The sequence below is a fragment of the Akebia trifoliata genome, chromosome 8, assembly GCF_017979445.1.
Source record: "Akebia trifoliata isolate Shusen 1 chromosome 8, ASM1797944v1, whole genome shotgun sequence".
NCBI lineage: Eukaryota > Viridiplantae > Streptophyta > Magnoliopsida > Ranunculales > Lardizabalaceae > Akebia > Akebia trifoliata.
Genome location: NC_141382.1, coordinates 51,501,275 through 51,631,798, shown reverse-complemented (window position 1 = coordinate 51,631,798; position 130,524 = coordinate 51,501,275). Strand labels below are relative to the sequence as shown.

The 130,524-nt window shown below is 34.6% G+C and overlaps 12 protein-coding genes, 2 long non-coding RNA genes and 1 pseudogene across 14 annotated transcripts; 13 read left to right on the top strand and 2 right to left on the bottom strand.

Annotated features, from left to right (window-relative positions):
• The first annotated feature begins 1,745 nt into the window (after positions 1-1,745).
• LOC147397682 (growth-regulating factor 1-like) lies at positions 1,746-3,510 on the top strand. Its single transcript, XM_086449553.1, has 3 exons — positions 1,746-2,214; positions 2,325-2,730; positions 2,835-3,510. Exons 1-3 carry the CDS (start codon positions 2,043-2,045, stop codon positions 3,316-3,318), a joined length of 1,062 nt encoding a protein of 353 aa, XP_086305679.1. The 5' UTR covers positions 1,746-2,042; the 3' UTR covers positions 3,319-3,510.
• A 4,195-nt stretch (positions 3,511-7,705) lies between these two features.
• LOC147397681 (RNA polymerase III RPC4) lies at positions 7,706-12,017 on the top strand. The gene is made up of 10 exons (XM_086449548.1): positions 7,706-7,868; positions 7,947-8,005; positions 8,094-8,151; positions 8,375-8,414; positions 10,028-10,120; positions 10,231-10,283; positions 10,375-10,435; positions 10,520-10,611; positions 10,697-10,933; positions 11,804-12,017. The coding sequence occupies exons 1-10, from the start codon at positions 7,842-7,844 to the stop codon at positions 11,954-11,956; spliced, it is 873 nt and encodes a 290-aa protein (XP_086305674.1). The 5' UTR covers positions 7,706-7,841; the 3' UTR covers positions 11,957-12,017.
• A 466-nt stretch (positions 12,018-12,483) lies between these two features.
• LOC147397680 (stress-response A/B barrel domain-containing protein UP3-like) lies at positions 12,484-13,414 on the bottom strand. The gene has a single exon (XM_086449549.1). The coding sequence runs from the start codon at positions 13,376-13,378 to the stop codon at positions 12,596-12,598; it is 783 nt and encodes a 260-aa protein (XP_086305675.1). The 5' UTR covers positions 13,379-13,414; the 3' UTR covers positions 12,484-12,595.
• Positions 13,415-17,109: 3,695 nt separating this feature from the next.
• On the top strand, positions 17,110-23,492 carry LOC147397679 (E3 ubiquitin protein ligase DRIP2-like). Its single transcript, XM_086449547.1, has 8 exons — positions 17,110-17,252; positions 18,301-18,505; positions 19,827-19,926; positions 21,275-21,560; positions 21,648-22,090; positions 22,187-22,234; positions 22,545-22,617; positions 23,100-23,492. Exons 2-8 carry the CDS (start codon positions 18,376-18,378, stop codon positions 23,247-23,249), a joined length of 1,230 nt encoding a protein of 409 aa, XP_086305673.1. The 5' UTR covers positions 17,110-17,252; positions 18,301-18,375; the 3' UTR covers positions 23,250-23,492.
• Positions 23,493-30,445: 6,953 nt separating this feature from the next.
• On the top strand, positions 30,446-32,111 carry ELF4-L3 (ELF4-like 3). The gene is made up of 2 exons (XM_086449546.1): positions 30,446-30,714; positions 31,582-32,111. The coding sequence occupies exon 2, from the start codon at positions 31,612-31,614 to the stop codon at positions 31,936-31,938; it is 327 nt and encodes a 108-aa protein (XP_086305672.1). The 5' UTR covers positions 30,446-30,714; positions 31,582-31,611; the 3' UTR covers positions 31,939-32,111.
• A 3,891-nt stretch (positions 32,112-36,002) lies between these two features.
• On the bottom strand, positions 36,003-43,276 carry GLYR1 (glyoxylate reductase 1). The gene is made up of 8 exons (XM_086449545.1): positions 43,003-43,276; positions 41,412-41,522; positions 41,227-41,328; positions 40,783-40,884; positions 38,577-38,692; positions 37,915-37,993; positions 37,665-37,835; positions 36,003-36,326 (listed from the first exon to the last, which is right to left on the bottom strand). The coding sequence occupies exons 1-8, from the start codon at positions 43,105-43,107 to the stop codon at positions 36,237-36,239; spliced, it is 876 nt and encodes a 291-aa protein (XP_086305671.1). The 5' UTR covers positions 43,108-43,276; the 3' UTR covers positions 36,003-36,236.
• A 6,478-nt stretch (positions 43,277-49,754) lies between these two features.
• LOC147397676 (myosin-17-like) lies at positions 49,755-67,883 on the top strand. Its single transcript, XM_086449534.1, has 39 exons — positions 49,755-50,163; positions 54,002-54,130; positions 54,715-54,858; positions 54,961-55,106; positions 55,186-55,342; positions 55,495-55,553; positions 55,784-55,943; positions 56,087-56,236; positions 56,344-56,480; positions 56,557-56,703; positions 56,839-56,940; positions 57,029-57,086; positions 57,184-57,285; positions 57,451-57,488; positions 57,656-57,782; positions 57,878-58,048; positions 58,439-58,570; positions 58,694-58,803; positions 58,965-59,025; positions 59,285-59,462; positions 60,509-60,714; positions 61,100-61,219; positions 61,337-61,435; positions 61,552-61,773; positions 62,527-62,666; positions 64,298-64,415; positions 64,506-64,556; positions 64,662-64,742; positions 64,889-65,059; positions 65,275-65,430; positions 65,524-65,730; positions 66,396-66,536; positions 66,625-66,695; positions 66,819-66,918; positions 67,002-67,058; positions 67,151-67,207; positions 67,310-67,390; positions 67,585-67,667; positions 67,743-67,883. The coding sequence occupies exons 1-39, from the start codon at positions 50,161-50,163 to the stop codon at positions 67,864-67,866; spliced, it is 4,596 nt and encodes a 1,531-aa protein (XP_086305660.1). The 5' UTR covers positions 49,755-50,160; the 3' UTR covers positions 67,867-67,883.
• Positions 67,884-68,599: 716 nt separating this feature from the next.
• On the top strand, positions 68,600-81,140 carry LOC147397675 (myosin-17-like). The gene is made up of 17 exons (XM_086449543.1): positions 68,600-70,809; positions 70,966-71,078; positions 71,227-71,287; positions 71,720-71,785; positions 71,910-72,008; positions 72,127-72,348; positions 78,081-78,242; positions 78,456-78,568; positions 78,691-78,904; positions 79,468-79,566; positions 79,655-79,725; positions 79,822-79,921; positions 80,006-80,062; positions 80,160-80,216; positions 80,322-80,402; positions 80,585-80,670; positions 80,770-81,140. Exons 1-17 carry the CDS (start codon positions 70,729-70,731, stop codon positions 80,891-80,893), a joined length of 1,806 nt encoding a protein of 601 aa, XP_086305669.1. The 5' UTR covers positions 68,600-70,728; the 3' UTR covers positions 80,894-81,140.
• A 3,421-nt stretch (positions 81,141-84,561) lies between these two features.
• LOC147397674 (myosin-17-like) lies at positions 84,562-91,814 on the top strand. The gene is made up of 18 exons (XM_086449542.1): positions 84,562-84,650; positions 84,779-84,882; positions 85,041-85,095; positions 85,789-85,854; positions 85,981-86,079; positions 86,199-86,423; positions 87,437-87,514; positions 87,675-87,836; positions 88,051-88,163; positions 88,288-88,501; positions 89,941-90,081; positions 90,169-90,239; positions 90,343-90,442; positions 90,525-90,581; positions 90,683-90,739; positions 90,845-90,925; positions 91,104-91,183; positions 91,282-91,814. The coding sequence occupies exons 1-18, from the start codon at positions 84,570-84,572 to the stop codon at positions 91,400-91,402; spliced, it is 1,905 nt and encodes a 634-aa protein (XP_086305668.1). The 5' UTR covers positions 84,562-84,569; the 3' UTR covers positions 91,403-91,814.
• A 9,161-nt stretch (positions 91,815-100,975) lies between these two features.
• LOC147397673 (myosin-5-like) lies at positions 100,976-101,701 on the top strand (annotated as a pseudogene).
• Positions 101,702-108,213: 6,512 nt separating this feature from the next.
• LOC147397672 (myosin-17-like) lies at positions 108,214-109,186 on the top strand. The gene is made up of 4 exons (XM_086450219.1): positions 108,214-108,345; positions 108,561-108,673; positions 108,794-109,007; positions 109,073-109,186. Exons 1-4 carry the CDS (start codon positions 108,214-108,216, stop codon positions 109,184-109,186), a joined length of 573 nt encoding a protein of 190 aa, XP_086306345.1.
• Positions 109,187-110,151: 965 nt separating this feature from the next.
• Positions 110,152-110,845, top strand: LOC147397671 (uncharacterized). Its single transcript, XR_015180325.1, has 4 exons — positions 110,152-110,240; positions 110,328-110,398; positions 110,497-110,596; positions 110,682-110,845. It is a non-coding gene; the product is annotated as an uncharacterized LOC147397671 (long non-coding RNA).
• A 49-nt stretch (positions 110,846-110,894) lies between these two features.
• On the top strand, positions 110,895-111,681 carry LOC147397670 (uncharacterized). Its single transcript, XR_015180326.1, has 3 exons — positions 110,895-111,085; positions 111,261-111,343; positions 111,443-111,681. It is a non-coding gene; the product is annotated as an uncharacterized LOC147397670 (long non-coding RNA).
• A 5,104-nt stretch (positions 111,682-116,785) lies between these two features.
• LOC147397669 (myosin-5-like) lies at positions 116,786-126,122 on the top strand. Its single transcript, XM_086449544.1, has 10 exons — positions 116,786-116,941; positions 117,134-117,243; positions 117,391-117,451; positions 118,729-118,794; positions 118,922-119,020; positions 119,143-119,364; positions 123,340-123,417; positions 123,552-124,065; positions 124,158-124,371; positions 125,877-126,122. Exons 1-8 carry the CDS (start codon positions 116,855-116,857, stop codon positions 123,729-123,731), a joined length of 903 nt encoding a protein of 300 aa, XP_086305670.1. The 5' UTR covers positions 116,786-116,854; the 3' UTR covers positions 123,732-124,065; positions 124,158-124,371; positions 125,877-126,122.
• On the top strand, positions 123,955-126,792 carry LOC147397668 (myosin-17-like). The gene is made up of 6 exons (XM_086450218.1): positions 123,955-124,016; positions 124,158-124,371; positions 126,095-126,165; positions 126,284-126,437; positions 126,538-126,594; positions 126,700-126,792. Exons 1-6 carry the CDS (start codon positions 123,955-123,957, stop codon positions 126,790-126,792), a joined length of 651 nt encoding a protein of 216 aa, XP_086306344.1.
• The last annotated feature ends 3,732 nt before the right edge of the window (positions 126,793-130,524 follow it).

Sequence of the window (130,524 nt, the reverse complement as noted above, 5' to 3'; positions counted from 1 at the left end):
AGACACTTTGGATTTTATTGCAACCAAAAAAAAACCTCCTTGCACCCCACCCCCACCTAAACTCACATCTTTTCCAATATCAATATTTTATATTACAAAAACACCAAGGACCCTATGTTTTTTAAGGCCTTATTGGGAATATTTTTTTAAATGGCTTCTTTAGACATACTATAGTTATGTTAAAACATTTTAATCTTTTTGATTATTTATTTAATATTTTAGACATATTATGAAGATATTTTAGTTATTCTCTAAATATAAATGGGTATTATTGTTAAAAAAATAATGGGGTCCTATGTTCAGTCAGATTCCCCTGAAAATGTGTGCGAGTCGCATCTTGCTTAAGGGCATTTTTTTTTTTTTTTTGGCTTCCTAGAGAAGCTCACCAAATAATAATTTGAATTTGAAAAATGCTTTTAAATGCCAACGTGTGTCAAGTTATAAGAAATTATTCAAGGTACCACACTTGATCCCCAAAAAATATATGTTCATAGTATAATTAATTTGATACATAAACACTATTACTTGTACCAACCCCATCCTTTCATTTTGATGTTAGACAAACGGGAAACTTGAAGCTTGAGGTGTCCATCACAAATACTTGTCCACTCTTGATGTTCACAATTCTACATGAATTTTATAAAAGTGTTTCATTTGCTTCTATTTCATGGTAGTTGTATTTAATTAATTATTTAGTTTTCTTAATTCTTCTTTTGATGATGGATTCAACTTCTTAGTTCACTAAGTCATCTCTCCCAAACTAAAATAAAAAATATATATATTATTAGTAAGTTACACGTGAAATAGTGAAAGGGTCTTTTATTCTATATTCTATAGCTAAGATTCACACTAAAAATCAATTTGATTGTCCATTTCTAACCATTAAATTTCAGCATTTTCAGGAAGGGCTTTATTCCCTAATGCTTTTCACTGTAGTTCTAATTCATATTACATAATAATCAGATCCAATGGCTGATAGCATCAATAATGGCCAAAAGCTTAATGGTGGGTCGACCTAAAAAACATCGTGCGGTAATATATTGATAAAGTCGGGAAAACATCGGATAGATTAAAAGATAATTATTATTTTTTAAGTAATTAAAAAAAATAGATCTGTATTTCATATATTAAATGCTAAAATAAAAATTAAACACTAAGAATAAAAATAATCTATGATTTTTTGTTGTTGTTGAAAAAATCATGATTTAATTGACTTAATCACAATTTTTTTTTTAAATCGCATATTTGTGTCACTATGCCTGGTATAGTTTTTTTTTTTTTTTTTTTCTTTTATCAAACAAAAGCAATTAAAGTAAAATAATTTTTTTAATAAAAAAAGGGTAGCTCATTATATATAACTCTTAAATCCCTAAATTTTCCACAGAAAACTGATTTTTCTAGGTAAATTTTCTTTCTTCTACTCATTTTTTCTTGTTTCTTTTCTTTGGAAAAAGGTAAAAACTTTCTTAAAGAATAAATCTCTTTCTGACAAGATATCAAGGTGTGAGTGTGAGTGGGCTTTGAGGCGAAAACAAGAAAACAGTAAAAAAGCAAAAGCAAGAAAATAATAGCCCCATCTTATGGTTTAGGACTTATTTTACCTTCTTTTAAGACCTCTAAAGGTTAAGTTGAAGAGGCAAAATAAGCTCGGAAAATAACACAGTTTTTTTTTTTTTTCTTTCACCACTCTCTCTCTCCTCTCTTTTGTTTATGGGTTTCCGTATATGTGTCAGAGACATTGGCAGCTGCAGCAGCAGCAACAAAGGTGGCAGAACAACAGAGGTGCAGTTATAATAAAATCAGACTCTCAGGAGAGGTGGCTGCAGACTCTGCAGTGTCATCAGAGCCATTAGTTTTATCCATGCAAAGAAGATTCTGCAAACCAAGAGACTGACCAAAACCACCTCCACTCTCTCTCTCTCTCTCTCTCTCTCTTCATTCCTCCTATCCTAGGTCCTAAATATCAACCACCCTAGACACCATCCCTTCAAAGTTCATTCTTTCTCAGTTGTAGAACTTATTTGTTTTTTCTTGTTGTAGTGATGATGAATGCAAGAAACAGGTCTCCTTTCACTGCATCTCAGTGGCAAGAACTTGAACAACAAGCCCTCATCTTTAAATACATGGTATCTGGAGTACCCATTCCACCTGATCTCATCTACTCTATTAAACTAAGCTTCAACTCTTCAAGGCTCTTCCCTCCTCATCAACCAAGTAAGAAAATAAACAGATATATATAATCTATGATTTGATTCCTCTTTCATATATTTTTTTAAGGTGAACATGAAAATGAGATGTGGGTATGTATGTTTGGTTGGTTGCAGTGGGAGTGGGAGTGGGGTGGGGTTGTTTTGAAATGGGTTTTGGCAGGAAAACAGACCCAGAACCGGGGAGATGCAGAAGAACAGATGGGAAGAAATGGAGGTGTTCTAAGGAAGTATTCCCTGATTCTAAGTACTGTGAAAGACACATGCACAGAGGCAGAAATCGTTCAAGAAAGCATGTGGAAATTACTACAACATCCTTACCATCGAACAACCCCTCCTCCTCCACACATCTTTCATCAATGGTATCTGAAACCAATCACCACCACCACGACCATCATCCTTATTCCAACACCTCTCTTCATTCCTTCATCCAACCAAACTCCCCTTCTTCTAGACCTGAAAATAACAATACCCATTTGGTTTTAAACTCTGGGTCTTACTCTGAAGCTGATAAAGATCAAAGGTTTGTAAGAAAGGTCTAGCTTTTTCTGCTTTAGTTTTCTTGTTTTTCAATGATGGGTTGGTGAGTTTTCTCTTTTTCTTACTTATATGTGAACAACAAAGCAGGTATTTTAATGGATTGAAGGAGGAGATTGATGAGCATGCTTTCTTCTCAGAGGCTTCTGGGAATCTAAGGAGTTTACCTGATTCATCTCTCTATAATTCGTGGAAACCAAGGACTTGTTCCTCCTCCTCCTCCTCTTCCTCTCTTTCTCAACTGAGACAGAGTAACTGCTCTGTTACACAAGACCTTACCGATCTCTCTAAAGAGCAACAACAACAACAACAGCAGCATAAAGAACAACATTGCTTTGTTTTGGGTACTGATTTCAAATCCAAAATGCCTACGAAGATGGAGAAAGAAGAAAAACCCCAATTGCCTCTTCGCCATTTCTTCGATGAGTTGCCTCTCAAGAACAGAAGATCCTGGCTTGATTCAGAGGAGGACCCATCAAACCAAGCATCTTCAACAACAACCCAACTCTCAATTTCAATCCCCATTTCTTCTCCAGACTTCCCAATCTCCAATTCAAGATCCCCAGATTGGTAAATTCAACTCCTCTTTTTCATTCTATCTTCTATCATCATTTAACTTCAATTTGGTGTTTAGATTGTTTGATTGTCAATATGGGTTTATGTGTCAAAAAGGCCAAAAAAGTACTTCTATGTGAACCCCACTGCCTTAATCCTTAATGTTGTTGGTTTCTCTCTTCTGTTTATTATGTCTGAAAACTTGAGTCTCTCTTTTTTTTTTTCAATTCTCTTTTATAACATGTTTGAATGACAGTTGAGCAATCTTAGATATTTGGGTATTCTAAGTATCTTGAAATCTTTTGGTTTCTTCCATGGTTACTAATAAGTTTGAATCTAAATTTCCTAATTATTGTAATTGAAGTTGAGGGACCCAAACAACAACAATAAAACCTTATCCCAAAGATTTGGGGTCGGCTAAAAGAATCCTATTCTTCCATTTCGCCCTCTCCAAAGCAATTATTGAGAGAAGTCAGGGACCCAAAACAATTACCTGAATTCTCTAATCTGTCACTATTAATAATAACCAACTTAGACTAGAAAATGGTCACGACTTGCTGACTCGCCAAATTCGATTATAACCAAACTATTTGAAGACGAATTCCAAATCAAATGCATATGTAATCGAATACAATTTTGAAATAAAATCTATAATTCTAATTGTATTAACAATTCAAGAGATTACTTTGGCCTAGCTAGTGGAGGTTGAAGGATCTGGTCCCTCAAGAGTACGTCGGGTTAATTGTCTTCGGTCGTGACGAAACTACACTATAAATAAGTAGGCCCAACATGCTCTGATCCTCCAATTGGGGGATTCGAAGAGAACTTTAGAGGTTTAGTGTAGTCATGTAATCTTCACAAAGGACCGAAGCATGTCAGATTGTTGTGCTGGGGGCTTGTGTTTTCTAGTATACAGGAGAATTTTGGTTTATAGTGTTTCCAATAATTACAGGCATCATACCAATGGATGGATTAAACACCTAAATTTATCGATAAACATAAATTATGATTATATTACAGCAAATATTTTCATGTCAATTGTATTTAGCACATATAATAGGAGCTTTTGATGGATTAGTCCCAATAGGGACCGATCCAATCTTATTGAGAATGTTCGAAAATTTATGAATTTAATTTAGATTTTGTATATCAAATGGGGCTTGATCCAATACGATTGTTACTGGGTCAGGTTTGGACCCTACTATTGGTTCCAGGTCTGATCCGTTCCTTATCTTATTGATCCCGGATCAACTCCAATCCGATTTGAAGCCACCCCTAGAGAATACTCATGTAAGATGTCTTTTAGTAGGGGTAATTAACATGACAAAGTACATGTATATGATGGATTAAATTTCCCAGAAACCTAGAAGGTCATCCAAGAAAAACAAGACATAACCATTGAATCTAAGTCCATTAATTTAACAGCTCATCGACATCGTCATCAAAGCCTTATTCTCAAGATTTGAAGTTACAATTCCAATGACTTTTATGTGCTTTTTTAAGACTAAAATATTGCCCTTCGAACAAGTGAATTTTATCTGGACAAGTTACTTGGTCATCATAATATGAGTTATCGGTCCAGTCCCCATGGGCAGCCAAATCTAAATGGGCCTAATAGTACTACCCAAATCTGGTCCATGACAGGCTAGCCCAGCCTATTCATTTTAAAGGAAAATGCTGAAGTAACATTGAAATGGACGTCGTTTCACACATTGCTGATGTAAATGTGTGTACAGAACCATAGATGCTTTTCATCGATATACACGAATGAGATGCGTGTATGAAATGATGCCAATTTCAATATTTACTCCAACAAGACTCTATTTTTCACCATTGAATATTTAATTTTAAATTTGGGAGTTATTTGTAAGTTGGGTAACTTGTATCCGTCCCTTTTTTAAAGAATAATGCTGGAGTGACCTAAATATAAATGATTTTCATTGAGATACGAGTAAAAGGTATTTATTGTTCATTGTGCAATTCCATGTCAGCAAAGTGTGAATCGAGGTTAAACCAAGCACGACTCTTTAAAAAACCTTGGATCAAGCCAAAAAAAAAAAAAAATCTATTTTTTTTAAAAATCTGAGTTTCAACTAGGACTTCATGATAGAATTTGCAAAATAGGTTCGAAATTACTATGAAAACCTCAATTCCTAATCCCTAGATTAGGAAATCTTGACACTAAAAATGAAAAAAATCAAATGAATTTTGATTCGATAGTTCAATACTAAAATCGTTAAAAGAGATCGAATAGGATCCTATCGAATCAACTTGAAAGGAATTGATAGATTCTTATAAATGTTCCAATCGGTACGTTTCTATCAAGTCCTTACAGATACATATCATTACGATCCTACCGAATCACAATGAAAATTTTTGAAAATTTTCAGTAAATTTCTATCTTACAAAGAGTTGGCCTTTTCTAAGGTGGGTATGAAAAGAAAAATTTGTTGGGGTTCATTTGGTTATTTCACCATCTTTTAAGTCGGCAGATAGAGCACAAATGGTTGGTGCAAGTAGAACGCCGTCAAGAAAACGTGGATCACCTGGGCCCCACTAATAACATCATTGTAATAATGGACCCTCTGGCATACTGTTTAGGCTGTAGCCCACACAACAACAGTAAGACTAGAGGCCCACCATGGTAAGATCTTGTGGATCAGAATATAAGATCTTCTTTAAGCCCATCATGAGAGTGGGCCGGGCATGTTTATTGAGACCCCATTTTCAAGTTATTTTAATACACAGGCAAGAAGACAAAAATTCTTAGGCACCAACCATGTAAGGGAATATATAAGGACAGTCTACCATCCTCTAATGGCCCAAGACAAGTGTGTCCCTTGGCCAAGAACCCCTCTAATCTCTTGCATATTTTAAAAAACTCGATTAAGTCAACTGGTTTCGATCAATTATTAATCTAAAATGTTTGTGATCGACTTAAAATGAAATTTTTGTGATTGTAACTTGTAACATCTATTAATCCAATTTATAATAAAAAGCCAATTAGTATTGGAATTTACTACTAACCAAGGTGGCTCCCTCATAAAGGGAACTTAGCAGAGATTGCAACGACGAAGTGCCTCCCAAAGCATTGGGATGTTAGATAAATAGCGTCAGTTGGTTTCAAAACAATGTTTCAATTCAATGGGAAAAAAAAAATCGATATTGGTCGATTATACAGTCCTGAAACGTTCAATGTATTGACCTACCCTGATAACCTTTCAAAATGTATCGGCCAACACATTCCAATATTCTAACCCATATGGGTAGGATGGAGTTGTGATTTTCTGACTCCTCTCCCCCCACCGAAAAAATAAAAATAAAAATAAAAAAACTCTCTTGATGTGACATGTTTATGAACCATAGATTTTTTCTTCAGGATACACAATTGTACATCCCCATAAATATGTGCAGTTGTACATTCCGAGAAAAATATATGAACCATTAGTAGATGTCACGTGGGTTCTCGCAAATCAATCAATCAACCACAACATGTTTGTGGTGCAGTTGAAATTCATGGAACCTCAATCCTAAGCCAGACAACAATAGGACACACCACCATATTTGCCGAAGTTAGCATGAACAACCTTGATCGCAATATCAATACAACAGGGTGCGATAATTAATAAGGGAAGCATCTTATAAATTTGTTACTTCGACTGATCTAACATAACTTTTTGAACAAGAACTTGACTTAAATAATGAAGCCCACCAGTACGACTAACCATAAATAGGTGATAATTATTATGTTCAAGGCACATTTTCGTTGAATAAAAATAATTTATTTTATTTAAATTTACTATCAGTTTGAGTTATGAAATAGAAGTTTTTTTTTTTGTTTTTTTAATGCAAGAGATGGTAAGAACAAAAGGAATGTATTTTGATTAATGTTCTTAAAATGCTTTTTTTTTTTAAATATAAAACAAGGATATTTTATTCTCATTACATACCATGTAAAAGAATTTGACTAGTCTTACTATGTTAGTAAGGATTTCTCCCTCACTAAGGGTCATCCAAAAGCGTTAGGACAAAATTCTACGAACTTCAAAATGAAAAAAAATTCTAAAAAAAATTATTTTTCACCGTTGAATTTTAATTTTTAAGTTTAAAAGTTACGTAGAAGTTCAGTAGATGTCATTTTCAAAACTTTGGATCAAACTTAAAAAAAATTATTTTTTGATATATATATATATATATATATATTTTGAAGAAACTTAGAGGAATATAGTGTTGGATTGCTGAAGTGGTAAGACTTAAAATCTTATTATGTAGTAAGGAAAATGTTTCCCTAGACGTAAGGTGAGATGATCCTGAAAATTTATTTATAAAAATATTATTGCAAAATTACAATAACACCCTTCTTCGTTTTTTTCTCTCGCCCCGCGTCCCCGCCACCTTTACGGCTGTACGAGCTCAACCCAAATAAAAGACTTCGACTCGGCTCTCCCTCTCCTTCTCTCTATATATCTCTAATCGCAAAACCCTTGGAAACCCTAATTTACTAAAATCTCTTCACAGTGAGAGTGAAGAAATAGCGATCTAATGGAGCCCTCCGCCCCAACTAGAAAGGTTTGATTCTTACTCTCTTCTATAATCCACTGATCCTCTGATCGAGCTTAGTTGTGATTCGATATTTATCTGTTACAGGTGAGATTTGCGCCCAAAATCCCTTCTCGCAAAGCAACCAAACCCGCTGAACCTAAAAAGTACTTCTTAATCATTTTGTTAACCAAGATTTAGCTTGATTGATGTTCTTTTATAGGTTCTTCTGATCACCATTAGTATTATTTGCAGTGAATTGGTGGAGGATGCAGAGGCAACCCAGACGAAGAATTTGCTACGACGTATCAATGTACTTTTGTTCTCTCTTTCTCTCATTGTGGTATTTTATCAAACGGTTGATATGCAGCCATAAAACAATAAATTTCATAGGATGAGGGCATGCCATGTGATCGGCATTAATACTCTAAAAAAAAATTTTGAATTTGAAGTTTCCAAGTTATGTAGGATTGTAGGCTACAATGCATGTTGGGATTTTATTTTTTGTTGATTTGAATTCTGGTTTGTATTTCTAGGAAGGCTCTGGTAGGGGAAAGGTTAAAGCTGATAAGAAATGTAAGTTTTCTTTGATACTGTCATGTTTTCATAATGCTTGAATATATGTTGGTTTTTTATGTTTTTGTTGGATTGGAGCTATCAAATTTATATGAAAGTTAAGAGAGAATTATCAAAGTGGATGAATTTGAATTTAGATGCTAATTTACTAAAATACTCATGAAATTGTCGTCATTAATTAATTAGTTATGTTGCCAATATCAGTTTGTTCTTAGCTTAATTTTATTAAAGTAAATGATTTTGAATTGCAATGACATGGATTGAAGAAAAAATCTTTAAAGTGGGTAACTATGTTATAGCATAAAATCTTTTTATTTGTATTTTTTTCCTTGGCTTTCTCTGGATAGAGAGAACCATATATATTTAAATTACTTCTTTGAAATTTCATTTTCTATCGGATGTTTAAAAAATAAAAAATAGAATGCATATTTTTTTTTCCAACAAAATCCCTATGGTATCCATGTTATAACCAAAATAAAAGATAAAATTGATGCACTGAATTATAGCATTGTATCCAATATAATTTTTTTCTGAAATACAAATTTTCTACGACACAAACAGAACATTAATTTCCTAATCCAATCTACTCTGTTAAGTATCACTTCTAATAGTCATTTTATATACAGAAATCTCTGACTTTCTCTCCTAACATGATTAATGGCATCTGTTAAATCTTTATGTATCACATTAACATTTTCATATCCAATATATAAAAGATTTTAGTCGTTGCAACATGTCGTTACTAAGAGGATTCCCTTACCCAATTATCACACACGGGGGATATTATGCAACACATCATCTCTAGAGAAGGCCATAGTGTAAGTCAAGATAAACAAGCTCAGATCCATGTCACTTTTCTCACTAGGGACTGTAATGAGTCACTTTCTCATTTAATGTTACAGATCCTGTGTCCTATTTTTATAAATACAGTTAATTGTTGAAAATTAATTAATTAATTAGATTACACCAACAAAAGAGTCTTGTGGAAAAAATATTCATTTTTTCTGTTTTTTGGATGATGAGAATAGCTAATTCTGACACTTTAACATCAATTCTGGTGTGTGATCTTATTTTTTTTATGCCTAAGACATGGAATATCTTCTTAGTATCAAACCAAGGGATCAACTAACTGACACTCTCTTGTATTGTATGCAGTAGTTTGTTACTTGAATAAAAATAAAAATGTAGTAGTTCATTCAGCTGTTGTAGCAAAATCCCATGCCTATGCTGTATGAGTGTGCAGTGCATGTACCATCATAATTTTATTGGTTTTTATGAGTTCTACAAATGGAATACTAAAAACAAAGAGGCTCCTGATCACATGAGGGAGTTCCCATGCCAAAAACCTTGTGTGACTTGAGTATCTCAGCAATCAAACTGTCCAGGTTGTTGAGTTGGTGGACAACGTGTACTGTTCAAGAGTAGACTCTGTTGAGGCTGACGAACTTGACTTCCTTCATGTCTTATAAAAGGGGAATTTTTTTTTTTTTTTAATCGATAAAGATAATTTTATTAAGGGAAAGGGGAAATAAAATCTTTATTTACACAGTATGAATCTTCAGTCCTGATTCATTAATTTGTGCATAGCTCACTCATTGATTTCTAATGTGCAGCGGCGCCGGTTCAAGTTGCATTTGGTCATGGAAATGCATCAAGTTTTATAAGGTCATATGGAACTCCCAAAAGCAGTGCATCCAGATCTCAAGGTGTTGTTTCTAACAGTATGCAAGTCTCTTTTCTCCATTTGTGAATTTGGCTGTTCAAATTAGATTAGATGGTTCCAATGCATATAACTTCTCCAACGGTCTCTCTATAGATAATGGCAAAGCATCAGGTCAGAATGGGGAGAAGTATTACAAAGAACCATGGGTAAGTAAAAAACGAGCCCGACTCCATTTTCACAATCGCATATGATCTCATGCACACACTGAGTTTCTGTTCTCTCCTTATGCCTCTGCAGAATTACTATACTTATTATCCTGTGACCCTTCCTTTTAGAAGGCCGTATTCAGGAAATCCAGGTATGTATCAAGATACCTCATAAAAGGAATCCACACCCATATTTCTTCATTATAAAATGATTCAACGCCACATTTTACTTTCAGTTCTTCTTGATGAGGATGAATTTGGGGAAGGCTCGGCAAACACTACTTATGATGAAAATTCTGTAAATCCAGCTGAAGAGCTTGGTCTGATGGTAGTTCGATAAGTTCAATATCATATAATATCAAAAACAAGATGCAAGAGCCTCTTATAACACTTTGTGGGTGCTTGTTTGGCAGGATGAGAATGAAGAAGCAAGGATGCTTTTCCTTCAGTTACCAGCATCTCTGCCTTTAGTGAAGCGATCAGCTACTGCTGAGACCAGTGAGACAGCTGAGACCTCAAAACCATCCAGGGCCATGAGCCGTCAAGAGAAGGGCTGTAGTTTGGAAGAATTGCCACCTGGCTTCATGGGTAAATTGCTAGTGTACAAGAGCGGCGTGATTAAGCTGAAGCTTGGAGACACCCTTTATGATGTGAGTAATGCATAACCACAGATATCTTGATCCTTTAGTGTAAAAGGAGATTTCAAATTGGGGTCATCTATCAGAATCCTGTGTTAGAACTTAGAACACCATTTTCAAATCCTTCATCAGTATCTGGCTTCAAAGCTCTTGACCTTTCTCAAAAAGATTGTTTGATCTTTACCAGCAAGTTACTTTCTCACTTATTGTGTTTACTATAAGATTCCAGTCGATGCCTCATTTCTGATGATCTTTTCTAGTCTTGCCACGCATGCACTTATCATTCCTTAATTGCACATACCTCCATAAAGCATAGCCTTAGCCTTTTATTGCTGTTTTATAAAATTTTCCATTTAGTGACCTTCCATCGTAATTGGCCACGTTACACATACCTTTGCAGTATTCCTATAAGAATGATGGTCCTTGGTTTTTTAATATGAACTTTGAATTATTGAAAAAAATGAAGTAAACCTTCCCCATTTTTTCCATGTGGCAGATCAATTGGGCCTAAAACTGCCTCATGGGTTGGGAGAGGTGGTCCCAACACTAGGACCAATTTGATCATGCTGCTCTTGTCTGAATACCATCTTAAATAATCTAGTTACTTAGTGGTTTGTAATTAATAGTTGAGGGTGGGATTGGAACTCAGGTCATGGTATCTGACTTTAACCAACTTCTTTGGGTACAAACTTCATTCTGTCGCCCCAAGGCACCCATGTCCTTATAGGGATATTTTACATGATATCTTCTACAAAAGGGTAGACAAATTTATCCAATTTGTTTCATGGAACTTCAAATGTAGAAAACTTTCTAATATATATGGGATCCCGGAGAAAAGAATTTTTTTTTTCGATTATGAATTTTTTTTGGCCTTGGATGCAGGTTTCCCCAGGTTCGGATTGTGTCTTTGCACAGGATGTTGTAGCAATCAATACTGAAGAGAAGCATTTTTGTGTTGTCGGAGAGCTCAACAAACGTGCCATAGTGACCCCGGATGTTAACTCTCTCTTATCTGGTATGGCTGACTTGGACTAGTTTTTTTTTTTTCTCGCTTAAATACACTAAAAAATTTTGACCCATGAAATAAACTGAGAAGTCCTTTTTTTTTCCCTCTAAGTAGAGAAGTCCGCTTTCTGTTAAAGAACATGTACAGCTGTTTAAAATGCAGTTTATTTTATTCATTTTTATTTTTATTTTTATGGGTCAGTTTATTATTTTCTTGGTTTCTACTTTCTCCAGACAATTCTGTGATTTTACTCTGCCTTAACTCAGCAACTAATTTTGCAATGTTTGAAACATAATAGTCATGCTTGACTCACATGATATACTAAACAAATAGACTGAACAAATGAAGTCCATCCAAGAATGTTATTGAATAATAATATCTATCCAAGAAATTAGTATTTTTCATGATATATGAAAGCTTTCAAAATGATTCCTAAAGTTGTAATTCATATCGAAACATTCAAATCGATAATTATAAAGGGTACAAAATGATCCAATTCACGTAAAAGCACACATGGGTTTGAAGATCAAACCGCATTATCTTGTGGATCGTTAACTGAGAGAAACATTTCAATCATTTCATATCCATTAAACTACATAGGATTCATTTTATAACCTAAAATTACAAGGATGAAAGGAACAATTTTTCAACCTCAGTGAGAGCTCTAATCAAATGTCAGTGGATTGCGGCGGTGGCGGCTGCAACGGAAGAACATAGTCCACCACAATGACGCTCTCCATCGAATCCCTAATCTTCTCTTTCTGCTCTTTCACTGCCTCCTCATCCGAATCCATTGCGTCCAATTCACTCAAACCAGGGAAAATTGCAAGTGATGCGATCGAGAACCCTTTTGCTCTGCCCATCGAGAAATTCTCCCCAAAACTAACTTGATCGATCGAATTGAAACAATCTTTAATCCCTCCAATTACTCCCAAAATATCTCCTTTTTCACTTTCCCCCAATCCCTCCTTCAATTTCAGAAACGTTACTCGCATAGCAGATCCAGGCTGGGGAACCAGTGGGCCGTCAAGATTGGAAACCCAATCAACAGCCATGATGTCATCACAGATAGGTAGAACGGATTCTTTTACAACACTTTGATGATTCGGATGCACCGAATAACCACTCAGATCATCTTTGGTCTGGTAGCGACTATGTAACATGTGAGTAAACTTGAAGGGAGAAGATCCGTTTCTGAAAATCGGTCCAGCAGTTAAGTGGAGAACTTGATCGAGAGAGATCAGACCGTTGAGTCCGTTGACCATGGAGTTGATCTTGGAGGGATCAGTGTTGTCTTTGATGTTGAAGAGTACGATGTGTTCGATTATTTGACTCATTTTGGTGGGAGAATTTGTTGAAGAAAATGTTTTGGGGGAGAGGAAGAGGGAGATAGGTTTTGGTTGAAAGAGGAGAGATGAAGAGAAAAGTGAGCGGACTCTCGAACACATCATCTTCGTTCTCTATTCTCCAAAACTTTAAAAAGGGTTGAATTGTGTGATAGCGATCGATTATAGTGTGAAGGGCGGTTTTATTACCACTCCAATATGAGAGAAATTCTATCCCCACACCCAAACACCAATTATTTTCTGACTGTTGTTTACATATGGATTGGTGGATTTATAAGTAAAAGTTGAAATCCTCCTTGCACTCTTTTGATATGATTTTACTCTCTCAAAAAATTATAATCTTTTTATTAAAATTAAAATTCTTGAATCTTCTTCAAAATAAAAAGGAAGAATAATGTTGAAGTGATCCCAGGTTGGAACCTCATATCGCACTTCAAAATAAAGAGAACATTTTATGTTTTTGAAAGTTCAAATCTTCTTCTTTACATTGGTTTTAAAAAAAGAGAGGAGATGTTATTGCTACAATAACTTTTGCTAAAAGCACCACAATATAAATCATCGAAGAATTAGCACGCATCTTGGAGTGTTCTTAGTAAAAGTTGAAATCTTCCTTGCACTCTTTTGATATGATTATACTCTCTCAAAAAATTACAATCTTTTTATTAAAATTAAAATTGTAGAATCTACTTCAAAATTAAAAAAATAAAATAAAGAGAACTTTTTGTTTTTTGAAAGTTCAAATCTTCTTCTTTTTCTTTCCTTGACATTGGTTTTAAAAAAAGAAAAAGATATATATATATATATATATATATATAGAGAGAGAGAGAGAGAGAGAGAGAGAGAGAGAGATTCTATTGCTACAATAACTTAGGTGTTGTTTGTTAAACTAAAAAAAATAAGTGCTGAATAGCATTAAGTGTTGAAACTTATAAGCGCTGAATTTAAGTGCTGAAAAAGTTGTTTGTTTAGATGTTGAATCATGTTTGTTACACATTACTAAAACTGGTAAATTGTTTTTGTTACCCTTACAATCATATTATACATTGTTTGCATGTTTCAAATGCTTATTTATTATCAAACAAAATAAAATATATTATTTCTTATAAAATTAAAATACAATTTATTTTTAAATAATAAATAATACTCAATCTTCAATTTATAAATAATAATTTCTATTTATAAAAGCCCATAAATTTCAAATTAAAAAAAATAATGTCATATAAGTCACCAAAATTTGAAATCAACTTTAAAAGAACTTAATTTTGGATGAATAATTTTCAATGGAAATGAAGGATGTGTAATTATAAAAGCACCCTATGAATTAATAAGGGCAACCCACACTATAGCCATTTTTTATTTTGTTTTATATGGGTTAAAGTTTTTAGAATGAGTAAATTTTTAGTGAGGATGGTCTATATGGTCTAGAGATCATCCTCACAAAAAATCAGTTTATTTTGAAACTTCTAACTCGTCAAAAATAGTTTTCAAAAAAAAAAAAAAGGGACAATTTACCGTTCTTGAACTTGTTTTGATAGGGTTAGAAATTTCAAGATGTATTGATTTTTTGTGAGGATGATCTCCTCATTGTAGAGATCATCCTCACCAAAAATCAACTCATTCCAAAACTTTTAACCCATATAAGACAAAATAATTTAACTATGGTGTGGGTTTATTAATTTGTGGGGTGTTTATATACTTATCCATGAGATATAAGAGGTAATATCCTTTTAAGAATAAGGGCATACTTGTCCATGCTAAAAAAAATAAAGGGCATACTTGTCCGTGTTGAAAAAAGCGAAGTGCTTATTGCTTCAGCACTTTTTTTCAGCATCAAAATAATACTGAATTTTTTTCACTTATTTTAAGCAATAAGCGTTGAAAATATAGAATAAACAAATACGCTATTTTAACAAAAGTGCTGAATTTAATTTTTTTCAGCAATAAGCGCTGAAAAATAGTGCAAACAAACACCGCCTTAGGCTAGAAGCACCATAATTTAAATCATCTAAGAATTAGCACATATCTTGGGGTGCTTTTAGTAAAAGTTAGTGTGGTAATAGAAAGTTCTAAAATTATTGTACCTTTTAAGTTTGTATTCTACCTATCAAATCTTCAGCCAAAATCAAGGATTTTTCTTCCCAAAACCTCTCTTGGAATCTTATCTCAATTCTTGAGGTTTGAAGGTTCAAGGGCATAGAATATTTAAATTGAAGAAAAGGGTAACAAATATAAGTTTAGAAATTGAAGGGCTTTCGAAAAAAAATGAGGGATTCTGGCAAAGAATGAAAGTAAGGGTATCCCAATCATTTAACTTTACTCTCTCTCTCTCTCTCTCTCTCTCTCTCTCAGACCTTTAGTTATGAAGTGATTGTATTATATAAAATTTAATATTCACAATCTAGACAAACCCAACATTCTTGGAGCAGCCATAGAAGCCTCATTACCTATCTTATATTCAACTCAAAGGCTCGAAGGAAAATTCATCAAATTATTGACACAATGATTATTATAAAAGAGTCATGATAATCTAACACCCCCACCACAGAATTGTAGATCATTTTCTTTACGATATAAAAAGAAAAAGATTTATGATTCTATGTATCTCGAGGCAAATGATCTACAATTTTGTGATGAGGGCGTAGGTTAGAGGGGGGCATCAGAAAATCATTATTTATTATAAAAATATAATCATGTCTATATAATAAAGAGTCGTGATAATATGACGTCCCCTTCTGAGAAATGCCCCCATCACAAAATCGTAGATCATTTACCTTGGGATACGTAAAATCATAAATCTTTTTTTTTAGGGATCCCAAGGCAAATGATCTATGATGGGGGGGGGGGTATAGGGGCGTTTGTCAGAGGAGAGTGTCATATTATCACTTTCTATAATAAAACGCAATGGTGGGGTCCATTCAGTTATAGTCACCCCAACGTTATCGATTTTCCCCTCCCCCTTGAACTTTATTGTATTTCCTTTCCTACCCCATTTCCCTTTTTCAATAAAAACCTTTATTTTATTATATTTCATCTTTTACCTCTTCAACTCCAAAGAATTTTAATAATACATTTCTAATTTTATTATGTTTTTTCTCTTTTGCCCCTAAAAAGGATGTCCGTATTGTAGGAAGGAGTAAATTCTAGTGTATCATTATAATAAAATACAATTGTAGCTTTTACATTTACTATAGTTACAAAGGATAAACGTCTCATCCAACTTTTATGCGAAATCCAGATCAATCACTTTATTATCTTTCCTCTTTTCCCTTTCTTTTTTTTTAATATATTCATCCAGTTTTACTATCTTTACTTTTTAACCATTTTTACCCAATTGATTATCTTTCCTTATCTCTCATTTTTAGTAATAAATTATAAATCCCTTCGAATTTTATTATTTTTTTCATTTTTGCCCCCTCAACCCTAAAGAGGTTATGGATCCTCCTTAATTAATACACCCTTAAGATTGAACGGTGGCCCTAATTTCTTATATTATTGAAGGAGGTCAGTAAAAAAACAACTTTCTTGTAACGTGGCACACCATACGAAGAAAATTTGTGAGCTGTGGCATAGAGGGCATTTTAGGTAGGAAACGTGTCCCTTAGTAGTTAGAGTAGATAATGTGCAACCCGTCGCATGATATTTTTTCTGTGATGTACTCTACATTTATATCCTCAAAAATCAAAATAACTTGTCTGTGTCATGATTCTATCTGACGGCTAGAGTTCTCTAATCAACTCAATCTATAGACCAGGACCTTATCATGTTTGACACGTGGCATCTTATACAAATTTGTAGTTTATATTGATATACATTGGATTATACCCTTTTAAGTACATAAACAGAACCACACAAAAAAAAAAACAGCAAAACTCGTCTCTTTTGTTCGACGCATGGATCCTCTCATATAATGTGACTCTCTCTCTCTCTGTTCTTACTTGCATGAACGTGAAATCTTCGCTGATCAGAGTTTTTAAGCTAAGTTGAGACTTCTCCTTAAAGATGATTTCTTTATATTTTTTTTTTTTCTCTGAAGATTTCTTCATTAGAGTTTGATTTTATAGTTCTTATTTGTACGTCAGAAATTTTAGATTTCAGCTTGATGGCTTCTTGATCTTGTCTTTGAAGGTTTTATTCTTCTATTAATGGAGCTGTGTTGATTTCAAAAAATGCTTTGTTCATCATGTTAAGTTGGTTTTATCAAACTTTACAATCTGTGAGGAGAGATTTGTTTCACAATGTTTGATTCTTATTGTATAGAACCATAGATCAAATTAATCCAGTGGTTTGTGCCGGATACAATCATTAATCGTAATCGATCGATCGATCGATCAAAACCGTAGTCTAGGAAGAATTTTAATGATCAAATTTTAGAATCACCCAAATTGCATATTTTATAGTGGATCAAGGTTTCTTGATTTTGGATTTTTTTTAATACCATGCATGCATGTTGTCAGGTATATCGGCCGATTATTGTAAACGGGATTATATGGTAATTGAAATCTAGTTAGATTGATTTTAATCTTCATGAATCTGATCGAAATAGCGGGTCTAAATCGCATTTGCATGCGCCATGCGGATTTACCGATGTTTTATCCATGCGGATTTACCGATGTTCCGCTACTAAAAACCCTAAGTTATAACATAGTTTGGTAGAAATTTCAATGTTTGGTTCTATTTTAGTTCAGATTTCCATTAAAACAAACATAAAGATCAGGTAATATAATTGATTTTGACATTTATACTTGTTCAATGGCATCTGAACTGCTATATCTTGGGTAAGGAAACATTCGGCGAAAAATTAGTTTCCACTAAAAGGTCCTGTACCTTAATAACTTTCTTATAATTATAAAATTTTATAATTCACATTATCATCTTGAAATCCAATAACATATTGAATCATATTTTGAAGAAATTAAAATTACTGTCTGCTTTTGGCTGAATTGGTATAATTTTCTTGGTTTGTAGAAGATGATGAAGGAAATATGTGAAACCCTAATAGTAAATGTGGTTGTTTTTGGTGGTTGCAGATTTTCCATGGTTTTTTTTTATCATTTTAATGGTAATTATCTGAGATTACTTGTGTGAAACATAGAGACTAATTCATGGTGGAACATATGATGATAAATGATTATGTAAAAGTTAAAAAGGGGGTGCTTGAGGACTGCTTGACCTGCCCTCTTTGTTTCAATCTCCTAAGGGAGGCTACAACAATTTGTATTTGTCTTCATACATGTAAGCTTCTAGCTCTGTTTTTTTTTTTTTTCCTAATTCATAAATTTGAGATAGATTAAATTACTGATATTTGTTTCCATCATGGATAATTTAAGATTTAACTTGCGTTGGACAGAATCTTCTGCTCTGTTTCCTTTTTATTTCAATTTTGTATGAGGAATGGCAATAGTCTTTGTTCACTTACAAAAGGCATGATAGTATCAAAGGTCACTAACAATAACCAAATAAAAACATGGAACGTAAATTTTCCTATTAAAACAAAACCCACAAGTCTGAAATAATAATGCTGAAGTGACCTCAAGATTGGACTTCACATCGCACACCCTGAAGTGAAAGTGTATGGGAATCATAGATGCTTTTCGTTGAGATACGAGTGAAAAAGCATATATGGTTCCTATCCACTTTCACGTCAAGATGTGCGATATGAAGTCCAATCTTGAGGTCACTCCAGCATGACTCAATCCGAAAACATGAGGAATCCTCAAGGATGGTTACAAGTACTTTTTCACTTGAGAGAAGAATTATGTGTAATTTTATAATTAAATTAGAAAACAATTTGTGTTGAGTTTGGTGCAATGGAAACCCACAAGAGCACAAGTATTATCAAGAAAGAGAAAACCACACTAAGAAAGAGAAAAACTTAATGTAAAGGAGATTTTCGACTAAACAAAACTTAATGTAATAAAACAAATTCACCTTTAGACATACCCCACGTCCCTACTAATCTCTCTTCTCTTTACGAAACACCTCGGTAAGTCTTTTATTGGATGCTATAAAGTACAGAGTTTACATCTATTTACAGAAAAATCCCAACTTAGATCCTAATAAAACTAAAGTTACTAAATGACCCTTAGTTTAATCTTAATCTGTAAAACCTAATTAAAAACAAATCTTTAGACATAATTAGGCTAAGCTCAATGTATTTAACCCTAGAACAAATTTTAGCCTAATTGACATCTAGGTAAAATGACTACTTAGTTTACCTTAAACTTTAAAAAAAAAAAAAAAATACTATAGAGATTCTAAGTCTAATCAATATGGGAGTGGCCCACAAAATATCCAACATGAGATAAAGAGTAACATCATGGGAGTCGGCAATGACTCTTAACAACTCAAACTAAACAACCTATGCAACACATTATCATTTGTCACCTTATCCCAAATGTTGGGTTTAGGAACATGAATCTCATTTTACTATTCCACTATTTGTTGGTCCATATAGGCATCTATTTTCATATCTTTATGAAATTGGGATTTCTTTATGCATCGATACGTAGTTAGTATTACACATTGATATAATTTCCGTGGGTTTTATTTGTAGTTTGCAAGGAGTGTATACATCAAAAGTTTCAAGATGATGAGGCAAATCGCTGTCCTATGTGTAATGTCTACTTAGGTTACTATCCTGAAGAGAAACTAAGGTGACTCCAATTTCCTTATATTGTACTTTTGCCTCCTATGCATCTTCTTTGGTGAAGTTCTATATCGAATAGAAGGAAAATCAAGAGCCAGACTTTCCTAATCACAAGTGAGAAGTTGAAACTATTCTTGACAAGTGTAACTGAAAATGGATTGAAGCGCTAAGAAAGAATTACATTGTGATGGATTTTTATTTTTTGAGAGAGGAAATGGCGTTAACTACGATTTCCATTCTATATTTTAAGAGTAAAGATCCACTAGTGAATCATTTTGATGAGTCACTAGGAAGGGCTGTGCTCCATTGTACTATAAGGAAAGTTAAGAGTTAGGCATGACTATTACACATACCAGTCATATATTCTTGTTTAAGTTATTACTATTATTAATTATTATCCTATATGGATATTATATAAATTTACAACCATGTGATGAAGTGTTTAAAGAAAAATTTCTTGAGACTTGAGATAATTGAACTCTGTTTCTCTCTCTGCCTCTTAAACCTATGTAACAAAGACACTCCATTTTTTAGAATTTTCCATGTTAGACACCTATCTTGTACTCACATTGGACTCATGCCAGTGCACTTTTCAAAGAAACCACAATTTGTCTAAATATTTTGTTTTCGGCTATCATTGACATATTTTTCATTATGATTTTAATGCCTATCATCTTATCTAAATATTTTCTTCCTATGTTGTATACCAGGCCCAAACTAAAATATTTTACAAATATATCTTTCTCAACAAAGGGAATTAAATCTACATATGTGCCCTGTTATTGGGTTTGTAAAGCTCAGCGTGTCTGACACTTCATATCAGCATTAGATACACATGAGCCTCTGTCTTGGTTACTTAGGTTCGCACTAATTTTTTTATCCTTCTCTTCATGTGAACTGAATGAATTTTTTTTTTTTCTTTGATGAGTGAAAACTTTAATAAGAAAGGGCAAACCCAAAAGGGAATTCAATATCGGGGACTGGGTAAGGGACTTAACCAATTGAATGTTCTTTACTTTTTTGTTGATTGTTGATCTAAATCTACAAATGATTGTTATGTAAGGATTTCTCGTAAGCAGATTCAGGCCAGTTCTTGTTTAAAGCTTGGATCGATTGCTTCATCACTATGACTTTGTCAGACAATGGCCATTTCAAACTATGTTGAGTTTTAATACTTCTTATATATATAGTTTCATTATAAAGGCTTGTTTTTGTCTCGTCGAGAATGGTATCATTTGTAGATTTGTAAATGTGGCATCAGTAATCATCTGCTTTCATTTACATTGAACATCTCGTTTTATTATCAGAGGGTCTTTCAAATGAAGTTGACTGATAAGTACTCGGTTTTTTCGTAGACCTGATAATAACTTGCAAGAACTTAGAATGAAAGTGTTTTCATTGAAGAAGTCAAAAGAACGGGAAAGTAAGCGCACCCTCAGGACCTTCACCAAGAAGAAAGAAAGATCACTTTCATCAATTGCTATCAGTGCTAAACTGACAGTAATGAAACCAAGTAAAAGAAGAGAAAAAGCCATGCCCTGGAAGTCAGGCACCCAAGATGTCATGGAAGAAAATTATCATCTTGGTCAGAGTTCCTCACTAGACCAGTCAAATAAGATTTCTTTGGTTTCTAAGAAACAGGTATCATTCTTTCATAAAGATATTGTATTCTTTTTGAAATATATGAAGTAATTCCATCACTGTATCTGATTTGTATGCATTTCTCAGTGGATTTCAGGTGATGAAGAACCATCTCAAATTGTTAGACCTCCAACACATCGAGAGACTTCTTTATATGAAAAAGATAAAGGTTCCGATTGGGAGAGTTTGACTGTTCTTGCAGAAACCGCAAACAGAACAAACAACTTAAGCGTGACGGTGTGCCTTCCCGCATACAAATCCGAAAACAATGATAGCTTGAAGACGGAGAATATTAAAAGGCTGAAGGGAAGAGCTCGTGAGCCAATATCTGATCAAAGAAACAATAATGCAAATATTGAAAATAGTTTTGTACCCGGTGAAAGACCAAAACTAAATTCAGATGGTGCTGTCGAGGTCATTGACTTGACTGAACCTTGTGTTTCTGCTTCAACTTCAAATGGGGTTCCCTACAAAGATATAAAAAGATTATATCCTGTTTGGTTTACTCTGCTGGCCTGCAATGAAGATAAGTATGGGAAATATTTTATGTATCTTTAAATAATATGTGACGCTTACATATTTCTTCCAAGTGACGCTTAGTAAACATTCATCTATACTCTTTGCAGGAAAGGAGATCCTTACCCCCAAATATCAAAGTGTTATATCAGAATCAAGTAAGTTAGAATCATGTTTGTCGTGTATATCTAAATGTATATATGTTCAGAGAGATGGGCTTCGTTACTAGATCGGAACATAGCTTATGCTTCCCCTCTATATTATGAAGATACACATTTTGCTAGAATCAACTAAAATTAGAGCTATAAAATTTGATTTCTATTCGCCATTTTTTCATCAAAGAAAGTTAATTCTTTTTTGGGCTCCATAAACTTTCTTGTCAAAACCTCTTATTTTCGGCTTATTGATCTTTATGACTCAATTGATATGTTCTTAAAACTAGAACAAGTAACATGTGTTTATTTGCAGGGACGGAAATGTACCAGTGTCTTGCATCAACAGATATGTAGCACATAGGCTAAATCTCAGACATGAATCTGAGGTAAGGATTGTAAGGATGGTTGGATAATGATAACTGACCTAAATAATAATAAACTCTTTTTAGGTTGCCTACATAGCATGGTTTTAAAACCTGTTTTGACATCTCATCCATGAACGAGACCGAGTCATCCGATTTATTTGAGTCATCCCATTCAACAATGACACAATGGACTGACTTTTGAGAAACACATCAGGTTTGAAACGACTTGTCAATCCATCTCGTTGGTAGATGATACCGAGACAGATCGGATGAGTCGTCTCGGTCTCGGACTTGGACGAGATTTAAAACCAAGCTACATAGTCCTAAGACGGCTCTGTTAAGTGGAAACAATTGTGAAAATTTGCTAATTCTCGCATCTGGTCTTTATGACTTTTTTTATTCGACCACTGGTTTTCACTATCAAGAGTCAGGGAACTTCTATCAACCCTGATGAGACTGCAAATCTTCTTCATTGTTGTTTCTTCTCTGATCATTTGTTGCAGGTTGAGGTCTTGTGCTGTGGTCAGACATTGTGTCCCAAAGCAACACTGAATAGCCTAGTCGACATTTGGATACAGTTTGCAGTACCAATTCTTGAAAATAATTCCAATAGAAATGACTCTGTGATGGTCCTGACATATAGGAGAAAATAAGGAGCGAACTATCTCAATACAGAGTTACCATTTCATGCCCCACTGTCAACCTGTATGTCACCGTTGCTTTATTCCTACATTTTGGTATGAGTCTCTCCTGAATTTGTTATCAAAGCTCTGAATAATCTATGACCGCATTTTAAGTTATACTGATTGGATGGTCTTTTTATCAAGAAAACGATCAAATTTAGCCATGGATGCGATGTTGAAGGGAACATTTGGGCTGGCTCCTTCATTGTAAAATTTTCTGTTTCATTGGATTTGATTAAATTTATGGTTCTTCGGCATGAGCTGTTACTCATAAATTTTCTGTTACCCATTGAGAGAAGCCAATGTGGGACTAAACATTAGGGAGAAAACAAAGAGCAAGGTTTTTATACTTAGTATGATTTTTACTTTATTTTATTTTTTCGAAGTTATCCACCAAAACTAAAGTTTTTATAGAAGCTTTTGTTTCTACAAAGGTTGTGTGTTTAAGTCTACCAAACAACATGAGAACAAAAACCCAAACTAACATTCTTTTAAATCTTTTGAGAGATCATTTATTTGAATCAAGCAGATCCTCACTATTTTAAAAGTAGCGTCTTTTGGACTTGAGCCTTCACTTAGTGTAAATACATGTATAGGTTAAAATTATGTCAAAGTGCAAGGCGAACGTAAGTCTTGCATTGAGAACCCTTAAATACCAGTCAGATGGATCACACACATTTACTTAGATTTAATTTAGGTCTCTAAAGATTTTGTTTCCTAAATAAGATACCCACACACTTTTGAGACGACTCAAGTATATGGGGAGTTTGAGCCAGAGATCGATCTTTCGATCAAGCAAATCTAGGTTCCTAAAGTCTTTTAAGGGGAAATGCCCTCAGAAAAATGTGGAAACCTCACCTCCTTCACTTGTGTATCCACTCAATTCTTAGGTTACAATTAACTCGGTCAAATTTTGTATCAACTCATTAAATAGCAACAAAATATGTGCTATGGATTCTACACAAAATTGTATGAAGTTGAGTAAACAAGTTTTGAGTCGACTCGTTTAGTTCTCAACCATATTTTTGGAACTCTATCCTTATCACAAAAAGGGCCCTCAAAAAAAAAAAAAAAGTAAAAGAAACAATGAATCGAAAGAGAATATTTTTTTCTAATGCAACCAAAGAGACTTTCTCTAATGGAAATAATGAATTACCAAAGAAAGATTAGAAGAATGAATGAGGCATCTAAGTGATTGGGTGATCGATTTGATTTGATTTCTACTCCTTTTGAAAATATCCTAAAAGAGTCCTTAGGATATCTAATGGGTGGATCACATGTATCATGACTTCAAATTTTGGAAAAGTGTCTTGAATCTTTCATGAATAATATTGAGATAATTTGGATTATTTCTAACAAAATGAAGGTAAATTGTGTAGATCTGCAAAACAAAAAAATAAAAATAAATTAATAATATACCTTACAAATATCTTAGAAAAAAGAAAAAAAAAAACAGTAGAAAATGTTGAAAATGGGATATATTGGTCTTGTTCGTGAATGATACATAAATGACTTAAACGAATTATCTCAATTTCAAAGGATTTTTAAAACCATGCCCAACAAAACACACCAAATCCTAACACATTTAGACACATTCAAAGGCTAAAGGGTTGGTCCACTGGTGCCATTCATTTCAAACTATCAAAATCATCATCAACATCCAAGCTATACAATAAAATTAAAATAAATTGGAGGTATGCTTTAGTTGTCTTTGTTTCACATTTGAATGGTTAAAACGATCTAATTAAACCAATTTGTGCACGATATGCAGCCTGTCTACTTCATAAGTAATTAGTTTTTGCTCCGGTCTTATCTACAAACATGCGGTCGCAATAAAGGAAAATATTACCAAAATAATTATGTAATTTTTCAAAATTATTGACTCAGTCATTTTATATATATACAAAAATGTTCATGAACTTGATTTTATTTTATTTTTTGGGTTTTTTTTTTTTCCTATAAAATGTTTGTCTGATACACATCAATTTGATGAATAACCACCATGCCCTTGAGTTGGATGTAATTTACAAGAAAGATAAATATAATTCCATAACCGTTTTTTTTTTTTTTTTATTCTTAAAAACAGCGTCAGAATGAAAGTAACGTCCCTTGTGCTTAAAAGTTCAAAGTTGTTGAGGAATTCCAAGCATTAAGGATTAGATAATGAAAATAGCTTACTTTTTAGTCTCTTTTAGGGGCCCGACCGTTATTATGGAGAGACATGACTCGTGACCATGACTGCTGATTACAACAACTAGTGTTTGTTTATTAAGTTTATCTTACTCATCCAAGGACGACTAACCTAACCTAACCTTGTATTGTATAACTAATAGTGTAAACTACTACTTTTAATTTTCAATTGCATCTGAACACAAGCCCATAAATAAATTTTAAAAGTGTGATTCAGCTCTTGTTTCATATGTTGTGATGCTAAGGGTTTATAAAGAGTTTTGTATTCAGAATGGATCAAACTAAGGCCTAATCCAACCCTAAAAATCGACCTATTTTCTCTCTAGCCCAACTTTTGACCCCGATCTAGCCTTAATTGGTCAAGTTGTGGTCATTCTTGTTCTAGGTTTGGTTCGAATTTGGATCATGATTTTCAATATTTGTGTTCCATCTCATCTTGTTTACTAATGGTCCTGCGATTACAAGGACAAGTCAAATCGGTCTGATTTTAAGAATTTTGCTCTGCCACATGTATGTGGCATAATAGAGTTCACTAATTCGACTCTTCTTCTATATATGGATAGATGGCACATTCTAATTAGGCCATGTACTCAATCATATGTATCATGGTCGCTCATTAGATCCACATGATCCAACTGAAACACACTTATTTCATCTATTTATATAATAAAACACAACGGTGAATTCCATTCCAACTATAATTATGTGGTATTAATGACCCACTCCAGCTACACTAGAATAAAATCCACCTTACCCTACTTTATTATCTTTTCTCTCTCCCACCTTTTTTAAGTAGAGTTGTGATAATATGACTCGCCAGGTGACATACTTAATCGACTCCTTGACGTGACAAGTTAGGTAACCATAAATTTGAATGTCTCAAGATACACAATTGCACTACCCCAGAAAAAGTGTATCCCAAGGAGTGGTGTATCCCGATGCATATAGTTCTACTATTCTCGAATTTGTCCACATCAGGGAGTCGATTGAGTATGCCACCTGACGAGTCATATTATCAGAATTCTTTTAAACAATATCCATCCAATTTTACTTACTTTTCTCTTTTATCCCTTTTTAAATGATACCCCTCTAACTTTAGTATCTTTCTTTTTTATCTCTTTAACACTTGATGCCTTTGTCGTACACACGAGCAAACTCTAGTTATCAACTATGTTATGCCAAGCCACTTGAAAACAAGAAGTCCCTTCAAGATTTTTTAAGAGTACCTTGGTGAACCAACAAACCAAAAGCAACCTGATTACTGATTTCTGAATGTTGGATTCAATTATTTTATGTTGTAAGTTAAGAAGTATTCTTATTTGTGCGCCTAGTCAATATTGTTGAAAAATGATCAAAAAGTTACCATTATCAGATTGATTTTGGGGTGTAGGTCCCCAAAGAGAAGACCAAAAATTCAAGTTTGAAAATTTGAAGCTCTTTAATTTGGATCTCATAACCATTAGATCACCTTATTTTACTTGACAGAAATTACCCAAGCTTAATTGGCGGAGAATCCACACAACAAAGGTTTTTTTTTTTCAAAAAATGAAGTAGGAAGACCAAAATTTAAGTTATCTATTATGAAAACTACTTCTATATATATTCTAAATTATGCTTATCGTTATACCGTCGAATTACAATCATTGAGAGAATAAATTATTTCCCTACAATTACCATTAATTTTCATAATAGGAGGTATTTCATTCCAATAAGTAGCCAACAATGGTTCTGCCTTGTGGGACACATGAAAGAGTGCTAGTTGTTTGGTTCCCTAATCACTATAAATTTCCTTTCCTTCTATGATCTAGTATAATTTGGTGCTCTTTTTTTGTACGCTCTTTGTACCATCCTTTGATAGAACTGTACAAAATCATAAATATATGTCATTGTGTATCTCAAAGCAAAGGATCTACAATTCTATGAAGGGAGCATACAAAAAGCATCAAATTATCACGATTCTTCAATATTCAGTGCTCAAATCTCATTCAGAGAAAGTCAGATATACAATCTCTTTCCTTGGTCCATTCGTCCGATCTCGTTTTTTTTTTTCAATGTTCTAGAGTACAATCTCATCAATCTTTTTTTCTATAATGCCTCTTAGAGCACCATATCTCGCCCAAATCCCTCGGAGACATGCAATCCTTCTAACAATTTCAACTCATTGAACAATTAAGGTGATTATCATCTTTAGGATGGTGAATCGAACTCATGCTTTGGACAACCATCTAATCAATAAGTTTGTTTGTTTTTTTTTTATCGATAAGTAGTTAATGCTCATAGGTTGTGAGTTCAATATCCAATATGAACATTAATTCCTTAGGGGAGCCATGCGACGGCGCACCCTCACTTATTTGGTGCACATGATGTGCGGGTGTTGCCGTGCCTCCGACTAGTCCTTGGACAAGACCATGGTTTATGGATTGGGCAAAGACCATATACAGGCCCGGTCCCCCCATCCACAAGAAAACCAGGTTATCAAAACAAAAATAAAAAAATCAATTAATTTTATTCTTTCTCCTCTTTTTATTTATAATCATAAGACTTACTTTTGCTGCTTTGATTGATTGTTACATTCTTAATGAATTATTAAGGTATTCCCATTGTCAAGAATCCGAATTTTCTACTAACTTTATATTAAAATGATGTTAAATTATTTATTAATCAAAGTTTTAAATAAAAAAAAATTCATAAGATGAAAAACGAACAAATCATGAGTAAATGTTAAATCCTCAATAACAATCTAATTTTTTTCTCGAAAGAACTCATGTAATTAGAAAACTTACATCTCTCTCTTTATAGGTGTAACAACCATATAATCAAATTGGGTTATATACTAAACCCCCAAAACCCTAGCCTGGCAACAAATTCTAAGATTAACTAAATTTACCCTTATTTTTACCAAATATAGATTTTGTTTTAATGTTTAAATCACAAATACTTTCTTTAATTTAAAACTCCTCAATAATGTAGGGTATTCTTTTTCTATTTGCTTAGGAACTTTTCCTAATTTGATAACATCCCTAATTATTCCAATCCACATCACAATGAGATCATCATTCAAGGGCCCATCAAGATATTATCTATATCAAAATAATTATAATAACATAATTGGAAACGTTTTTGTATGGTAGATATATTTTTGGGTCCCATTAGATTGTGCGTCCTGATTCTCCAAGAAATCAATTTGCTGAGAAATTAAAATAGTACTTGTCATGTAGAAGAGTTTTCCAAGTTCCTTCCTCGTGAGTCAAGAGAAATTATAGAATTGTTATTATTATATGTTTTTAAAATCCAAAACTCTACTCGACTAAGTTCACTCACGAGTCATGTAGAAGAGGTTTCCAACTTCCTACATAGTGAGTCAAGAGAAATTATAGACTTGTTATTATTCTATTTTTTTAAAAATCCAAAACTCTATTCGACTAAGTTCACTCACACCCTTGGAAAAATCCAACTAACATAATATATATTCTATAGAAGAAAATCCAAGTTTACCTCAGGTTATTCAGTTCTGCTACTTCGCCAAGATGCTTCTTACTCCTTTGTGATGACATCAGTATGATACCTACCAATAATCCTCTGACGATCAAGTTAGAATTGCAGAAGAAGAGATTATTTGGATTCTAGCTCGAGTCAAGAAGGAGTCAAAAGATCCTTCTCTCTTGTTCCTCCATTCTTTATATAGGATTTCTTAGAGAAATGAGTTTCCTCTTTGATCCTTTCAAATTTGAGATTTGGTTACGGGGGATCCCATGATCGAAGGGTTTTTATCCAAATTAGGATTATTCCCCTTTTGCTCTTAATATCTTGGGATTTCGAAGTCAGATATGCACAAACCGAGATATGTCTGTACACACTTGTTGTAGTATGCCCTGTTATCAGGGCAGAGGTCTATTCTTATCCTGTCCTCCAACCGTACACGTTTGGATTATTGGCCTGCTATGAGTACCACTTGCCTTTGTCAATCACTTCTCTACTCTCATAGTCATTGTCCTGCTCAAGACATGTGCAGGGTCCCGATGAAATATCAATTTTACTTACCCTCTATTATTTTATAATAAATATTTTATATCTTTTAGAAATACAAGACATAAAACATAGCTCCTTCGAGTTTGCAATCTGACTTAGACCGTACCGAATCAATTGAAGTTCAATCCAACTCAGCTGAGTTTCAGGTCGACTCAACGTGTTTTAAACGTGGTTGCTTATCATTGACTTTGAACTTAAGTTATTAATAATTCAATATGGGCTACATTAATAAGGGTAGTCTTGTAATTAAGAGAATAATTGAAGGTATTTAGATAAAAATGTGGGAAAGAATTTCTGCCCAGGTACCGATAGTTTCGGTCAAGTGTAAACTTCAACGTGATAGGCTGTACAGAACCAGCCAGGAGGCGTGATTGTGGGACCCACGTAGGACCCGAAGCTGCGTCCCTTTTTGGATAGCTTAGAAGTTCCTAGGTTCGGAAACAAGCCTATAGATTTGCCGAACCTGATAGACACGTGTCATCATTTCACTGGCCTTAAGTAGTTAAATAAAGCTTTTGGGAATATTTTTTTGCTCTTTTCTAACGCCAAATGACGTTTGAGGATCAAAATCAAAATGTACGGTTGAGATGAAAGGATGAACGTCTTCCTTAGTAATCCACCCGTCCAATGTCCTCAGAAGCGTGTGGTGTGTTGCAGACACGAAGATATTCTTCTGAACTTAGGGATGATAGTACGTCCTAGCTGACGACAATACTGCACGAAGGGAAAACTTAAGAATTCCTGTCTTGCGTGTTTGTAACACCTAACACTGCCACGTGTCATATTCTTCCTGCTAATTTCTTTGTAAGTGATCCTTATCTGAGGTTTTTCATTTTCTTTATAGTCTTCAAGCTCAGGGGCCAGGATTACCATTAGAAAGGTTAAACCTTGCCCAGATCGGACGGCTAGTAATCATTTATCACTTTTTGGTTTTATAAAAAAAATGGGATACGTGGCATTACTAGCATTCTCATACACTGGAGACGTATAAAGAGAATTATAGCTAAGATTTCTTTTAAATATTACAGGTGGAGAATAATTGAGAAGAGGGAGGGAAGGGGTCGGAAAATCTGCATGTTTTGTTTATTTAGTATATATATTTGATTAGATTTCTCAGACTCTGTAACTTTGTAGGAGATTCGATTAAATCGCTGATCTCCTCTACTTCTCCGCTGGAATTCCCACTCTCTCTTGCTTGCTTTTCAGATTTTTCTAGGTAAGAGACCCAAAAAAACAAATGAGAGAAGAGATTGGTTTTTCTATTTTTGTTAGTTTGTTTGTTTCTTTGGTGTGTTTATGAATCTATGGGTTGATGAAAATCGTCATCTTTCTTAAAATAAAATCACGATTTCATCATTTTGAAGAATATTTCCAAATGGGTATTTTTTGTCTTTGAAGATTGTGGTTTTGTTTTTGTTTGAATTCAGATAATGTTTGTAATTTTTTTTCTTTTCTTTTTTCCCAAGATGATCTCTTTAAACTTCCTCTCAAAGAAGTGATTTAGCTTTGTTTTATAATTTTTTGCTCCTTTTATTGGTTTATTATTTTTTCTATTTTGGGTTTCCATTTCAAGGAATTTCTCACTCTGCAACTACAAATCTTCCATTTAATGTTTCAAAATTTGGGCACCAATTTTTTCCCTCTTACATGCAATTTCAGAATCAAAATCCCAGTTTGATTAATTGGGTTTCTTCTGCTTCTTTTTTTATCTTGATTTTTCTCCTTTGTTCTTGGTCTTTGGCTGTTCAAATTTTCCATTTTTTTTTCTTTGAAAAAGAGATGATTTTTTAATGAAGAAAAAAGTTACTTTCTTTTTTTTTTTTATGAAAACTGAGTTTTGCTTTACATCTCATTGAAAAAAAAAAATCCCATCTACATCACTGCAGGGAACTAAGGAAGTCATAATTTCTGCTTCAGATCTTGTCTCTCATATTCACACAATTGTCTTTATTATTTTATTTTTAATGTATATATATGTAGAGATAAGATAAGATGGGTACCCATTAAAATTAAAATTAAAATCTAGCAAACCTTGTCTCTTCTTCTGTTTTACTCAACCTTCATGATTTCTCTTGTGTTTCAGATGCAGAACTGAGAGTACTTTTGATTGAACATGGAAGGGGATACATTTACAGGCCTTGGCAATGGTACCCAAATAGATAACAAAGTCTTACAAACATTCCAAAAGAATTTTGTTCAAGTTCAAAATATCTTAGATCAGAATAGATTACTCATCAATGAGATTAATCAGAATCATGAATCGAAAATCCCTGATAATCTTAGCCGAAATGTGGGTCTAATCAAAGAGCTCAACAACAACATTAGGAGGGTCGTCGACCTCTACGCCGATCTTTCTACCAATTTCACCAAATCAATGGAAGCTTCATCTGAGGGGGATTCAAGTGGGAAGCCTGGCCAGAAGAGAATTAGGCCTGGGTAACAAGAAATTTAGAGTATCCATGCTACTTTTATTGGGTTAATTTGATAGATGTTAGTCTTTATGTATCTCAATTCTCATAATAAATTAGATTTCAGTATCTCTTGCATTGTAATTCTATGTATTATGTAATTGTGTCTCATTTCATTGAAATTAAGTGTGCTTTTGTTTCTAAATCTCCTATTTTTAGAAGGCAAGAGAATGGCCTAAAATGACTTACATTAAGAAGTAAAAAAGCTATAGCTCTAGATCAAGTTAAATGTCAAGAAATGATCTATTTTGCTGATTTCAATATTGGGATTTTTAAATTGCAAACCCCATATCGATGCACGAAAGCAGTAAAAATAAAAGAAAAGAATACAAATCCATGGATGATTTACTGACTTAAGAAAGAAGTTTGTGTGAATGAATCCCTAGATCTAGCTATAAACAAGAAAACAATTAAGAATCACGAGATTTATGTGGTTTGAAACAATTGCCTACATCATCATGTAATGATGAGATATTTTTCGTTATTTCTGTAAAAATGAGGTTATGATCTCACTTCCAAATTGAAAATCTCTTTCAAAGAAACTCTAAAATGAGTTGGGTATGAATTCATCGTATGTTCAAATTACGAAATCACCCTTTTTGAAAAAAAAAATTAAGGAAATTATTTGGACCCGCAAAATCGCCTCTGATGTACAATCCATTCTGCTATAGAATACCACCAACAGAATACAAGGCACAACAAACATCCCTTGATTCTCCTTGTGTACCTCTTTTAGACCTCTAGCTTTTATGTTAAATTTCACTCTTCCCTAAAACCCCAAATTGAGTATAAGTGTGTAATAATAGTTTTCTAGTGTGCAATACATCCCTCATAATCAATCACTAATTAAATTTAAAACATTCATCACTAGTAAATAAGGTGTGGGTCTTGATGATGATCCACACCTTTTGGGATTTTGAAAAGGTTGAGATCTGATCTGGGTCTCTCCCAAAAAAATATATAAATAAATAAATAAAGAAAAATAAAATAAATAAGTCTATATCATTCTCCATTGATGGAGTTTAACTTTTACTTTTTTGAGGAAAAAACTTGACAATTTCCTTTGTTCTTTTTTCCATCTCAATCTAAAGTGATTGATTCCCTTTTTAAAATCTGGTTGAGGATTGAAGTGAATTAAGGGATAGATACTGTTTGAAGTCTTCTCCCATGAAGTCAGAACCTTTTTTGCTCTCTTAGAAGAAACTGTTGATGATCTCACTTTGTGTGGTGGAGAGAACTTAAAAATCTGCAAAGCTAATTCTGTTTTTTAGTGAAGATGCTCTGAGACAAATGGAAAGAAAGCAGCTTTGGATTATACTTTTGGTTCTAAAGCACAAACCACAATACCAGAATCTCTAACAAAAGATGATGGACTTTTTGACCATTGTTTTGTTCTAAGCAATGTATGGTCTTGATTGGAAAAAAGGTAAAAAAATAATGAAAAAAAGACTAACTTAGGCACTCTAAAATAAAGCACTAGAGTCTCAAGAAAGAAACAGACAGATACACACATAAATGGTGGCCCCATCAATAGTACAAGGGCCCCAAATCCTTTTGTTTGTTGATGGGATTGAGCTTCTCTTCTCTAATGGCTTATCCTTTACTTAGGTCTCTCTCTCTCTCTCTCTCTCTCTCTCTCTCTCCAAATTGATTGATCTGGTGTCATTGTTGGTGGGTCCTGATCTTTTGGGGTAATTTAAATTACCTCTCTTGGTTTTTCTGTATGTTTGATATACCCCCTGGGTTTTCAAACTGAAGTCATATTATCTTGATCATGGTCTTTTATGGGAGACAAATAGGAAGGAAAGAAATACCCTCCTTGTTCTCAATCTTTTTCCACAACTCTTGATTTTTTTTGTTCCCTTAAAATATACATCATCTTTAATTTTTCCAATCTTTAGGCTTAAAACTTTGATTTTTATTTATTTATTTATAATATTTACTTTTTTGTTAAAAAACTATTGATTTTTCCCTGAAATCCCAGATCTTCAATTCTTAATTTATTTGATAAAGTCCTCTAAGGTACAATAACAATAAAGCTTATCCACAAAGATTTGGGGTCGGCAACATTAGAGATATTGTAAAACTCTAATCGATTTTCTTCTCATCTCTATTAGAGATATTGAAGAAGTCACCTCATATTCAGCTTGAATATAATGATTCTTTTCGTTTATATTTTGAAGCGAAAATAAATGATTTTAGGAGGGGAAAAATAAGATTTTTGGCAAGAGCTTAAAAATGAGGGTATTTTGATCATTTTTGTTAATCTCTTATGGAAGACCATAGTCAAGGGGGCATGTCACCAGGTTGATGTACAACAAAAACCTGGAAGGGTATATCAAAATCAACCTAATTTTTATTGCTTTTCTTTCCTATTTCTCCTAAGAATCACAGCTTGATATTGTCAAACTGACTCACATGGATTTAACTGAGTCGGATCTATTGCAAAAGGGATGTTATAAACCAAGTTAGGTAGTAAAATGTCTTCAACTTATAGAATGTATATATTTACTCTTGGTTCTAAAGATTATAAAAACACATTAGAGATAGAAACCATGCTGTAGCTACAAAAATACTCCAAATCCCAAATCATTGAAAGTGCAGTAGAATTTTTTATTTTTGTAAAAAAAATCATTTCTCAATGTATATTTAATGTGTACCCCTAAGTGTACGAAAATCAATTCCTAAGATATATTTAATACATTTTAGTGTACCCCACAACGGCACACGTACACGTTGACAAAACCCATCACATTTTAATAATTGTTGTGGACATGTCAAAAGTGGCTTGAATTTCCATCACGATCCTAAGAATTGATTAAACAATTATGCCTGGAAATTGCATGCTTGACTTCCAATTTTTGAGCCTTCGGCATCTGACTCCAAACATGAGTTTGGGAAAAAAAAAATCACAATTTCTTGCCTCATGTCTCGAGATGACACTCCTAAGATGGATTCAATATTGCAACATTTTATCTTGTATCTCAAGATCACATGTGTCATCTTTTAGAAAATTTTGATTTATCCCTTTTAAGTAAATTTTATATATATATATATATATATATGGTTAAAGTGATATTAGAATTTGAATGGAAGATAAATAAATTAGTTTTGATGTGAAAAGGTTAGGTTGTAGTTCTAGGACCAGAAGATGAGATCAGAGAGCCTAAAGTCATGCAAGTACACAGCTGAGTGTAGACTTTTATTGCATTCGAAGAGGAATCTACTTTTTGCTACTTTCATTTCCATCATTACACAGGAACTTCTGCTTTGGGGAATCTAGTTTCTTAAATAATAGTACATGCGTGTCACTGAGCAAGCCTTAAATAGGTCACTTTTAATTGGGCTAAAAATCTCTAACTCAACCCCCAATTAAATCCAAGTATCAGTAATTTATTAATTAAATTGTGATTGAATGGTGTAGATCCATCTAATTTATTTTATTTACATCATCATGGGCTTTTTTACAAGAGATATCAACTCTCACTTGATAAGAAGTTGATGTTAAAGCCCGTGGGCCTTATTCATCTTTGTAAACCGACTATTTGAGACCTATGTTACTCAATTTTCTACTAGTCCGAACCACAAACCGATTCAAAGAGAACAAGTTTGCGGTATGGTCAAGCGAACCATGAATCCACCAAATTTTGGTCGGATTTGATGAACCAAAACATTTGGTTCAGTAAACCCAAGCATGAAATTTGGCAAACCCACTAATTTGGTTGGACAAGCCAAATATTTTTTTAATTAATTTTTATGTTTTCCATGTGTTTATATTTAAAATTTAGATTATTTTACTAATTTATTTCTATTTAACTTTAAAAAAATATATGTAATATTATAATTAATCATGTCTCTTCTGGTCCCCCTAGACGTAAGCTCAGACGCCTCATCATAAATAAAAAATCAGGAAAAGCATAAATTCCCCTGCACATGTTTGGTAGATAACCAGAGGATGTTGCTACCCACAAAGATAGAGGCCTCAAACCATCAAACGTACATTAGAGAGTTGTTTTGAATAGTGACAGCCATGATGGATTCACAAACTGTAAATGGTGTCCAAATCTAAGATGCCTTTCTCTATAGGAAGATTTGGCACCATTCCACCTTTAGTAAAGAAATGGAAATTTCAGTACTTCAAATTTTGTCTTACAGCATCCAGTTCACACCAAACAAAGTCGTAAAGTATCTACAGACGTGATCACTTCAAATCAAAGTTTTATCCATGATCAGTGTCAATGCTGTCTTACTGTTGTATTTCCAGTCGATATTACCTTGAGGGCTCTGGGGCCTTCACTGCTTCGTGCACAGCTGAAAAATCTTGATCTCCTAACCCCAAGCTTCTAGCCTTCTTAAACACCTACATTCAAACAAAATAAACTAGGTGTCAATGATGAGAAGTATGTTACTCGACTTTTGAGGGCTCTAAAACCCAACGAAAAACCAAAAAAATGAAATGGATGGAGGTAGTTAGAAAATATGCTAAGGAAGATGCCTTAACTGAAGATCCATAATAGAGTTAAATAGAGAAACAGGAGTCATGCTGCTAACCACAGTAATTGGGATAATGTGCTGATGGTCTTAACAAATTTTGCATGTAGTATAGCATAGTGACCAATGTATATATGAGCGAGCCGAAATATAAAATGAAACTACCCAAGTGGTTGTTACTTGCATGTTACATATTAATTATTTGTAAATTATAACAATTTTGCTTACAGCTTTATCATTGTATATAAATATATATAGGGTCCAGTTCAGCAGCCAAAATTTTGACGTATATGGGTTAGAAGTTTTGACATGGGCTGGGTTTTTTTAGAATGATCTCCGAACCAGAGATCATCCTCACAAAAAATCAGCCCAACACCATCAAAAGTGGTTTATAAATTAACGGTCCTCGATTCTTCAACTTGTAAATTGGGGTTAGAAGTATCGGAATGGGCTGGTTTTTTTGTGAGGATGATATATATATATATATATATAGGATAGCATTTAGGGGACAATGTTAGGGAGACAAAATTTATCCTATATGGCTTAAATGTTTCGGATTGAGTGAGGATGATCTCTATGGTGAGGATCATCCTCACAAAAAATCAGCCCAAATATCAAACTTCTAAACCCATCAAGATTGGTTTACAGATTTATGGTAAAAAATCAACGGTCCACAATTCTAAACCAGCTTGGATGGGGTTAAAAGTTTGAGATTGGGCTGATTTCTTGTGAGAATGATCTACTCACCATAGAGATTATCCTCACAAAAAAATCAGCCCAATCCAAAACTTTTAAGCCATATAGGGCAAATTTTGTCTCCCAATGTTGTCCCCCGAATGGACCCATATATATATATATATATGGCTCAGGTTCCCTTGACCCATGGAGAAAACACATAATCCCAATCGTTTACACACACAATCCAATGGTTGAGATTTATTCTCGGGATAAGTATCTACGAGATATGTGTTATCAAGATACGCATAAATCTCAACTGTTGGATTTTGTGCCTAAACAGTTGGGATCATGTGTTACGTCATGAGTCATTCTTCCTGACCCTATATATAGCAAGTTTGTTTTTTTTTTTTTGCTAGTGTCTCACTTGCCAGTGTGCTAACCAATGTGTCTGAACTCAACCCCTTTTAAGGGTCCATTTTGAAAAGCATGGAAAGCAAAAAAGTAATATAGGTGAAGAGAAGAGTATAACCTCATTAGCTGCTGCAGCAACTGGCATTGATGTTGCTGTCTCATCCCCGAGTGCAAGAGCCAACCTCAAATCCTTCTGCTGATGCTTTAGAGGAAAAGCAGGGGGATAGCTGCTCTGGATCATAGTTGGTCCTTTCATCTTGAACATTGGATTAGCAATGCCTCCCAATTCCTGCCAGAGAGAAACAGTTGGACAGTTGGCTCCATTTTTAACAAAACTTTTCAAAATATTGCAAAGGCCGCTATCTCACCAGCGCGTCAAGAAGGGTCTGTTGGCTCAATCCACTTCTGTCGGCTAGAACAAGTCCCTCGGAGAACGCATTCATCACACTACAGAGATCAAACACTTATTTGTTTAAATAAACGAGAGATTGCTAGTAAAGATCTAACAAAGTAGATAAACAACTCTTTTTATTATAATAAATAAGAGAGAAGGGTGATCTTCTATATACAGAACTGTCGTTCGTATACACAAAGAAAAGCCAACGGGAGGGAACCACATAAGCTACAAAAACAACTACTCAATATATCTGCAAAAGCTAATGCCATAGAATATGGTATCCCAACAAAAGAGAGAAGTCAATTACCTAATTTTTTAACTTCTTAAGGATAGCAGACAAATGGAATAAAAAAATTTGTTCTCACCAATGACAAGAATTTTACAACGTAATTGGCAAGATAATAATATGGATTAATCACGTCCTTAGCAAACCCAAATTATGCCTTGTGTAAACCATTTCAATTGATAAACCCAAACTAAAGTGTTAAAAAGTGTTTAGGTATGGGAATAGACACTGAACAAGAATACAGATTTAGGGGGTATATGTCTGTTAAAAGAAAAAAATAAAGAAAGCTTTCTTCCCCACTACCAAACCAAATCATAACATATCTTCGGATTAAAAGCAGCTATTACCTTCCCATTATCATGTTGATGACAAGTTTCATTTTTGCTCCATTGCCAACCTTTCCCAAAAAGAAAGACTTTTTCCCCATGACATCGAAAGCAGGAATTGCTTCCTCGTACAGGGCCTGCATTAGTGCATTTGCAACCAGGTGTAAATTTGCACCAAACCATATCAATAACATGAATATTTTTGTAGTCAATGTCTCTCCATTTGAAATATTAATGAACATTAAGGAAAGAACAGATTGAAATGCATGGGTGTATTACAGTTTAGAATGTATATATAGTCCCCACTTGCACGAGGAGTTAAAGGTCTCTGAAAGTAGGTGGATGGTTTTTTCACATTGAGAACACAATTACATGTATCTTATTCTCTATTTTGGATTAGGCAGATGCCATTGCTAGAGGATTTCTGTGAAAACTTAAACGTGGGACAATGGGTGCAGTTCGGATTGCATAAAGATATATGGAGATTTAAGTCTACATATTTTCAAACGTTATGCAGGATCAAAGAATTGGCTAGTGCTACAATGATTTTTTTCATAAGCAAGGCAGGTCCAAATTCTGAAGTTCAGGTTGCATAAATTAAGATTTATGGAGATTTGTGTCTGCATATTTTCACATGTGAGCAGGTTCAAATTATTGACTGATGCTATGATGAATTTTTTTTTTTCACGGTAGAACAGTTTCAAATTCTAACCTACATATTAGATTGCTGCTTGTTGGGAGCTTCTTGGGCCTATACAGGCACGGGTTCGATTCTTTCCAACCTTATGGTTGAGGGGGAGTGTTGAGTGTATATTTTCCTCCACTCTTTGCCAATTGGTTTTGAGTTGGACCCCAAATTTATCGTGGTATATATCTCCACGTGCTTTGTCCCACATCGGACACGCATTGCCTTCTCTTGAGGCCAATTGGTTTTGAGTTGGACCCCCAAATTTATCACAGACTAGTTCAGTTCACCCCCCATGTACCAAATGGACCTAATCTTGTTTCATGGAGACAGAAAACGTGAATAGTTGCTCATTTTAATTTGGACCTAAGTGATTATATTAGAGCATCTTTGTGCAGCCTTTTGTGATGTATTGCGATGCCAATAGGTAGCACAATGACCATACCTATGAATCCTGTCTACCATGCTCATTTCAAATATATAATCATGGACAACCATTTTTGTGAAGAAGTCCCTGGTAGTTAACTTCCCATGTTATTATATCTTCATCAAATTAAGATGAAGAAGTTTTCAATTTGTTATCACAATTCTCAGCTTATTAGGGAGTAAGCTTCTCTTAATGTCATGATTATCTTATCTATCTACATGTATTTTGGTGAAGATATAATAACATGGGAAGGAGTCTTCGATGGTTAAGTCCTTCCCATGTTATTATATCTTCACCAAATTTGCTTTCAAGATTAGCATCATTTTATCTCCACCAAGCTTTCAATCTGTTATCACAATTTTCAACTTATTAGGGACTATGCTGCTTTTAATGTCATGATTGTCTACACATATTTTGATCATGGCATTATGGTGTTATATTCACCTTATGGTGTAGTTTATTGTGAAGGGTATTTTAATCATTCTGATTGTATACAAATATGATTTGTTCTACCTCAGTAAATGAGAAACATACATTATTTATCTTTTTTTATTGATATTATCTCTTTCAAATATTTTAAAACTCTTGTCCAGGCTTTGGACAGTGTTTTCTGATGGTAGGAAATTCAGTACTATCCTCGAGTAGGTTTTAGGTTTTCTGCAAGGGCTTAACTTGGACGCATTCCATTCTTTTAGAAAAAAGGATGTCATGAATACTAGTAATCGGTCAATTACTACAGTATCATTTAATGGATTTCTTTCGTAAGCATTGCTTAGAGTAGTTAGATCAGTCTTTGTGTATCATAATTTTTAACCCAATTCTTAATAGCAAACTTGCAATAATAGAGTTGAGTTGACGGGAATACAAGCAAGGGCAAGCCGCCTCCTTTTTTTTGGCTTATTTTTGGTATCCCCACCCTCCAGGTGAGACAAATCCCACGGTTACACGCACCACCCACTCGGAAAATCCTACGTGAATTTCAAACCTAAGTGAAAAAATGATCCACGTTCTAACTCTGTACAAATATGTTACATTATTTTTCAATGGCATACAGGTGAACCTATGAGCTATGCATGCAAGAAAATGCAGAACTATAGACTTGAATATTGACTTACCTTCTCCCCAGCAGCAAGAATGACTAGTTGACCATCTTCAGCAGGCTTTTTGCTTCCAGACACAGGAGCTTCAAGGAAATATCCACCCTTTTTTGTAATTTCCTGCAGAGATGAGATGATTGAATCATACAAGTCTTAGTAATCAATATAAACATGTTATCTCTTCAACAATAACGTGAATAAGAACTGATAAAAAATTATAACGTGGATAAGAAACTCTTCTAGTTCACATTAAGAACTAAGTGTGTGAACGTGGATTTGATAAACCAAAACTAGGTTATAACCAATATGTAAGGCATAAAATTGACCCTAAATGAAAACTTCTTAGTAATAATATCCATTCAGAGTTGGAGAAAATAATATCCATTTAAACGAAAATTTGGGAAAAATTGTGAAATCAATTGGAAAAAGAAAATCAAGTCAACGTTAGCATGCAATCCTAACCTCACTGATCTTTGATGAAGTGTCGGCATCAACGGTTGACATGTCAATGTAACCTTTTCCTTCACACATTTGCTCTAGCACACCATCATTCTCAAAAACCACCTGTTCAACTATCAAACTCATATTCTAGTGGGCATTTCCAAAGCATTTCACGTAATAAACACCAAAAAAATGTTCTCACTAACCGAGAGTGCGGCAGAAGGATCAGACAACATTGCTATGGTGATCTTGCACTTTTTGACTACTGCTGCAGGGGTTTCTCCAATTGAAGCACCATGCTCGAGAAGCTCTTTGCACTACATTCATATGTTTTAGAGTATAATGAAGTGTGAAAGAAAAATACCAAACAAAGCATAAGTTTTGGTGAAGATAACAGCCTTGCACCATAATCAATGATAAGAGAAATCAAGAAAGTAAAGGTTTGGTCTTCAGAGTAGGTTTTTTGTACACTTGCTCCAAGTGATCAACACTACAGCTCTGGCATGCATTCAGAAAGTTAGTCTTCCATATTTTGTTCAACCAATAGTCACACCAACGGGCTCCCAACAAAATTTTCGATATGATTTTTCAAAATATACAAGTGATGTCTTCTTTCAACCTTATTTTTAGTGTGTGTGCATGTGCGTGTGTGTGTGTGTGTATTTTTTGCTTTCTCTTCCGATGACTCCAAACCAAACACTATTTTAGTAAAATTCACATTTTTTTCTGGTTTTTTCCCCAACTGAGCATATCAATCTAACTCACTACAGGTTTCTATCTATTCTCTGCAAACATCCTAGTTGAGTATACAAGCTATTTTCCGTTTATGATACTGAGCATCGGCCACTAGAGATTGATGGAGACAATGAATATAAATAAGAATGAAAAAATGGCACTTGATGGTATAACCCCCACTTGGATGACTTATTTCTTAAAAACATGTAGTTGAAGCAACTCAACACAAAGCCTAGCTCAAATCAAGAAATACAACTTAAGAGCCCGAAGTCAAGCTCGGCTTCTTTCCTTTGTTTCAGTATATAAATTGCGTAATGTCACAGATGACCACTGCAATGCCTTTTTTACTCCTGCTAACTTGACATAAATGCTACAGAAACTTGAGATCAATTTATACCAATCCGATAAACCACCAAAAGGGCTACTTATAATAAAAATTGTGGACTCTAATTTGATACCAAAATGAAAGCCAACATGAATGCATCTGCAAAGCCAAACAATAAGTAAATAGCATTGGAACCAATACTCAGTGATCATCAAAGCCTTATTCCAAAGAATTTTGGGAAAATCCCATAATGCGATGATTATATATACGTCAAAGTCTTGTCCAATAAATTTGGAGCAGCTGAATGGATGTAGTTCGGTTCCCCCATTCAATTTTATCTAAATCAACATGCACGCACACACACTCACACACAAAGAAATTATGAATAAATCAAATTGGACATAAAATAAGGGAAAGTTGCTTGAGATGGTTTGGGCATATGCAAATAATATCAATAGTAGCACCAATGAGAATAAGCACTTTGGTACAAGTGGGGAGCTGCTCTTAAGGGGCAAAATAGTTAAAAATGGATTCATGTACCCTTACTCCAACAAATGATTTGTCATTTTATAAATAATAAAAAAAAAAAATGTAACATAGATCATCCAATCCAAGAGTCACATAACTACTATTAACAACATAAAATCCAAATGATCAAAAATTAAATTAAAGGTTCTTAAATCTTGATATAATAGATAGATAAAGAGAGGAATAATTAGAGTTATGAAGTGTAGTACCTTAGATAGGGTCCTATTCCACACTGTGACCTTGAAGCCGTTGTGTAGGAGATTAAGGGACATTGCCTTCCCCATTATCCCCAAACCTAAGAATCCAATTTCCATCCTTATCTCCTTATTTCTTCTTCTTTTTCTTCCTTGCTTTTCTTTCTTCAAGTGTTGGAGTCTTGGAGATGACTCTGCTTCTGCTCTTCTTAATAAATAAAATAAAGTTTTATATATAATATTTAGTGATCATGTACCGCCATGGAGCTGACGAGGAGGAGATTGTGAGATTTTTATTGTTTAATCTTCTCCGGTTATTGAATATTATTTACGATAAGGATGTCTTTATCATTATCTTTGTTTCAGGATCAGATTCGTCCGATCCACATTATAAAAAATAAAAATAAAAGGGCCGTTTGATGGATTCCACGTCACCATTTCTCCACTATTGCTGGAAAAACCTCAACGTTGGTTTGTGTAACTTATTTGGACACGTGATATAATATTTGAAAACCGAATCAAACCGACGGTTGGACCAGACCGGCTTCTGAAAGGATTTTGGTCTAGTAGTACTTTTTCCTTCCAACTAGCGGCTTTGGACGCTTGGGATATTGCCATGTCAACAAAATACCAACCGTTTAGAGTTTAATGATCGTTCATTTACAAACTCTTCAATCAAACTTTAAAAAAAAATAAAAATTTAACCTTTTTTTTTTTCAAATCAAAGCCAAATCACGATCATTACATATGATATGATGGGTTAGATCTTATATTTCAAAATAGCATCTCCACCATCGTAAGAGAACGACAGGAAAAAAGTATCATAAATAATGTTCTACTCCCTTTCAAAATCTTTGATTATATTTTTTAAGGGTCGTGTTAGGGTGACACAGTATTTATTGTGATTTTCACAATTCTAACGTGGACATGCATACATTGGTTATATATGATTTTTACTCGTATCGCGAGGAAACAAATCTATGGCTATGTGCACATCCCATGTCAAACTAGTGAGAATCGCAGTAAATACTTTTTGTCATTTCAATATTTTCCATTTTTTAAAAGGTATTTTTTTCGATTTTTCTTTTTAAATCCGATCCATGCTCCGAAATTTGGAGGAGTGAGGTGTTAGTAATTTTCAAAGTGACCCAATCAAGATTGTCAAAAAATCACCGCACAATAAATAATAGGAAAAAGTATTATGGAGGATCTACACTTTTTTATATGACCCGTTGAGAATCCAAATGTTAGAGAGAGCTGACGATTTTTTACCAACCAGTAGCATTTTACAGCTACATCTGGAATTGTCATTGGAAAATGTTGTTTTTCTTTGGTAATAGTTGAAATCGAAAAAATAATAATCTCAGAAAAAATAAATAACTTGAAAAAATGAATTGCATTATTTGATTGCACATAGGAAAATATCAATAAGAGAGTTGGTTTGTAACACAATTTTTTATTTGTGGCATCAACCTCAAACTCAATCTATCCATTGGACCGAGTTAGTTTTAGCATAGTTTTAAAACTCATAGAGTCAAATTCAAATTTGATCAAGTCGACTCACATGGATTTTGAGCTGACTCAACCCAACTTGTGAAGTCAATTTGAAAAATCATCAAGTCAACTTGGTCGATGTAGCTCAAAAATGCACCTAATTAAGTCAAAAACTCAACTGAGTTACTCGATTATATGTAATGTTTTATTGGGAAATACAATTTAAATATTTTATTTATTTATTGTAAAATATCTAAAAATAATTTTACAATTTTAACATTTTTTTATTTGACTCATGAGTTGTCAACTAGACTCAACTCAATAGACATCTAAGTTGAGTTTATGAATTATAAAATGAATAATGCTAAAGTGATCTCAAGCTAGAACCTCATATTGCACTTCATGATGTGAGAGTGGATAGGAATCATAGGTTTTTCATCGCGATACGAGTGAAAAAAACATATATGGCTCCTACCCATTTTCATGTCATGAAATGTGATATAAGGGAGGGGTTCGACGGACGTTTTGGAAAACATATAAGAAAACCACGTTTCTCATACGTTGGATGGAGAGAAACGGACGGGGGAGATGGGGAGAAACGTCAGTTCAATTAAAGGAACGGAGTTTCTTTATTTATCAAAAAACTCCCTCAACTTTTCCCTTGTTTCTCTTTGTTTTTTTTTTTTAAACAAAACTTCTCCTCTCTGTTTCATTGAAACTTGACAGAAATCCAAACAAACCCATCTCTCCCTCTCTACTCTCGACAAAAAATCCATCTCTCCCTCTCTACTCTCGACATAAAATCCATCATCCAGTTGTACTAGATGAGTATAGAATCGTTGCTGGATTGGATTGATTCACCTCCGTTTTGGCGATTACTGGTTTGGAAAACTCGATTTGGCGGAAAATTTCAGATTTGGTGCTTGTTGGATTGGTGGGAGGGTAACGACACCTAGAGAAAAGTAGAGAATTAGAATTTGAATGTTGGATGGAGATATTACCAAAGTGGAATCTCCTTTGGAGAGATCGATTTGGATTTGAAGAGAGGCGACGAGAGTTTCAATCTGATGGAAAAATTCTGAGTAAGAGAGGTGGTTACTGGTGGAGGAGTCGATCAGTGCAGTGATTTTCGGTAAGGAGGATAAGCGTTGGAGATTGGAGACATGATCGGTGATGGAGAGTGGATACTTCGCCGGAGGGATGGTAATCGTCGGAGAGAGGGTAACGGCCGGTCGTAGGTTGTGGTAGATCTTCATTTCCAAACAGAAACCGCTATTGGTATCCGCCATTAGAGAGAGAGTGAGAGAGAAGAGACTTGACCTTCGTGTGAGACAATGAGAGTGTTTTGAAAGTTATTTCCTTTAAAATAAAAATAAAAAAATGAGGGAGTTTTTAAAAAATAACGAGTTTCTTTTTATCAATTGAAATTGACGTCAAACGAAATCTTAGTCGTTGTTTTCTTTAAATCTAACGAAAGAGAAACATGATTTTCTCATTCGATTTCTAACACGTCCCTCGAACCACCCCCGTGATATAAGGTTCTAACTTGAGGTCACTCTAGAACGACTCTTTTAAAAGTATGATTTTATCATTTTGAGATAAGAGATAATCATGAAGAAATGACATTAGGAGGTGGAAAAAATCATTTTACAAGTGATACAGAAAAAAGAGTCGTGTTGAAAAAACATTAAAGTGACATTGATTCTCACATTGCTGATGTGGAGGTGAACACGTAGTCATACATACTTTTCAAATGGGTCTTAGGAGTTAGGAACACGTGTTATTATTCTTATTTACTTTTCGTGTCCCATGACGTGTCTAATCAATTTCTCATTTGTTAGTTGGACCGGCTGCTCAAATTTTCAACTTTTATTTTCCATATGTTAGGGTATTTTGGTGATATTGAGGATAATTTTGTCCGAACATTGAAAATTGGTACAGCTTTTTTTTTGGGTTAAAAATAAAATTCTTGTCTGTCCGCTGGTCCGGATTTCGAAGGTTTTCGTATTTTTGTCAAAATAAAGTTTTAGAAGTACCTCTAGTTTTCTTTAGAACTACAGTACTACCCTTAAGAGGGTAAAACTTCTCGGAACTTCTTTTGGAACTCTTCAATTTCAACGGTGCTCATCTTTACTGCTAAGGTCGCCCTTTTTGGACACACCAAAATGGTTAATTATACCTATTTGTTTGTGTTACTTACCTTAATTTTAAAATATATAATAAATGTACTTTAATCTAAATTATTGATTTCACCGATCTAAAGATAACAAATTCTTCTTTTTCTACATCCTCTCTCGTCTCTCTATCTCTCTCATATTTTTCTTTTTTCTTTTTTGCATCTAGAAAATTTTTAATGATTAAGTTTTGATTATACTCATTTTTTCTTATCCTAACACTTTCAATTGAGATGAAGCCATTCATATAATAAAATTTTATTTAGTAGGTACCTGTCGAATCTATTTTCTAATGTATGGTAACAAATTTATTCCGTAGGTACCTATCGAATTTGCTAAAACAAAATTCAATTTGAACTTATCAAACAAAATCTATCAAAAAATCTTCAAATTTTTCGATTCAAAATTGTCATTTTGAAGATTTTAATAGTGATTTTTCCATCTTTCTTGGTGATTAAATATAAAAAAAATAAATAAAAGAAATTAGATAACTTAAACAAAAAAATCATAAAAATCTAATCTCCGTTGATTCAACTTCTTATAAAACTCAAAAGGAGATGAATATGAATAGAAGAAAGAGAGAGGGAGAGAAAGGAGATTTGGATCTTTTTTGTTGTTTGAAGGGTTGTGGTGTATGCAATAAGTAAAACACAAAAGGAAAAAAAAATGCATTTTGCCTTTTTTTATTTTTACAAAGTTAAGTGAGTGCAATTGACCATTTTTGTGTGTGTAAATAGAGCGACCCTTACTATTATAACTAGAAAAGGATAAGTAGAAGCGATTTGACGTAGGACTGGAAATGATCTGAAATATACTTAATGTTTGAGTTGGTCCAAACTGATTCAATCCAAAAAACATGCAAACTTTAATTTTTAGATCGAATTTGAATGTAATCCACTCCATTCCAAACTTCTTTTTTATTCAAATATATTTTAATATTTTTTTATCATTCTTGATCTCATATAAATACATATAGATAGAACATTTTAGTCTTTTTTTTTATTTCTCTTTATATTTGTAATTGAAAAATGGATTTTTTAAAAAATTTAAAGTTTTTAAAATTTTTGAATATTGATAAATTGAAAATAATGCACGTGTTTAAATCGATTTTAGATTAATGATGAAATAAAATGAATCAGATTCAATTCACATATTCATCAATCTGATCAGATTGGATACATGTTTAAATTTTTTTGACTTGGTATTAGAGTGGTATTGATCCAGGACCGAACCGATCTGTTACCAGCCCTACTCTGACACCAACATTCAGAAGACCAAATTGTCCCCACATTTTCACTTATTTTGATTATCATTTTTGCTTAAATGCATGAAATTATAACCTGATGATCGAATAAGTATTTTAAAATTATAAATTATTTTCAAAATTCTCTCAACTACTATTTTAAATTATGAAAAAACCCTAATAAGATAAAATTATATCACGCTAACCCTATTTTTTATTTTGACAAAAATAACGTCCCCCCAAAAAGGAAGATGTCTTGAATTCAATGACTCTCATTGATCACACACTAAATTTATCCCTGCTTACTTAGTATGTGTGAGGATGTTGCATGTACTTGAGAGATTTGGGCGAGATATGATGCTCTAAGGTGCCTATTGTCTCACTTATGCTAATTGGGCCTACGTGTCTAGAACCTCATCATAAAAAATTGAAAAAAAAAAGTTAAAATTTTTATTTTATTATGTTACTATCTTGAAAATCATCTTAGTTAATTATTTTAAATTACTAGATGTCCCTTAATAAATTAAATTATAAATATAAAATATAAAATAAAATTATTAATTTAAAAATATTTATAAAAATTATAATCATGTAAAAATCCCAACTTCTAGAATGCACGTGGGTTTGCACATGACAGCTAGTAGTTAATTATATAACAGACCAAACTAAGATGAGATTTATTTATAAAAAAGTACACTTTGAGAATCTCCATCAAACCCTTGTCGAGATAAGAAAATAAAAAAAACAGATATTCTGGGTATCATTACTTGTCTTATAATGATTAGTATGGTTTTTGTAACTTAAAATTAACTTTTTTAAACAATCTGATTCAGTTGGCTTAAAGACTCTATTAGTTGGATTAAAAACTTGGCTTAATTATACATCAATGTTTTAATAGAAACTGTACAAAATAATAATTATCATTCTAAGTTAATTCTTTTAATAGTTATTTAAGTCACCTCAATCGATGCCAGAGTTTAGTCAAGCTTTCGAGTTTTAAAACATAGGGTAAAAGAGTTAACTCAACACATCTGATTTCCTTCAAACTATTATAACCAAATTTCCTATATCATATCTTCTGCTGTGGTTACTCATTAATTTTTCAAATCACTTCATTTGAACTATTTTTTTGGTTTGATGGGATGATTGTATGTCAAAACATTCATTCATTAAAAAGAAAATATAAAAGGGTTCACCGGCAATATAAAATAAATGATTAAATATTTGTAAAAAAAATTTATTTACTCAAAAAATTATCAAAAAGAAATTAAGTTTTTTGGTCAGTCCAACGTGTCAGTGACTCGCTGGATTGTCCAATATTTTAATGTGTTAAAATATATTATTTTACAAAAAAATTATCTTAAATGATTAAAATATCAGATTGTCCAACGACTTAATTTATTTTAGATAATTTTTAAAAAATAGATTTTTTTTTTAATAAATATTAAAATATTTAACATTTTTTAAATAATTTTCTCTTTTTATATATATATATATATATATATATATATTCCAAATGGAGATGATGAACGTGAAACGTGATTTGACCGGGTAAATCCTTGTCAAATTGATTTTATTGTATATTTAGACTTATATATGTTTTTTTAAAATGCATTTTTATCATAATCTTAAATAATAAACATTAAGCACAAAATCTCATTTCGTATAGTGTCAAGGTTTTAAAATTTCAAATAGAAACGAACCGTTTTTAAACCCTGTTGTAAACGCAATTTTTCATATTTTTGACGAGGATTTTTCAATTTAAAGGTACTTCCGTAATTAACAGCTAATAACTGCCCAAAATAACAAATTTCTTTCTTAATTAGTCAATAATTAACGTCTAAGACGTCTTGAGAGTTTGAAACAAGAGAGGGAGACGCCAACTCGCTAAGAGAGCTAGTGTGGAGACCACGAATGTCCCACCACCAGCCTTCCCCCCTAGCTGATCAAGAATTTTCAGAGAAAGAGAGAGAGAGAGATTGGTAGTAAGTTGAGAGAGAGAGAGAGAGATAAAAACCAGGAACTCATTTGGAGGAGAGAGAAATATAAAGATATCTCTGTGAAAGGGGGAAAATTCTCCGAACCTTCATCCCCTGTACAAATTCTCTCCGATCTTTAACAAAATTTTGCAGGAAAATTCAAAACTCTCAATCTCATCTATCCGATCTGTGATACTTAACTTCAATTCTTCTCCTTTGTTGAAGTTGAACAGTTTCCATTTTTTGAATGAATTAGCAAGAAAGATCTTCTTTGGACTCAACAATGGTACTTTAGCGAAACCCTAATTAATTTATTGTTTTTAATTCATTTCTGTATGTTGTGATCGATTGCTTAGTTTACAAAAGTTAAGATTTTTGAGGGATTTAGTAGCTTCTTAGTTGAAAGTTGAAACGATGGAAAGAGGAACGATTATCGTATTGCTTTGTGTAACTTGGATTTTGTTATGGAACTGGACTCTTTCGTTTGTATATGTTTTATTGTTTTTATTCTGATGTGATCTAATTTCGTCTACTTATTATGTGAAAAAAAAGAAGAAATTTGGTCGAATTATCATCTGGGCAGGTACACATGTCCCTTCTAGTGTTTTGGTTTTGATAATTCGTGGTCGAATTATCCATCCTGTTTGCAACATTGTTGAGGTTTCACTTTTGGGTTTGAGAACGTTTTGATCGTAACTTGACCAATTTGATGTAATTGTTATAAAGGATAGACTGATCTCATATACCTACCTGAACTTGATTGTAGCCACTATTGTCTCATAATAGGTTTAAACTTGTGACTGTACATTCTTCCATAAATTTTTTTTTTTTTTTGATGAAAACAAAGGGGATGAGATGGCCCCAAAAACAAACTTAACAAAAAAGAGGTGAAGAGAGCCCCTTAGGCCACCTCTAGAGTGCAAACCAAAAATCCCACCTAACTACAAAATCCTCAAAGAAAATCCCTGTAAACTCTTTGTATACTTTTCCCCAAAAACACAATAACCCCAAAATGGACAGGAAGAGATCTTGAATCGCAAGTTCCTTCCCATAAAAAATACGCTTGTTTCTCTCCTTCCACAATCCCCAACAAATGGCAAAATGAAGGAGATTCCAAAGAACTCCAAGATGCAAGTTTCTTTCCTTCCAAAATCCCCAAAAAATACACAAGTGCCTTCTCAGTCTTGAAACTCTGATAGGATAACCCCAAGAACTCCAAGACTCAAATAGCCCTTTGATTGAATAAGGTAGGCATCCCGCTACACCAAAAAGATTGAGAAAGTGAGATCAAACTTCTTGGGCAATGGCACAATGAAGGAACAAATGATTAGTTGTCTCCCCATTCCTCATGCACATCAAACAACAATTTGGAATTTGAAAACCTCTCTTGATTAATTGATCCATTGTCGTTACTCTCTCCAAGGAAGTTAGCCACAAATATACTGAGACTTTTGAAGGAACCTTCATCCCCCAAATTAAAGAAGTTGGGAAAGTGAAGTTCATCACAAGTAACTCTGCCACGTACATTGACCTCACCGTATATACCCCGTTAGCTATACCATCTTAAATTCTCCGATCCTCCCTATCCGTGCAAATATAAGTGGTCTCAACCAACGCCAAAAGCCTCTCGACACTGCTAAGTTCTCAATCATTAAAATTCCTCCTAAACCCAACATCCCAAGACTTCAAAGTGTCCTCCCCAATCATTATTGTGGTTGTCTATCTCGGAGACTTTTTTTTTCTTTTTTGATGGGTACGCTGGACTTGAACCCAAGACCTCAAAGTTGTTTTGCAATGTGTCAAACCAATTGAGCTATGGGTTTGAGGGACTCAACTTTTTGAAGTAGAGGGCAAATGCATGGGTTTGTTAATTTACAAGCGGCGAGTTAGGTCATTCTCCACTCCTCATTGTGAGAGTTATAGCAATGCTTTTTTTTCTTTCTCTTCCCATTCCTCATTGTGTGTGTATGCATGTGGGCGTGGGGGTGCGTGTCTTGCATTTGAAGCCTGTAGATGTTATCATGAGCGCTTTTTAGGAAGGTGTGAGTTGTTGAGCTCATATATTAACAGATTGAGACTCAAAGGACTTCATTATACCTTTTTTTTTCCAGAAAAAAACTAAAGATTATTTTAAAAGCAAGCAAAAGAAAAAATTGGTGTCACCATCAGCATCTTCATTGTCTAAGTCCTATCCCGACTATTTGGGATTGGCCACTGAACAAATCATGTTTTAATTAATTCATTCAACTGTTTTCACATATCTCTCATTCCATGCCCTTTTGTTTTTCCCCTCACTCTTTTATAGCTATTGGTTTTTACACTCCTTACTAGTGTTTTTGTCAGTCTGACCATAGCATATCAATTGAATCTGCATAAGTTTATTATATGTGGAGGATGGTAAGCCCAAATTCCGTGTAGTTAAGTCAAAACTTCTTTGTTTGCCAAAAGTTAAAATTGGTGTTTTAAGGTGTCAAAGAACTATAAATATAAATTTGATGCTTGGGGTAATAGTTATAGAGGTTTGTTGCCAATCAAGAGAGCTTGTGGAAGAGAATTATCCAGTGAAAATATTGGCAAAGGAATTTTGGGTGGGAAATTGGATAAGTATGATCCTCATTTGGGTGTGGAGTATGGGAAAGCACCCTCAATGTTCTTCCAAAGTTTCATAATAGGATAGTGTTTAGGGTAGGAAAAGGGAATAGGGTCGAATTTTGGGAGAATTGTTAATAGAGCATCTCTTATTAAGTTGGAGTTTCCATACTTGTAATCTATTTCGTCAAAGAAGAGGTTGTCAATTCAGAATTTCATTGTTCTGGCTAGGTTGAGCTATCTTGGGATTTCAATTTCAGGAGAAGCTTGATAGGTTGTGTCCTTCACTATCTTATTAATCGAATCTCTCTCATTCCCGAGTATCCCTTAGAGTAGGATCAACAAGTGTGGGCTCGAAGTTGAAAGCCAATCTCTCATTCCTTACTTTTCATTTGGTTGGCTTCTTGAGATAGTATCTTAAATATGGTCAATATATTCGGCAATTTTTTGTTCGTTATGTAAAGTGATGAATCTGTCAATTACTTGCACATCCATTGCAAATTTGCACATGAAGTTTGGTGTCAGTTAATAGAATCTTATTGAGTTTGACCCCATTTTCCATTGGGACATCTGTATGGAGAGGAATATTTGTGTTTTCAAAGGGAAACGACATCCTCTACAAGTGGTCATCATTAACATTTTAGGTTTTTTATTCTATTTGTGTAAAGTTTTTAAGGAGTCCAAGGATGTCTTCTTTGAAAACTTCATGTTTAGATGGGAGTTGCTTGGTAAGGATAGCGAGAAAGGTGGTGCCCCCCAACCCCCCCAACTCTACAAGTGGTCATCATTAGCACTTTGGGTTTTCTATTCTATTTGTGTAAAGTTTTTAAGGATTAGGATGTCTTCTTAGAAGACTTCATGTTTAGATGGGAGCTGCTTTGTAAGGATAGCGAGAAAGGCATGCCCTCCCCCCTCTTCCTCTTTTTAGGTAGGTCTATTCGCGTAATCATGTTAAATATCTAATCAAATTTCATATCTGTCAAAAATTGTCTCTAAATGGTTTCCCTTAATCCAACTTGGGGAGTGTAGGCGGAGTGTAGGCACTACTCATGTAATCATGTTAAATATCTCCTCTTTTAGCATTAGTTTTAAGAAAACAACTTAACAGTTTTTATCTTAACACCTACAATTTTTTCCATTGAAATACAAAACTTATAGTCCTCAATTTCCTTGATTTCCTTAAATTTTTAGCAAATTTAAGTGAACAATATGCATAAAAGCACTAGGCCCCTCTAATCATGCATATGGAGATCTAAATCTACTAACTATTTGTTGGGGAAGAACATAATCTAAAGCCAGTTTGCATAGTAATGAAGATTGATATCCAAACACTTCTCTGCGTGCACAATATTTGCATTTTAGCCGCCTTAATGTTTTTGGTAATGCATGGTCAAAATTGGACATGAGAATCTTAAAGCATTCCTATGGGGCTGTTCTCGTTAGTATTCTATTTATGTACATGTTGTGGAACTCCTTTTTGAACTTTACTTATGTTTTTTTTTCATTGTGTTTCTGACCCATACTTGGTTTTGCAGGCGGCACCAGTTAACATTGTTGTAGGTTCACACGTGTGGGTTGAAGATCCTGTGCTGGCTTGGATTGATGGTGAAGTTTTTCGGGTCAATGGTCAGGAGGTTCATGTTCGTACCACTAATGGAAAAAGAGTATGTGATTTGATCATTTGTTTTTTGTTTTTGTTTTCCTTTCTCACTGTTGATGGATCCACGTCTGTAATTTTTTGTGAAACTTTTTTTTTGATAGGTTTTTTGTGAAACTAATATACTTTGAAATAACTTCTATGATTATTAGCTTATTCAAAAGACCAAATTTGTATGCATACAGCAGTGAACTCATCCACTCTAGATTCAAATTAAGGTGAATCCTTGTTGGGTAACATGATATTGATGACTTTTAAAGGAACTGCTCTTATAGTCTTGTTAGTGAACCCTTTTCCCTTATTTCATTTCAATTTAAAAAAAACTGTAAGGGGAAGCAAGCGTGGTTCTTTGATTACATAATGCCATCCATGTAATGACCTTTTTTTATTTATTATAATCATAGTGTGGCGTACTGAACATGTATAAAACTGCCTGCTTAATGCAATCTCCTTTAATAGTACTTTATAGATCAAAATCCAACTTGGTCATCGTAAATCTGTTTATTCCTTTCCAAATGAAGACTGATGTTTGTGTATGCACGTCACCATAATGTCTATGTTTGCCTTTTCATATTGGATGCTTGTGTGCAGGTTGTTGCAAATATATCGAAGGTGTTTCCAAGGGATAATGAAGCTCCACCTGCAGGTGTGGATGACATGACAAAGCTTTCATATTTGCATGAACCTGGAGTTTTGCAAAACCTGGCCACAAGATATGAACTTAATGAAATCTATGTGAGATTTTCTATCTTTCATATTCATCGACATGCTAGTGAGAGGAGTAAAAAAGTGTGGATAAGTTCTATGACATAACCTATATTGCTTATATTTTTGCAGACATACACCGGTAATATTCTGATTGCAATAAATCCATTTCAAAGGTTACCTCATCTATATGATACCCACATGATGGAACAATATAAAGGAGCAGCCTTTGGGGAGCTTAGCCCTCATGTTTTTGCAGTTGCAGATGTTGCGTACAGGTGATTTCCCGTACTTTTCTCTTGAGTTACAAATTTTATGGGTTGTGCTTATATTGATGTATCTTCCATAAGAAAACAGGGCAATGATCAATGAAGGGAAGAGCAATTCTATTCTAGTCAGTGGAGAAAGTGGTGCTGGTAAAACTGAGACAACAAAGATGCTCATGAGATATCTGGCGTACTTGGGTGGGCGGTCTGGTGTAGAAGGAAGGACAGTTGAACAACAAGTTCTGGAAGTAAGATGAAGTTATATTGCTTTTAAATAATTTCTAAAGTGTAAAATTTTCTTCTGTTAGTCTCATTCTTTTTTCATCACCTCATGATCATTACAAGGATTATGATAGATTTGACTAAATTTATGACTTCTGGTTGTTGACAAAAAGTACAGTCCAATCCAGTTCTTGAAGCATTTGGCAATGCTAAGACTGTGAGAAACAATAACTCAAGGTGAGTATTTATCTTCTGCGGGTCTTTTCCTTGGTGTACCCAAAATTTTCCTTGTTATATATATATATAAATCCTGAAAGTCAATCAGAAATAATCTATTTAGCGATTATCTGTTGACTTGTTATACTATAGCTATTGATCAATCATGTTAGTTGTATTAATTTATGTTGCCCAAGGAACTTAAATTATGCTATCATTTTTTTTATGTTCATCATTCAATTTCAATGCAGTCGTTTTGGTAAATTTGTTGAAATCCAATTTGACAAGAATGGGAGGATATCTGGGGCAGCTATTAGAACTTACCTGCTTGAAAGGTCTCGTGTTTGCCAAGTTTCAGATCCTGAGAGAAACTACCATTGCTTTTACCTTCTTTGCGCAGGCCCACCTGAGGTATTTATGCTCTATTACACATCATTTCTTAGATCTAATGCTCAAGTATATCCTTGTACTGCTGATGCTTGTAAATTAATTAGGCATTGGGGATTGAAAAATTGATGTTAATGATGCCCATAAATATCACCTGAAATTTGCAGGATATTGAGAAATATAAGTTGGGGAACCCTAAGTCATTCCATTACCTGAACCAATCTAGTTGCTATGAGCTGGATGGGGTAAATGATGCCCATGAATATCTTGCAACAAGGAGGGCTATGGATGTAGTTGGAATTAGTGATCAAGAGCAGGTGAGCCTTCTATGCTATTTCAGGATGATATTGTGTGTGAACCTTTTCTAGAATTTGTCTTGGATTGCTGGTTCAATCAGATTTCTGATCATTAATGTTATCTTCAGGAGGCAATTTTCAGGGTCGTAGCTGCGATTCTTCATCTTGGTAATATTGATTTTGCAAAGGGAAAGGAGATAGACTCCTCAAAAATTAAGGATAAACAGTCTAGATTTCATCTTGAAATGACTGCTGAACTTCTCATGTAGGTTACAACTTTGGCTTGGGTATTTTCTATATATGCCATCTTGTTCTGTTGTTAAATTGATGTTTTGTGGTAGGTGTGATGCCCAGAGTTTAGAAGATGCACTGATTAAACGTGTAATGGTAACACCAGAAGAAGTTATTACGAGAACTCTTGATCCTGGTTCTGCTCTTGTTAGTCGGGATGGTTTAGCTAAAACAATATACTCTCGCCTGTTTGATTGGTAAAGAGTTTACTTAACACTGGGATTTTCTTCCCTCTTCCCTCTTTCGTATGAGTTTATGTTTATTCATTCTGTTGCAAATTACTTTCTCATTATGGATGTTAGGTTGTAACAAGTCTTTACTCATGTCTACAGGCTTGTGAATAAGATAAACATTTCGATTGGTCAGGATCCGAACTCAAAGTCAATAATTGGGGTTCTTGATATTTACGGTTTTGAAAGTTTTAAGTCCAATAGGTGAGCTGTTAGTTTGGAAACTACTTGGAATATTATAGGTGCAAAATATGACTTTTGTGCTTGCTCATACATTTTGCACGTATAACAGTTTTGAGCAGTTCTGTATCAATTTTACAAATGAGAAGCTGCAACAACATTTCAATCAGGTTTTCTTACTTCTCAAGAAGTTTTTGCCCACTGTTTTGGATATCGCTTTTTTGTATCCTTCTTCAATTGTAACTTATTGTGGCTGCGTGTTGGCAGCACGTCTTTAAAATGGAACAAGAAGAATATACGAAAGAGGAAATCGATTGGAGCTACATAGAGTTTGTTGACAACCAAGATGTGTTGGATCTGATTGAGAAGGTTCTCAACTGTTTCTTGATGCAGTTCACTGTAGCACATTGCATACCTTTAGAGAAAATATGTTGTTTAAAATTGTCTTATACAAGTAGTCGGTTAATTGTTCTTTTGTGATCTCACGATGTATTCACACATTTTTGTTGCCCGTCTGATGCAATCTTTATGCAGAAACCTGGAGGAATTATTTCACTTCTAGATGAAGCCTGGTATGAAACCGATGGTCTTATTCTGTTTGTTTTATTTTTGCTCTATTTTTTGAACCACAATTTTTTGGTTGAACCTTTGTTGACTTCCTAATGTGCCTACATTAACTTTGTTATGAACCTAAGTTTTTCCCCTCATTTATTCATGTTTTTCTGGTTGCTTCATGCAGCATGTTCCCAAAGTCAACGCATGAAACTTTTGCCCAAAAGTTGTACCAGACATTTAAAAATAATAAACGCTTCGTGAAGCCAAAGCTTTCCCGCACTAGTTTTACTATATCTCACTATGCAGGAGAGGTACACATCTTTGCCTCTATATGCATGTTCATTTTCTACTAACATGATTATTATTTTTTCACAACTGCTTATATTATGATTTTTTATTTCTACAGGTACTATATCAAGCTGATCAGTTTCTGGACAAAAACAAAGACTATGTGGTGGCAGAACATCAAGATTTATTGACTGCCTCAAAGTGCCCCTTCGTGGTGGGTTTATTTCCTCCACTGCCTGAAGAATCATCGAAGTCATCCAAATTTTCTTCCATTGGATCACGCTTTAAGGTAATCTGGTTCCACTTTTCTTATTTGATCATGTTAGTTTTTAACGCTGTTTACTTCTCGTTTACTTGCTATAAAATTACCGATAAAAAAAAGCTGTAAAAGGGCCAACTGACTTAAATTTTCTTGCTCTGAAGCAGCCTACTAATTAATTTTATCTTTTATTTTGGCTTGATGACAGGTTTTTGGTTTCTTGAGCTTCCTTGATTTGTCCACACACGCACGCACGCACACACACACACACTGTCTCTCTCTCTCTCTCTCACTCTCTGTAGCATGCTTTTCATGGTTATGTGTACATGTGATACTTGAGCATAAACGTTATATACTAATAACTTGTACCATAACTACCATCTCACTGATATTTTGACAAGGACACCATTTTAAATGTAGCTACAACTTCAATCTTTAATGGAGACGTTGAGTTCAACAGAGCCTCATTACATCAGATGTGTGAAGCCAAACAATGTCCTCAAACCTGCAATTTTTGAGAACTTCAACATCATTCAACAATTACGCTGTGGTGTAAGTACACTCCCAATCGCACTTCACTCTCCTCATCTTTAGTTACTAACTTTCACCTGGGAATATTAGATCCAGTTGTTGTTTCAGTAAACAAATGCATTGTGATTCCTTTCGTACTTGTAGGGTGTTCTCGAGGCAATTCGGATCAGCTGTGCTGGATATCCTACTAGACGAACATTTTATGAATTTCTTCACCGCTTTGGCGTTCTTGCCCCAGATGTTTTGGAAGGGAAGTAAGTCATTTTTTTCCATTGATGTAAGGTCAATTTTTTTTTCCCATTGATGTGTTTAGCAAGCAAGACAAGGGATGCTTTTAAAAACAATATTTGATTCCTACAATTAGAGTTCATATAGATCTTGAATGGTGTTTCATGTTGATTCCTTTGTTGTACAGCTATGATGAAACAGTCGCCTGCCAAATGATTCTGGACAAAAAAGGATTGAAAGGTTATCAGGTAGTTTCAACATTCCCACAAAAACCATAAGCTTGTTGATGCTACACTGGATGTTTTGAATGGTTCCTGATGATGTCTTCCATTGAATAGCCTTGTGTAGCATGCTTATTGGGAATATATTATTGAACAATTTTCTTAATGTTTTTCCCCCATTAGAAATTGTTTATCCTTGTGTCTTAAGCCCAATGATTTTCTGTGACATATCATGCCACTTAAAACTTGCTATTTTACACTTTATCCTTCATATTTTGCTTAACAGATAGGCAAAACAAAGGTATTCCTGAGAGCTGGTCAGATGGCTGAGTTGGATGCACGAAGAGCAGAGGTATTGGGCAATGCAGCTAGAGCCATTCAAAGGCAAATTCGTACATATATTGCTCGCAAGGAGTTCATCTCATTACGCAGGGCTGCAATTCATTTGCAATCTCGATGGAGAGGTACCTTCCATGGTTATGCTCCAATAATGCATGTTTAGTTGCTTTTGGATTATATATTGAGCATTTCCTTTGTGATATGAAATGAATTATCACTTTTTTGACTTAATTAATCTCTGTGGAACTATATGAAGTTTGGACCATGTGTTATTCAGATAAAATATTGTGTGCAGACGGATAGTGGCACAAGGTTTTGAATTGAGTGACTGAGGAAGACTGGGTAGCTGACCCATCCATATGGTTTCATGATAATTTTGAATGATGACGTATTCTAGAATTTAGTTCAAACTAGTTTTGGAAGATAATATATAATAATTTAGTATTTAGTTCATTGTTCATACTAGCAAAGTGAGATATATGATCATCTCTGCATTAGCAATGTATATTTAGTATGTAACATCTAGTCATGGATCAAAATTTTGGACCATCTTGTATGATACGTGTGGTTCCACAATCCATTCTGTTACTGGTATGAATAATTGTGGTATATATCATACGGAGCAGAAAAATTAATTTTCATTGATATCGACTAATAATCATTTTTTTCAGCTTATTGGACCATTAAATGTAGGTTAGTGTAATAATTTTTTAACACAACCATGATTAAAATGTGATTCTTCTACAACATATCATTGTTTGGCTAGTTTAATTGTTGTAAACATCATGCATTGGTTATTTAATCATCAGACAATTCAGGTTAATTTATCTACCTGTATCTTTGCATATTAAAGTGTATGGTGATTTTTCCAGTGTGTTGATCATTCATACAACATCATACTATATGAATTAGTTTTTCAATGTCCAGATATGCTGAACAATACCGTATTAGACCGTGTGCTGATTCCATCAAAAGTACAAAAACAAGATATCTGAGAAGGCAAATTTTGGAAGAATGTTATTTTTTTTTTATTATCATTTTTTCAAAGAATGTTAGGTATTTGTTAGTTGTGATGTAGCTTGTCTAAATTACATTATTCTGTGATCCATTAACTACTTCAGCTGCTCTATTGAAGTACTAAATTAGAGTGCATATTTCACTCCATTCGAAGGTAAAATTGCTTGCAAACTGTACAAGCAGCTGAGACGGGAAGCAGCAGCCATCACAATTCAGAAGAATTTGCGTCAACATATTGCCAGGAAATCTTACTTAAAACTGCGGTCTTCTGCAATCACATTACAGACAGGCTTAAGGGCAATGGTTGCACGCAACGAATTCAGAGATAGAAAGCAGACTAAAGCTTCAGTCATTATCCAGGTGATGGTCTCTCTCATTGTCACATAGAGGGCCTAAAGTCACATACAAGTTAAACTTGCACAATCATTTATTTCTATCTGATGGGAGTATGTTCTCTCCAGTTCTTGTGAAATTTATGTTTAGAAGAGTGGAACAGCAAAATTAAAGAAGAAACAAGGAGAATAAAGAGAGAGAAAATGAGAAAAGATGGAGAAGAAACCATGGAGATCGTGTGTTGTGTAACACGACTCTTAGGTTTCTCTTATTTATAATAAAGTATACTAGGGACGACAATATTACCCCTAGACAAAAGAGAAAGTATAATATAAGTTGAGAAGACTATTCTACCCTTACAACTAAAGTTCAGTTATTGAGATCTCAATCCTTGGTTGTTATTGGCTTTCAGGCTCATTGGCGCTGTCACAGAGATTATTCGTATTATAAAAATCTTCAGAAGGCCGCAGTCATTTCTCAGTGTGGTTGGAGACAAAGGGTTGCTAGGAGAGAGCTCAGACAACTCAAAATGGTTTGTTACTTTTTTTTATAATTCCTTAATTTGGTTTTTTCATTCGATATTTTTATGCATCATGTAATAATACGAGGAAAATGTACTTGAGGTAATCATTCATGTGAATATTTTCAGGCTGCAAGAGAAACTGGAGCCCTTAAAGAAGCAAAGGACAAATTAGAAAAGCGAGTGGAGGAACTTACATGGCGTTTGCAGCTTGAGAAACGATTAAGGGTAGCGGATATTCTATATTTTTCTTTCATTGTTGAACATTTCAGTTTACTGTTGTCTTGGAGGCGAGATAAATCATATTCGACTTAGATGTGAATTTAATTGCTACTAAAATGTAGACCGACTTGGAGGAGGCAAAAGCCCAAGAAATGGCTAAGTTACAAGATGCTTTGCATGCAATGCAAATACAAGTAGAAGAGGCACACAATAGGGTTATCAAGGAACGAGAAGCAGCTCGGAGAGCCATTGAAGAAGCACCACCAGTTATTAAAGAGACCCCTGTTTTAATTCAAGACACAGAGAAGGTTGATTCATTAACTGCTGAGGTTGAGAGCTTAAAGGTAGACTAACTAAACTTGAATGATTGTCTAATATAATATGCTTGAATTATTTCTCTCATCTCCCAGAGGTTCTATTTTAGTGAATAATCATCGAGGTGAACAAAAGATAATGGGATAAATAGAAGATATACTACACTGTAGAATCATTTTGAATTACACAGATGTAGCTTACTTGTACTTGAGCCAATGGTGGGTAGTGTTTGCTTTCAAGCTAATGTTGGATACAAAATTCTGTCCATACTTTGTATTAAATCATTGAGGACTAGCTCTTGAAAACATATAGGTGGAATTCTTGTAACTTCTAGAGTAGGGGAATCCTCCCATAGAACGTGAAGTGTTCCAAAATGAATTATTCACATAAATATTTTATTAAAATTTGAAGTTTTGAAAGCACTTTCGTGATGATATGAGTAAAGATTATAAATAATAACGTGAAAATGCTAGTAAATAAACAGAATAATATTATGTGCAGGTTATGAGGAACATGATCTTCAATATTTTTCTAAACGTTCATATCAACTTAGTATATCCACAAGGTTCATGTTGATTCAAGTTTTTCTTGGACATGCTAGCCATTAAAGTACTTGTGTGAAAACATCTGAATTTACTATAAATGGAAATCATAATAACTTTGTTGTTATCTTTCTGGAAACCAAAGATTTTTTTTCTTCATGAAATTAGTTGAAAATTTATTACAAGCACCACAACTATATATATGAGCCACATCTGGCTTAATTTTTTTTCATTCTACAGGCTTTGCTGTCATCAGAAAGAAAGAAAACAGAAGAGGGCAAGCATGTTTTTACTGATGCTCTAGCTAAAAATGCGCTACTGACCAAAAAGCTTGAAGATGCGGAACAAAAAGTCGATCAGCTTCAAGATTCTATGCAGAGGTTTGTCACGTGATACAAAAGGGAGCAATTTGAATATTTGATATCATCTCTGTTCTGTGATTACCTTAAATGTCTCAAGAACCAATGACTAGGCTTGGCCCTTACCTTGGTTTGCTGAAGACTTTGCCTTATCCTCTCTGGCTCTCACCCCCCCTCTTTGGCTTACTTGGATGCAATTGTGATTTGGTCCAGATTCTACATTAAAAGAAAATTTGGTCCGGCGTAATTTGGACACAAATATTTGTGTTACTGTTTGACATTCTTACTAAGTGAGCCACACTAATTCCCCCAGACCCCCATATGTTGTTGTGAATAGTTTATTTCTTATGTTTGTGGGAGATATCTTTTAGAACACTTCATTTCCGGTAATCTATGCAATATAAAGAGAATTTATTTAGATGAGATATTATATCTCCAAATCATATGGGCAATATATAAATAATAGTTGAAAAATAATCATCAGAGCCTTATCCCAAAGGTTTGGGGTTGACTGAATGAATCCTATGTTTTAATTCAATTCTGTCTTGAACCTTTGCTTTCGTTATTGAAAGTATGTTAGTATCTGCTTCACTATCTCAATCGACTTTATTTTGGGTCTCCTCTTGCTTGTTTAGAACCTTCAACTTGCATATTCCTTCCAATTGTGACTGTGACCAGCTTTTGTTGAACATGCTTAAACCATCTCAATTGACGTTCTCTTAGTTTTTACTATTGAAGCTACTACATTTCTCAAATGCATTTATTTTTAATTTCATCTTGCTTAATCTTTGCAGTTATCCATATCAGCGTCTTTATATCTACTATGCTCAATCTATTAACATGTTCCTTTTTGACCGCCTGACATTCAACTCCACAAAGCTTAACTAGTCTTACTGTCATCTTATAAAATTTTCTTTTTATTTGATCGGTGTGCATCAGTCATATACAATTTAGAGGCACACATCCACTTTACCCATCCAACTCTTGATAATATGGCCAACATCTTCCTCAATATCTATCCTTATGTATAATATACCTGAGATAAAGAAAATTGCTATTTTAGGGGATTTCTAGACCATCAATTTCTTCTAGATGTTCCTCTTCATGAGCTTCAGTACTCGATGTTACATTCCAAAAATGTGGTCTTGGTTTTACTAATTTTGAAACCCTTGGACTGCAACACATTTTTACATAATTATAATTTTCCATTGACTTCCTCTCTAGTCTCGTCAACTAGTACTATGTCATATTCAAATATCAATAACAAAATACTTAAATAAATTAACGTTTATTTAAAAAATCAGTCGACGTGCATCTGACATGTGAGCATGACACAATGTCCAACACAAAATTCCTAGAAAGTGGAATCTCATTGATACATATGTTCATTTTTTATAGTAAATTTGCCTTTTTTAGGTTACAAAGCCAACATTTCCATCTACTAGGCTTATGACATATGGTTGAAAGTAGAAACCAATCATTCTCTTTCCTCTCATATAAGTATGATTTCATTTATATAACAATATTGCATTTTAGCATAGTGTCACCAAATTGGTTCCCAAAGAAAAACTTACTGTGGGGACCTTTAGTGAAAATGGGGGGGGACAAGCTGTTGAATCTTTCTGAAGTTGAGACTTGTTTCTATGACTTAGGCTTGAAGAGAAACTTTCCAATATGGAGTCCGAGAATCAAGTACTTCGTCAGCAAGCACTGGCCATTTCACCAACTAGTAAAGCTTTAGCTTCACGGCAAAGGACAACCATAATTCAGGTACCAATGGCATAATATGTTGCATATTTTCTTGAATATTCACATATTTTTCATGGAAGACATCTTTGAGGGCTCTTTATGCATTGGCAGAGGACTCCAGAGAATGGAAATGTTCTAAATGGGGAAATGAAGATGACATCAGTAAGAAAATCTTGTTACTTTGAGATATACTATGCATTTGGTGTATTTTTTTAAGAGTAAATTAAAACAACATATTGTGTTTCATCCATCTAATAAAATTCTTAGGATTTGAGTCTTTCCGCATCTAATCCACGGGAGCCAGAAACTGAGGAAAAGCCACAGAAATCACTTAATGAGAAGCAGCAGGTAAGAAACTCTTGGAATTTTTGCTGCAATGTATCCTTGATCATACCCTCCCGACACCTTATGTTCATTTTGGATTTAAATTTCCACCTTTTGAGGATTGATTTCCTTTTGGTGATATTTTCTTGCAATCTGCTTTGTTTATATAGGAGAACCAGGACTTACTGATAAAGTGCATTTCACAAGACCTGGGATTCTCTGGGGGCAGGCCCATTGCTGCATGTGTCATATACAAATGCCTTCTTCACTGGAGGTCATTTGAAGTTGAAAGAACAACTGTTTTTGACCGAGTCATTCAGACAATTGGCTCATCTATAGAGGTATCTCAGAATTACTATCTACATCCTAATTGGTAAATTACGATTACAATCATTGAACTCATAATACTTTGAATGTCTAGGAAATTTTTAATTATTTAATCACACTGGTCTTTTCCTCCAAATCAATGTTTTCATGGGTTGAAGACCACCTGATGTTTGTATTCTAATTGCATCGTGCCATTTTACTGATCTTTTCTATTTCTAACTTGCTGAAGGTCCAGGATAATAATGACGCATTGTCCTATTGGTTGTCTAATTCATCCACATTATTGTTGCTCCTCCAACGTACATTGAAAGCAAGTGGTGTAGCTGGCTTGACTCCCCAAAGACGCAGATCAACACCGGCATCTCTATTGGGGAGAATGTCTCAAGTAACCATTTATTTATTTATTTTTTATTTTAACATGTACCACTCCTTTGTCATGATGTGTTATTTTTTCATTTATCTTTGTAATTTTCTTTAGGGACTTCGGGCATCTCCACAGAGTGCTGGATTCTCATTTCTAAATGGTCGGATGCTTGGTGGTCTGGATGACTTGCGACAAGTTGAAGCCAAATATCCAGCGCTACTGTTTAAACAACAACTTACAGCCTTCCTTGAGAAGATATATGGAATGATAAGAGACAATCTGAAGAAAGAGATCTCTCCGTTGCTTGGATTGTGCATTCAGGTAATTGTAAAAACGCCGTTTAATCATACACTTCTTTGTAATAAAGTTGTTTTTTGATGAGGAAATTGTTAGCAAGAAATTAGAATAAACAAGGATAAGTAGCTCAAAATCAAATTTAGTTACTGATAAGTAGCTTGTCTTTGAAGACCTTATTACCTGACTTTATTGCTGGCAATGGTTAGAGATATATCAGTGTAGGGGCATGGGAGCCATCTTGAGAATTGCTATGTGATGTAATATGAATGTATTGGGTTTGGCATAAATGGTACAAGGTCAAATCTTCTAGTTGCGTAATAATTCCAAAAGAAAAAAAAAAAACCTTGTTCACCAACCATCTGTCCCAAAAGGTTAACCTGTTAGGAAGGGGGGAACAATGAATATAAGAGGGTAAATAGGGCTATGACAATACGTAATGTGCGTTAGAAAGCGAATCTCTCAGTCAACAATACTATATTTATCAGTTTATGGCACACACAAATAAATAAATATATATATATATATATATATATATATATATATATATATATATATATATATATATATATAATTTGCGGCATTGGTCGTCTTAAACCCAGATCAGAGAGGAAGGTACATGTTTCCTTAACATATTTGATAGGTTACGTTCAGGTGCTCTAGGATTTATTCATCTTTCCATTGTAATGCAGGCTCCTAGAACGTCCCGTGCAAGTTTAGTGAAGGGATCACGTTCACAAGCAAATTCTGTCGCTCAACAAGCTTTGATTGCTCATTGGCAAAGCATTGTGAAAATCCTGAACAATTATTTGAGGACATTAAGAGCCAATTATGTGAGTTCTGAAGTTTCAAATACAATTACAATGCAATCATGATAATGCTTTTTAAAAGTTCACTCTTTTACACTTCTCTCCTTTACAGGTTCCCCCGTTCTTAGTCCGTAAGGTGTTCACTCAGATATTCTCCTTCATCAATGTTCAACTATTCAATAGGTAAAAATTTGTTTAACTTGTATTTTCTTGTGATCTTAATGAATTTGTTATGTAGTAAGTATTTTAGCCCAACAAAAATGATTATTATTTCTGTTGCACTTACATTATTTTCAATTTCCTCAGCCTTCTTTTGCGGCGTGAGTGTTGCTCATTCAGCAATGGTGAGTATGTTAAAACAGGGTTAGCTGAGTTAGAACAGTGGTGCATCTATGCAACGGAAGAGGTAGCATGAATCATTCCCTTCTTTTACCTTTATTTCCAGCAATTGTTTTATGAAGGCTTAGCATACAATTCAATTGCATGCAGTATGCAGGATCAGCTTGGGATGAGTTGAAGCACATCAGACAGGCAGTTGGATTTCTGGTGCGATTCGTTTCTCTTGTGATTCATATCCAGTACTTTACTTATTATATCTAATCATGCTTACCTTCCTATGTTTTTCTTTGCCTAATCAGGTCATACACCAGAAGCCAAAAAAGACCCTCAATGAAATTAAAAAAGACCTTTGTCCAGTGAGTCAACCTTCCCCTTGAACCTCCCTACTACCGAAATATTGCTTTATTTTGATTCTGAAAGATTTGATTTTTCTTTTTATTTTTCCTTGCTGCTTTCAGGAGCTCAGCATACAACAATTATATAGGATTAGTACGATGTACTGGGATGACAAATATGGCACTCACAGTGTATCTGCAGATGTAAGTATGGTCTGGAATGAGTTTTAAGTTGTACCAACCTTACTGCAATGGTCCTGTTTCATTATCCGACTTTTCTTATAACTTCCCAATCTTTCCATGATCTTCAATCCCTATTTTCTTGGTCCCTATTACTTTTTCAGTTGCAGATTTCATTTATGTAGTACAAATCACGTGAAACTCCTTTCCTATGCTAGGTCATTTCGAGTATGAGAGTTATGATGACTGAGGACTCGAACAATGGCGTCAGCAGTTCATTCTTATTGGATGATGATTCGAGGTAATGTTTTTAATTTAACAACCCCCCACATGTTTTGTACATATCTCATGGACTAATATTCTTTGGTCAATGCAGCATACCGTTCTCTATTGACGATATCTCAAAGTCGATGCAACAGATAGACATAAGTGATATCGATCCTCCACCCCTGATTCGTGAAAACTCTGGGTTTGTCTTTTTGTTACAACGTGCAGAGTAGTACCTTCCAGGATCAAGGTGACCCATTCACGAGTCCATTCCCTGTGTCTCCCTAGACTTCTCTCCACACTTCAACTTCACTGCAACCTGTGCATAAAATTGCTTCCTCCTTCCCATCTTTATGTGTACATTATATCGTTGTCTTTCTCCCTACAAGATTAGCTGGTTTAGAACACGATCCCAATGCTTCTTTATTTTTGATTGATTGATTTTTTTGCTTCCTCAATTTCCTTTTGATAGTTGGGGTATTTGTTTAGATGTTTTTATCGCTCAGGGTGATATTGTGCAACCATAGAAACATGTACCAGGGCCCAACTCGTCATATGAGCAAGGGGTTCTTCATTTTTTCTTCTTCTTTTGGTTGGGTATTTTAGTCTCTTGGTATTTTATGTAATTTGTGATAGCAGCCGCATTTTTAGGCGATTATGTGTAGCGTGATAAAAATGTTATTTGTATTTCCTGTAGTGAGTGTAGCATCATTTTCTCTGGGCTCATGTTTAAATTTTTTTATATATATTAATGAAGATCATGGAGCCATGGATACAGCTTTCCAAGACTCTCTAGAAAACATTTTCTTTATATGAAAACAGTATTTGTATACAATTTCCTTTGTTTCTTTACGAACCAAAACAAATTACAGCATGGACACTTGATCAAGAACATAAATTAAGGAGAACCCAAGTACTATTTCCATATTCCAATGCTTTGTGCTAATCCGTTTTGATTCCCCACTTTCCTTTGAGTTTTATTATTTGGATTATGTGTTTGTAAATACAAGATCTATTCCTCTTTTCTTTAAACAAAGTGTGGAAATGTGAGGCTGTTTTTAAACAGTTTGTGTAAAAGGGCATGAATGTTTGTGTGGTGAATGTATTTTTTCAAGATCTGTTTGTTTATGTGATCATCTTATTGTTTTGGTTTGTTGTGTAAAAATTCTTCGATTTTGTCTTACTGAACAGAGAGTTCCAAGAACTCTTAAGTCTATGTTCGGTACTTTCCTATTGAGTTGGCGTTACTTATTCAATTTTGATTCTACCAAATAGAGGGTACCCAGAACTCTCAAGTCTTTGTTCGGTACCTTTATACTGAATCATCCATAAATTTTTGGTTTATAACTACCAAAAAGACAGTTCCCAGAAATCAAAAGTCTTTCGGTATATACCTACTAAACAGAGTTTCCCAGAAAAAGGAACTCTCTGTTCGGTAGGACGGTCGAATATTGCTGCTAAGTGCGGTACTATCCCACCGAAGGAAAATGACATTAAAACTGGTCACTCCTTGATTGGTGGGACAGGGTCGAACATTCCTGATGAGTTCGATACTATCCCACTTAACGAAAATTTCATAAAATTGGTCACTCTCTGTTAGGTGGGACAGGGTCGAATAGTCTTGATGAAATTGGTATTGGTATTGTCCCCGTGAAGGACATTTCAAAAAATTTACCAACCATCCATTGGAAGGATTTTACTGAAATAATTTATATTTGGCACCTACATACTAAACAAATAGTAAAATTTTCTACAATTTCTTTCGAAATTTTTTGTAACATCCAAGGCACAAAATAGGTATCATCTCACAAATTGTCGTATAAATATTTTGCAGTTTGTTTCGTCTTGCAAAATGTTTACAAAGCACATAAAAACTGGCCACATGCCTCCAAAACCCGCCTACGCTCACATGATCTCGTATTGTGTTAGAAAAAGAGATAGTTCTTCCATAAGATCTTTCCATACCCAATACCAAAATTTCTCCTCGGTCAATCGAAGAATACCAGCAATCTGTTTGCAATCACAATGTGAGCTATTATTTCGGGAGGGAAACAAGCCAAATATTTCTTACCATCTTTAGATTGAGTAACTTAGACTGATTGGCGTGCATCTGAACGATATTGTGTGATTACTTGTCTTCCAATGAAACATCATACTCAAAAACTCTGATGAATCCCGTTTTGTTAACCTAACAAATTTTGCACTTATTTTAGACCCAGACCCCTTGGGTCTACTCTTTGGGATATTCTTCACCAATTAGGAGGTGGCCCATGAAGTCCCACAATTTCTTTGGGATGTCTCTGGTACGCTTAGCTCTGTTTCCATGATGCAACAAATGCATGCATATCTGTATTCTTGACATACAAGATAGCACTTACTATATGTATTCTCTCTCCTCTCAGAAGCACACAATACTAATTCATTCCACATAATTATAACTATACTCCAATCCTCCTTTTCTTCAAACAACTTGTTGCATTTCGCCAAAACATTCTTAGAAATAGAGAAACAACAAACAAAGTGTTATGATGAGGAAAATAACCTTTTGATTGCATTCATGAGGACAAGCTCCTTTTATCTGTGTCTGTACCAATTACTTTTTTTGGGAGATTATCTTCATCCGCTCACAATCCACCATGAAAACAAATGCTAATGAAAAAGTTGTTTTCTTAGATGTAATCCCCAAAGGGTATTTGAGTAATTGTACATTTTAAAAATATTTTTAACGTTGTAGGTATGTATGACTGACTGATTCATCGTTGAATAATTGAGTTTTATAATGCAAATTGATTTTCCGTTCGAAGGCACAGTTGACTTTTAACGACTTTTTTCAGCGTCGAAAATCTGTTGACCTTTAGGATTTTAGCAAAAAAAAAAAAAGGCAGGTTTCCTAGAGATTAGATCTTAGAGATACAGTTTTCCTAGGAATCCATATCATCCTAGCTGTTATGTAGATATAGAGCCTCAACCCCTGGATTCACACTAGCATTTTCCGACATATTTTAAAACTCTAACGAAGAAATGGTTTCAGACTTGAAAGGTCATTGAGCAGTTACTGCTTCTCTCTCCTTCTCAGAAAAAACAAAGAACCCAAAATGTCCAAAAACAAAGAGACTCTCAACAATGGAAATTTAATTTGGAAGGAGAAGAAGCAGAGATTCAGAGACCTAATCAAGGTAAAAGCAATCTCACTCAATCAATATATGCTGTCTCTCATCTTTAAACTCATATTTTAGCTACTATTAGTTTCATATTGAAATATAAGATCCAATCAGTTTTTGTTTCAGTAAATAAATGTTTTTTTTTTTAAATCATTCCTTTGATAATTGTAGGGTGTTCTTGTGGCAATTCGGAACAGCCGTCCTAGAAGATATCCTACTACACTAACATTTTATGATTTTCTTCACCTCTTTGGCGCCCTTGCCCCTGAAGTTTTGGAAGGAAAGTAAGTCATTTTTGTAAATCCCATTTACCCGTTTAGCGAACAAGATGAGGGATGCTTAATTGTAGAAACACTATTTGATTCCTACCACTTGAGTTCATTTAGACATCAAATAATGGTATTTCATGTGGATTCTTTTGTTAATGTACAGCTATGATGAAAAAGTCGCATGCCAAAAGATTCTAGACAAAAAGATAGTGAAAGGTTATAAGGTAGTTTCGATACTCCCAAAATAACTCGTGCCACTAAAGGTGTTTCACTGGATATTTTTGTAGAATAAGAATTTGAGGAGAGAAGAGAATAATAGAGAAAACGTGGGAGGAGTCGAAGTAACTCCAACCCTAACCATGGGCCTCGTAGAATCAGGATCCAGAGCGGTGTCCTGTTCCTATAGAATAGGAATGGTGTCTATGTGGCATGTTTTGGTAGGAGTTTAAAGCACACCGGATTCATAACCAAGCTGTTTTCTTTAAAGCATGCAGTCCGATGTATTTAATCTCGAACTAAAATTTGCCACACAGATACTGTATGTTTCTATAGGAATGGGACACCGCTCTGGATCGTGACCCAATAATTTTCTGTGATGTATTTTACCACTGGGGACTTACTATTTCACATGTTATATTTCATGTTTTGCTTAACAGATAGGTAAAACAAAGATATTTCTGAGAGCTGGTCAGTTAGTTGAGTTGGATGCAAGAAGAGCAGAGGTATTGAGCAAGAAGGCTAGAGCCACTCAAACATAAATTCTTACAAATATTGCTTACAAGGAGTTCATCTCATCATGTAACAATACGAGTGATACGTACTAATCATTCATGCAAATATTTTTAGGCTGCAAGAGAAATTGGAGCCCTTAAAGAAGCAAAGGAGAAATTAGAAAAGCGTTTAGAGGAACTTACATGGAATTTGCAGCTTGAGAAACGATTAAGGGTAATAGATATTCTATGTTAGTCATTCATTCTTGAAATTTTTAGTCTATTGTTGTCCGGGAGGTGAGATAAATCACATTGGACTTACATGGGAAATTATATTTACTTCTAAAATGTAGATTGACTTGGAGGAGGCAAAAGCCCAAGAAATCAGGACACTACAAGATGCTTTGCATGCAATGCAATCACAATTAGAAGAAGCAAACTCCAGGGTTATTAAGGAACAAGAGGCTGCCCAAAGAGCTATTGAAGACGCACCACTAGTCATTGAAAAGACACCCATTTTAATTCAAGATACAGGGAAGGTTGATTCATCAATTGTTGAGGTTGTGAGCTTTAAGGTAGACTTACTAAACTTGAATGGTTGTCTGATATAATGTGCTTGTATTATCTCTTTCAAAGATGACATTGGTAAGAAAATCTTATTACTTTTGAGATATATGTTGCATTTGGTGTGTATGTGAAGGAGATAGATGAATACTGTTGAAATAAGTTTAGATGTAGATGTCCTTTTTGGTCTTTTTACCTACTTAGATTATGTAAACACTTTAAAGCCTAATTAGGGCTAATTATTAATCTAATCTTTTCTCTCAACTTCTAACTTGGTATCAGAGCTCTACGATCTCTGTATCTCTGTCGAACCTCGTCTTCTTCCACTACGAACTAAATCGACTCATTCTCCTTAAAAGGAAAAACTCTACAGCACTTGTCTTCGACTCATATCACCCCTACGGGGGTTCTTTGTTGCTGCAAACCTCATGCGATAGGGAGTTAGAGCCTGCGATCACAGCAACGATGCTGTTTAGGGCCTGCGACACCTAAGGTGGCTGCATCTCAGTCGTGCGACACCCCTAGTGGCTGTCCTGCAGTCGTACGATACCCTTGGTGACTGTAGTAAGGTCAAACGACACCATTAGTGGCTGTAGTGAGGTCGTGCGACACTCTTAGTGGCTGTAGTGAGGTCGTGCGACACTCTTGGTGGCTGTAGTGAGGTCGTGCGACACTCCTGGTGGCAGTCAAGACATCTACAATCACAGCAGGTGATTTGTTGACGTGTTTTTTAACACAGCAGGTGCTGTTCTGACCAGTGCGACACAGCAGGTGGCTGTGTTTTTAATTTTTTGATTCCGTAGTGGTTATATGAAGGTGCCGGCAGTTTATTTGAACACCTACAAAGTTTTTCGATCACATCAGGGTGTTGTTTGAGGCTGTTCTCCCACTCATCTTGCACATTAATTCCGTATATTTGCCGTAATGGTTACTTGGATCACCCACAACAGTGCTTAATCAGCTCTTACAACTCTTTTGATCGTGTATTGTCACCTCTAGGGTGCTGCGATCACTTTATCATAGGGAGGTGTGCCCTCATATTCTCGAACTCTCTTCAATCCAAAGTACTCGGATTATTTAATGGCGTCTGAGTCCTCCTCTTCCTCGATCACTGGTACTAATAATGGATCGAGTGGGTTTCCGTCTCATTCAACCGATTTTCCTGGCATTCAAATCACTACCGTGAAATTAGATGGTCCTAACTATCTTCTTTGGGCACGATCGGTTGAAATGTTCATTGGTGGAAAAGGGAAGATCGGTTACCTCACAGGGGCGGACAAACAACCTACACAGACCGACAGTTCTTACTCCCAGTGGTTTGCTAATGATTCTATGGTTCGTTCTTGGCTGGTTTCATCTATGCAACCACACATTGCAGCTGGTTTTATGTTCTCCTCGACAGCAAAACAAATATGGGATTCCGCAAAGAGTATTTACTCGCAACGACAAAACAATGTCCGCATTTTTAACTTAGAGCGTGAGATTTCTCGTCTCTCGCAAGGTGACTCTTCTGTTACTACCTATATATCACAACTACGTGCTCGGTGGGAAGAGTTGACATTTTATTCCTCGTACTACACTTGGAAGGACCCTCTTGATGAAACATTGTATGCGTCAATTCTGGACAAGAATCGGGTTTTTCAATTTCTAGCGGGTCTTCGGGATGAGTTTGAGTATGCCAGGGTTCATTTATTGGGTATGGATCCTTTTCCATCCCTCCAGACTGCGTATTCTTATGTCTTGGCTGATGAGAGTCGTCGTGCGGCCATCCTACCTCTTTCTTCAGGAGATCATTCCGCGATGCTTGCTCGCCTACCTTCTCCACAGCCCTCTAGTGGATCTCTACCTACTCGTCAGCGACATAAGTGTGATCATTGTGGAAAGTTGGGTCATGTGAAGGCTCGTTGTTATGCACTTCATGGTCGTCCTACTCAGAACCGTCAACAGTTGCAACGATCTTCAGCTCATGTAGTCTCTCAGCAGACAACTGATTTAGCACATTCTTTAGCTCCTACTTCCTCAGTGGAGTCGATATCTCTATCCCAAGTCGAGCTTGACAAGTTCAGGAAATTCTTCAATCAGATGGAGACCTCATCTCAGCCGGTATCTACATTCGCTCATTCAGGTACCCTTGCATCTGCACACAGTGTTTCCACCATTTCTTCACCATGGATCATTGATTCTGGTGCCTCCGATAACATGACCGGTACGTCTTCGTTTTTTCAAACTTATAGTGTTTGTTCTGGTCATCGCAAGGTTCGCCTGGCCGATGGTTCTTTGTCTTCTATAGCTGGTCAAGGTCATTTTCCTGTTACATCCTCGTTATCCCTACATAACACACTTCATGTTCCTCAACTTACTACTAACCTTATATCTGTCAGTAGTCTTACTAAAAATTTGAACTGCAGTGTAACATTTTATCCCTCTCATTGTGTCTTTCAGGATCTGGGGTCGAAGAGGACGATTGGAACTGGACGTGAAGTGAATGGATTGTATCTCTTGGACGTACCCGGTTCACCTAGTACCCATTCTGTTTTTCAACTTAGTAGTAGTAGTCAGTCTAATAAGGCTCTTGTAATGCGGTGGCATTTACGCTTAGGCCATATTTCTTTTGGTTATTTGAAACACATGTTCCCTACTTTATTTACTAATAACAAGTTGCTTGATTTTTCTTGTGAAACTTGCCAATTAGCTAAACATGTGCGTTCGTCTTATCCTGTTAGTATGAATACTGCTGCACCTGCTTTATTTGACTTAATTCATTCAGATGTGTGGGGTCCTTCCCCAGTTGTATCCACCCTTGGTTTTCGATATTTTGTTTTATTTATCGATGACCATAGTCGTACTACTTGGGTTTATCTTATGAAACACAAGAGTGAAGTTTGTGTGATCTTCAAACAATTTCTTGCTATGGTCCAAACCCAGTTCGGTCGTACAGTCAAAACCTTCCGTTCTGATCATGGAACTGAGTACACCTATAGTGAGGTCTTAAAACTTTGTTTAGAGTCTGGCATTGAGCATCAAATGTCTAATGTTAAGACCCCTCAGCAGAATGGTCGTTCCGAACGAAAAAATCGTCATATTCTAGAATTAGCCCGTGCCATCTCTATTGGTATGAATGTGCCACAATCCTATTGGGCCGATGCCGTTCTTACTGCTGTATATCTTATTAATCGAACCCCCTCCAGGGCTCTTCAGTTTGCCACGCCTCTCTCTCAGCTTTGTCCAGATCGTCCCGTGTTTCCTCTGTCTCCGCGTGTGTTTGGGTGCGTCTGTTTTGTTCAAATTCTTGACCAAACACGTACTAAACTTGACCCTAAGGCTGTAAAGTGTATTTTTTTGGGTTATTCTTCTACCCAGAAAGGTTATCGTTGTTACCATCCTCCTTCTCGACGGCGTTTCATTTCTCGGGATGTTTCATTTTTTGAGCATACCCCATACTACAATGGGTCCGTTGGTTTTCAATCTGAGTGGTTTCCCCTAAACTCTCCTGATGATCCCTTGCCTGTCCCCTTTCCTCTCCCTTTACCTGTTCCTCCCTCTTCAACCCCTGTCAGTTTGTCGTCTCCTCCCTTACAGGTGTACTCTCGACGTCCACGTGATACTACCATCACTCCTATGCCAGCTCAGCTCGCCTCCTTGCCTCCAGCTCCGCCTCCTTCTGTTCTCTGTGATGATCGTCCTATTGCCACTCGTAAGGGTAAACGTACTTGTACTTATCCTATTTCTAATTATGTTTCTGATTCTGCACTCTCATCCTCCTATCGGAGTTTTCTTGCTTCTGTTTCCGCTATTTCTATTCCTACTACTGTTGCAGATGCTATTATCCATCCTGAGTGGCGAGCAGCTATGATTGATGAGTTGACTGCTCTTGAAAAGACTCAGACTTGGGAAATTGTTCCTCTTCCACCTGGACGGAAAGCTGTGGGATGTCGCTGGGTTTTCACTCTTAAGCATAATCCGGATGGTTCTATTGCTCGTTATAAGGCCCGTCTGGTGGCCAAGGGTTATGCTCAGACTTATGGGATTGATTATCAGGAGACATTTGCTCCGGTTGCCAAGATGACCACCATTCGTGTTCTTCTTTCTATTGCCGCTATTCGAGGTTGGTCTCTCTATCAGTTAGATGTCAAGAATGCATTTCTAAATGGTGATCTCCAGGAAGAAGTGTATATGGTTCAACCTCCTGGGTTTCTTTCATCAGCTTCTCCTACCCATGTTTGTCGTCTTCGCCGCTCGCTTTATGGACTAAAGCAGTCCCCCCGCGCATGGTCTGAGCGCTTTACTACGGCTATGCATCAGTTTGGATTCCATCAGAGCTCTGCTGATCACACTCTGTTTCTGCGTCACTCCCAGGGTAAAACTGTTGCGCTGATTGTTTATGTAGATGATATTGTTCTTACTGGAGATGATGATGATGGCATTGCTGCGGTAAAAACTTACTTAGGCCGTCAATTTGAGATTAAGGACCTTGGCAATCTTCGCTATTTTCTGGGTATTGAGGTTGCGCGGTCCCGGTCTGGTATATTTATTTCTCAACGCAAGTATGTCTTGGATTTACTGCATGACTCTGGTCAGCTTGGTTCTCGACCTGCTGATACTCCTATTGAGCAGAATCATAGGTTGGCTGATTCTGAGGGGGAGTGTGTGTCGGATATTGGTCAGTATCAACGTCTTGTAGGAAAATTGATCTATTTGTCTATGACTCGTCCTGACATTGCCTATGCTGTTAGTGTTGTAAGTCAATTTATGCACTCGCCTCGAACATCTCATCTTACTGCCGTTTATCGTATTCTTAGATATCTTAAGGGATGTCCTGGTCGAGGTATTTTGTTTAGTAATCATGGTCATCTTCGTGTTGAAGCATGGACAGATGCAGATTATGCTGGTTCAGTGACTGATAGACGGTCCACTTCTGGGTATTGTACTAAAGTTGGTGGCAATTTGGTAACATGGCGCAGTAAGAAGCAGGATGTGGTTTCTCGGTCGAGTGCTGAGTCAGAATACAGAGCTATGGCACTTGGAGTGTGTGAGTTGATGTGGCTCAAGATCTTACTAGCTGACTTGTGTCTTCCTGTGCCAATCCCATTCTTATTATATTGCGATAATAAATCAGCTATTAACATAGCGGCAAATCCGGTTCAACATGACAGAACGAAGCATATCGAAGTTGATCGTCATTTCATCAGGGAAAAAATTGTTTCTGGACAGATTTGTACTCCTTTTGTTCCTACATCTCAACAACTTGCTGATGTTCTTACCAAAGGTGTTAGCAAAATCACCTTTGACGGCATCATGTCCAAGTTGGGCGTTATTGATATCCACGCACCAACTTGAGGGGGAGTGTTGAAATAAGTTTAGATGTAGATGTCCTTTTTGGTCTTTTTACCTACTTAGATTATGTAAACACTTTAAAGCCTAATTATGGCTAATTATTAATCTAATCTTTTCTCTCAACTTCTAACTAATACGATATATTGTTTTTGAACCATCCGATAATGTTTTAGGATTTGAATCTTGCCGCATCTAATCCATGTGAGCCAGACACTGAGGAAAAGCCACAAAAATTGCTTAATGAGAAGCAGGCATACATGGAACACTTAGAATATGTTTTGCAACATATCCTTAATCACATGCTTTCTACACATTATGTCCATTTTGTATTTAAATTGCCTACTTTTCAGGGTTCATTTCCTTTTACTGATCTATTTTTTCAATCTATTTTTTTTTCTGTGAAAATCAGGAATTTCTTATAAAGAACATTTCTCTAGACATGGGATTCTCTGAGGGCAGACCCATTGCCGCTTGTGTCATATACAAATGCCTTCTTCATTGGGGGTCATTTACAGTTGAGAAAACTAATGTGTTTGACTGTATCATTCAGACATTTAGCTCAGCTCTAGAGGTGATTCATAATTTTAAGATCTATATTACTTGGTAAATTATGATAACAATCATCAGATTCCTAGTACTTTGAGTGTCCAAGAAATTTTTATTATTCAATGCCATTGTTCTTTCCATCGAACCGATGTTTTCATTGGTTAAAGATTACTTTATGATTGTATTATAATTGCATCTTGCCATTTTACGGATATTTTCTATTTATGCCTGGTTGAAGGACAAAGATGATAATGACGTATTATCATGTTGGTTGTCTCATTCTTCTGCATTATTGTGGCTCCTCCTACAAACGCTGAAAACAAGTGGTGATGCTAGCTTGACACAACCAAGGTGTAGATCAACATCACCGCTCAATTAACAAGCAATTGTTTTTTAATTATAAATCTGTCTACTTGTAAACTCCATGCCATTTAGCATTATTCTGTAATTTATCTTTTTTGCTATCTTTGAAGTTTTCTTCAAGGACTTCGAGCATTTCCACGAAGGGTTGGATACTCATTTCTTAGTATGCGGATGCTTAATGGTCTGGATGTCTTTCAATTTGAAGCCAAACTTCCAGCCTTACTATTTAAACAACAACTCACAGACTTCGTTGAGAAGATATATGGAATTATAAGAGACAATCTGGAGAGTGAGATCTCTTCGTTGCTTGGATTGTGCATCCAGGTAACTGTTACACCATTTGATCAAACACTTATTTGTAATAAAGTTGTTTTTTGATTTGAGTAAATTGTTAGAAAGAAATGAGAATAAAGAGATCTCTTTGTTGCTTGGATTGTGCATCCTAGTAACTGTTACACCATTTGATCATGCACTTAATTGTAATCATGTTTTTTTTTAATGAGTAAATTGTTAGAAGGAAATGAGAATAAACAAGGATAAGTAGCTCAAAATCAAATTTAGGCACTGATTTGTTGCTTATCTCTGAAAACCTTATTGCCAGTTTTCATTGTTGGAAATAGTTAGAGATATCAATGCAGTGGAGTCTCAAACGTAATATGAATGTACTGGGTTTAGCACAAATGGTACAAGGTGAAATCTTTTAGTTGATCTTTTTTCTTTTTTGAATAAATTAAGAAAAATAAGAAGAAATACCATTTTATGTGCAGTTTTTCCCTAATAAAATCAATTCCACATGTGCATTTAACCTTATAATGTTTATACATTATCTTTCCATTGATAATCAGTTCTGTAATCTGTAATTCATTTATATTTCCATTATGATGCAGGCTCCTAGAACATCCCGTGCAAGGTTAGTCAAAGTATCTCATTGGCAAAGCATCGTGAAGATCCTGAACAGTGACTTGAGGACCTTAAGAGACAATTATGTGAGTACTGAAGGTTTTATTACAGTTACAATGCAATCATGACGATCCTTCTTAAAAGTTCACTCTTTTACACTTTCCTCTTTTACAGGTTGCCCCATTCTTAGTCCGTGAGATGTTCATTGAGATATTCTCATTCATCAATGTCAAACTATTCAATAGGTAAATTTATTTAACTCGTATTTCATGTGATCTCGATGAGTTAATAATGTAGGATTTTAGCCCAACAAAAAAGATTATTATTTTCATTTTCCCCAGCATTTTGTTGCGGCGTGAGTGCTGCTCATTCAGCTACGGTGAGTATGTTAAAACAGGCTTAGCAGATTTAGAACAATGGTGCATCGAAGCAACTCAAGAGGTAGCATGAATAAAATTCCCTTTTTTAACATTTCTTTCCAGCATTTGTTTTTGAAGATTTAGCACACAATTCAATTGCATGCAGTATGTAGGATCAGCTTGGGACGAGTTGAAGCACATCAGACAGGCAATTGGATTTCTGGTGTGATTCATTTCTCTAGGGATTCACATCCAATACTTTACTTTTTATAACTAATCATGCTTACCCACTATTTTTTTTTTTTTGTTGCTATAATCAGATCCTACCCCGGAAGCAAAAAAAGTCCCTTAATACAATAACAAAATACCATTGTCCAGTGGGTCAACATTCCCTTTGAACCTCTCCACTCCTATTGAAATATTGCCTTATTTTGGTTCCGAAAGATTTTATTTGTCTTTTTATTCGTCTTTGCTGCTCTCAGGTGCTTAGCATAGAGCAATTATGTGGGATTAGTAAGAAATACCATGATGAAAAATATGGCACTGAAAGTGTATCTGCACAAGTAAGTATAGTCTGGAATGAGTTTTAAGTTGTACCAATCTTACTGCAATGCCCCTTTTTCAGTATCTAGCTTTTTTCTAATCACCGCCCACCCAATATTTCCTTGGGTCCCTTTTATTTTTTCAATTGTTGCACATTTCATTTGTTTCAGAAAAATAACTTGAAACTCCTTTCCTATGCTAGGTCATTTCAAGGATGAGAGTTCGGACGCAGGAGGACACGTACAATAATGTTAGCTATCCATACTTTTTGGACAATGATGACTCTATGTAATTTTCCTTAACAACCCCACATGCTTCAAATTAATAGTTCTTGATGCCACATTTTCTGCACATATCTTGTTGACTAATATTGTTTGGTCAATGCAGCATACCATTCTCTGTTGATGATTTCTCCAAGTCAATGCCACGGATAGAAATAGGCGATATCAATCCCCCACCTCTGATTGGTGAAAATTCTTTGCTTGTCCTTTTGTTACGACATACAAAGTAGTCCTTGCAGGATCAGAGAGATACTGAGCAACCTAAGAAACATGTACCAGGGTCCAGCAACTTGTCACACCAGCACTTTCGTCCTCATTTTTTTGTTGTTTTGTTAATAATGTAATTCGTGAAGGCACCTGCGTTTTTTAGGCAAATATTTGTAGAGTGATGTAAATGTTATTTGTTTTTTCTTATTGAATGTATCACTTTATTACTATTTTCTCCAATAGATCTTTGCAGTGTTGAAGGAATGAGGTTGTTTTAATAGTAGTTAGTATTGAGATCTAAGAGATGGAAGAGCAAGTTGTTTTAGTGGAATCCACAATGCAGAGGTTCCCATTCCCACTCCCACGCAAGAAGACCTATTAATCTGAAGAGTGAAATTCAAAACAAATATTCGCATTGGTGATGTCAGCCTATCAGTATGAAAACCTTTTTTTTCTTTTGTTCTCCAAGAGTGAATTATTTCGAATCTGAAGTTCACGTATTTTTGTACTTTTTCCTTTTTCTTTGAGAAATATAGAAAATTTATGCACAAACATTCTTCAATAAAGTAAAATTCAAGCAAAACCAATTGAATTACCAGAAATGGGTTTTCTAAATTTGAGGATTTGATCCAACAAAGCACTGATTAGCATCATTGAAAAAATTGAGGAGATGGGAACAGCAAGATATCATCTGTTTGAAAATATCAAGGGTATCTAACATATTTACCAAAACATAAAAATTTGGGGTTGGGGTTGGAAGGGAAGGGACGACACTATTAGAGGGGTCTCATCAATTCAAAATATTGATCAAAATGTAGAGAATCAAAATATTGATCAAAATGTAGAGAGATGTCTAAAGTCCAAAAAAGTTGGACTATGTTACACTAGGGGTACCTAAAATAATCATTAAATCATACAAGGGTGTTTAAATCACTCCAAAAAACCAAACAACATTTGGTGGGAGGGGCAAAACTTAGAAAGCCTGGAAGGAGTGGGGGCAACCCTTTTAAAACAGAGGGACATTTCACATATTGACCAAAATGTCGAGGGAAGTGTACAAAGTTCAATCTTAATGGTCATCATCTGAAAAGTTTTTTCGACAGAGTCGATAAACTAAAACTTATAAGAAAGTCAATGCTACAACAACATCTATGCATACATACATATATACATACAAACATATAAATAAAAAGAAACATATGATCATGTTATCCTCAAGTAACCAAGTCATTCCAAAACAATTAATGCATGCAATGGTGACTAATTTTCCCACTGACTTGGTCATTATCATCATCATCGATTTTTTCAATAGTTCGATCAAATTCTCTGTTCTAAAACAATCAATGCATGCAATGATGACTAATTTTCTCATTGGCTTGGCTATTATCATTATCACCGATTTCCCCAACAACTTGGTCAAATGCTATTCCAAAACAATCAATGCATGCAATAATGACTAATTTTCCCATCGGCTTGACCATAACCATCATCACTGATTTTCCCAACAATTTCAAAATAATGTCACCGATTTTCCCAACAATCCAATCAAACACTCTGTTTCAAAACATGAAACCTTTATCGAGAGTCTTTAAGGTCTTTCACTCAAGGACTTAAGTTATAACTTGCTTAATTCATCATTTCAAAGCGTGTCCATGATGATTATGCAATTTCATATTCATCTTTTAAAAGAACATTCCATGCAGTTTCAACATAAACATTATCACAATAACCAAAAATTTATCACGAAAATCTACCAGACATTCATATATCATTTTATTCATCAATAAGCATATAACAATGCTATATACTTAATTTTTATTTATTACACATATATGAATAGATGTATCGTGAGAACCTATTTTTATCATTGTTGGAATTTACTAATGAAATCTAATTTTTTCTTCTCCGTTTTACGCCTTCTCGATTTTCTACACCAAATAGTTATATAGATAAAAATTACATGACTACTAATAGTGTCCAAACTATCCTAATAGAATTTTTAGCATCTCTCTCATCTCAAGGATTAAAAAAAAAAAAAAATACAAATTCAAATACAAAAAAAGATTAAAATGATAGTCTTGCATTGCAAGTTGACTTTTCTAAATATAAAATTTTATTTAAATTTTTCTGATATTTTTTCTGTAAAGAGGACTTATAGATCTTTCTAACGATGTATAGATAATTGAAAATAAATAAGTAACGAGTTCTCGATAGATTTTAAAAGTTAACCCCACAAATTTATCTCAAGTGACAAGAATCATAGATTATTTAAAATGATGTTTTTATTTTTATTTTTTTACAATAAAAGAATAGATTTTTTATTTAAAACTACAATGTATAAAAATCTACGACTATTAGGAAGATCTAGAAATTCCCTACCTTAAATTTATGTAAAAAAATATCAAAAGAACATAGAAAATTAGGTTGGGTCAAAGGTTTTGTATTAGATGTGGTCGAAAACATTATTTCTTTCATTCTCTTCGAAGCTTGTGATGTACTGAGCAATTTTCTTTTCTACACTGAAGCCTAACGAGTCTTCTAAGTAAATGAAAACCTAGGTTGAAGATAGATAGAGGTTAGGATTTTATTTTAGAAGAAGAGAACGTGAAAAATAGAGGATTAATTCTAAGTAACGGTCATTATTCAATTTGTTTTGTTTTAATTAAAAAGTTTATATTCCAAATTTCGATTTTCGCAATCTTATAATCTATTTCGATTAATTTTTTGACACGGATTTAATAATGCAATCGATTTTATAAATTTCAACTTAAAAAAAAAAAGTCTTTTATTTGTTGAGCTACGATTTTTGGAGATATATATTTAAAAATCTGGGGCATTACAGTAGGTAACTATCGAATCTATTTAGTATATTCGATAGGTATCTACAGAATTTACTAAAATAAGTTCGGTCTGAACTTGCTGAACAGAATTATTAAAAAATTTGAGTTCTTCAATTTAAAATTATCGTTTTAAAATTTTAATAACGATTTTCCATCATCCTTGATGATTAAATGTAAAAAGTAAAAGAAATAAGATAATTTGAAAAAAATATATAAACTCTATTAATTCAACCTCTCACAAAATTCAAAAGCAGATGAATATAAAGAAGAATAAAAAGAAGAGGAAGGAAGAAGAAGAAGAAAAAAAAAAGAGTGGGTTTTGTGCTTTTGATTGGTAGGAAGTGGTGAGTGCAATAAGCCAAAATGAAGGGATAAAATGATAAATTTTATCTTTTTATTTTTATAAAAATCACTTAACTCGGTTCATTGAGCCATTTCCTAGTGCGCAAGTAGACCTGCTCTTCCTCTTTTTCTTATTATTAATATTTTTTTTTTATCACGAGTCAGTACGAATAGTTGAGTTTACGACGCAAATTGATTTTCTTTTAAAAGATCACGTTGACGTTAAGGATTTTTCTAGCCTCAACAAACTATTGAGACCCTCTCTCAACATAACCTTTAAGGATTTTAACAAAAAGCAGATTCCCTAGAGATCATTTCCTAGGGATACAAATAGTCTAGAGATACAATTTTCCTGGGAATCCTTAACATCCTAGCGGTTACGTTAGATGGATAGCCTCAACCCCTGGATTGAGGCTAGCACTTTCCGATTTTTTTAAACTCCAACGAAGAACACAAGACTTTAAAAGACTCTTTATTCAACGGCTTTGCAGTTGCTGCTTCTCACAAAGAACCCAAAATGTCCAACAACAAAGATACCCTCATCAATGGAAATTCGATTGGGAAAGAGAAGAAGCAGAGATTTAGAGATCTAATTAAGGTAAAAACAGACTCACTCAATCAATATATGCTGTCTCTCATCTTTAAACTCATATTTTAATATTGGAAATTTTGGGTTTTTGTTTCAGTAAATAAATATTTATTTTATAATTCCTTTGATAATTGTAGGGTGTTGTTAAGGCAATTCGGATCAGCCGTACTAAACATCCTAATAGACTAGCATCTTGTGAATTTCTTCACCTCTTTGGCGAACCAGAAGTTTTGGAAGGAAAGTAAGTCATTTTTTTTTTCATTTTAAAATTTCATTTATGCGTTTAGCAAGCAAGATGAGGGATGCTTACTTTTAGAAACACTATTTGATTCCTATAACTTGAGTTCATTTTGATATTGTTAAATTGTTTTTCATGCGCATTCTTTTCTTACTGTACAGCTACAATGCTTCATGCCAAATGATTCTAGACAAAAAAGAATTGACAGGTTATCAGGTAATTTCAACATTTCCACAAAAATTAGTAAGCTTGTTGATGCTACTCAAGGTGTTTCACTAGATATTTTTGTAGAATGGAGAAAATGTGGGAGTCGTTGAATCGAAGTAACTCGAATCCTATCCATCGGCACAAACTATAGTTTGTCCGTGCCTATTGGGTATCCTCTTTGGGGTTAAGGGGACAAAATAAGATAGACAATAAAGTTAAAGGGGTATTATTGGAAAATGAGTAGTAGAGGAAAAACATTAAAGTTGGAGGGGTATTTTTGAAAAGGGAGGTAGAAGAGGAAAGTCAAAATTGGAAGTGCATTGTTGCAAAGAAAGAGAAGAGGAAAGACAATAAAATTAAAATTTGTCCTCAAAGATTCGTGGCAAGGTTAAATCCCAACCCCTCTTTATGTAAGGGATAAAGAGAGTGGGGTTCACCATTGTTTTTTGTTAAGTAGATATAGATATATTAACTCTAACATAAAGTGAAATTAAACATATACCCATATTACTAATAATTTATTCTCCTAACAATTTTAAATCATTCTTGAAGATGTTTTCCGTCAAGTGGTCTAATGTGGCATGCCTGTTAGGAATTCATAATTGAACAATTTTCTAAATGTTTTTCCCTGTTAGAAATGCTTTATCCTTGTGTCTAAGCTCGATGATTAGTCTATGATGCATCTTGCCACTTGCTTAACAGATGGGCAAAACAAAGGTATTTCTGAGAGCTGGTCAGACAGTTAAGTTGGATGCGAGAAGAGCAGAGGTATTGGGCAAGACTGCTAGAGCTACTGAAAGATAAATTCTTACAAATATTTCTTGAAAGGAGTTCAACTCATACATGATAATATGAGAAATATGAACTTGTAATCATTTGTGACAATATTTTCAGGACGCAAGAGAAACTGGAGCCCTTAAAGAAGCAAAGGAGAAATTAGAAAAGCGTGTGGAGGAACATACATGGAATTTGCAGCTTGAGAAACGATTAAGGGTAATAGATATTCTATGTTAGTCTTTCATTCTTGAAATTTTTTAGTCAATTGTTGTCCGGGAGGCGAGATAAATCACGTTGGACTTACATTTGTAATTATATTTACTTCTTAAATGCAGATTGACTTGGAGGAGACAAAATCCCTAGAAATCAGTAAGTTACAAGATGCTTTGCATGCAATGCAATCACAATTTGAAGAAGTAAACTCCAGGGTTATTAAGGAACAAGAGGCAGCTCGGAGAGCTATTGAAGAAGCACCACCAGTCATTAAAAATACCCCTGTTTTAATTCAAGATACAGAGAAGGTTGATTCATCAATTGTTGAGGTTGTTGATAGCTTAAAGGTAGACTCACCAAACTTGAATAGTTGTGTGATATAATATGGTCGTATTCTCTCTCTCACCTCCTGAAGCTTCTATATTAGAGATATAGTCAACACGATACACAGAAAACAATGAAATAGATAAAAGATATACTTCGTTGTAGAATCATTTAGAAGTACACAGATGTTGCTTACTAATACTTGGGCCAATGGAGAGTAGTGTCTGCTCTCAAGCTAATGTTGGATAGGAAATTATGTCCAATAGATGAACATTTTTGTGTGGCTGAAAATGGTCCTTGCAAGTAATGGTATGTGACCATTAAATATGGTAGAAATAATCTGAACTCACTTTGGCTAGTTATGATAGTATTATCAAAATATAGCGTTTCTTTATCCTTGAAATGTTTATACCTATATTTTGCATTAAATCTTTGAGGTTAGCTCTTGAAAACTTGTTGGTGGGATTCCATAGAACTTTTACAGTATGGGGAATCCTCCAGTAGAATGTGAAGGGTTCCAAAGGAAATTATTCATATTATATCTTATTAAAAATTGAAGTTGTGAAAGCACTTTCATGACAATAAGAGTAAACACAACAAATAATAGCGTTACAATGCAAGTAAATAAACATATTAATGAATATATGTTGGTTATGAGGGACATGATCGCTAGTATTTTCCAATCCTTCATATCAACTTGTTGGTATTTAGAATATGAATGGAGGCCTTTAGTGAAAATAAAGGGATAGGCTATTTTCTGAAGTTGAGATATATTTCTATGATACATTCCTGATGAGAAACCATCCAACATAGTTACAATCACGTACTTAATAACCAATTACTGGCCATTTCAACTACTAGTAAAGCTTTAGCCTCATGGCTAAGGAAAACCATTATTCAAGTACCTATGGCATAATATATTACATGATTTCTTGAATATTCACATTTATGTTCATGAAGTTTTCATCTTTGAATTGATAGAAGACTCCACCATTGACTGCATCATATTGTTTTTGACCATCTGATAAATTCTTAGGATTTGAATCTTGTTGCATCTTACCCATGTGAGCCTGACACTGAGGAAAAGCCACAAAAATCGCTTAATGAGAAGCAGGTATACATGGAACACTTGGAATTTGTTTTGCAACATATCCTTAATAACATGCTCTCTACACACACTGTCCATTTTATATTTAAATTCCAAACTTTTGAGGGTGCATTTCATTTTAGTAATCTATTTCTTGCAATCTGGTTTTTTTGTACATGAAAACCAGGCGTTTCTTATAAAGAACATTTCACAAGACCTGGGATTCTCTGAGGGCAGACCCATTGCTGCTTGTGTCATATACAGATGCCTTCTTCACTGGAGGTCATTTGTAGTTGACAAAACTAATGTTTTTGACCATATCCTGCAGACATTTGGCTCAGCTATAGAGGTATCTCACAATTTTAACATTTGTATCCTACTTGGTAAATTACGATAACAATCATTAGATTCATCATTCTTTGAATGTCTAGGAAATTTTCTTATTTAATGCCATTGACTTTTCCACTAAACTAATGTTTCCATTGGTTTAAGATTACTTTATGATTGTATTATAATTGCATTGTGCCATTTTACTGATATTTTCTATTTATGCCTCATTGAAGGACAAAGATGATAATAATGTACTATCTTGTTGGTTATCTCATTCGTCCACATTATTGTGGCTCCTCCTACAGACATTGACAGCAACTGGCAATGCTAGCTTGACACAACCAAGGTGTAGATCAACATCACCATGCAAGTGTCGAGATTTTTTATTTTTTTATGGACCACTCATTGCCATATAGCATTATTCTGTCGTTGACCTTTTTTATATATATATTATTTTGCTATCTTTGAAGTTTTCTTCAGGGACTTCGAGCATCTCCACGAAGGGTTGGATACTCATTTCTTAGTTTTCGGACGTTTAATGGTCTGGATGACTTCCAAGTTGAAGCCAAGCTTCCAGCTTTACTATTTAAACAACAACTCACAACCTGCGTTGAGAAGATATATGGAATGATAAGAGACAATATGAAGAAACAGATCTCTCCGTTGCTTGGATTGTGCATTCGGGTAATTGTTACATCACTTGATTATACACTTATTTGTAATAAAGTTATTTTTTCATCCCTTCCTTCAGATATTTATAGGACTTTCGTCCTTAAGAAAACAAAAGATCCACCTTAAAAAATAAAAAAATGAAAACATTAGTTTTTTCATTTGTGAATTGTCAGCAAGAAATTAGAATAAACAAGGATAAGTAGCTCACAATCAAATTTAGTCATTGATATGCTGCTTGTCTCTGAAGACCTTATTGTCGTCTTTATTGTTGGCAATGGTTGGAGATATCGGTGGGGGCACACATCAGCTGTCTTGAGAACTGGTATATCATGTAATATGAATGTACTGGGTCTGGCACAAATTGTACAAGGTGAAATCTTCTAGTTGATTTTTTTAAAGAACAAATTAATTTCCATCCAGATTCACCTCAGCGATTGACCCTTGACCGTAGATCGTTACCAAGAGAGGACCGGGCAGTTGATATCGAAATTCAAGATTCAAAATTCCCGGCTTTCCTTCGCCAATCAAGCGCGGAACGTACTACTGATTGATTCCAGACCAGTTTGACCGGGGAATACATTCTATATAATAGAACGGGAAGCAAGCAAAGTGAATTCCAATGATTCGAGATCTGGATAGCATTGGACCTAAAGCGACGATGCTTGTTCATTGAAGAAATACTATTTTATATGAGATTTTTCCTTATTCAAAATCAATTCTATATGAACATTAAACCTTGTACTGTTTATACATAATTGATAGAACGCATATATATATCTCAAAAAATCTACAGCATGATAATCCTACTATCAAGGTTATTAGGAAGCATACCTTGTGCTATTGAAATCGACCAATCAAGCAAAGAGAAAACCTGTAAAACTATGTCCAATACTCCTTGTGAATCAGATGGATTCACATTCTTGAATACTAGACTCACCTTCTACTCTCTCTCTCTCTCTCTCTCTCTCTCTCTCTCTCTCTTTTATATATATGCTTCGGTTCTGTAATTGATGAGGAGTACTTCATCTCTAGCACAAAGGCCTTTAGAGTGATTTTTTACTTCTTGTTGTTATCCATAACAGAAGAGCATCCCACTTACATAGATGAGTGGATAGGACCTAGAATACCTTATTTAAAAGGATTCCAATCCATCATGTTTCCTTCTAAAACTCTAATGATGATCTTTCTAAAATTCTAGCCTAATTGGGATTCCTTTATTATTGACTTCTTTTATTTATAGAATCCAATAAAATAAAATACGAAAATGTGGAGGCCAATGGGCCATTCCCAAAAGCGTGGTCTAACATTTAATCAATATATGACATGTATATGAAGTGCTGCATTGTCCAGCTTAAACCCAGATGATGGGGGAAGGTAGATGATTCCTTAACATGTTTGATAGGTCATGTTGATGTGTTCTGTGATTTATGTAACTTTCCTTTATGATGCAGGCTCCTAGAACATCCCCCGCAAAGGTAGTCAAAGGATCTCATTCACAAGCAAATGTTGTGGCTCAACGAGCTTCGGTTCCTTATTGGCAAAGCATCGTGAAAATCCTGAACAATTACTTGAGGACATTAAGAGACAATTACGTGAGTACTGAAGTTCTTATTACAGTTACAAAGCAATCATGATGATCCTTTTTAAAGTTCACTCTTTTACACTTTCCTCCTTTACAGGTTGCCCCATTCTTAGTCCGTAAGATGTTCACTCAGATATTCTCGTTCATCAATGTTCAACTATTCAATAGGTGAATTTGTTCAACTCATATTTTTTTGTGATCTAATGCAGGACTTTAGTCAAAAAAAATATTATTACTTCTGTTGCGCTTACATTATTTTCATTTTCCCCAGCATTCTGTTGCGGCGTGAGTGTTGCTCAATCAGCAATGGGGAGTATGTTAAAACAGGGTTAGCTGAGTTAGAACAATGGTGCGTTGATGTAACTGAAGAGGTAGCATGGATAATTCCCTTCTTTAACATTGCTTTCGAGCATTTGTTTTTGAAGATTAAGCATACAATTCAATTGCATGCAGTATGCAGGATCAGCTTGGGATGAGTTGAAGCACATTAGACAGGCAATTGGATTTCTGGTGTGATTCATTTATCTGATGATTTATATCCAATACTTTATTTATTATAACAAATATTACCTTATTAATTCATTTTTTTCTTTTTCTTTGCTTATAATCAGATCATACCCCAGAAGCTGAAAATGGCCTACGAAGAAATAACAGAAATTCATTGTCCAGTGGGTCAACCTTCCTTTTGAACCTCTCCACTCTTACAAAAATATTAACTTATTTTGGTTTCGAAAGATTTTACATTTCTTTTTAAACTTACTTGCTGCTTTCAGGTGCTCAACAGACGACAATTATATAGTCTTGGTATGATGTACCACGATGAAAAATATGGCACTCAAAGTGTATCTGAAGAGGTAAGTATAGTCTGGAATGAGTCTTAAGTTGTACCAACCTTACTGCAATGCCCCTTTTTCAGTATCCAACTTTTTTCTAATCATCGCCTAATATTTCCATGGCTCCCTTTAATTTTTTCAGTTGTTGCATATTTCATTTGTTTCAGAAAAATAACTTGAAACTCCTTTCCTATTCTAGATCCTTACGAGAATGAGAGTTCTGATTGAGAAATGGAACGATAAGGTCAGCGATCCATTCTTATTGGACGATGACTCTAGGTAATTTTCTTTAACAACTCCACATGCTTTAAACTAGAGTTCTTGGCGCCGCATTTTCCGCACACATCTTGTGGACTAATATTGTTTGGTCAATGCAGCATACCATTCTCTGTTGATGATATCTCCAAGTCCATGCCATGGATAGAAATAGGTGATATCAATCCCCCACCCCTGATTTGTGAAAACTCTTTGCTTGTCCTTTTGTTACGACATACATAGTAGTCCCTGCAGGATCTCGGAGACCTGTCCCCAACTCCATTCCGTCTGCCTCCCTAAACCACATTCCACACCTCCCTATTCAACTTCACTGCGACCTGGACATATAATTGCTTCCTCTTTCCCATCTTTATGTGTGTATTAAATCATTATCCCTCTCCCTGCAAGATCAGTGAGTCTAGAACTCGCCCAATGCTCCATGCCTTTTTTTGCTCTTGCTGCCTTCATTTCCTTTGGCAAAATGGGTTATTTGTTTAGATGCTTTATTGGTCCTGATGTGATATTGTGCAACCTAAGATACATGTACCAGGGTCCAGCAAGTTCGTCTTCATTTTGTTGTTTGTCGGGCATTTCATGTAATTGGTGATATGCGCTTCATTTTTACGCAATTATTTGTAGTGCTAAAAATGTTATTTGTTTTACATGTTGAGTGTATCACTTTATCACTATTTTCTCCAAAAAATCTTTTGCAGTGTGGAAGTAATCAGGGTGTTAAATAATAGTAGTTAATATTGAGATCTGAGAGATGGAAGAGCAAGTTGTTTTAGTGGAATCCACAATGTTGAGAGTTTCCCATGCCCACTCAAGGAGACTTAATATCTGAGAGTTGAATTCAAAACAAATATACTAGTCGGTGATGTTAGTCACTCAGTATGAAAAACCTTTTTTTTTTTTTTGGGTTCTCCGGTAGTGAATAAATCCGAGTCTGAAATTCACATATTTTTGTACGACTTCTCTTGTCTTTGAGAAATCTAGAAAAGTTGCAAACAAATTTGCGGAATGGCCATGAAAAATTCTTCTTCAATAAAATACATTTCAAGCAAAACCAATTCAAGTACCAGAAATGGGTTTTCAAAATTTGAGGATTTCTTCCCACGATGCACTAATTATTATCATCTCTATTAAAAAAAATTTCCATGCTACATGGTTTGTACTCATTTTTTGTCAGAGGTATCTCCCCTTAGACTTGGGTCATTAGCTGGATTTTCCATTGGAATTTTCAAGGGTTTTCTATGATGTAGTTCTCCTCCTTTGGCAGCCATGTTTAAGATACAGAAAGGAACATTGCTTATCATTGAATTTTTCATCTATATAATAAAACACAATGGAGGTCCCACTTTGCTATGGTTTTGAGAGTGATAAACGTTCCTTCCAGCTACAAGGGAGTGAGGTATACACTACCTCTACTTTATTCCTTTCCTTCCCACTCCCCGCCCCCCTCCCCGACGTCTTTTTAATGACATTCCTCTAATTTTACAGTACTTTTTCTTTTATCCCCTATTTTCAATAGAGTCATGCTGAAGTAACATTGTGGGGGATTAATGGGAGATATTTCTAACATGGAAGTGTGTAGGAACCTTATATACTTTTGATGAATCTCTCAAGAAAATCTGTTTGGTGAAGTGAAAATTCAGTTGAAATTTTGTAGAATTTTTTGTTAGGGTTTTATATGCTTCGAATTGGAAGGAGGGAAAGGGTACGTCTATTTGATATTAAGAACTAGATGGGTGTATATAGTAAAGGGTCTTGTTAATGTGTGCCCTAAAGGCACACGTTAAAGTGCAATAAATACACTTTGGGAATAAGCATCTAAAGGTATTTTAGTAAAAAATATTAAGGGTAGTTTCATTACAAAATCCCATTTCCAAAGTGTATTTATTTCACTTTAACATGTGCCCTTATACAAAAAGGGTATATTAGTGGTTTGTTCAATACTAAGAACTAGGTAATGCATAGAGTAGAGAGTGCTGATTTTTGAACTTAATTTGACAGGAAAACTCAAAAACTCACTGACATGGCATGGGAAAAGAATTGTAGATTCTATTCCTTGGGATACACAACGGACCTAATCGACCTGTCATCTGCAGTTATGTATCCTGAGGGTATAGTTGTGTATCCTAAGCGAAAGAATCTACGATTCTTTGCACACAACATATCAATGAGTTTTGAGACCGACTCTCAGGTTGAGTTAAAAACTCATTAGTCATAGAGTAAAATATAAAAGGGTATTTGAGTAATTGCACATTTTAAATATTTAATGTTTAAGTGTGCATTGTGAGCAATCTGGTGGGTGCAATTAGTGCGTCCCGACACATTTTGAGTACTTGAATTTTATAGAGTGGTGATAATAAGACAGACTTTGGGTGGAAGAACTTGACGCACATTAACATGAAAACACATAACTTATTAAAAAATAAATAGAGAAAATTTCTCTCATTTGCCCGTTCTCTACCCACATATTTTTTTTAGTATTCAAAATTTAAAAATGATCGTTGGGCCCACATTGATTATCACATTCATAATCCAACAACACAAACATCTAGATTTCATGAAATATTCATATTCAAAAAATAAAAAAAACAAAAACAATTATTTTTTCGAGCTTGATCTATGATGTATAAAACGGATGGCTATCAAGCACCCACATTTTAAAATAAAATTCAAAGTGTGAAAAATAATTATTTTTTATTTTGTTTTAACTTTCATATAATTTTATCTTCTACAATCTCATTTCATCGGATCATGATTTTGAATGTCACATGTTGATCTGATCCAAAAGTTTCTTTTTTTAATCACTATGAGTAGGAGAGAGGATTTTTTTTTTAAGTAAGTTATGTCGTGAAGACGATCATATTATCAGCACTCAGTTTTACAATGCAAATTGATTTTATTTTACGTTAGAAGGCAATGTTAGACTTTGAGGACTTTTCTAGCCTCAAAAAAACTGTTGAGGCTCTCCCTCAACATAACCTTTAGGATTTTAGCAAACAGGCAGGTTTTCTAGATATAAGTTCCTTGAGATACACATTGTTCTACTGATACAATTTTCCTGAGAATCCATAACATCCTAGCGGTTGTGTAGATGGAGAGCCTCAACCCTGGATTGAGGCTAGCATTATTCGACATTTTTAAAAACTCTTACGAAGAGCACGAGTTGAGACTTGAGAGCTCTTTATTCAACGGCTTTGGAATTGTTGCTTTTCTACTTCTCACAAAAACAAAGAAGTCAAAATGTCCAACAACCAAGAGACCTTCTGTCAAATATTGTGTACAGCCATTCTACAGTTGTACTAACGTGTACAGGATTTTCCTCCTATATATAGATTCCTTCCATAGATAGATATCTACATTCCATATTAAGAATTGGGCAGTACAGCTGCAGTACATCATTGTATCCTATATAATCTTTGTATATGATGAAAGTAAATATAATAAGATTTTCCATCTTTTCTCCTCTCTCAGTTTTAGTTGGTATCAGAGCAAACGAGCCTACTGCTCTACCCTCTAAGCAAGCCTATTGTTTGCTCATTATCACGAACCTATTGTTTCGTGTATCATACAATGGTTAACTCCTCAACATCCGATGCTCTAGTTGTTCCGACGGCGATGAACATGATGGTGGCATCAGAACCGATGTCAATTCCTGGTGGAATCAAGTTGAAAGGCCCTAACTTTGATGTCTGGTCGCAATTTGTGACCATGTTCATTGTCGGTAGAGGCAAGAAGGGGTATCTTACCGGTGCCACTCCGCAACCTGATGTAGATGCTGCAACTTATGATAAATGGGTTATGGATGATGCTATTGTTAAAGGATGGCTTATCAATTCTATGGAAACGGATGTAATGATGTTATTCATTCGTCTACCTACTGCAAAAGATGTTTGGGATGCTGTTTCTCGCACTTTCTATGAGGGTGCTGATAAATCAATAATTTATGATTTATCACGTAAAGCTATGGCAACAAAACAGGCCGGAAGGCCGGTATCAACATATTTTTCAGATCTGAAATTTATTTGGCAGGAACTTGATCATCGTAAACCTATTCCTTTTACACAGCCAGAGGTTGTTAAGGTACGAACAGCTGAGATCGAAGAAGAACGTGTTTATTTGTTCCTTGCTGGTCTAGATGATATATATGATTCTATTCGAGGCGAAATTCTTCGCACTGATCCACTTCCTAATACCGAAATCGTTTTCTCAACCTTGCGACGTGAAGAGCAACGTCGGAATACTATGTTGAATCAGGGAGAGACATCGCAAGTTGCTATGGTAGCTAAGAAATTTGTTCCAACTTCCTTTTCTCAACATAGTTCTTCAATGATAGTTGGTGGACGATGTTCCCATTGCGGAAGTAACAAACATCTTGTGGAATCATGTTTTAAGAAAAACGGGTATCCGGAATGGTGGCATGATCATAAAGAACGATTGAAGGCAAGAAGCAAAAGCAAAGTGGCTTTGTGTACCTCGACACCATCCTCTATCTCGACGGCAGATCCGATAGAGACCTCTCACTCCGTGGTAGACCCCACTCTTCTGCAGCAGTCTGGTAATATAGGTAAAGCATTACTTGCTACTAATGCAATAAGGGATCATGGTTGGATTCTTGATTCCGGTGCCACAAATCATATGACTTTCGATGCATCTATTTTACATGATCATTGCTTGCCTAAATGTTCCTCTATCGCCAATGCTAATGGCGTTTCGTATCCCGTAACTGGAGCTGGAAGAGTTGATCTGACTCCATCTTTATCATTGGAACACACCTTGTTGATACCTTCCCTCTCTAATAATTTATTATCTGCACCACAAGTAACGTCACAGTTAAATTGTTTGGTACTAATCTATCCCAATTTCTGTCTTCTTCAGAATATCAGCAGCGGGGAGATAATTGGGCGTGGTACTAAGAGAGAGGGTTTGTACTATGTCGATGATGTTTGTGCAAGTCGTTCACTATCTGCAAAAGGTTCGTCTTGTGTCGAAAAAGATCAAATTTGGTTATGGCATCGACGGTTGGGTCATGTCTCTTTTGGCTATTTAGCGCATATGTTTCCTGTTTTATTTTCAAAATGTAAACCTTCAGATTTCCAATGTGAAACTTGCATTTTGGCAAAAAGTCATCGTGTTCCTTATCCGCCTAGTTCTAGCAAAAAACATGTCCCTTTCTCATTGGTTCATTCAGATGTTTGGGGACCAGCCCCAATTACAACAACGTCAGGTTTTCGATGGTTTGTTATATTTGTTGATGATTGCACCCGCATGACTTGGCTTTATTTACTAAAACATAAGAGTGAAGTAGCGGAACGTTTTCGCAATTTTCACAGTATGATTAAGACACAGTTTCATGCTACCCTACAAGTCTTTCGGTCTGATAATGGTGGCGAATTCGTTAACAAGTATTTGCAAGGGTATTTTAAGGAGCATGGAATTCTTCATGAGACTACCTGTGTTGATACCCCGCAACAAAACGGTGTGGCCGAAAGGAAAAATAGACAAATACTTGAGATTACGCGAGCCAGCTTGATAGGTGCAAATATGAAGCCACATTGGTGGGAAGAAGCCATCACTACTGCTGTTTATCTTCTCAATCGTGTGCCTACAAGTGTTTTGAACTTCCAAACACCATTAGATAAACTTACAGCATATGTGGATATTCCCTCTCACCTTACTATTCATCCTCGTGTTTTTGGCTGTGTAGCATTTGTAAACTTACAAAAACATTTGCGTACTAAGCTCGACCCATGTGCCTTGAAGTGTGTCTTTGTGGGTTATCATCCTTTTCAGAAAGGATACCGTTGTTATCATCCTACTTCCCGCAAATTCTATGTTTTCATGGATGTTATGTTTTCTGAACAAGAGATGTTTTATGCTCCATCCATATTAAATTCACATCTTCCAAGGGAGAGTAACAATGTTGAAGAAGTGAATTGGCTTAAATTGCTTCCAGATAATATGGTGGTGGTCGAGATTGATTCTAATGGTAGTCCTAGAAAGTTGCCCGAAGATGCTGGTGTTTATGGGGAGATCATTCCAGTAGCGCCCGAATCAGCCCAAATTATGGAGCCCGACCAAAATAGTGCTATTAATGATGTTGATGTTACTGATATTGCCGAAGAACCCTCTCTCTCATCAACAGTGCCCACGTCCAATCTTCCTCACACTGATATTTCTGAGGAAAGTAGAGATTCTGTGATTAATACTAATAATATTTCTGAGTCTATTGATTGTGGCAGATATCAGCTACCACCACGAAGTAATCGTGGAGTGCCAGCCGAGAGGTTTTCACCAGAACCTATAAAGAAACCCACATATCCTATTGCTCATTATGTGTCCACTCACAGGCTATCAGAACCTTCTAAAGCATTTGTCAATAATATGTCTACAATGCATATTCCCAGTAAAGTAAGTGAGGCGTTGTTGGATGTAAAATGGGTTGCAGCCATAGAAGAAGAAATGACAGCACTTCAGAAGAATAAGACATGGGAATTAGTATCACTACCGGAAGGAAAGAAAGTTGTTGGTTGTAGGTGGGTGTTCACCATTAAACAAAAGCCAGATGGTTCACTCGATAGGCGTAAAGCAAAACTTGTAGCTCGAGGGTTTACTCAGACATATGGGGTTGATTATGAGGAAACCTTCGCTCCTGTGGCGAAAATTAATACTATACGCGTTTTGTTGTCATTGGCTGCAAACCTTGATTGGCATTTACAACAATATGATGTAAAGAACGCTTTTCTTCATGGAGATCTAAAAGAAGAAGTATATATGTCATTACCACCAGGATATGATGCTCCTCGTGATTATGGTAATGTGGTATCCAGGTTGAAGAAGGCTTTATATGGGTTGAAGCAATCTTCGCGCGCCTGGTTTGGTAGATTTCGATTTGCAATGAAGAAGTATGGCTATAAACAGAGTGATGCAGATCATACACTGTTCTTGAAGAAAGTAGATGATAAAATTACAGTTCTCATTATATATGTGGATGATATGATAGTGACAGGAAATGATCTCACAGAGATGAGTAAATTGAAGGATTATCTTTCTTCTGAGTTTGATATGAAGGATTTGGGTGGTTTAAAGTACTTCTTAGGTATTGAGGTTAATCGTTCCAAGCAAGGTATCTTTCTGTCACAACGTAAATATGTGCTCGACTTGCTAAAAGAGACGGGGATGCTTGGTTGTGAGCCAATCCAGTCTCCTATTGAGCAGAACCACGGCTTGGAAGAATGTCCTCACCAAACTCCAACTAACAAAGGGCGATACCAGAGGTTAGTTGGACGCCTAATTTATTTGTCTCATACCAGGCCTGATATTGCATATGCTGTCAGCGTGGTTAGTAGGTTCATGCATAATCCAGGTAAGCAACATATGGATGCTGTTGTAAGGATCTTGAGGTATTTGAAATCAGCACCAGGAAAGGGTCTTTTGTTTTCGAAACATGGCAATACAGATATTCTTGGGTATTCAGACTCAGATTGGGCTGGAAAAGGTGATAGAAGATCAACGTCAGGTTATCTTACCTTTGTTGGAGGTAATCTTGTTACTTGGAAGAGTAAGAAACAAAAGGTTGTTTCTTTATCAAGCGCAGAGGCTGAGTATCGAGCAATGGTGAAAGGCATATGTGAACTACTATGGTTGAAAAGGCTTATGGGGGAGTTGGGTTTCTCTTCTGGAAAGCCTATGAAGTTGTTTTGTGATAACCAATCAGCCATTAAAATTGCTGAAAATCCAGTACAACACGATCGTACAAAGCATGTGGAAATCAACAGAAATTTTGTTTATGAGAAGTTGGAGAACAAGGAAGTTGAAGTGCCATATGTTAATACTAAAGTTCAGCTTGCTGATATGTTAACAAAGGCCCTATCGAACTCAGCATTTACCGATTCCCTTGTCAAGTTGGGCATATATGATATATACGCTCCACCTTGAGGGGGAGTGTCAAATATTGTGTATAGCCATTGTACAGTTGTACTAACGTGTATAGGATTTTCCTCCTATATATAGATTCCTTCCATAGATAGATATCTACATTCCATATTAAGAATTGGGCAGTACAGCTGCAGTACATCATTGTATCCTATATAAACTTTGTATATGATGAAAGTAAATATAATAAGATTTTCCATCTTTTCTCCTCTCTCAGTTTTAGTCCTTCAACAATGGAAATTCGATTCGAAAGGAGAAGAAACGGAGATTCAGAGACCCAATCAAGGTAAAAGCAGACTCACTCGTTCAATATATGCTGTCTCTCATCTTTAAACTCATATTTTAATATTTGGAATTTTGCGTTTTCTTTGGGGGTAGAAATTTGCTCGAACAGAGGAGATCGATCGGTCATCTTCTTCTTTTCTTCTATCTAATTTCACATTACTTACACACATTTTTCCAACAAAAGCTTCCGTGCTTGAGAATGAAATATCAGATCCATCCAGTTTTTGTTTCAGTAAATAAATGTTGTTTTTGATAATTGTAGGGTGTTTTTGAGGTAATTCGGATGAGTCGTGCTAGAAGATATCCTACTACACTAACATCTTATGAATTTCTTCACCTCTTTGGCTCCCTTGAACCAGAAGTTTTGGAAGGAAAGTAAGTCATTTTTTTTATTAAAAAAAATAAAAAAAATTCATTTATGCGTTTAGCGAGCAAGATGAGGAATGCTTAGTTTTAGAAACACTATTTGATTCCTATAATTTGAGTTCATTTTGATATTGTTAAATTGTTTTTCATGTGCATTCTTTTCTTACTGTATATGCTACAATGAAAAAGTTGCATGCCAAATGATTCTGGACAAAAAAGACACTCCTTCAACTTTAATGTATTTGCTTTACAACGCATTTTTCAATAATACCCCTTTAACTTTATTATTTATTTTATTATGTCCCCTCAACCCTAGAGAGGATGCCCAATATGCATGGGCAAACTATAGTATGTGCAGATAATTAGGGTTCAAGAAAAGTCGAATCCTCTCATATTTTCTCCATTCTTCTCTACTTTTCTCTCGTCAAACTCTTATTCTACAAAAATATCTAGTGAAACACCTTAAGTAGCATCAACAAGCTTACAAATTTTAGTGGGAATGTTGAAACTACCTGATAACCTTTCAATTCTTTTTTGTCTAGAATCATTTGGCATGCAACTTTTTCATTAGAGAAAGAGAAGAGGTAAAACAACAAAATTAAAAATTGAAAGTTTTCCTTGAGATCATGGTTTTTAAACTCGTCCGAGACCGAGACGTATCGCCTGAGTTAACTCGGTATCGGAGCTGAACGAGACCAACTCACAAAGTCATTTTTTTGGCCGAGTTTTACATCTCACGTACAATTTTTCGAGTTATCTCATGAGACGTCTCAAACGTATCGGAAAACTCGTCCGAGAGGACTCGGTATCAGAGCTGAATAAGACGAGACACGATACCGAGTTTAAAAACCATGCTTGAGATTCATAGCAAAAATAAATCCCAACCCCTCTTTATGCATCGGATATAGAGAGTGGAGTCCACCATTGTTTTCTATCATGTAGATATTGACATATTAACTCTAACATAAAGTGAAATTAAACATATACCCATATTAGTAATAACTGTTTCTCCTAATAATTTTAAATCATTCTTGGTGATGTTCTCCGTTGAGTAGTCTAATGTAGCATGCCTTTTAGGAATACATTATTGAACAATTTCCCGAATGTTTTTCCGCACTAGAATTGCTTTATCCTTGTGTCCTAAGCTCAATGATTGACTATGATATATCTTGCCTTGAGGGTTTACTATTTCACATGTTATCCTTCATGTTTGCTTAACAGATGGGCAAAACAAAGGTATTTCTGAGAGCTGGTCAGATAGTTGAGTTGGATGCAAGAAGAGCAGAGGTATTGGGCAAGATAGCTAGAGTCGCTCAAAGATAAAATTCTTACAAATGTTGCTTGCAAGGAATTCATCTCATCACGTGACAATATGTGGAACATGCACTTCTTGTAATCATTTGTGCTAATATTGTCAGGTTGCAAGAGAAACTAGGGCCCTTAAAGAAGCGAAGGAGAAATTAGAAAATCGTGTGGAGGAACTTACATATGGCATTTGCAGCTTGAGAAACGATTAAGGGTAATAAATATTCGACGTTAGTCTTTCATTATTGAAATTTTTTGTCTATTGTTGTCCGAGAGGCGAGATAAATCACAATGGATGTAATATGAAGTTATATTTACTTCTAAATGTAGATTGACTTGGAGAAGGCAAAAGCCCTAGAAATCAGTAATTTTCAAGATTCTTTGCATGCAATGCAATCACAATTAGAAGAAGCAAACTCTAGGGTTATTCAGGAAAAAGAGGCAGATCAAAGAGCTATTGAAGAAGCACCACCAGTCATTAAAAAGACACCTGTTTTAATTCAAGATACAGAGAAGGTTGATTCATCAATTGTTGAGGTTGAGAGCTTAAAAGTAGACTCACTAGACATGCATGGTTGTCTGATATAATATGCTTTTATTTTCTCTCTTACCTCCAGAAGCCTCTATTTTAGAGATATAGTCATCGGGATGCACAAAAAGTAATGATATATATAAAAGATATACTAATGTAGAAGTCGCGCTTACTAATGCTTGGGCCAATGGAGAGTAGTGTCTGCTCTCGAGCTAATGTTGGCTTGGAAATTATGTTCAATAGATGGATGTTTTTGTTCGAATATTTCAGTCTCTTTGTATTTTATGTAATAAATCTTCGATTTTACTCTTAAGAAAACCTTCTCTTTCTAATGAGAAACAGTATTTTTATATTAGTTCTTTAATTTCTTTACAAACAAAAATAAATTATATCATGGACACTCAATCAAGAACGTAAATAAGGAGAACCCAATTATTATTTCTATATTCACATGCTTAATGCTAAATCATTAGGTTAAAGAATGCCTTTGGGATGAGATAAAAATGATGAGATTAGGTTGACAAATATGAAATTAAGTTAAAATTGATGAGAAAGAATTGAAAACGATGAGAATAAATTTTAAAACTACAATATTTAAATTTAGATCGATGAGAAATTAAGTTGAAAACAATTAAAGTTCTTAAAGTTATCGTGTTTAGAATGATTAGATCGAACATAGTTAAATTAATTTTAATTGAAGAATATGTTCATAATTTCAAAACATAATACCACCCCTTTTCATTATCAACAGGTTTTTACTTAATTCCCCGTTTATTTTATTTTAAAATGCCACGTGGACTTCAAACTCCAACTCAACAAAGAACACACATTCAGAGCTCTTTATTCAAATAGTTGTAGTAGTTGCCGCTTCTCTCCTTCTCACATAAACAAAGAACCCAAAATGTCCAACAAGAAGGAGACCATCAACAATGAAAATTTGATTTGGAAATAATAAATAGAAAAGAGAGATTTACCTGACAGACCTAACTGTTGTATTTTTATTACAAAAACTCCCTTGGAGGTCTGACAACTCCAATAGAGCCTTAATTTATGTAATTTGTTACCCATCAAACCTTATTTATCTAGTTTGTTACCCAGCAAACCTTGCAGTAGTGATCCACGTCATAAAATTCAAATTGATATATTTAATTTGTAGCTTGGCACACCTCGGAGTGGATCCTAATCACATCATTTTTGGCATACAAAAACGTGATCTAATCGTAAAAAGTTATTAAGGACAAATTCTAATAATTTTGAAAACAAAATTAGAGAAAAAAGTCAATTTTTTCGATTGAGTTTTAATTTTAAATTTGAGAGTTCGACACTTAAGATCAAGTTCAAAAAGGATTTTTATTTTTATTTTTGAAAACAAAATTAGAGAAAAAGTCAATTTTTCTGATTGAATTTTAGTTTTAAATTTGGGAGTTCGATAGACATCAATTTTCAACCCCTAAGATCAAGTTCAAAAAGGATTTATATTTATATTTATTTATTTATTTATTAATATGAATTTTCCCATAAAATTGAGAAGGATGTGAAGTTAGATTTTTAAATTTATAACTCATGTGGATCCAACAACCTGTAGTAAGATTTGAAATCCTACTAAGTTAGTCATGCTAACTTGATTCATAAAATAAGGTTTGCTCAGTTAACAAACTACTTGATAAAGTAAGGTAGGTTTTGTAATAAAATTGAAACAGATAGGTCGCCCAATAAATCTCCCAATAAAAAAATCCAGTATTATTCGATAACTTCCTACCGAATGTATAGAAAAAAAATGGTACGTACCAACTGAGAATTTCCAGTTCCATTTGATATGAACTTACTGAGTAAGTTTTTGTTCTTAATCGTAAGTTAGAAATGATTTGGTAATGTGCATACTAAACTCGTACGATAAATTAGGTAGGAAATTATCGAAAATATTCGATCTCATTCGGTACCGAATTACTTTTCACACAAGTACCTATCAGAATAACTCTAATGAGTTCGGTCCTAACATATCCAACGTACTGAAAACTTTTCACACATTCTAATGCTTATCAAGGTTAATTTGCAAAATGATTGAAATAAATTCAAAGAACAAAAGAAAAATTAAACACTCTATGTCTTAAAATAAGTAAACAGGGGTCAATATCGGATTTTAGTTGATAATGTCCCTCACAAATGGATCAAAATAATATTTTTTTGATGAATCTCTCAAAAATCTGATTGGTGAAGTGGTATTCAGTTGAAATTTTGTAGGGTTTTTCAGTAGGGTTTTATATGCTTAGAATCCATAGGAGGGAAAGATTGCTTCTGTTTGGCACTAAGAACTAGGTGGGTTTATAGAGTAAAATTGTAAAATATATACGTGAGTATAGTAGTGCTTGTGTTCGGTGCTAAGAACCAGGCAGGATGTATGACTATATAGTAAAATATAAAAGGGTATTTGAGTAATTGCACATTTTAAATATTTTTAATGTTGAAGTGGGTGCAAATAGTGCGCCACGACCCAGACCGAATGTATGAATAGTTGAAGGTATGACTGAGTCAGGTTATAATTAGTTACAGTTGAATACTTGAGTTTTATAATGCAATTTGATTTTATTTTAAGTTACAAAGAAGGCAAAATTAATATTGGCTTTTAAGGAATTTTCTAGTCTCAAAAAACTGTGGAGGCTCTCAGGATACACTTTTTTATGGGAAGTGCAATCGTGTATCTTGTGACGTTCAAATCACTTGAACTTGTCACGTCATGAAATCATTTGAACATGCCACCTGCTAAGTAATATTATCATTACTCTTAAAATATAAACCTAAAGAAAAAAAAATTATTGATTGGATATGCAAATGGTCCTAATATTAAAAGATCAAGTTATATGAATTGTTAAGTTTTATACCATTACAAAAGTTTGGCTCAAGTTATTATTTCAACTTTACTAAGCATTATTATACATTTAAACACTTTCAATAGATGTTTATAATTACGATTAGGTTCATGTAAAATTATAATCCAATAAATAGAGATTTTGAAAAAAAAAAAAAAAAAGAGAGAGAGAGACAAAAGGAGAAAAAGTTTTTACTGGCATCATGGTTTCAAAACTTGTTCAAGACAGAGAGATATCGCCCGAATCTGCTAAAGAAACTAGAGAACAAAGGGTTTAGGTCCAAATAAAATAAAAAACTTCATCTTCTTCAATAGATTTTTTAAATGGTTAAAAATTATTATCTCAATGTTGAAACGAGATGAGACTTATTGTTCGAGACAACTTGGTATCAAACATGGACGAGATGAGATGCAAAACCGAGTTTTAAAACCATGATTGGCATCCCAAGTATTACTTATTTTCAATTATTGGCTTTTTTGTTTTATTTTTTAATTAGAATGTACCAAATAAAAAATTGCGGAACCATTATGAGGTGACATTGTTAACTTGAAAAACTTAAAATTTAAAATAAAACTTAGCGATTGGAAAGTTTTAAAATTTAAAATAAGACTAGGCGACATTGACTTAAAATTTAAAATAAAACTGAGCAACGTTGACGTAAAAGACTTAAAATTTAAAATAAAATTAGGCGACATTGACTAAAAATTTAAAATAAAACTAAACGACATTGACTTAAAAGATTTAAAATTTAGACAAATTCATCAAAACATGCACCACATTTCGATTATTTACCAAAATGATAAACTATAACAATTAATTTCGAAAACTGTAACTAAAATAAAACTAGGCGCCATTGACTTGTTGAACACAACACAGGTTGAGACTTGAGAGCTCTTTATTCAACAGCTCTAACGAAAAACACAGGTTGAGACTTCAGAGGCCATCGAAAGCTCTCTCCTTCTCACAAAAACAAAGAACCCAATATGTCCAAAAACAAAGAGACTTTCAACAATGGAAATTCAATTCGGAAGGATAGTAAGAAGAAGCAGAGATTCAGAGACCTGATCAAGGTAAAAGCAGACTCACTCGTTCAATTCTGTCTGTCATCTTTAAACTCATATTTTAATATTGGGAATTTTGCCTTTTTATTTATTTATTATTATTTATATATAGAAATTCGTTCAAACTGAGGAGATCGATCGGTCATCTTCGACACATTTTTCCAAAATAAAAATAAAAATTCCACACTTCACCCCTCAAACTTACTACGTTTCAGATTGAAATATTAGATTCATCCAGTTGTTGTTTCAGTAAATAAATGCTGTTTTTATCATTCCTTTGATAATTGTAGGGTGTTCTTGAGGCAATTCGGACCACTCGTGCTAGATATCCTACTACACTAACATCTGATGAATTTCTTCACCTCTTTGGCGCCCTTGCTCCAGAAGTTTTGGAAGGAAAGTAAGTCATTTTTTTTATCCCATTTACGCATTTAGCAAGCACGATGCATGGTTTTAAATCTCGTCCAAGACCGAGACAACTCGTCCAATTCGTCTCGGTATCATCCACCAACGAGACGGGTTGACAAGTTGTTTCAAACCTGATGTGTTTCTCAAAAGTCGGTCTATTGTGTCTCAAAAGTAGGTTATTGTGTCATTGTTGAACAAGACGTCTCGAAGAAATCGGACGACTTGTCTGAGATGACTCAGTCTCGTTCATGGACGAATCGACATGTCAAAACGAGTTTTAAAACCATGGCAAGATGTGGGATGCTTAGTTTTAGAAACACTATTTGATTCCTATCATTTGAGTTCATTTAGATATCAAATAATGGTGTTTCATGTGGATTCTTTTATTAATGTACAGCTATGATGAAAAGGTCGCATGCCGAATGATTCTAGACAAAAAGATATTGAAAGGTTATAAGGTAGTTTCAACATTCCCAACAGAACTCGTGTGCTTTTTGATGCCACTAAAGGTGTTTCACTAGATATTTTTGTAGAATAAGAATTTGAGGAGAGAAGAGAATAATAGATGAAACGTAGAAGGAGTTGAAGTAACTCCAATGCTAACCATGGGCCTCGTATCAAGATCCAGTGTGGTGTTTTGTTCCTATAGAATAGGATGGTGTCTATGTGGCATGTTTTGGTGGGAGTTTAAAACACATTGGGTTCCTAACCAAGCCATTTTCTAAAAAGCATGCAGCCCGATGTATTTAATCTCGAACCAAAACATGCCACACAGATACTGTATGTCTCTATAGGAATGGGACACTGCTTTGGATCGTGACTCATGTATTAACTCTTGCATAAAATTAAATTACACTTATACCACTACTACTAATAACTTATTACTCCTAATAATTTTAAATCATTCTTGATAATGTCTTCCATCAAGTAGTCTAATGAATACATTATTTAACAATTTCCTACATATTTCTTTATCCTTGTGTCATCTGCCCAATAATTGTCCATGATGTATTTTCCCAGTAGGGACTTACTATTTCACACATAATACTTCATGTCTTGCTTAACAGTATTGGAAATAATCTAGTTACTTTTTTAGTTATTTCTTCTTTGTAAGGGCTTTTTTTATCTTTTGACTCTTTTAATTAATATAAATTCCTGCTAAGCTCTTACAAAAGTTACTTGACAGAATTCTTCTCAAAATTCTTCTAACAGATAGGTAAAAAAAGGGTTTTTTTGAGAGCTGGTCAGATAGTTGGGTTGGACACAAGAAGAACAGAGGTATTGAGCAAGAAGGCTAGAGCCACTCAGAGATAAATTCTTACAAATATTTCTTGCAAGGAGTTCATTTCATCATGTAACAATACGAGGGATATGTACTTCTAATCATTTGTGCAAATATTTTCAGGCTGCAAGAGAAATTAGAGCCCTTAAAGAAGAAAAGGAGAAATTAGAAAAGCGTTTGGAGGAACTTACATGGAATTTGCAGCTTGAGAAACGATTAAGGGTAATAGATATTTTATGTTAGTCTTTCATTCTTGAAATTTTTAGTCTATGTTGTCCGGGAGGTGAGATAAATCACATTGGAGTTACATATCAAATTATATTTACTTCTAAAATGTAGATTGATTTGGAAGAGGCAAAAGCCCAAGAAATCAGGACGTTACAAGATGCTTTGAATGCAAAGCAATTACAATTAGAAGAAGCAAACTCCAGGGTAATTAAGGAACAAGAGGCTGCTCAAAGAGCTATTGAAGAAGCACCACTAGTCATTGAAAAGACACCCACTTTAATTCAAGATACAGGGAAGGTTGATTCATCAATTGTTGAGGTTGTGAGCTTTAAGGTAGACTTACTAAACTTGAATGGTTGTCTGATATAATGTGCTTGTATTATCTCTCTCAAAGATGACATTGGTAAGAAAATCTTATTACTTTTGAGATATATGTTGCATTTGGTGTGTATGTTAAGGAGATAGATGAATACGATATATTGTTTTTGAACCATCTAATAATGTGTTAGGATTTGAATCTCGCTGCATCTAATCCACGTGAGCCCGACACGGAGGAAAAACCACAAAAATCTCTTAGTGAGAAGCAGGTATGCATGGAACAATTAGAATATCTTTTGCAAAATATCCTTAATCACATGCTCTCCACACATCATGTCCATTTTGTATTTAAATTCCCAACTTTTGAGGGTTCATTTCCTTTTACTGATCTATTTTTTTCAATCTCTTTTTCCCATGAAAACCAGGACTTTCTTATAAAGAACATCATTTCACTAGACATGGGATTTTCTGAGGGCAGACCTATTGCTGCTTGTGTCATATACAAATGCCTTCTTCACTGGAGATCATTTACAGTTGAGAAAACTAATGTGTTTGACCATATCATTCAGACATTTAGATCAGCTATAGAGGTATCTCATAATTCTAAGATCTGTATCCTACTTGGTAAATTATGATAACAATCATCAGATTCATAATAATTCTAATATCCAAGAAATTTTGATTATTTAATGCCACTGATCTTTCCATCGAACCAATGTTTTCATTGGTTAGAGATTACTTTATGATTGTATTATAATTGCATCCTGCCATTTTATGGATATTTTCTATTTCTGCCTTGTTGAAGGACAAGGATGATAATGGCGTATTATCATGTTGGTTGTCTCATTCTTCCACATTATTGTGGCTCCTCCTCCAGACACTGGAAGCATTTGGTGACTCTAGCTTGACACAACCAAGGTGTAGATCAACATCACAGCTCAATTAACAAGCAATTTTTTTAATTATGAATATTTCTACTTGTAAACTCTTTGCCATTTAGCATTATTCTGTCATTTATCTTTTTTGCTATCTTTGAAGTTTTTTTCAAGGACTTCGAGCATTTCCACGAAGGGTTGGATACTCATTTCTTAGTTTTCGGATGCTTAATGATTTGGATGTCTTCCAAGTTGAAGCCAAACTTCCAGCTTTACTATTTAAACAACAACTCACAAACTTCTTTGAGAAGATATACGGAATTATAAGAGACAATCTGGAGAAAGAGATCTCTCCGTTGCTTGGACTGTGCATCCTGGTAACCGTTACACCTTTTGATCATACACTTATTTGTAATAATGTTATTTTTTTATGAGTTAAGAGTTAGCAAGAAATGAGAATAAAGAGATCTCTTCGTTGCTTGGATTGTGCATCCTGGAAACTGTTGCGCCATTTGATCATGCTCTTATTTGTAATCAAGTTGTTTTTGATGAGTAAATTGTTAGAAAGAAATGAGAATAAACAAGGATAAGTATCTCAAAATCAAATTAGTCACTAATATGTCGCTTGTCTCTGAAAACCTTGTTGTCAGTCTTCATTATTGGCAATAGTTAGAGATATCAATGCAGGGGTGTCTTGAGAACTGGTATAGAATGTAATATGAATGCACTGGGTTTAGCACAATGGTACAAGGTGAAATCTACTAGTTTATTTTTTCAGAATAAATTAAGAAAAATATGAAGAAATACTATTTTATGTGCAGTTTTTACATATTCAAAATCAATTTCACATGAGCATAAAACCTTGTAATGTTTATACATAATTGATAGAACTCATATGTATCTCAAAAAATCTTTCACATGATAATCTTACAAACAAGGTTATTAGGAAGCGTACCTTATGCCATTGTGTTGTGAATCGGATGGATTCACCTTCTTGAGTACTAGATATGCCTTCTATTCTCTCTCTCTCTCTCCATGCTTGGAACTGCTAGGGTTTTCTATAATGGATGGAGATTACTTCATCTCTAGCACAAAAGCCTTTAATAATTTTTCTTTACGGTTATTGTTACCCATAATAGGGGAGTGCGCCACTTTAATAGATGAGAGGAGAGGGCTTAGAATATCTTTTTTAGAAGGATTCTAATCCATCATAATTTCCTTTTAAAACTTTAATGAAGATCTTTCTAAAATTCTAACTTAACTCGGATTCCTTAACCATTAACTTCTTTTATTCCTTGAATCCAATAAAATAAAATACCAAAATGTGGAGGCCAATGGGCGTTCCCATAACTGCTTTCTAACATTTTAATCAGTTTGTTGCTTATATATGATGTGCTGCATTGTCCAGCTTAAACCCAGATGACAGAGGAAGGTGGATGATTTCTTAACATATTTGATAGATCATATTGATGTGTTCTGTAATTCATATGTATCTTTCCATTATGATGCAGGTACCTAAAACATCCCATGCAAGGTCCGTTAAAGGATCTCATTGGCAAAGCCTCGTGAAAATCTTGAACAATTACTTGGGGATCTTAATAGATAATTACGTGAGTACTGAAGTTTTATTTCAGTTACAATGCAATCATGATGATCCTTCTTAAAAGTTCACTCTTATACACTTTCCTCCTTTACAGGTTGCTCCATTCTTAGTTCGTAAGATGATCACTCAGATATTCTCGTTCATCAATGTTCAACTATTCAATAAGTAAATTTATTTTGCTCGTATTTTCTTGTGATCTTGATGAGTTAATAATGTAGGATTTTAGCCCAACAAAAAAGATTATTATTTTCATTTTTCCCCAGCCTTATGAGACGGCGTGAGTGTTGCTCATTCAGCAATGGTGAGTACGTTAAAACAGGCTTAGCCGAGTTAGAACAATGGTGCATCAATGCAACTGAAGAGGTAGCATGAATAAAATTCCCTTTTTTTAACATTTCTTACCCATATTTGTTTTTGAAGATTTAGCATACAATTCAATTGCATGCAGTATGCAGGATCAGCTTGGGATGAATTGAAGCACATCAGACAGGCAATTGGATTTCTGGTGTGATTTATTTATCTAGTGATTCATATCCAATACTCTACTTATTATAACTAATTGTGCTTACCCTCCCCCTCCCCTTTTTTCTTTTTTGTGCTTATAATTAGATCGTACCCTGGAAGCCAAAAACGTCCTTCAGTGCAATAACTAAACACCATTGTCCAGTGGGTTTACGTTCCCTTTGAACTTTTCCATTCCTATCGAAATATTGCCTTATTTTGGTTCCAATAGATTTTATTTCTCTTTTTATTCTTCCTTGTTGCTTTCAGGTGCTCAGCATAGAACAAATATATAGGATTTGTACAGTATTCCATGATAAAAAATATGGCACTGAATGTGTATCTGCACAAGTAAGTGTAGTCTGGAATGAGTTTTAAGTTGTACCAACCTTACTGCAATGCCCCCCTTTTCATTATCCAACTTTTTTCTAATCATTGCTCAATATTTCCATGGCTCCCTTTAATTTTTTTCAGTTGTACATTTCATTTGTTTCGGACAAATAACTTGGACCCTTTCCTATGCTAGGTCCTTGCGAGAATGAGAAATCTGATTGAGGAGTCGAACGATAATGATAGCGATTCACTCTTTTTGGATGATGATGACTCTATGTAATTTTCTTTAACAACCCCACGTGCTTTAAAGTAATAATTCTTGATGCCACATTTTCCGCACACATCTCGTGGACTAATGTTGTTTGGTCAATGCAGCTTACCATTCTCTGTTGATTATCTCTCCAAGTCAATGCCGCGGATAGAAATAGGCGATATCAATCCTCCACCTCTGGTTTGTGAAAATTCTTTGCTTGTCCTTTTGTTACAACATACAAAGTAGTCCTTGCAGGATCACAGAGATATTGTGCAACCTAAGAAACATGTACCAGGGTCCAGCAATTTGTCACACCAGCAATTTCGTCCTCTTTTTTTTGTTCTTTTGTTAATAATGTAATTCGTGATGAAAATGTTTTTTAGGCAAATATTTGTAGAGTGATGAAAATGTTATTTGTTTTTCTTATTGAGTGTATCACTTTATTACTATTTTCTCCAATAGATCTTTGCAGTGTTGAAGGAATGAGGTTGTTCTAATAGTCGTTAGTATTGATATTTGAGACATGGAAGAGCAAGTTATTTTAGTAGAATCCATTTGAGCTGTAGATTATGATAAAATAAAAGAACAAAACTACCTTAGCAAGCAAGGATCAATTTACAGAGATAACGTTAATCTGGTATTTTTTTTTTTTACTTCAAATATAATTCTAATTTGCGTAACTAAATTAAAAATGATTTTGAGAATAATTTATCTAAAACAAAATACTAAAAGAAATGATTAAAAATAGTATGAAGAAGTGTAGAACAGTTAGATCCATCATTTCAAGTCTTATTAACAATCTTTAGATGTCCTCTATTTATCTCGATCCACTAAACAAAGTTAATGTTTATGGATCGAAAAATCAATCAATTATATTATAGATGAATTCAAAACTATGTGATCAATGATTAAGTCAAGATTATAAGAGAAATATTAAAAGTTCTTTGCAAAGCATGGTTTATCTTGAATTTATCTAAGTATAAACCATTAGAATAGCTAAAACAATCAACATTCCAACTGATAATATTTACTAAATAGATTTCACAATAATCAAGAAAGCATAACTACGAGAATAGTAAAAAAAAATTAGTAGAAACTCGCTCTGCTTTCCTCGACCTATCTAACGGGGAGTTTTAGTTGATGGTCATCGCAAGAATAGTAAATAAAGGAAACATAAAAAAGAAAGAGAAATTAGCTATAAAAAAATAAAATTCTTCTTTATTGTTCTTGATTCTGAAATTGGCAGAGTCTCCTTACAATCTTCAAACTAAGAAAGAAAGAAAAAAACATATGAAAACTTAAAAAAGAAGTTGATCTCAATGGAGATGAGATATCGTTTGGCTCTGGTTTGATATCTTATTTATAGATATGATTAGGATTTCTAGGAGAATTAAGATTTTGAAAATTTTCCGAAATTATTATAACTCAAAAATCCTACTTCAATACGAATGGTATTGAACCACAAATCTTCTGCACAAATCTAGAGATTTGACTTATCGACATTACCGTGATGCCCTCGTTAATTAGGGCGATGCAGTAAAATTTGGCCCAATAGGCCTGAATTTTGGTAATTGGCTTTGTTTCGAATCTTGTATCACAGTAATATCTTTGGATTTTCTGAATTGTTCTTGAAAATTTACAACTTTTTTCTGTTACACGAAAATAATAGTAATTAATTTAAAAATATATTATTTTATTAAAATCAATAATTATTATGGTAACAATGAACTATATTTAATTAGAGGGTTTAGTGTATAATTTACTAATAAAATCTATGCAATTAGGACTTTAAAAATCACTTTCTAGACTCTGATCAGAATCCACAATGCAGAGGTTCCCATTCCTATTCCCACTTAAGGAGACCTATTAATCCGAAGAGTGAAATACAAAACAAATATTCTAATTGGTGATGTTAGCCTATCATTATGAAAACCAATATTTTTTTTGGTTCTCTAGGAGTGAATTATTTCGAATCCGAAGTTCACTTATTTTTGTACTTCTTTTTTCTTTGAGAAATATAGAAAAGTTGTGTGCAAATTTGTAGAGCAACCATGAAACATTATTCAATAAAGTAAAATTCAAGCAAGACCAATTGAAATGGGTTTTCTAAATTTGAGGATTTCTTCCAACAAAAGCACTAATTAACATCACGAAAAAATTGAGATGGGAACAACAAGATGTCATCTGTTTGAAAATATAAAGGGTATCTAACATATTCATCAAAACATAAAAAATTGGGGTGGAGTGGGTGCAAAATATTAAAAAAATTATAAGAGTGTATGGGGGGGGAATTAAAAGAGTGTGAAGGGAAAGGGCAACACTTTCAGTGGGTCCCATCAATTTGAAAACATAGGGGATTCTAAAATATTGATCAAAAGTTAGAGGTAGGGGCAGAGCTAGGATTTTGCTCATGTGAGGATAATCAAGAGTGAAAAAAATAGTTGTGGGAGCAACTAAGAGTGGAAATTTTTTTTGTAGAGGCAATAGTGACAAATTTTTTTATCTGTCGTTAAAACCTGTTACAGTAGCACATTAATCCATAGAATTTGAAAACTCTTGTAGGGGTAAGTGCCCCCACTTTAAATCCGCCCCTGGATAGAGAGATGTCTATGCCAGGTCATATCAAGTATGAGAGTTATGATTTCTTGGGACTTGAACCATGACATTTGCAATTCATTATTATTGGACGACGACTCAAGGTAATGTTCTTAAATTACCCCCCCAACCCACACTTCGGACTAACATTCTTTTTGGTCAATGAAGTATACTGTCTCTCTTGATGACATTTCCAAGTTGATGCATCATATAGACACAAGTGATATCGATCCTCCACCTCCAGGATCAAGGTGACCCATCCAACAAGTCCATTCCCTCCGTCTCCCTAAACTGTTCTCCACACTTCCCTATTCAACTTCACTGCAACCTGTGTATATAATTGTTCCTTCTTCCCATCTTTATGTGTATATTATATCGTCGTCCTTCTCCCTGCAAGATTAGTCGGTTTAACAATATATATATGGGAAGGGGGGGGGGGGGGCATTTCAGTCTCTTGGTATTTTATGTAATTTTTTTTTTATAGTAACCGCATTTTTAGGGGAGTGTATCACCTTAATTTCAGTCTCATGTTTTATTTATTTTTATTTTTAAAGATCATGGAGCCATGGATATATACAGCTTTGCAACAATAGTTTTATGCATGTTCCTTAATTTGATTACAAATAAAAATAAATTACAGCATGGACACATGATCAAGAACGTAAATTAAGGAGAACCCATGTACTATTTTCATATTATTTTTATTATTTGTTTATAAATACGAGGTCGATTCCATTCTTTCCTTAGAGTTTTATTATTTGGATCATTTGTTTATAAATACAAGGATGGCCTAATGTAAAGACTTCAGCGGAATATTAGCCTCTTAGCCTCTTTTATAATCAAATTCTTCTTCCTAGAAAAAAAAACACAAATAAGATTTATGGCGCATAGGGGCTACAAATTTTTCTAAGCTGAGGATGCACCCACTAATCAAAAGGATCTTGATTTCACCACACAGGAACTTGTTTAGAATGGTATCTAATACCACTGCTCAAAGTCCTCGGTACCCGACTACCAACAAAAATCAATTTTGACATAAGTGTCAAGGCACGTCAAGGGATCAATGTTGATAGATGATATCACCCAACATGATTAATAAAGGAAGAATTGTCGTCAATATATATATAGTCTGTGGACATTATTCAAAATATGTTGAAATATAGTAGAAGTCATCCTAAGACATGACGTCACAATTCACAATAGTGATCTTGAGAGATTGTGAAGGTGAAGTATGCAAATCAATGAAGTTGTCTTATGGTCAAATTGAATTTACATGCCTAGGAAAATTTGTCATTGTAAATTATTGAACAGTTTTTAATTGAAATGTATTAACATGTGAAGACATTAGGATATCTGGAAGACATGCAATATGATCAATGAATTGAGTGATTGAACAAGGGTTCTCTCGATAATCTACCAGAAAAGGAGGCCCCTTTAAAAGTAGATTTGAAATCTTCACCTTTTATATAATCCAAACTTTGCCAAATGCACCAATGCCTCGATTGTAAAGATGTTTTTAGGTGGAGGCAACTCAAAAATCCCAAGGGAAAGAAGGTACCTAGAATTTGAAATGTTATTTAGAGTACAAGGGTAGGTTTTTCATATTTGATAAAAAAACCATTCTTCAATGGTTGTTCAAGAATTGTTTTTTTAAGTTTGAAAAATCCGTATCTTTTATTAAAATTAATATTTAATTTAGAATGATGTTGGGGTGACATAGGGATATACTGTGATTCTCACATTTCTGATGTAAAGTGGCCACATAACTGTAAATGCTTTTTATTCTTGATGAAAGAATCTATGACTATCACATCAATGCAGTGAGAATCTCAGTGAAAAACAAAGTCCCCATTAATGATTTAAGGTTTTTTTTTTTTTTTATTTGTTTAAAAAAAAAAAAAAAATCCCTGAGTTTTTATAATAAAAATGCAACAGTTGGATTTACTGTAGGGGTGCAACTTGGTCCGGTTCAAACTGAGAATCGAATCAAACCGATAGTTTTGGGGTGGTTTAGTCTGGAATAAGTTGCGGTTCGGTTCTGGGTTATGAAAATGGAGAACCAACAATTTGGTTCGATTCTTGGATCAAGCTTGTATAGAACCGAACCAAACTGAGAACCTAACCCTTATATATATTATGAATTATTTTAAGAGTTAGTACATAGATTAGTGATCTTTTATGGATAAACTAATGATTTTTTATGCATAGATTTATGATTTATTATATGAAATTTTGTCTATTTTTTTATTAAAAAATATTACTTAAAATTTATAAAATATTTGCAATCCGTGGAACAGAACCAAACCAAACCAAACCAACTTTAATTTGATTTGGGTTGGTTTGGTTCCAATGGAATTTGGTTCAGTTCTGGTTCTTATTTAGTGGAACCAACCTATGTCGGTTCGATTTCAATTTAACCTCAAACCGAACCAAACCGAACCAAGTTGCACCCCTAGTCTGCCGGGTAAATCGGCATTCTAAAAGGTTTACATTGCGTTTGGATAGAGCTTCTTGACGACTTCTGCTCTTGCGGGGAGCTAGCAAACGTTTGGATAGATTTTTACTTTGACGTGGAGAGGTTTTTGCTCTTGCGGGGAGAGGTTTTTTGCTCTTTGTGGAGAAGCTTCAAAGACCTGCTCTTCCGCGGAGAGGTTTTTTGCTCTTGCGGGGAGTGATTGAGCTTTTGCTCTTGCATGGAGAGGTGTATTCACACAGGCCCTTAATTATTTCAACCATTGACTTCTTTTAGTTGGGGGTGTAATAAAAAAATAAAAATTGGAGAGGGAGTTGCAGTCATCAAAGATTCAAAATTAAGGTGGCACGTCGACTTCAAAATTTAAAACTCCAACTCGCCGTAGTAGATCACAGGTTGAGAGTTTTTCTTCAACGGCTTTACAGTTGCTGCTTTTCTTGTTCTCACAAAAACAAAGAACCCAAAAATGTTCAACAACGAAGAGACTTTCAACAATGGAAATTCAATTCGGAAGGACAGGGACAAGAAGCAGAGATTCAGAGACCCAATCAAGGTAAAAACAGACCCACTCAATCAATATATGCTGTCTCTCATCTTTATACTCATATTTTATTGCTAATTTTACTCTCTTTTTTTCTACGAAATTCGTTCAAACAGAGGAGATCGATCGGTCATCTTTCACATAGCTTACACACATTTTTCCAACAAATAAATGTTGTTTTTATCATTCCTTTGATAATTGTAGGTTGTTGTTGAGGCAATCCGGATCAGCCGTGCTAGATATCCTAATAGACTAACATTTTATGAATTTCTTCACCTCTTTGGCGCCCTTGCCCCAGAAGTTTTGGAAGGAAAGTAAGTTATATTTTTAATCCCATTTACGCGTTTAGCCAACAAGATGAGGGATGCTTAGTTTTAGAAATACTATTTGAATCCTACCACTTGAGTTCGTTTAGAAAAAAAATAATGATGTTTCATGTGGATTCTTTTGTTAATGTACAGCTATGATGAAAAAGTCGCATGCCGAATGATTCTGGACAAAATGGGATTCAAAGGTTATAAGGTAGTTTCAACATTCCCAAAAGAACTCATAAGCTTTTTGATGCCACTCTAGATGTGTTTCACCATATATTTTTGTAGGATAAGAATTTGAGGAGAGAAGAGGATGATGGAGAAAACGTGGAGGGAGTTGAAGTAACTCCAACCCTAACCATCGGCTTCCTAGAATCATGACCCAGAGAGGTGTCCGTTCCTAAAGAATAGGAATGGTGTCTACGTGGCGCATTTTGGTAGAAGTTTAAAACACACCGGGTTCCTAACCAAGCCATTTTCTATAAAGCATGGAGCCTGATGTATTTAAACTCCAACCAAAACATGCCACACATATACTATATGTTGCTATAGAAATGGGACACCGTTCTAGATCCTTGTTAGCAATTCGGAATTCGACAAAAATTAGAGTTCTATTTGATTTTGGATTGCAAAAATCCGGTCTAAAATTCAGCCAAAAATTCGATAAATGAAAAATATGCAGCATATGCTTCTTACATGTATTATCTGTTTCATTTCAAAAATTCAAAAACCAAAAATTCGGCCATGTGATAGTGATGGTGGTGATAATGAAGACATTGAGGTTATTGTTCCATTGATTTTTAAAAGAAGACCAAAGTCAAGGGACAAATCATCAATTTGGAAAATTAAAGTGTAATATCAAATAAATGTAGAGGGACATGTCATTATTTTTTTAAAGATAAAAAGAGACATTTGTCATGTAAAAATGTGGATTCCTCCAAAATTTTGAAGCATGGCCACTTCAAAGTCGACTTGTGTTACACGTCACAACTTACAAGTTTACACTTTGCAACATACAACAAGTTATAGTAGCATTTTTTTTTTCCACTAAGTTTTATAAAAATTCTTAAAAAACTTATTTATTCTTTTCAAACTTAAAGTCCGCGAATTATTTAGAAGAGTTCAATAATCTGGAGAATAATACTTTCATTGAAAAAAAAAACAAAAAATTCGTGAATTTTTCAAAGATCAAAGGGGAGATTGCTAACAAGGCTCTGGATCGTGACTCATATATTAACTCTTGCATTAAATGAAATTACACATATGCCCCTACAACTAATAACTTATTACTCCTAGTAGTTTTAAATCATTCTTGATGATATCTTCTATCAAGTAGTCTAATGAATACATTATTGGACAATTTCCTAAATGTTTTTCCCAGTTAGAAATTATTTTTCCTTGTGTTGTCTGCCCAATGCTTGTATGTGACGTATTTTTCCTTTGGGGACTTACTATTTTACATGTTATCCTTCATGTTTTGCTTAACAGATAGGCAAAACAAAGGTATATCTGAGAACTGGTCAGATAGTTGAGTTGGATGCTAGAAGACCAGAGGTATTAGGCTAGACGGCTAGAGCCGCTCAAAGATAAATTCTTACAAATATCTTTTGCAAGGAGTTCATCTCATCATGTAACAATACAAGGGATATGTACTTCTAATCATTTGTGCAAATATGTTCAGGCTGCAAGAGAACTTGGAGCCCTTAAAGAAGTGAAGGAGAAATTACAAAAGCAGTTGGAGGAACTTACATGGAATTTGCAGCTTGAGAAACGATTAAGGGTACTACATATTTTATGTTTGTCTTTCATTCTTGAAATTTTTAGTCTATTAATTGTTGTCCGGGAGGCAAGATAAATCACATTGGACTTGCATGTGAAATTATATTTACTTCTAAACTGTAGATTGACTTGGAGGAGGCAAAAGCCCAAGAAATCAGTAAGTTACAAGATGATTTGCATGCAATGCAATCACAATTAGAAGAAGCAAACTCCGGGGTTATCAAGGAACAAGAGGTAGCTTGGAGAGCTATTGAAGAAGCATCACAAGTGATTGAAAAGAACCCTGTTTTAATTCAAGATACAGAGAAGGTTGATTCATCAATTGTTGAGGTTGAGAGCCTAAAGGTAGACTCACTAAACTTGAATGGTTGTCTGATATAAGATGCTTGTATTATCTCTCTCACCTCTCGAAGCTTCTATATTAGAGATATAGTCATCTAGATGCACAAAAAATAATGAAATAGATAGAAGATATACTACTTTGCAGAATCATTTAGAAGTACGCAGATGTTGCTTACTTGTACTTGGGCCAATGGAGAGTAGTATCTGCTCTCGAGCTAATGTTGGATAAAAATTCTATCCAATAGATTGTTTTTTTTTTTTTTTTGTGTGACTGAAAATGGTTCTTGCAAGTAATTGTTTGTGAGCACATGGATTCCAAGTTTCCAACTTCCAAGCTTCATACAAATATGTTAGAAATAATCTGAACATTTTAGTTAGTTATGATGGTATTATAAAAAGATAGTGTTCCTATGCCATATTTTGCATTAAATCTCTGAGGTGTAGCTCTTGAAAACATGTTAGTGGAATACCCTATAACTTTTAGAGTAGGGGGGATCCTCCCATAGAATATAAAGGGTTCCCAAGGAAATCATCCACATAATATTTTGTTAAAAATTAAAGTTGCGAAAGCACTTTCATGATAATAAGAGAAAAGACTAAAGACAATAATAATAATGTGAAAATTCAAGTAAATAAACATGTTAATGGATATATGTTGGCTATGAGGGACACGAACGCCAGTATTTTCCAATCCTTCATATCAACTTGGTGTATGCACATGATTCAACTATTATGTTGAATCAAATTTTTCTTGGACAAACTAGCCGTAAAAGCACTTGCATGAAATCATCAAAGTTTACTACTATTTTTTTGATAAGTAAAATTCATTAAAGAAGAAAGGCAGTTGAGATGACCAGCCAGAATACAAGGCAACAAGCTACCACCATCCCCAACCCACAACTATGCACTTACAATGTTAATCCCACCTCTCTACAAAGTCATCAAAGAAAATTCCTTGAAGATTTTACACACAAAAATTTGATAACAAGAGTTAATCGATGTCATGCTCCTTATCTTCAAAGGCCTGGCTATTCCTTTCCTTCTAGGTCCTCTAGCACAGCAAAGGGGTTCAAATTCCAAACAAGCCTCTTAGCCCCAAAATAATTCTTTTTCCATGAGCACCCATCTATTGAACAATGATTTGACGGATAGAAGAAAACAACCTTGAAAAACCAAAACAAGACATAAAGACGGCCAAAAATTTAGAAACTACCTTTCAGTGGACTAGGATGTGGTTGGCCAATTCACCATCCTCCTCACACAAGTAACAAAATTTTGGGGTAACGAAACTCTTTCAAGAAGCTGGTCCATTATAAAAATTCTTTGAAGAGCAGTGCCCCAAATAAAGAACGATTCTTTAGATAGAAACTTGGGACCCCAAATAGCCCTGGACAGGAATGAAACAGGGAATCCTCCAATAATGATTTATAAAAGAACCTCAATGAAAATGTCATCCTTACTACCTTCCCACTCCTTCCTATCCTCAGGTATGCATATGAGAGCACAGACAATAACCTAGCAAATCAACCAATATCCCAATCATTGAAGGCCCTCCAGAAACTCAAAGTTTTATGACACCTCATCACCCTACCTAACAATGAAACGATAGAACCGACCAATCTTTTTTCTACAACAACATGAGCGAATAAGGTTATTAAACCATGAAAGGGGAGTCGCCACACCAACTATCCCAAAAAACTGGTTCTGCTTCCCTTCCCAACTTTGACCTGCACCCTTTTCTTGAAAACAAAAAGAACCTTAAGGACACCCTTCCACACACTGCACCCAAATGGGTTTCTAGCCACACTACTTTCCCACCCTAACTTCAATTCTCCAAAATTTTCTTTAATCACTCCTCTCTACAAGTTATATTCTACTCAGCACCAAACTTTTACAACCTTTTGCCCAATGATGGCATATTCATGAACCTCCAAGTTTCAAAACCTAATATCCCCTTTGTTCTTGGCAAGACACATGCGCTTCCACTTCATCAGACAGACTTTCTTCCTACTATCTTTATCATGCCAAAAGAAATCCTGAAACATCCTGTCTAAGCTGACTTCCACTCGCTTTGGGTTTGAAAACAATGAAAATAAATAATTAGGGATGCTAACCAAGGTTCTCTTAACTAAGGTAACCTTGCCACCTTTGTATATATATATCACACAAAATTTCGTCTCATACTCTAAAATAGGGTCCCATATTGTTTTAGAATTATAGCTCACCGGCAGACACATATATCAGAATAAAGACAACAAAAGAGTCCAAGTAAAATTTTGTTGATGCTCTAACTAAAAAATGGGCAAATTAACCAAAAGAATTGAAGACGTGGAACAAAAAGCAGATCAACTTCAAGATTTTATGCAGATATTTTTCTCATGATACGAGAAATAAACTATTTGAATATATATATATATCACCTTTGTGCAATGGCTGCATTAATTGTCTCAAGGACCAGATACTAGATTTGGCCCTTACCTTGGGTTGCTAAAGACTTCCCCTTACCCTCTTTGCCTTTGCCCTCCACTGCTTACTTGGTACAATTGTGATTATTTGGTCCAGATTCCACATTTAAAGAAAATTATTTGGTTAGTGATATGAAAATGACACAAAATTTGAAACAAAATTCTTAGAAAATGGAATTTCCTTGATACATAAGTTCAAAGTTCAAATTATCTTTTAATATGTCTTGTTATTAAGTTACAAAGCTAGTGTTTCCATATATTAGGAGTGTGTGTCGTGTTTGAAACCGATAATTTTCTTTCCTCTCATGATAAGAATGATTACATTTCTATAACAATATTGCATAGTGGCATCATGTCACCAAATTGGTTCCCAAAGAAAAGCATATTGTTAGTATTTGGAACATGAATGGAAACCATAAGCAAATATCAAGGTTACAGGTTGTCAAATCTTTCTGAAGTTCAGATCTATTTCTATGATGTGGCCTGGAGAGAAACTATCCAATATAGAGTCACAATCAAGTAGTTTAATAACAAGCACATGCCATTTCACCAACTAGTAAACCTTTAGCCTCATAACTAAGGGCAACCAATATTCAAGTACCTATGGCATAATATGGTACATAGTTTATTGAGTATTCATATTTATGTTCATGGAAGATGCCTTTTAATTGTTAAACGACTCCAGAGAACAGTAATATTCTAAATGGGGAAACAAAGATGACATTGATGTGCTAAAGACTTGCCCTTACCCTCTCGGCCTCCACCGCACACTCTATGGCCTACTTGGATGCAAATGTGAATATTTGGTCCATATTCTACATTAGAAGAAATTTTGTTGATTGATATGAAAATGACGGAATATCCAAAACAAATTCTTAGAAAATCAAATTCCTTGATAAATAGGTTCAAACTGTTTTTAATCTGTCTTGGCTAGGATTTCCATCTGTTAGAGTGTGTGTCATGTGTTTGAAACTGATGATTCTTTTTTCCTCTCATGACAAGAACGATAACATTTGTGTAACAATATTGCATAGTGTTACCAAATTGGTTAAAATAGAGAGCATGTTGTCAGTATTTAGAATATGAATGGAGGCCTTTAGTGAAAATGAAGAGATAGGCTATTGAATCTTTCTGAAATTGAGCTCTATCTCTATGATACATGCCTGAAGAGAAGCCATCGGATATAGAATCACAATCAAGTACTTAATTGACAAGTATTGGCCATTTCACCTACTAGTAAAGCTTTAGCCTCATGGCTTAGGACAACCATTATTCAAGTACCTATGGCATAATATGTTACATGGTTTCTTGAATATTCACATTTATCTTCATGAAATTTACATCTTTGAATTAAGAAAAGACTCTTGGAGAATGATAATATTCTAGATGGGGAAACAAAGATGACAGGTAAGAAAATCTTGTTACTTTTGGGATATATGTTGCATTTGGTGTGTATGTTAAGAAGATAAATGAATGCAGTATTTTGTTTTTGAGTCATCTGATAATGTCTTAGGATTTTAATCTTGCTGCATCTAATCCATGTGAGCCTGACACTATGGAAAAGCCACAAAGATCGCTTAATGAGAAGCAGGTATAAAGTAGGAGGGTTCATTTCAGTTTGTATTTAAATTCCCTACTTTTCTGGCTTCATTTCATTTGAGTGATAAATTTCTTGCAATCTGTTTTTTTTTTTTATCTTTTTTCTTTTTGGTACAAGAAAACCAGGACTTTCTTGTAAAGAAAATTTCACAAGACCTGGGATTCTCTGAGGGTAGACCCATTGCTGCTTGTGTCATATACAAATGCCTTCTTCACTGGAGATTATTTACAGTTGAAAAGACTGACATGTTTGACAGTATCATTCGGACATTTGGCTCAGCTATTGAGGTATCTCATAATTTTTAGATTTTTATCCTACTTGGTAAATTATGATAATAATCATCAGAATCATGATACTGCGGATGTCCAAGAAATTTTGATTATTTAATGCCACTGATCGTTCCACCAAACCAATGTTTCCATTGGTTGGAGATTACTTTATGATTGTATAATAGTTTCAACGTGCCATTTTACGGATATTTTCTATTTATGTCTCGTTGAAGGACAAGGATGATAATGGCTTATTATCATGTTGGTTGTCTCATTCGTCAACATTATTGTTGCTCCTCCTACAGACATTGAAAGCAATTGGTAACACTAGCTTGACACGACCAAGGTGTAAATCAACATTGCCTCTCAAGTAACACGCAATATATTTTTAATATTTCTACATGTACCACTCTTTTCCATTTAGCATTTTTCTGGTTTTTATCTTTTTTGCTATCTTTGAAGTTTTCTTCAGGGATTTCGAGCATCTCCACGAAGGGTTGGATACTCTTTTCTTAGTTTTCGGACGCTTAATGGTTTAGATGACTTTCAAAGTGAAGCCAAACTTCCAGCTTTACTATTTAAACAACAACTCACAGCCTTCCTGGAGAAGGTATATGGAATGATAAGAGACAATCTAAAGAAAGAGATCACTCCGTTGCTTATATCGTGCATCCAGGTAATGTTACACCATTTGATCATACATTTGTTTGTAATAAAGTTGTTCTTTGATGAGTGAATTGTTAGCAAGAAATTAGAATAAACAGGGATAAGTGGGTCAAAATCAAATTTAGTCACTGATATGTTTCTTGTCTCTAAAGACCTTATTGTTGGCAATAGTTAGAGATATCAGTGCAGGGGCACACATCAGCCGTCTTGAGAACTGGTATATAAAGTTGTGGAGGTCATTTTTGTGATTGACCTCGAGATTTAATTTTTAGTAAGATCATTCACCAATAAATCATAGAAATAATTGAAAAAATAACGAAAAAGAGAAAGAACACAAAAGGTTTTTTACATGGTTCGGCAAACGTGCTTACGTCCACGGGCTCGGGGAGCCGTTTCACTATAGATCTCAGATTTACATAGCCTCATTTCCCCCTTTACAATGGCCTCCAAGCCTTTAAATAGAGAAACCCTAATTAATTACAATTGACCACATTGCCTCTTATTCAAATTAACAATTACATAACAAGGAGAATAATCCTTGTAAATTTGGAATCTTCCCTAATAAGATAGAACTCTCTTTAAATGATGCCCATATCCACCTCGAGATGCGCATTGATGGTGCAAATGGACGATCTGGATAAGAGACGATTTTATTCCTCCACAAAAGTGATACGAATGTATTTGGTTTGCCACAAATGGTTCAGGGTGAAATACTTTTTCTTAGAATAAATTAAGAAAAAAAGAAGAAATACTATTTTACAGGGGATTTTTCCCTATTCACAATCAATTCCACTTGAACATTAAACGTTATAATGCTTGTACATAATCGATAGAACTCACATGTATTTCAAAATATCTACAACATGATAATCCTACTATCAAGGTTATTGGGAAGCTTACCTTGTGCTATTGAAATCAATCAATCAAGCAAGAGACAAACTGTAAAATATTATCCAATACTCCTTGTGTTGTGAGTCAGATGGACTCACCTTCTTGAATACCAGACTCACCTTCTACTCTCTCTCTCTCTCTATATATATATGCTTCGGCTAGGGTTTTCTGTAACTGATGGGGATCACTTCGTTTCTAGCACAAAAGCCTTCAATGATTTTTATTTATTGTTATTATCCATAACAGAAGAGCGTCCCACTAAAATAGATTAGAGGAGAGGGCCTAGAATACCTATTTTAGAAGGATTCCAATCGATCATAGTTTCCTTCTAAAATTCTAATGAAGATCTTTCTAAAATTCTAACTTAATTGGGATTCCTTTATGTTTGAATTCTTTTATTTATAGAATGCAATAATATAAAATACCAAAACGTGGAGGCCAATGGGCCATTCCCAAAGCCCTGGTCTAGCATTTTAATCAATTTATGACGTGTATATGCTGTGCTGCATTGTCCAGCTTAAACCCAGATGACAGACGAAGGTAGATGATTTCTTAACATATTTGATAGTTCATATTGATGTGTTCTGTAATCTATAATTCATGTATCTTTCCATTTTGAAGCAGGCTCCTAGAAAATTCCATGCAAGTTTAGTCAAAGGACCTCATTCACAAGCAACTCAAGGAGATTCGGTTGCTCACTGGCAAAGCATAGTGAAAATCCTGAACAATTACTTGAGGACATCAAGAAACAATTGCATGAGTACTGAATTTTTTATTACAGTTGCAATGCAATCATTGATCCTTCTTAAAAGTTCACTCTCTTACACTTTCCTTCTTTACAGGTTCCCCCATTCTTAGTCCGTGAGATGTTCACTCAGATATTCTCATTCATCAATGTTCAACTATTCAATAGGTAAATTTGTTCAAATTGTATTTCCTTCTGATCTTAATGATTTAATAATGTAGGATTTTAGCCCAACAAAGAAGATTATTATTTCTGTTGAGCTTACATTATTTTCTTTTTTCCTCAGCCTTCTTGTGCGGCGTGAGTGTTGCTCATTCATCCATGGTGAGCGTCTTAAAACAGGGTTGGCCGAGTTAGAACAATGGTGCATCAATTGCTTTCAGTATGCACAACCATGTTGGGACAAGTTGAAGCACATCAGACAGGCAGTTGAATTTCTGGTGTGATTCATTTATCTGGTGATTCATATGCAATACTTTACTAAATATAAGTAATCATGCTTACCTACCATTGTTTTTCTTTTTCTTTGGTTATAATCAGATCACGCCCAATAAGACAAACAAGTCCTTCGAAGACATAACAAGAGGCCTTTGTTCAGTGGGTCAACCTTCCCTTTGAACCTCTCCACTCCTACCCAAATATTGCCTTATTTTGGTTCCGAAATATTTGATTTTTCCTTTTATTCTTCCTTGCTGCTTTCAGGGTCTCAGCATGCAACAAATATATAGGATTAGTACGATGTATTGGGATGACAAATATGGCACTCACGGTGTATCTAAAAATGTAAGGATATAGCCTGGAATGAGTTTTAAGTTGTACCAACCTTATTGCAATACCATTTATTCAGTATCCAACTTTTGTCTAATCACCGTCCAATCTTTCCATGGGTCCCTTTTATTTTTTAACTTGAAACTCATTTCCTATGCTAGGTCTTTTCGATTTTGAGAACTTGGATGACTGAATACTCGGACCCCGATGTTGTCAATTCATTCTTATTGGACGATGACTCTAGGTAACTTTATTTAACAACCCACCCCACATGATTTAAGCTAATAATTCTTGATGCCGCACTTGTGAACTAATATTGTTTGGTCAATGCAGCACACCATGCTCTGTTGATGATATCTCTAAGTCAATGCAACCGATAGAAATAGACGATATCAATCCTCCACCTCTGATTTGTGAAAATTCTTTGCTTGTCCTTTTGTTACAACATGCATAGTAGTCCCTGCAGGATCACGGTGACCTGTCCCCAACTCCTTTCCGTCTGCTTCCCTAAACCGCATTCCACATCTTCCCTATTTGCTTTCTACTTCCCATCTTTACATCTATATTAAATCATTCTCTCCCTACAACATTAGTGAGTCTAGAACATGATCCCAACACTACTTTGCCTTCCTTTACTCTTGTTTTTGATTGATTATTTTTTGCTACCTTCATTTCCTTTTGAAAATATGGTTTTTTGTATAGATTCTTTATTGCTCCTGGTGTGATACTGTGCTACCTAAGAAACCTGTACCAGGGTCCAGCTTCTTCATTTTATTGTTCGTTGGGCGTTTCAGTCTCTTGGTATTAATGTAATTTGTGATATCTAGTAGACACATTTTAGGCGGTGATTCGTAGTTCATTGAAAATGTTATTTGTTTCTCATGTAATGAGTGTATATTTTTATTACTATTTCCTCCAACATATCTTTGCAGTGTTGAAGGAATGAGGGTGTTGATTGTAATTAGTATTGGGAGTGGAATCTGAGAATGAAATTCAAAGAAACATAGTAAATAGTGTTGTGTCAGCCCATCATTATGAAAACCATTTTCTTTTTTCTCTAAGAGTGAATTAATCCTTAAGTTTGAAATCCACGTATTTTTGTATGACTTCTTTCGTCTCGAGAAATCCAGAAAAGTTGTACTCAAATTTGCAGAAGAGACATGACAAATTCTTCAATAAAATAAAATTCAAGCAAAACCAATTGAAGTACCAGAAATGGCTTTTCTAAATTTGAGGATTTCTTCCTACAAAGCAATAAGTAGAATCATCTCTATTTAGTTGGTTGAATTAGTGAAACACCCAACGTTTTATTTTAATGTTTAATAGCTATAGTGATGCAAGATTACGAGCAACGATTCTCTTTAATTATCATAAAATACATTTTGCAAGGTCATTGTTAAGGTGAAGTCCTACAGAGGATTGGACTAATGATACATGCATTACTTGGATTCTCAATGAAAATGCTTCATATTTTTCAGAGATTTCTCCTTTTTGATTTGGATCATTAGCTGGAGTTTCCATTAGAATTTTCAAGGGTTGGCTGCCTTGTTTAAGATACAAAAGGAACATTACTTGTCGTTGAGTTTTTCATGATTTTTAAATAAGTATTTTGTCTCCCAAGTACCAACATCGATAGACAATAATTTATATTCCAAACTGCATTAGAATTAAGAATAGAACAATAATTGATTTCTACTCATTTGAAAATTTATTATATTACAAATTAAAAAAAAAATTAAGGGGTTGACAATTCAAATCATTTTATACAAAAATGAGGAATGAAGACCCCCTATTTATACAAAAATGAGAGGAATCTCATGGAGCATTAAATACATTAAATAAAATTCAAATGGTTGGATGCTTTATCATTACGTCTCTTGCAATAATTTATCCAAATAATGCATTGGTTGTAGGCAATAGAGATGCCCAAATCCATGCTTAATCTATGAAAAGTTCCAATTATAAACCTAAGCATTTGTCTTCAATCTAATTAAAGTTGTGAAATACCTTTCATGATAATAAGAAAAAAGACTAAAGACAATAATAATAATAATTTAACATTCAAGTAAATAAACATATTAATGAATACATGTTGGTTATAGAGACATGATGGCCAATATTTTTCAATCCTTTATATCAACTTGGTGTACGCATGTGCTTAACTATTATGTTGATTCACATTTTCTTGGACAAGCTAATCCTAAAAGCACTTGCATGAAGTTTACTATTTTTTATTTTATTTTTTATGAGTAAAATTCATTAAAGAAGAAAAGGAGGTCGAGATGACCAACCATAATACAAGACAACAAGCTACCACCATCCCAAACCCACAAGCATGCACTTACAATGTTAAACACCTAATCCCACCTCTCTGCAAAGTAACCAAAGAGAATTCCTTGAAGATTTTACACTAAAAAACAATGATTGCAAAAGCTTGTGGACGGCATGCACTCATGCTCCTTATCTTCAAAGGCCCGACCATTCCTTTCCTTCGAGATCCTCTAGCACAACACAAATGGGCTAAAATTCTTTTTCTTTTTCCATGTGTGCCCATCCTTCGAACAATAACTTGAAAGATAGAGGAAAACAACCTTGAATACCAAAACGAGACAAAAAAAAAAAACGGCCAAAACTTTAGAAATCACCTTTCAATGGATCAGGATGTGGTTGGCCAATTCACCATCCTCCTTGCACTAGTAACAAAATTTCAGTGGATCGGGATGGGATAATGAAACACCTCCAATAAGTTGGTGCATTATCAAAATTCTTTGAAAGGTAGTGCTTCAAATAAAAAAATACGATACTTTAGATGGAAACTTGGGACCCCAAACAGCTCCGGACGAGAATGAAATATGGAAACCTCCAATATTACGGATTTTGGCGCAAGGAAGGACTCTTATCTCTCCAAGGTCTGTTTTAATTGGCCTATAGATTCTAAGCCCAGGTCCGTTTTTGTCCATTAATTTTTTTTTTTAAATAATCCTCCAATTTTATTTTAAATTAAATCAACGCACCACCAATAGAGTCTCTCATTTTTAATTCCACATTGGAAAATATCCACCACCTTGACCAATGTTATTTTCCAATAAATAAACCACATCTCTACCTTAACAAGAAAGAAAGTGTTGTAGGAATTGCAGCTTTTCTCCTTCTCACAAAAACAGGGGACATAGAAGCCAAGGCTTTGGGGCAGGCATAGAGAAAGAACCATGATATTCTCATGATTATATAAAAAATTTAAACTTGAAAAGATATTAATAAGCTTTAGTCCAACAATTTATTTGTGAAGGTCTGTGAACAAATAGTGTCGACTTACTTTTCTTTTAAAGTTGATAAATTTATCCAATTGTGTTGACATATCTTTCTGAACGTTAATATACCAATTTTGAATAATATTATAATAATTCAGATGATATTTTAAAATTTTATATTGTATTTTTAACTAAAATAATTAATTTTTATGATATAAATGTTTATTATTTAAATAAAGAATGATCTTGTGATTAATGATTTTATGGTCTTCCTTATTTAATAAAAATATGTACAATTGTTTATATGTAAATAATTTTAAGTCAATCGGGTCAATTTTTATATATATATAGTTTTGATCGGTAAACGGGGGCTATAAAGGCCCCACCCTTAACATTAATTGAGGATAAAGCTGAATGAAAGTACAAAACATATCCTCTAATCATGATCAATCAAAAGAGAGAAACCTAGAGAAAGTGCTACTCTCTTGGCTAGTCAATCTGCCGCTTT

What these genes read in the sequence shown, in the direction of transcription:
- LOC147397681 (XM_086449548.1), top strand. Translation starts at nt 7,842, where the DNA reads ATGGAGCCCTCCGCCCCAACTAGAAAG. An exon ending in GGTTAAAGCTGATAAGAAAT is followed by an intron (nt 8,415 to 10,027) that starts GTAAGTTTTCTT and finishes TCTAATGTGCAG; the next exon opens with CGGCGCCGGTTCAAGTTGCA. An exon ending in AGTATTACAAAGAACCATGG is followed by an intron (nt 10,284 to 10,374) that starts GTAAGTAAAAAA and finishes ATGCCTCTGCAG; the next exon opens with AATTACTATACTTATTATCC.
- LOC147397675 (XM_086449543.1), top strand. Translation starts at nt 70,729, where the DNA reads ATGTCCAAAAACAAAGAGACTCTCAACAATGGAAATTTAATTTGGAAG. An exon ending in AGCTTGAGAAACGATTAAGG is followed by an intron (nt 72,009 to 72,126) that starts GTAATAGATATT and finishes TCTAAAATGTAG; the next exon opens with ATTGACTTGGAGGAGGCAAA. An exon ending in AATGTCAAACTATTCAATAG is followed by an intron (nt 79,726 to 79,821) that starts GTAAATTTATTT and finishes CATTTTCCCCAG; the next exon opens with CATTTTGTTGCGGCGTGAGT.
- LOC147397668 (XM_086450218.1), top strand. Translation starts at nt 123,955, where the DNA reads ATGTTGGTTGTCTCATTCGTCAACATTATTGTTGCTCCTCCTACAGAC. An exon ending in TGCTTATATCGTGCATCCAG is followed by an intron (nt 124,372 to 126,094) that starts GTAATGTTACAC and finishes CCTTCTTTACAG; the next exon opens with GTTCCCCCATTCTTAGTCCG. An exon ending in AATGTTCAACTATTCAATAG is followed by an intron (nt 126,166 to 126,283) that starts GTAAATTTGTTC and finishes TTTTTTCCTCAG; the next exon opens with CCTTCTTGTGCGGCGTGAGT.
- LOC147397682 (XM_086449553.1), top strand. Translation starts at nt 2,043, where the DNA reads ATGATGAATGCAAGAAACAGGTCTCCTTTCACTGCATCTCAGTGGCAA. An exon ending in CTTCCCTCCTCATCAACCAA is followed by an intron (nt 2,215 to 2,324) that starts GTAAGAAAATAA and finishes GGTTGGTTGCAG; the next exon opens with TGGGAGTGGGAGTGGGGTGG. An exon ending in GAAGCTGATAAAGATCAAAG is followed by an intron (nt 2,731 to 2,834) that starts GTTTGTAAGAAA and finishes ACAACAAAGCAG; the next exon opens with GTATTTTAATGGATTGAAGG.
- LOC147397676 (XM_086449534.1), top strand. An exon ending in CCATTGGATCACGCTTTAAG is followed by an intron (nt 58,049 to 58,438) that starts GTAATCTGGTTC and finishes TTTTAAATGTAG; the next exon opens with CTACAACTTCAATCTTTAAT. An exon ending in TTAAAAAAGACCTTTGTCCA is followed by an intron (nt 67,208 to 67,309) that starts GTGAGTCAACCT and finishes TGCTGCTTTCAG; the next exon opens with GAGCTCAGCATACAACAATT.
- LOC147397680 (XM_086449549.1), bottom strand. Translation starts at nt 13,378, where the DNA reads ATGATGTGTTCGAGAGTCCGCTCACTTTTCTCTTCATCTCTCCTCTTT.
- LOC147397672 (XM_086450219.1), top strand. Translation starts at nt 108,214, where the DNA reads ATGGGATTTTCTGAGGGCAGACCTATTGCTGCTTGTGTCATATACAAA. An exon ending in CATTTAGATCAGCTATAGAG is followed by an intron (nt 108,346 to 108,560) that starts GTATCTCATAAT and finishes GCCTTGTTGAAG; the next exon opens with GACAAGGATGATAATGGCGT. An exon ending in TGCTTGGACTGTGCATCCTG is followed by an intron (nt 109,008 to 109,072) that starts GTAACCGTTACA and finishes ATGAGTTAAGAG; the next exon opens with TTAGCAAGAAATGAGAATAA.
- ELF4-L3 (XM_086449546.1), top strand. Translation starts at nt 31,612, where the DNA reads ATGGAAGGGGATACATTTACAGGCCTTGGCAATGGTACCCAAATAGAT.
- LOC147397669 (XM_086449544.1), top strand. Translation starts at nt 116,855, where the DNA reads ATGTTCAACAACGAAGAGACTTTCAACAATGGAAATTCAATTCGGAAG. An exon ending in AGCTTGAGAAACGATTAAGG is followed by an intron (nt 119,021 to 119,142) that starts GTACTACATATT and finishes TCTAAACTGTAG; the next exon opens with ATTGACTTGGAGGAGGCAAA. An exon ending in TTGAGGTTGAGAGCCTAAAG is followed by an intron (nt 119,365 to 123,339) that starts GTAGACTCACTA and finishes ATAATGTCTTAG; the next exon opens with GATTTTAATCTTGCTGCATC.
- LOC147397674 (XM_086449542.1), top strand. Translation starts at nt 84,570, where the DNA reads ATGTCCAACAACAAAGATACCCTCATCAATGGAAATTCGATTGGGAAA. An exon ending in AGCTTGAGAAACGATTAAGG is followed by an intron (nt 86,080 to 86,198) that starts GTAATAGATATT and finishes TCTTAAATGCAG; the next exon opens with ATTGACTTGGAGGAGACAAA. An exon ending in TTATTGGACGATGACTCTAG is followed by an intron (nt 91,184 to 91,281) that starts GTAATTTTCTTT and finishes TGGTCAATGCAG; the next exon opens with CATACCATTCTCTGTTGATG.
- LOC147397679 (XM_086449547.1), top strand. Translation starts at nt 18,376, where the DNA reads ATGGTGGAACATATGATGATAAATGATTATGTAAAAGTTAAAAAGGGG. An exon ending in TATCCTGAAGAGAAACTAAG is followed by an intron (nt 19,927 to 21,274) that starts GTGACTCCAATT and finishes GTTTTTTCGTAG; the next exon opens with ACCTGATAATAACTTGCAAG. An exon ending in ATCTCAGACATGAATCTGAG is followed by an intron (nt 22,618 to 23,099) that starts GTAAGGATTGTA and finishes CATTTGTTGCAG; the next exon opens with GTTGAGGTCTTGTGCTGTGG.
- GLYR1 (XM_086449545.1), bottom strand. Translation starts at nt 43,107, where the DNA reads ATGGAAATTGGATTCTTAGGTTTGGGGATAATGGGGAAGGCAATGTCC. An exon ending in AGACCCTTCTTGACGCGCTG is followed by an intron (nt 37,836 to 37,914) that starts GTGAGATAGCGG and finishes TCTCTCTGGCAG; the next exon opens with GAATTGGGAGGCATTGCTAA. An exon ending in TTGCTGCAGCAGCTAATGAG is followed by an intron (nt 36,327 to 37,664) that starts GTTATACTCTTC and finishes GTTTGAATGTAG; the next exon opens with GTGTTTAAGAAGGCTAGAAG.